Raw genomic sequence first — 123,774 nt, 5'->3', positions numbered from 1 at the left:
ATAACTATATTTAATTTAATTACAAATTATAATATTAATTGTTTTATTGGAATTAGAATATGTATATAAATTACGGACTTTATATTTACGTGAAATTTTATGTATAGTATATGTATAATTATAATATTAATTGTATTATAAATTACGGAGGTTAAAATTACGTGAAATTTTAAAAGTTATTCTCAATTTGTTTTTTATATACTTTTTGATTTATGTTAATGAGTGATATATTTTAGGGATTCGGCGATGATGGAAAGAATACGTGCATTTCTACTTAAAGGAAGCAAACACACGGAGTGGACACAAATTCTTAGAATCCGTGACAGTGTATCACGGATTGTGCATTAGCGACGGAATAGCGACGGTTTTCGGTTAAACCGTCGCCAATAACAACGGTTTTGCACAAACAGTCGTCGATCTCCCTTTTATTTTTATTTTTTTAAAAAAATAATTAAAAAAAGTTAAAATCCGGACACACGGATTCTTAGAATCTGTGCCCCCACTTTCTTTTTCTTTTTTTTTTAAAAAAAAATAATAAAAAATTTGAATCCGGGACAGTAAGTACTGGATTGTACTAGTTTTACAAACTTTCCCAACTTGTCACATTTTTACAATGATTTTATTAATTTATAGTATTTTTTAAAAAAAAAACCCTTCTTTCTCCATGGTCATATCTACTAGGCTAAATTTGCTTCAAATATCCACTTCCAAACTTCAATTTATATTCAGCTTTTGTCAAAAATTATGTGTTTACATTTTCTGATCAGAACAAAATATGTTTGCATTTTCTGAGTTCATATATCTTTTCTCGAATGAAAATGGTACAAACCTTGAAAATATGGCATTAATATATGATATTTGAGTATCAATTATTTCAAATTTGGTACTAATATATGATTTTTGAGTACTCAAATATGTATAATAGATTTTGATATTAACGAAACGTTTGTCTTTTCAGATAAAAATTGATATAAAATATTGAAAATATGATAATAATATATGATATTTGAGTACAAACTATTTCATATTTAGTATTAATATATGATTTTTTACTTAGATAAATTTCACTATCATCACACGAGTCGTGTAGAAGAGTATTGACGTCAAATAAATAATGAAACAAAAAATGAACAAGTTGCATAACTAAAAGTTGAAAAATGTCAACTTATAAAACTAAAATTTCAATTTTCATTATTATATTTTTGTTTAATGAGATTGTCGTGTGTGAGTTATAAAATAAGTGTGTCTTGATTCAATTGTTTTTAGAAATAATAGAAGGTGTGTGATAAAAACAAAAAAAATTTTTTTGACATAGATAGTTATAAATACATTTTGATTATTGAAATAAGTAAGATTATAGCATTTAGTATATTATTATCTATTATTAGCGTTTCGTGGCACGGCGATACGTTCATACACATTAAAAATTTGTCATGTTAAATAATATTTGTATGAATTTCTATATGTTATATTAAAATGTAAAAATCACAAAATATTTTTATAATAATTTTTTATGTTAGATGTGATATAATTAATAAAAAAATTAAAAATATAGATAAAGATAAAAAAAATTTTGTTGAAATTAATAAAAAAATTAAAAATATAGGTAAAGATAAAAAAAAATTTGTTGAAAACATAAGTGTTTTGTATTATAAAGTTATTTTAAACCAGCCGTATCAAAGCTGAAACTTTAGAAAATATAAGTTTGCTGGTTGAGTTTTGCTATGAAATATATTTAAAGGCGTCTAGCTGCGCTTACTTGGGTAACACTGGCTCTCGACTTGTCGATCTCAAGTTTATATATATATATAGAATTTTGATATGCTGTACATCTACCGTGCACACCTATGTGAGCACCGATGAGGTGTCACTCACCCATTGCCGTGATGAAATATAGAAAAATTGTATATCCAATGGGTGAGTGACACCTAATCGGTGTTTACATAGGTGTGCNTATGCGAATAAATAATTTTTTAAAATTGTTTAATAATTGAAGATATATCCATTTTCAAGAATATCGTTGTATTGATACACAAGAATTACAGATAGGGATAACCGTTAGAGTTTTAAGACCGCGGGATGAACTTATTCTAATTCCAAGAGCTCGGATTGAATTTAAAAGTTTTAATTAAATAATGTTGAACAAACTAAATTTTATTTATTATAGGACCAAAACGACCATCCTTAACCTCAATAATCTAGTTCAAGAAGGAAAAACACCTTTAATTCAACCGTATAATAATGACATATTTTCACGACGTCATTTAAGAACACTGAAATTATTATTTTTATATATAAATATGAATTTATGCAAAAATTTAATAGGCTAATCAATTTCGTAAAACGAGTACGAATACGAAATAGTTGCTATAGGGGTCTATTATGCAGTCACGCAGACGCGGGCCCGAGCTCGGGACGTGACACTTCCAACACGACACCCTCTTTAATTTTCAGGTCATTTAGTTATCTAACCTTGATCAAATTTCATTTTAAAAAATGATAATCTCTAATGCGTTTCAATACAATTGGGAAAAGTCATTTGAAAATAATAATGATAATATATCGAGTTTAAATAACAAAATATCCTAGATCAACGCCTGGTACAGATAGATATATTTGTAAAATTTCATACAAAAACAACATTTTTATACTTCCGAGTGAAAATATTATTATTTAGAGAGATCATGAGTCTCAAATAGGTCGTCCAAATGCACTCTTCAAGTTATTCGTATGTATAAAACAGTGTTATAAAAAGCCCGCTTAAGCTTGAAGCTCGACAAAAACGCTCTGCTTCGGAGAAAAGCGGAAAAAGCAGTTTGACCGAATTAAACGTAATTAAGATGTTTAATTAAACGTGCTTAAGTACAATTAATCGCATCTGTTTATTTTTTAATTTTTTTATTTTGAAGGTATGTCTTTTTATTTTAAAATAATAAATTAGATTTATAATTTAGATGTTTATTTTTAAATTTTAATTATGATTAAACGTGTCTGACAATGATTTGACAAATATTTAACATTGTTTAGTGTGGTCTAGTTGCAAAAAAAAATAAAAATTGTAATTTTGAGATTTTTTTGCTTTTATAAATATGAGAATTAATGTATCAGACTTAAATTTATCGTATTTATGTATTATCTTATCTATTTATTGGTTTGAGATAATTACAATTACACTAAAGATAATAAACTCTTTTTCACGCTTAAGCTCGTGCTAATCTCGCTTAAACTTGAAAAGCTTGGAGCTCGACATCCATATTTCGCGGCGCTTCACGTTTTTTAGAACCTTGGTATAAAGTGATATGATCGAACAAATTATTGATTTTCATAATTATTTTTTTATAATATATATATTTTCGCGAATGGAAGGTACAACCAAAAAATAAAATGGGTTGTACGCTTCCAACCAACAAAGGCGAAAGAATCTTGTTTGGGCCCGCACCACAAATTCAACCAATAATCCATTCGTACCCCACCCCATGTGTTACGTAAGGCCCCACACCACCATTACACATTTTGTATTTTGTTTCCATATTCCAACGTTTTCACTCGAAGTTATACTGTTGTTTGTAAAAATTCATGCGGCGTAATTATTTCAACTATTGAACAATCGTGGATCCAGGGACCACAACTAGCTAGAAATTTGTGTGAAAACCGAAAGTTTTTTTTAAAAAAAATTGGGTTGGCATGCACGAAAATTGAAAATTGCAAAGAATTACACGTGAAATATGGAGAAGTTTTTCATTTATGAACACTTGTATGTTTTGATAACATTCGTTGGCTTAAAATGTGATACAACAATCTTCATGTGATGTGCAAAAAAAAAGGAGGTGATCAAACTTTGATTTTTTTTGATCCTATATTATTATATTTTTGCGATTGTCGTTATCTATATTATCAAATTTCAGTCTTAATCAGTTATCTATGTTGTGTTGATAATTTTAGTGACTTTTCTAACATGACAGTGGTGTAGCGCTGACATAATACAGACATAAAGATGATATTTGTAGTGTCGCATCATCACTCCCTATGAAAAATGACTATATTTGTTCAAAAAAATGAAAAATGCATAACTAAGATTGAAATTTGACAACATAAATGACTCAAAATTATGAATGTGTAAATATATAATATTAAAAATGCAGTTATCAAAAAATTATATAAAATTTTCCTTTTCTTAGTTTCAGGAGGATTTACCACCAATTATGAACTCTTTTATGATTGATTTATTAACTTAGTGGTAATGCAAACTTCTCATATCCAAAATTTGGGTNATATATCGTCGAAGAAAAGGAACCATCACCATGTGAATGGTAGGCCAATATGTGCCATGCCCCGTGGGGCTTTCTCTCTTTATATATATATGCTTCAATAGAAAATTTTGATTTCCCACAAACCTCGATTGCATGTTACCCCCTCGTGGTACGACAAATATATGGACATTTGAATATGAAGTTTCATTCCTAGCAACTTTAACTGTATTCTATTTGGATTCAAGATTCAATAAAAACCTCAAAGAAAGAAAGAAATAATAAATCGAATAATGTATGTGTTTTTGTAGAAAATTACGGCATGAAAGCAGCCTTACTCGCACATTTATTTGTCTTATTTTCAATCCCTATGTGATTTTTTTTCCCCAAACGAGGGGCTGAAAATGAAAAAAGATTTTCTAATCGATCATATATAAATACACATGCAAATAATTAATGGTATGACAAGAAATATATTGTACGTAGTAATTACTTATATATTAATCAAATTGACTTATATAAATGTCCTATTATTACTTTAAAAAAATTCACACGCACTTAAAGAGATGGCTGAGTTTGACACCAGCAATTTGTCATTTCACACCATTATCGTAATCCATTGGACTTGTGAAATCTATCTAATTTATTTTATTACATCACGTTTAAATATTTAGTATTTGGTTTATACCATAAAAAGGAAAAAACACCCGTGAAACCGTTTCACACAAGTTTTTTGCCAAGATGGTTATTCTCGATATTGATAATATAATTAATTTTCACAAAACTCTTGTGAGACGATCTCACAGATCAATTTCGTTGGGTCGAATATCTTATTTGGGTCATCCATGAAAAAATAGTACTTTTTATGCTAAGAGTATTACTTTTTATTGTGAATATCGGTAGGGTTGATCCGTCTCACAGATAAAAATTCGTGAGACCGTTTCACAAGAGACTTACTCATTAATTTTATGATGATGATTATTTATTTAAATAAAAAATTATTTTTAAATAATATTATGTATTACTATTTAATAATACAAGAGGGTGCTAAAGAAACCGAATTTGGTATTTTGACGTGAACTTCCAAATCAAAGACGACCCTCATATAATGATGATCATAGCTATAACGTAATTTGCTACCCGATTTTCAATCGCGAACCTGTTCCACATGCATAGCAATCCACGACCATTTCACTCTCAATATCCACGTCTCCGGCAACTTCCTTTCCAATTAATTGGTGCATTCTCCGCATCAGTTTTATTTGATTGGTCGGGAATTTCAACAATAATGTATGATATTTATTTATTATATTACACACACAACATGTGTGTGCAGGGGCGGAGCCAGTGAGCCACATGCTGGAATGATCATACTCGTTCCCATGACAAACGGGAGCTGGATCTGAAGCGTGGTTCGTGAAGTCTAGGCCTCGGATCCAACATTTTGAGTTTGTTACAGATCATCGGGTTATTCTATTTGCTAGCCTCGGCTGGCCCATATTCTGGGAAAAAATGTAGCCCATAATTTAATTTTTTTATGAGGCCCAAACTTTTTTAAAAAATGGGCTTTTCACTTTTAATTATTGCCTTATCCTTTTTCTACAAGTAATCCATTGATTGATAAGTCTATTTCCTCACTTCCCCTTTCCCTTGCGGCTTACAAGGTACTACGCCTCTCCCCCTGTATTTCCTTTTTCTCTTTTGGATTTGTTTCCTTTATCTATTTCTTTGCTATTTTGTGGTGGATGACTTATTCTTATTGTTTAATACAAAAATAGTAATCATCATGCAATTAAATATACGGATCAACTTCCAGACCATAAAATTATTGCTCTACGGCCTTCTAGCAAAGAACTAAAGAAAAGATGGAGAAAAAAAAAATGAAACCAACTAATTATATTTTTGGCTTCTCATAGGTACATTGTTACAGCTCTAGAGCAAAAGGCACATTCTGAATTCAATTGGCATCAATCAAGCTGTTCTTATTTTCATCACAACTCCTACTAAAAAAACTATGAACAACAATAAATTATATAGAGAAAAAGTATTATAGCAAGTCGTACAGGCTACAACAAAAAGTATGGGCAAAGAACTCTCAAAGAATTATAGCTTGGAGAAACATTTCAAGGTCACACGTACGTATACGTGAAAAGATGTATGAGTTTTTCGATTTGATCGTTACCCGATTCTGGTATTATGAGGTGGATGACTTCTTAGTTGCGTTCAAATAGGAACATCACAGATGCAATGAGAGTTATTATCAACATTATAAAGGGTGTGTTTTGACGTAAACTGGTGCTCGGAAGATATGGGTACTCGTCCGGAGGTGGCATCACACAGTTATCACCGTTGAAGTAAACTCTTCTGGGAAAAGCCCAGCCCTTGTCGAAAGAGAAGGTGGACATATCCTTACGGAATAGAAGCTCCGACTGCGCATTTCCTAGAGGCCCCGCTTGCATGAGCAAATCGTTGTAAAACTTGATGCCCCATAACATTGCAGTATCGTCTGTCCAAAAAGGGAAACATTATGTTTAGAGGTCAAGATAAGCTTTTGGATCTGCAGAACCGAAAATTTCTCATCTTGTCAAACCATACCGTCACGCTCACATGGCACATTTCAATCGACCAATCACAATATCGAACACTTACTGTCGAACCAAAAGCTATCTCTATGGACAGATAGAGATGCAGCTCGTTATAAATCATATAATAGCACGTTTCATCAGTCTAGCACAAGGGCCTCACAGGATAGTAAAGAACAGTTGTTGCTACCACAACAGATTCACAATGTAAGGGGCAAGAGTGAAAGACATGCCTCAAAACTTTTGACAAAACTTACTTATACTTTGGTACGGCGTTATTGGCTTGTAGTTGAAGCTGAATATCTGTGTCAGATTGTCGAAGTTGGGATGCTGGACAACTAAGTTCCATAGAGTATAGTTCATTCGGTAATTGAAATTTGTTATTGTAACTTTGACGCGCCAATAGTCCTTGTAGTTTAGTTTTACGTGCCAGTGGATGCGAATAGGACACATGTGACTCGTGCATTGGACTAGAGGTGCATATGCGTTGGTCTTTGCACGATCTGAAACAACTGAAGCAAGGTATGGCGATTCTGGACTATAACAATCAAAGGCAGAAACCCACAAAGTCAGAATAAAAAACAATAACGAAAAAGACAGAAGAGAAAAAGGAGGCAAACTTACTCAACACAGCTTCCAGGTTGAGTGATGTTATTTTGGCATCCACAAGTACAAGTTGGGCAAGGAACAATTGTGTCGTTGTAAAAAGAAGAGAGTGAGACACAGCAAGTGGGAGTTTTTTGAGCAAGAAACTGGGAATACGTGCATGTTACATTCCAGGTCACTGCACAAAAAGATAACCATGATCAATAATTCCAAGAAAAGACAAACATTACAAGTGCATCAAATTTTAATTTTTTATAATTATATTTCAATCCCTCTAAATTTTACGAATTCTTTGATTCAGAATCAGTTTCATTTTACAGAAAACGACTCACTCATTGCTTGTGTCACTCTTCTCCCATCTGCTGTGACATACTTAGTAGGCTTCACAATTTTCGCAGGTCCACACGTGTAGCCAGGACCTGGTGCTTTCAAAGTGAAGTTTTTGGGCACCCTGACAGTTTTATTGGTGGTTCCGGCAGCACCAACACTAACTTGAAATGAGCTTGCAGCATTAGTCGGATCTTGCACCCACGAATTAATAACACCCCCTTTACAACAATTTGCTATCTGTTGATTGTAAGGTGTTCCGGGCAATAAATCGACAATCGTCGGATCTTTCTTACAGCAATGCGGAACGTTTCCTTTGTACTTTGAACAATCCCCTTGCTCGGTGGCTTGACCTCCCATCATGCTCCATATCACCTCTTTTTTCGCCCAAGTCCATCCCAAAGTCCATCCCGGGGCTTGAATGTGACGATATTGTTGGAAATTGAACATTGTTACAACCGCCTGTTGAATTTTAGCACTTAGCAAATCAAACAACAGTGACAAGAAATATTATTGATGTTAAATCGCAACAAAAAGCTACAAAAAAAAAATCGATTTTCTGCGAGAATATCAAAAGCGGAACACGGTAAACAAAGGGACTTCTAACTCACCACGTAGCCATCAGGCGTCCAACTGATAACATCCCACTTTATGGTGATATTTCCATTAGGATCCAGTGAATCGTAGGCTTCTGACAGGAAGCAAGAATAAACAAACAATTTAACAATCGAATGCAGTAAAATAGCTTGATAAACTCATTAAAGAATCAGAATTTGAAGGCAGTAACTTATCATATTCACAGTTTCGAGGATAATGACTTACACATTTTCAACAACTGACTGATCACTAATGTCTAAAAAGCCCGCAAGATTAAAAGTTTACAAGTTCATAACATTCAAACTCTTATGAATAAATCATCATGAATCTAGGATAAGATATCACTTGAATCTCGAACTCAAGATCCACATTTTCCACCTCAATTTTTTCACTCCAAAGCAAGATCACTCGTTCTTGATGCAATTCGATCCAACCAGAACAACCTTCCAAACCCACAAACGAGAAAAATGATGATGCATTCCATAGTCAAACATTAGAATTTCTTGAAAATAAATCCAATCCCAAGTTAAAACCTTAATCTTTCAACAAAACAAACAGTTAACTGAAGTCCTCGTACTAACCAGAACTCACAAAACCAATCCATTGTCAAAACCAATCATAAACAAACAAAATCATAATCGTGAAACAGATATTACCTGTGGAAGTAAAGCAGAAACAAGAGATGAATAAGAACAGCAAAATTTTGGGGTGTTTGAGAGATCTGGGGTATAGTTCCATTTCTTCAAACTGCAGAGTTTCTTGATTCAACTCTGCCCTTCAAGATCTGCAATGGAACTGTGGGAGAGAGAGGAAAGCCACGCGGTGGCAGAGCTTGTTTAAGAAGAGTTTTACTAACTACGCACTTTAATAAAGTCCACCAAAATTTCGTAGAGTTCTGTTATTTAAGACAGGATTCTTTCTTACCGAGTCTTTGTTCTACGTCGCTCTGATAAAATTACTGGGAGTTATATATATGTTGGGATGCAATCAAAGTTCACGTCGCTTAGATAAAATTACTGAGAGTTATATATGTTGGGATGCAACCAAAGTCCCACATTAGAAGATCTAGAGAAAGATCATGGGTTAATAAAGATGGAATGATATCTCTATTGATATGAGGCATTTTGGGTGGTTCCAAAAGCAAAACCATGAGGGTTAAAACCCAAAGTGGACAATATCATATCAGTGTGGAGATATTCGGATTCCATTGTTCCTAACAAGTGGTATCAGAGCCATGATCTAGATCGAGCCGTGTGGGTAGAATCCTCGATACCTAAACGAAGGAGGTGAGGCTCACGGTAAAAATCCTTGATTAAACTCTCGAGGTGGCTTATGCTCCCAGTATTCATGTAAGGCGTGCGCTCCAACGCAGTGAAGTGGAGTAACCTCGATTGGAGGACGAATAAGGCTTGAGGGAGGCTCGGACCATGAGAATAATAGTGGAACTTCGTTTGAGGGGAAGATTGTTGGGATGCAACCAAAGTCCCACATTGAAAGATCTAGAGAAAGATTATGGGTTAATAAAGATGGAATGATATCTCTATTGATATGAGGCCTTTTGGGTGGTTCCAAAAGCAAAACCATGAGGGTTAAAACCCAAAGTGGACAATATCATACCAGTGTGGATATATCCAGATTCCATTGTTCCTAACAATATATATGGACTTGAACAATCTTTTCCCCTTGAGCTACCCTTTGAGCTAATTTTCGAGATTGAGTTAGGTCCAAGTTCCAATCTTAACATGGTATCAGAGCTCATGTTCTACCGTTATGTGTTGCATGTCCCATAGTTGGGACACTTGTTCTGCCCATAATTGAGTCATTTGTATACTTCGCTATCCAAATATTCATTCATGGGCATGAGAGATGTGTGTTAGTTGTCTTACATCGGTTATATAAAATCCCTAATAGTTGCATATATGTACTTAGACAATCCTCCCCCTTGAGCTAGTTTTTGGGGTTGAGTTAGGTCCAAGTTTCAATCTTAACATTCTGATCGTGTAGGACTCTAGATTATCGTAATCTTAGATAAAATTGAAACAAGTTTATTTTTGCGGGCTACATACTAACATATATGAGTGGGATCTCCTTGAGACATGAGCCCGTCTAATAACCGTATTTCTATTGGAGCTCGGTTCGAAAGTTCGGTCGATAACTTCTCAATTAATGCGATAATATACTCTGAGAGATCGGCTCGGACCATGATGAGAGGTCGGCCACTTCTTGCTGATCGACAAGATTTTGATTATATGAGAGCTTGCCTGGTATGAGTCTCAGATGACCTTCCATTGAATTTAGATAAACAGACTCTGACCAAAAAGACGACCTTCCGAAATTCTCTGAATATTAGACCTGAATTCTCATGGGTTATCAAGAATGAGCCGAGCCTATCTCTTGAGTATCAAATAAGATAAATAAATTCAAATTGAAAACACTGTTTGTAAAAAAAAAATAAAAATTTGAAACGAGTTTAAACTTTATTCATAAAAACATTCTTTTATTTCCTTGTGTTGGAAAATATTTTTATAATATATATTATCTTGAAAAATGATAGCCCAACTAAGGGCATGTAAAACAACCATATGGTTAAAAAAATATATATGCAAAAAACAAATTTCAACAACATCCATTGACTTGGATAAATTTATATGCAAGATGGTGACGCTTAAACATACACATTAATCATTATTATAGAGTCATTATCGGTATCATCACATCATGTTATTCACATCTTACTTTATATATTACAACAGAATTAAATTAATGATCAAAAAATCAGTTGCCGACAATAAGGACCCCATAAAAAAAACAACTAAAATATAAGCTCCTAATGCTGTTTTCTTCATGGCGTCGGCCTTTTGGCTTTTTGAAAAAATATATATATATTCGTAAGATTTATTTAATATAATTTTAATATTAATGAAAGGCTTAACCACTGTCGGTGCTGAGAAATGTCCGCCACAATGACAAAACAACTGGCATTTGCTATTTGTGGGGTCTTTCGAACAGTATTATTGTAAATATTTATGTATTAAACAAGATAGTATGTTAAAATATTTATTTTAATGATATTGGTCAATCTTTTTTTTAAAGAAAAAATAATATTGTTATATATGTGTGTGTGTGGAGACAGTGAGACCTATAATGAATATATATAATGAAATCATCTTTTATTTTATTAAGTTTTCAAATAAATATCATTTACAGAAAACATTTAATTTTAGAGGCTGATCTCGACTTTCTGAACAAAAAGTGTGTATATAATTTTTAAATGAGTAAGTCTCTTGTGTGAGACGGTCTTATGAATTTTTATCTGTGAGACGGGTCAATCCTACCGATATTCACAATAAAAAGTAATACTCTTAGCATAAAAAGTAATAATTTTTTATGGATGACCCAAATAAGAGATTCGACCCACGAAAATGATTCATAAAACCATCTCACAAGAGTTTTTGTGTTTTTAAATACCGTGAATTTTCTCGTTTACAAGTAATACATTACTTCGTTAAAATTATTGATTCCTTTACTCAAAATAAAAAAAAAATTATTGATTCTATAAATGACATTAGTCCCTAACACATTCATCTCTTCTATTTATTACATTAAGGAATATATATCAAAACAATAAATTTTCATAATTTTTCGTGCGATGTCTTAAGAAATTAAGTGTTTTTTTTTCTTTATATAGGTACGATAAATGTTTTTTTTTCTTTATATTTGATTATATGTATTTTTTTCTGGTTCTGGTTGAATTGCAAAGATAAACCAGGTAAATGATAATCTCTCTTTGTTTATTCTTTATAAAGCTTTCTATGATCTTTATTTTAATGGGTTTAATAGTTGGTTTAACTCTAAATAATACTAAAATAAATTGATCGCAGGAATTTTTTATTTTTTTAAAAAATAAATAAAGATAGCAATATTATTAAGAAACTTCAACATTAATACATCAGAAATTAGAGAAGAGTGGGGAGAACTTATCACACGTCAAGTAGCTCGAGTTAAGGTATGATCTGGTTGATTCGATGAACGGGGTAAAAAAACGATATTACAACTAAGCAAATCCGAAGCCAAGATTTCACAATTATCTAAAAATAAACCAAAGCTGAAATTACGAAGAACATGAACCATGAATTGAATGAACGTCAGATTCCACGGTGAATAAATAAACTCGAGCATGTTTAGAGCTTCACGAATTCCCGTTGCTTGATATCGGACTTCGCTAATTTATCTGCGCCTTCGGTAAGCAATAAACAAATAATTATCGAAATGGGCCTGTTTTAGCCCAAAGGCAACTGGATGAAGATATACAAACTGGGTCTAGACATACTTGCCATTAGGTCAGCAAATCTGCGTCCTAAAATCAATTTTGTCCGATTTGTAAAAATACGTTAAATACAATGTATAATGAATCGATATTTATTGGCAAAAACTTGTGTGAGACGGTCTCACGAATCGTATTTTATGAGACAGATAATTTATTTGAGTCATCAATGAAAAAATATTATTTTTTATGCTAAGAGTATTATTTTTTATTGCAAATATCCGTAGGGTTGACTCGTCTCAAAGATAAAAATTCGTGAGACCGTTTCACAAGAGACCTACTCATATTTATTTGAGTTTTAAAAATAGTTGATTACTTTTAAATAATGTTTCAGTTCCAAATCTCGCGAGTAGATTTGCAGACAAGTTCGTTATTTTTCGATATACGCTGACTAAATACGAGGACCAAGGCGTGCAAACCTGATTATTAAAACTGGATCAATTGTGCAATTAGAAGTGCCTTCTCTGCTCTGCCCCCCAAATACGACCTGCCTTCCGCCAATTGGCTTATACTTTCCAAAATGGTATATATAAACTAAAAATGTATTTTTCGTTGCAACTTCTCCACACACAAACAAAAAAACCTCTCAATTCAACTGAATCCTACCTGTTTTTGGGAAAAAGTTGTCTGAAAAACAGAAATCTGTCTCTCCAGAGGTGTCGTTCTTTTCAGGCGACTTTTTGGAAATGGTGATTTTCTATTATTGTTAGGGATTTTTTTTTTTTTTTTGTATTTGTATTTTGAGTTTTGAATTAGGGCAACATGGATACCGCTGGAACTCATAGACAACCGTTTGTTCAAAAGGAGATAAATTGGGACAAGTAAGCTTCGTTGATCTGCTGTACGTTGTTATTGTTCAATAGATGGTTGTGGAAAGATGTTTAATTTTCAAGTTTGACTTGATGAAGTAATAGGCAATGGAAATGCGCTTCTAGGTACTTCGTGAATGCGTCGAATGCATATTGAAGTAGGAAAATATATTTTTTGGATGAAGTTTATTAGTTGTCTTGTCTTTGCAGTAATTGTCATCGTGAAAATTAAATCAAAATGATATCTGCCATTGTCCTATCATTTGGGTGCACGCTGAGGAAAACATTACACACCCCGAAACATATTTAGTCGCCGAAATCTGGAATCTTGGGTTCCACACGGTTTTGATTGTTGTTTCTGTGAATCATGTCGGAACTTGATTGTTCCAGATTTTTTTATTATTTTTTTTATGGCGAGGCTGGGATGGTGGGGAAGTTTGGTTGACTGATTGTTTTCCATTAAATTTGCTATCCAAGGAACATGATTCTATTCGAGGTTAGGGCGAGAAGTAAGCAAAATATACGGCCAGAAATGTTTGGATACTTTTTTTTTTTTTGAAAAATGTAGTGTATAATTACATTATAATGAGGAAGAATGTACCAAATACAACCTATCAAAGAGTACGTGGAAGAAGAATCAAATAGTATAATATCGCTAAACAAATATCAAACTTACTGTTGTTTGGACACACCACCTCAGAAGGGGTCCATATTTGTGATGCTATAACATCGAGCTGCCTCGTTTCGTCTGCGGGTTGTTAAGAAATTTTTTTTGGAGGCATCTGTTACATGATTCATAGGTTCTTTATAGTTTGTTCATGTTCTTATTCTCCCTTCACAGACTCGACAAAACTAAGTTTTACGTATATGGAGCTGGGATTTTTACTGGAGTGTCGGTGGCACTTTATCCAATTTCAGTTGTGAAGACCAGGCTACAAGTTGTTTCCCATGACACAGTGGAAAGAAATGCATTTTCTGTTGTTAAAGGCCTGCTAAAAACAGATGGAATTCCTGGTTTGTATAAAGGTTTTGGCACTGTCGTTACTGGAGCTATACCTACCAGAATTATATTTCTTACTGCCTTAGAGACGACAAAAGTGGCTGCTTTCAAGATGGTTGAGCCATTTAAATTGCCAGAGCCTTCACAAGCAGCTATAGCAAATGGGATGGCAGGCATGATGGCATCTCTTTGTTCCCAAGCTGCATTTGTCCCAATTGATGTGGTATGTTACACACAACTTTTGCATGAAGCTTTTTCAGTCAAATTTCTCGTTATAGGTTCTTTGTGTTTTTAAAAGAATCAAAGCACATAAATGAAGCAAATGCTTATACCTTTCGAATGCCTAAATATTAGTTCTTCTTGTAAACTATTTTATAAATGAAATAGTTTTAGTGATCTTTCAAGACCAATCATCCTATATATTATTGTGTTCTGAGGTTTTGTACATCTCCTGCCAGTTTTCCTTCCTCTTTTACTCTTGCAAGTTTTATTAGAAAGCTTAAAATCAATTATAGCAATCTCTTGAAAAAGGTTAGTCAAAAATTGATGGTGCAAGGATATTCTGGCAATGCAACTTACAGCGGGGGCCTGGACGTTGTTCGTAAAATTATCAAAGCTGATGGGATTCGGGGACTATACAGAGGATTTGGTTTGTCTGTTTTGACTTATTCACCATCAAGTGCAGTCTGGTGGGCAAGTTATGGTGCAAGTCAACGTGTGATCTGGAGGTATACCATTCGACTTCAGTCTGATTCGTGTTTCTGCTGGATAATATCTTAAACCAGCCTCTGACATTTATTTGGTTTAGATATCGATGAATTAACTAAGCTTATGAGAAATATCATTCTATAAAAAGTGGAAGGATTTTGGAAATAAATGCATTTGTTTATATATGTATCAGAAAGAACTTTATGCTCAGATGATTGTTTATTATATAATGAATTCATGAAGTGCATGTGGAACACACTACTAACTGTGACAATTATCAATCTCTGCAATGAATTCAAGACTCCACGCGGTTCACAGAGTTGAAACATCCGGCAGATTCACTTTTCTTGGATTTATGTGTAGGATTTTATCCAATACTTAAGAATTGCGAGATGGAGTTAAATAGTAATGTTGATTTTTTTTAAGGTTACGATCTCACAAACCTTATATGTTGGCACTGAGCACAATGTACGTTCTATTATCGTTTCAATATTATTCCTTCAATGCGCTGATTATATACAATTAAAATTTCAACCAATATCATTCCGTAAAAAGTAGTTGGAAAGAAATGAATTTATTTCAGAGGTATTAGAAAGTACGTAATGCTCAGATAACTATCATTTGATAGAAAATGAATTCATGCAATAGAAGTCCAACAACACACTACTAACTGTGACGTTTTTCTTGTGCTGCAATGCATTCAAGACTCCATCATGTCTGGTCACAGAGTTGAAACTTTAGGCAGCTTTACTTTTCGTGGATTTATATGGTGTGCTTTTATCCTATACTGCACAATTATGAGGTGGTGCTAAGTATTAATTTTTTTGAAACTTGCGTACATTTCTTGTGTCTCTGGCAGACTCTTAGATAACGGCATTGGACACGATTGTTCCAAACCAAGTGAAGGAAAAATTCTGTTAGTTCAAGCTGCTGGAGGGATTGTTGCTGGTGCTTCTGCATCATGCATCACAACCCCATTGGACACAATCAAAACTCGCTTGCAGGTATTTTGACCCTTCATTTCTATCATGTGTCAGCTCTAAAATTTCACCTTGTTACTTCCTGGTCATTGATATGATTAATGCGGTTTGTTTCTTGTATCTTGGTTATGACTGATTCATTTTTGCCATTATATCAAATAGTTAATCTCCTTCGCAAAAACAGAAAACTGTCAATTTCAATAGGGATACTAGGGTAATTGAGTACTTGTACGAGTTAGAGACTTGCATAAAGGAACTGTTGTTTTCTTGCAGGAATTGATACTGTCATCAGAATGACCAAGTAGAATAGGCTTACTGTTTTAATATCACTTTTTTCTTTGATGTCTCAAATGTTGTTTGAAGTCTCATTATAGTCTGGTTTTGTTATATTTTCTGCTTCTTGCTGGCATCCTATTACTTTACAAGAGTCAGAGAAGTGAGAATCGATTCAGGAGGTCTCTATTTTTTGTTAGCTCGTTTTGACGATGCTTTTATGTACGCCAGGTTCTGGAGCATGAAAATAGACCTACTGCAAGGCAAGTGGTTAAAAAATTGATTGCCGATGATGGATGGACTGGATTCTATAGGGGATTAGGCCCAAGATTTTTCAGCATGTCTGCTTGGGGAACTTCAATGATACTGGCCTATGAATATCTGAGTAAAGTTTTCTCCTCAAACCAGCTTTATCATGTTATTCATGATATCATCTTTTATTTGCATGGTCATCTGTTTCTAAAATGGTGGTGATGTAGTATAAAATCATTAAACATATTTTCTTTCATTGTGTAGATATTGTTTAGGTGTTAAATGCACTGCTATCACTTTTCCATTTTTTAAATACTGTCTCAATCAATCAAAAGTAATTTTAAATCCGGCATTTTTTTGGGTCATCGTTAGAATCATCTAACAAGTTTTAACCTCAAACTGGTTGCGATCACTCAATAGTTTTTTAATTGCATATATTTACAATTTATACATACTCATCCACATCTATTTGAATCAGCTGATTCTGGAGCTCGAACTAATGATCATGTACTCGTTTTTTCAACTTGTAGAGCGCTTGTGTGCCAAAGATGAATAGGCCCGTCGACAATGATGGACAGAGATTGCAGGCTTCATTAGAAATGGAAGATATTTCGTTAGACCTGTTTAGGTGGGACATATACATCACCAAAACTCAGTCGAAACATCCCTTTTCCTGTGAACCAGGTATTCAGAGAGTATCCCTTTGTTACTACTGAAGAATTTTATGACATGCCAATGTGTTGTAAACATTGTTCCCGTGATTCTTTGTGATTGATACACGCTCTATAGTTGGCATGGTCAGAGCAATCTGAGAATGTTACGGTGTATTCTTAATCAATCTAAATGTAATTCTATTTTTTCTGTTTTTTTCAATAATGAAAGTAAAAGGGATCATTGTTTTCATTTTTCTCACACATGGTTTGTTCCCTGCATCAGACAAATCTGAGCTGTATTACTGGTGGTGCATTAAATTCTACGCCTAAAACATCTTTTCAAGTTTTTATTTTTATTCAATTTATTGGAAATTGATACATGCAATGGAAAAATCGTAGCTATTATAATGAAAGAGGGCATAAACTGGACCTTGAAAATAATAAACCATATATTCTACTAATCGAATTTACAAAAAAAAAAATAACAATAAATAGCTCACATCTACTTGAATTCAAAACCTCTCAATTTCCAGTGCTAGGAATAGGGAATTTAGATTGAAAAATGATATAAAATAACTGGCTTTCAAACTCCTCTTACTTATAATTAGTTTTGGGTTAGCCTAGATTTGTAAAATGCATTTAAAACTCATAAGGGTATATATTTCCACGACAGTCGAAAGTCAAGATATTTTCAATTCAAGTGTACATTAATTTTAGATAAGCAGTAATTTTTTTAGTTTGAAGCTATAAACCTTAATATTCCTAAATAGCAATGCTGCAACTTATCGCTTAAAAAATAACATATTCTTCATTGTAAGATTTTCAACATTCTATTTTTTCCTCTCTTTTGAAGTTGAGAAATTTCGGCATTCTACAGCTGAAATAAACGGAGATGATTAAAGTCCTTTTGTTATATACAAAGTTGTAACATTAGTAGTTCGGTGTGATTAATGAGCAAGGACTTAATGGTTGCATTTTCAATAAAATAAAATAATACTGAATTTAATGGTCCAATTTGGTTGGCTGCATCAAAGGGTGATGACAATGCCGACCTGTATCATTCATGAGTCTTGAATTATAGTACTAAAGTTTCGATCTTTTTCAATTATTTGGAATTTCATGAATTTCAAAGGATGGAAATATCAAATTTCATATCACACCAAATATAAAGATTTTCAAACAAACTGTAACATGCTAAATATGTAGTTAAAAGTATCGCATCCAAGAACTAGTAAATATTATTTTTTACCGTCCCAATGGATTTTTGATTTCGGAGAAAACATCACCGGACTTCAATCGCTCACTGCTATCAGTGAACAAGTTGGTGCTTTTTGATCCTGAAACATTCTGGTCGCCGCCAGAAAATATTTCTTCTTCATCTGTCGTGTTTGCCTCTCCGTTCTTCATCAATGGATACAGCGGGCTTAACTCGAAAAACTGGCCGCCGCCGCCACCTCCATCATTCTCGGCCTCCTCCTGCCGCTGTAATGCAAACTCCAAGCTCCACAACACGTCGCTCATTACCGGCCGTTCAATCCCTTTATCCATCAAGCAAATCATCGCCGTCTCGATGTATTTATTCAGACTCGCAGAAGAAATTCCACCCCGCAGATTTGGGTCGATAATCTTATCAAGAATCCCTTTTTTGTAGCAAGATTTAGCCCACTCGGCCAGGTTCATTTGCTCTCTAGGCAGATTCTGAAGAATTGCTGGTCGGCCGCATAGAACTTCAACCAACACGACCCCGAATGAGTACACGTCGGACTTGTCTGTTAACTGCCGCCGCTGGTAGTACTCTGGATCGACATACCCAAAGCTGCCTTTCACCACGGTGGAAACGTGGGAGGGACCGTCGCCAGTGGGGCCCACTTTCGATAACCCGAAATCTGATACCTTTGCGACCCATTTTTCATCCAATAATATGTTGGTAGATTTCACATCGCGATGTATGATTGGGTATTTGGTGCCCGTGTGGAGATAATGCAACCCTTTTGCAGCGCCAATGCAGACTTTGAGGCGGTCGATCCATTTTAATGGTGGGTTTTCAGAATTGTAGAGATGCTCACGTAGAGTTCCATGGGACATGTAATCGTAGACTAAGATCATTTCTCCATTTTCGTCGCAATAGCCGATTAGGGATACTAAGTGCAGGTGTCTGAGTTTGGATAACATTTCGATTTCAGTTTGGAATTCCCGAGCACCTTGGTTTGATGATGGGTTCAGTCTTTTGATTGCCACCGCAGTAACCGTGGCTCCAGCGTTGGAACCGGCTGTGTCTATGTACCCTTTGTACACGTTGCCGAATCCTCCTTTGCCAATTACATAAGTATCATCGAAGTTATTGGTTGCCGATTTGATCTCCTCGAGCAAGAAATGTCTGCATAAATCCGACGGCAGGGAGAAGCCGGAACCGGTGGTCTTTGTGGTGGATCTCGACGCGGTTGATAATGGGACCCACGATGACTTGGGAAAACTAGCGTGCACAGAGTCTTTCACTCTCCTGCGCCGCCGGAAAATCAAGAAACTTACGACGGCGGCCACAACAATAGCTGCAATTACACTTGCAATAATAGCGTAAATCAATGGAGAACTTTTCCTCTTCTTGGTCACTGGATTCGTCTCAGCTTTTGGGGTTGACTGATCCTCCAAAGGTTCTGGATTGGCTGCTGCAAGACTCCGATACGAATCACTGATTTTGAAAATTTCCAGACCGTTTAAAACAGCACTGTAATATTCTGGTTGGCTTAACTTATCCGGAGTTAAAGAAAGCCGGAGATCTTTCTTTCCACGGCGGCCATCGTCCCGAACCCATGCCACATAGTCCATGAAGATAGGAATATCATTCCCGCCAGTCCAACTAATAATGTCAGCCTGTATCTCCACCGTCTCATTGTTGATGGAAATCGTGAAAACCCTTTGATTCTGCTTCGTCACCTCCTGCTGAATCTCGCAAAAATGGAGCCTGAACAGGTAATTAAACCCGGAATCAACAGGAAAAGCCCACTCCAGGCTCACGCTTGTATTGCCTGTCACTCTCGCAGTGGTGTAAACATTTTCGGGCGCAGAATATGCCGGCGTTCGGGAGTTATACTTAATCGAAGCATTGTCTTCATGAGGAGTGTAACCGTAATCTGCACCAAATATATGGATATCATCTTGATTCCAGGCACGAAACATACCCGTATCATTCTGAACTTCTATATCGCTTCCACCAACATTTAGCCGGTAAAGATTTTCCAGAGCTGTATCGCTTCTCAGATAAAACACTTGAGTAGAAGTCTTGAGCGGCTCGTCATTTCCTCGGAAATACAGCTTTTCAGGGACTGATACAATTTCAATCCCATTAACGAAAGCAAAGGACTCCGGAATCGGTATGAAAGTTAAGTTAAGCCTCTGATTTGAATCAACATTAAAGATAAATTCCTTGATAAACGCAGGATTACTGGGATCAGAATTGAGAGACACACTGAAATTTTTCATTAGAAAGAACCCATTCGCCGTGACCGTGAAAAAAGACTCTGAACCATTGTAACCGGAGAACATGCTCGGGTAGAAATACAAACGGAGGAATTTCGGCCCGGCCAGAAGAGGGAAAGTATATGTGAAGTTGGAGGTGAAGACACGCGCGGTCAGGTACGGTACCTGTGTCACAGATGAGTGCTGTTGCGAAGCTTCAGAGGAGATGGATATGGCGGTGGCCTCGGGTGGTTCGTATTTCGAGCGCTCGTCGCTGTCCCAGCTCCTCCCGTTTTCGTCTGTTTGTTTGGACGGTGCTCCACAGTCTAGGAGTATGTAGTCGGTGGCATTATAAGGAGCCGCGGCGGCGGCGGCGATGAAGTGGAGGAGGAGGAAGGAAATGATGGTTTTCATTGGCGAATTGTGTAAAGTTCAGATTTATTTTTTGGGTCATATATGGAATTTGTGAGAAAAAAGAGAAGAGAACGAGTGAATGAAGGAAGACTTAAAGGAGACTGCAGTAAGAAAAGTCTCCGAGGGTTATCTGCTGTCCGCCAATCATAATGCGTTCTTTTAATTTCAATAAATTTATTATATACTAAAAATGAAAATACCTGCTTTTTTTTTTTATTATTTAGATTAGATTAGATATTTATTTAAATAATAAATATTTTTAAAAAGATGGGATTAATGGCACATGTTGGAACGTCAAGTAGTTTGATTTTTAAGAACAGCTTACACTTCTGGCTGGCAACTTCTCTAAATCACAATTCAATTATTAAGGATGAAATAAATTGGACATGTTTAAGCCAAACGGCTAATGAGTTTTGATGGTAGTTTAGTTTAATCCATACTTCGGCAGAAATCCTTAAAACTTTGGCCCATTTCATTGAATATGTTTATTTCTACTTAGATTCGGATATGAACACCGAACATTAACCGAAAAATTCTTCAATTATTTTTTAAAAAAATGACTTCCTCAAATGTATTTCAAATGCATTTTAAGATATCATTTTCTTAAAAAAAATAAACACACTTGAGGATGTCTTTTTCTTAAATAAAAAAAAACCAGCATTAGTGATTAGGCCGTGTATGAAAGAGCTTCGTAGTGCTTAAAATTCTTAAGGGCATAAATTGTGTTAATATGATGAAAAAGAGATAGCTCAATGGTCTCACCCGACAATCTAATAGTTTGCTTTTTATGAATAGCTTACACCATGTGACGTCGTTCTAAATCACAATTCACTTATTAAGAAAGCGACACACTTCACGATGAGCCCATCGATTACGAATCTATACAATTAATCACGGGAGAGATCCCAAATATTAACTCCATCTTTGGATAGAGTCATTTCTGTGTCTCGTCTTAAATGATGAACTCTTCCGAACATATTTTATTCATAACTTTTGTTCGAGAATATGGATTTTGCAGGATTGGATATGCTATTTTTATCTTTAGAATTCCTCCTCCGAAAAAGAAACTTTTTTTTTTTGTTTTTGAATAGAGTTGTTTTCTTTAAAGAGTCGGTCTTTTAGCTGCTGCTAGTTTTTGGATGGTCTTTTTTAAAAATAAATCCAAAATTATCCTAACACATTGGCTCTAATATATATTATTGTGTTCTCGAACTTGACTCTTTCGAAAAAAATAAAAATGATTGTGTTTTATTTATATTTTTATTTAATGTAGTAGGTTCTTCTTAAATTTTCACATTTCATAATTATAATTATAGAATAATCATTCTGTTAAATCTCATGTCATGTTTAATTTTATAAATCTCATAACTAATCAAATTTGAGAAACAACACTTTAATGCATAAATAATATTCATTTATCATATAATATAATATAATACAATACATAGTGTGTGTCCAATCACTGGTAAGTATAACTGAGCATGTATAATATAATTAATTTTAAAAGGACTAAAAATCAAGCATACATTGCATTATCAACATATTTTCAAAAAATCTCACGTCCAAAAATACCGAAAACAACACAGATGTACCATTATATTTTCAGACTCAACTTGATAGAAAAATCTAAACACGGTTCTTGAGCTATTGTACGATTTAAAATATTAAATTTGTATTATTACTATCAATTATAACTTTGAGTAAAACGTGGAGTGATCAGCAATATTTTATTTAAATATTTTTCTAAAAGAAATTAAAAAATATTTAATTAATGACGAGGGTTGGAAAGTCTAGTCCTTTGATTTTTAATAATAGCTTACATTAAGGGCGACATTCCAAATCACAACTCAATTAGACAAAAATCAGTATATTCATGCATGAACCAACTGATTAAGTATACATGATATATTTTACATATTTAAAATCTCTTACATAGATATTAATACGCGATAAATGCATACATATTAAATTTCATAAAATATAATAATGTTAATAGAATTTTTTTTAAATACTATTTTTGACTTTTGATTTTATTATATTTTATTTTCGAGTAGATTAAAAAATCACACTTAAACAATTATTAGTCAGTATAATTATTTTAAATATTGTTTTTCGAGTTTTGATTTTATTATATTTTCTTTTTGAAAAGATATAACAATCATTTTAATTAATCATTCATGAGTATGTCTCTTGTGAGACGATCTCACGAATCTTTATCTGTGAAACGAGTCAACCCTACCGATATTCACAATAAAAAGTAATACTCTTAACATTAAAAGTAATATTTTTTCATGGATGACCCAAATAAAAGATTTGTCTCACAAAATATGACCATTGAGACTGTTTCACGTAAGTTTTTGCCATCATTTATCAGTGAAGAGAAAAATAGGAAACATACATTTGGTGACCATGAATGACTGACATCTTTAACATATAATAATATAAACTAGTGGACGAAGCACAAATGAGAAAAAATTAATGAAAAATTAAAGATCTAGATAATAGAGGTGATGATATGAGGAACTAAAAAGAAGTCCCATGATTTAACTTGGATGCAAAATTTAATAAGAAGTTAGGGAATTAATATATTTTTCCGTAGAAAAATATGGATATTTATGGAATTTTTAAAAAGATTTCACCAATATACCATGAGTTAGTTATTTAAAGGGAGGTTTAATATTGTTTGATAATATATACATATATGTAGATTTAGACATTTAGTGGTGTGCTTCTCTTAAAATAACTAATAAGACTAACTATTGTGATCTAACAAGTTCCTACAATGAAATATAAATATCAAGTTGAGGTTTATGAAGATCTTGAAAATGAACCGGTGTGACATGCAATATCAAAAGTTATTCAAAGAAACTTACGTAAATAATGTAAGACGATCTTACTGATCAATTTTGTGATACATATATTCTATTTGGGTCATCTATGAAAAATTATTATTTTTTATATCAAAAATATTATTTTTTATTGTAAATATGAGCATTGTTGACTCGTCTCATTAATAAAAATATCCGCAATACTGTTTGACAAGAAAACCTACTCAAAGTTATTAGTCTAAATTAAAAATCTCGTGTTTTTAAATGACAAATAATAATAATAAGCTATATAAAAACTTTTTACAACCTTAAAAGAAATATACAATTCTACAATATTGCAAGTTATCGTAAGAATAAAACAAGACATTATGTATGCGCTTTCTTTTTTTTTTCTTTTTCTTTTCCCTCTCTTGAAGAACAAAACCTTATCTTTTAGCATAAAATAAAGTGAATGATGTGTAATCAAAGTGATAAAAAAGTAATGTCGAGGATAAATTATATAAGATGATAAAATATATAATGTTTCATGTGTAAATTTTAAAAAATATTTGTTGAAAGTTGGAATTTTCAGGGATTTTTGTGTGTTAGAACATCATAATTATTTGCAGTTAGAAAGGGGTTGAAGAAAGTTATTAGTATGAGATGGTCTAGAGCAATTATATGCTATAAAAGTGATCCGAACCATAGAAAAACAAGCTATTTTCTCTCCTTATGAACCAATAGCTAAGCAAATATGAATCATTTGTTCCAGAGATATGAAGATTCAACATTGCAGAAGAAATGCAATTCAAGTGACGGATGAGTTAGCTTGACATAGTTCTCAGAACCGTAGACAGTTTGTTTACTCGCATGTCATTCCATTGTTTATCGCTACAGTTATATATATATATATATATATATATAGGCTTGGAATACAAATTGAATCTGATATGTGGCGTTGTTTTACCAAATGTTTCCCTAGTGGCTTTCGCACACATGGAGATTATTGGTTTCCAGCCTATATACCATATTCAAATTACTGAACTAATAAAAAAAAGTATTTAATTTTCAGAATAAAAATGAATATAAGGTTCAGCTATGACAATTTTACAAAACATAAAAGGAATTACAAAGATATACCAGAGAAATTAAACAATAGAGGATTTCCCGAAGATAACTTCAGAAACATAAATTCATAAAAATCACCCATAAAAGCCTTAAACGCCATCTCTCGGCTAAGCAGGCTGAAGGGCAACAACATGAATTTATGCCTCCTAATTACTTCGAACCTTGTGTTTACTATTTTCTGGTTCGTCTTTAAACCTTATGTTCAACCATTAACCCTTATATTACATCAAATTCCAAAATTTAAATGAGATCTTTTATCATTTCAATTTAATTCCAAGTTACAAATAAATAAATATCATGAGTTAGTAATGGGATGATTTAACACGAATGTTTTATCCTGTCATTCATGCTAATATACGAAAATATAAAAATTAAAACTGTAAACAGAAAATAAAACAAGAAATAAGCTTACAGAATTATAATCAGAATAGAAGTCTTGAATAAGTGGAAGCTTTTATTAAGAAGGGTTGTTTACAAGAGAGGAATAGAGGAGAGCAAACTCGACCGTCCCCTCTTAAGAACACAGAATGGTCATATAAATAGGTGGAAGTGCCGGACATGAAACCCCATATTCCAACTAAAAATATAAACAGTAAATGCTTTATTAAAGCAAACAGTAACATGATTACAAAATTCAAAAAGTAAATAGTGATATGCCACCCACTTTTGTCATGATAACATGCCACTGTGTGAGATTCCACATTTGATATGATATGTCACCATCCACTAGTTGGTAATGCAACGTGACATGATGATTAAAGATGAATATCCTAATCATCTTTAATATTATCTTTTAATGGATTTTTGAGATTTTTAAAAATTTCATTGATCTGAGAAAATTGAGGAATATCATCCTTTGGATCTTGAGCATCATGCATCTGCATCAGATGAATAAATTTATTCTCACTAGATTCAGATGCCATAGATTTGTCCGATTTTGAATTTGAACATCCAATATTCTTGTAGAGATCTTTCTTCATCTTTTCAATGTAGATTTCTATATTTAATTAATTGTGTATAAAATTATGTGTATAAAATTATTTTATAATTGAATTAAATAATATAAATTTTATGTTAATAAATAATTAAATATTTATATTTTAAATTTATTATTTGAAATAAATTAAGTATATTTATTATTTTATGTTAATAAAATTACTAGATGAATTAATATTTATTGACACATAATTTATTAATTTTCAGAACAAATTTTTTTTAATAATAACGTGAGTACATAAAATTGTTGAGTTGTTAAGTTCATATGTTTATTTTACATAAATCTTACATGGTTTTTATATCTAAATACATTTGTTTATCATTATTAGTTTTGTGCAACAATTTGTATCAAGATCATTTAATTTATACAATGGTTTATGTATATTATTATCCTGATTTTTTTAGATATTATGAATAAAAAACATGAAATAATCAATAAATAATACAAGAATATAAGTGTAAAAAATAACATATTTAATAAAAAATAAATACAAATTATTTTATTAGATTAAATTAGTTTATAATTATTTGTTTCTAAGAATGACATTATTTTTATTATAATTTAAGTGTAAATTTATTGTTATCTTTAACTAATTTCTAAGTAAATAATTTATAAAATATTTTAAGAATCTTTTTTTTGGAGTCGAGTTTAAAGTCGATATGTTGAATAATATTTTATATTATATTTCGTACAAAAATTTTATTATTTTATAGTTAAAATTGTACTATTTTTAGTACAATGTGAGGAGAGCTATTTTGAAGGTGATTTATATAATTTATCCTAAATATGAGGGGCAAATAGATAATCTTCCATTCTTTAGGGTTTCATATCGCCGCTTCTCGCAAGGCTATACTTTTTACGCAGCAGAACCCTAGGGACAGATTCGTTTGCTGCCGGAACTCAAAATGGTACCTTTGCCTTTAGGACTCCCATTCACCTGGAAAATTAATGTGCTTCAAACTGTTTTTGGCTTGAATTTTATAACTGAAAATTTGTAACTGTGTGTGTATAACATGGATTTACGTTTGTGTGTATAATATGGATTTACAGCCGTCGCACAAGTCGTTCATGATAAAGAAGAAATTAGCGAAGAAGCAGAGGCAAAACAGGCCGATTCCGTACTGGATCCGCATGCGGACTGACAACACCATCCGATACAACGCCAAGCGCCGCCATTGGCGTCGCACCAAACTTGGATTCTGAGTTTTCCCTTTTCTCGATGTTGTTTTTTGTTCCTGTCAGGATTTCGTGTTTAATGTTTTGAATGAGGATCATAATACCGATGAAAGATTTCTTTTTGTTTTGATTGATGTTCTGTATTTTAGATGTTGATTTTCAAATTTGGATTCTTGATTATCTATGGCACGTCGGAAAATTGCTTAGTCCGTGTAGCTGACCCCGCAACTAGCGATGAAGTGCTATGATGATGATGATGATGATGATGATGATTATTATCTATGATATCTTTCATTGGATAAACCCTTTCATGTAATTGACTTGGAACTGAATTTGAATGTTAGCTTTGCGATGATGTGATGGTTAAAATATTTGATAGCACACTCATACCTTGTCGAAAGTTTGTTATTTTTTTTATTCAACTAATATGTGGCTGTGATACCATTGTGTATTTGGGTTTCCCTTGGAACATGAGGTATCCTCTAAATTGTAATTCCTTGAATCTTTATGTGCTTCATTATCTACTGTCATAATCTAGGAACTTATGCAGAATTTAATGGATCGTCATGTATATTTGTAGACTTTAGATGACTACTAAACAAAGATTTGAACTTTGTTTTAAAAAAGTGTGTTCCATCCTGGGATGCTATGTTTAGAGAGAAATGCCTGTGTTTTCTATTTTCCTGATATGATTAAATTTAAGGTTTGTGGCTTTTGGTTGAACAAGCGCGGTTTCTGATTTTGATATGCTTCCGTCAGTGATGGGCCAAATTTTTTGCCACGTGAGATCAATACTATTTCATACACTCAACATGGCCAAAGGAATTAGGCCATTTGATCCCAGTGAGCTTCCACTCAACCACTAGATTGAAGGGTTGTGGATGTTTTCTTATATAATGCAGTTTTGCCTAGAAGGTTGATAGATTCAGCATGAGTTTCGTAATCATTTTCTTCTCCAGATTTAATTTTTGTGGCATTTCTTGTTATGGAAAGTGTCTTCACTGTCTGCTCCCCTGGAATTTCATGTGTGGTACAATGATTAATTCATGTTACCTGAGGAATTCAAAATTAAGATTGCCATGGTGGCTTATTGTTGGTTCTAAGACTTAATGGCGGTAGCAGGGTAGCTTGCATTGTCAAGTTGATCTATAGTAGGGAAAAAGTTTTGAATAACTTGAGCACGACTGTTCTTCCAAGTCTTGCAAAGATCATTTCATTTGTTGCGTAGACTTGACAGAATTCCAGTATCCCAGTAGTTTTAAATTTGTGGCTGATTAGCATACAACTCCCAATGGATTTCACGAGTTCATTATTCTTATGCATATTCTATAGTATTTCTCTTTCCATACGTCTTTAAAATAATGGGTTTTTTTATTTTGCATGTAAGAGCTATTTATTACATGATCAATACAGGCGATGAAATACCATGTACGCAGATAAAAAGGGGTGGATTATAGAATCAAATCACCGGTTGTTAATGAAGATCGGTAGGGAAATAATGGTAATGCATAATAAATCAAGGAACTATATCGTCTCTTTTATTTAACAATTTCCAGAAAATGGTGTATCGCCAGTAGAGGTTATGAACGTTGAGCATCTTATGGTGAAAAAATGTTCAGAAGTTTATAAGAAGTAAAAACTTGAAGATACATATCTACTCGTTAGCTTAAACAAAACTAAATCCATCCAGACCGCATCTCTGTTTGATGTTAAAATACTCAGGATGCAGAAACTCAAGAATAAATGGACTTCAGAATCGATCACCATAAAACACATTCATGGAATCTTCGATACCTCTGCAAAAAGTTTATGCAACGCCTGAGGCTTTGAGAAAAAAGGTGAGTGGTCCGCACCTTTAAAGATTGAATACCTGCTCCGGAGGGCTTCTATTTATCATGCATTCTTGTACAACAACGGGTATGGCATTGTCTTCCAGCGTTTTGATAAAAAACCTTCTAACAACCCCTTGCTTTGTTTCAGAAAGAGAGAGTTTCTCCAAAACTGGTGAAAAGGGAATTGATCTCATTGAGACAGAAGCCAATGCAACATCCTGGCAAAGGAGAATGACCAAGGAATTAGTAATAGTTTACATGCGCAAAAAAAGTGAGATCAATTTCTCGGTTTACAAATGCCACACTACCTTTGTGGGACTCTGGTTGAATAGCAAGTCTTTCAAGAGGGACTTATCGAAATCAATAGCAGTTGGAGATTGATCATTTCCATTGGCATATAGGAATATTTGTGCTCGTCGCATCAATTCATTTGATTCTGCCTGAAATAGCAATTCCGTTTCAGTTTCTTCATATTTTCCATGCAGCGAACAAATTTCTATACTACTTAATAGTATATTGACTCTGAAAGCTCACTTGGGACTGTATGACGGGGACATGGCCATGTGGCTCAAGTAGAAGTATCCAAACTGGAACTTAAGATCTTAAGGTGATGAGATTTTCCCTTACCTTTAATAAGAGTAGCAAAAAACCGAGTATACGTAGGAAATGTTTAGGAGCTTCAAGGACCAAAAACTATGCCCTGGGAGAATCATTTTATGTTTAGGTAACAAAGAATTATAGATCATTGACACTGTAACATGCCATTCAAAAGCTTCATCTAAGTAAGCAGGCTGATTTTGCCAAGGGTGATTCCGTCTGTTTGAATGCAAAGAAACCATATGAGACAAAGTAGACCAGATAGAAATCATACCTCTGAAAACACATCAAGGGCACTTTGGCCATCGATCAACATTGTTGCAGCAATAAAAATAGCTTTTGAAACTTTAGAGGGAAACAGCTCCATTGCGTATGATATACATGCCCCGCCAAAATCGTGTCCAACTAAAATCACCTGCATCAATCGAGGACATTACTTACAGAAAAATATGGTGTTAAAGCAAACAGTCTAAGCATAACAACACGATCATAAATTAAATTCTAGTTTTTAAATACACGTAAAGCAAAACAAACAAATTTCCTTTAGTGTACAACTCGTTAATATTTCATACCGGTAATACACCATTTAGTGGAATAGTATTTAAATTTTATCTCAGAAAACAAAGTACTGAAATGTCGCAGACACAGATTATAATTATTATCATAATATTATTTATTATTATTATTTGTTTACAATGTTTTGATAATATCTTGCCTTCTCTCCTTCAGCCAGCTTCTCAAAAAAATCAGTAAGCGATTTCACATATTGTGAAAGACTGGTGATGTGGTTCGTGTCAAACGAATGAATCCCAGAACCAGTCAACTCCACAGCTGTTACTTTATATCCACCTTCCTCTAGTAGCGCAATCGTTTTATACCGGCACCAGGCACCAAAGCCACCACCATGAACAAGTACGAAATGGCTGGTTTCAAGATTCGCAAGGTTGATATCCTGGCAATATAGAACTGATCATATCCTTAAAAGAGAACAGTAAATAAATTTTATGCTTTTCTCCCTAACACTGAGACAAGATAAAAAGAACAAAATATCATTTGAATTGATTTAGTTATATATAGATAATGGATGCAAAAGCCAAGATGATAGATGAATTAGAAGACCACCAGGAATACTTTGAGGCGACCTAATCCAATGTAGCACAAAAAATATATTCTTTTACGTGAAAAATTAACAGAGATTATGAAATATTTGGAGTCAACAACTCAGAATGGAGTAGAGCATTAAAGAACCACACAGCTCACAGTTGAAATGTCAACACTAAAATTAAACCCTGGCCATGTAATATAACCACTCACCGCCACCCCTACGATTAACTGTGAACACAAGCAGTGTCCCATCGAATGAAAATTTTCATTGTAAGTTCACAGTAAGTGGCCCAGGCCCTGCCTATGCTTCTTCCGCTCCAAACACAACACCAGAAATAGTCCAAGGCAAGCCATCTTAACGATTCGGAGTTCAGACCCAACAATTTTATCCTCGTAGATCGCAGAAATAACTAGACTCTCAGCTCAATTTGCTAAGTCCGTTATAAGCTTTAAGATTTTGAAAATGTGAATATGTAGACTGCGATAATAAAAATAAAACAAGTCCATCAACTGCGACCTTTGTTAACGTCGGACCCTCCAGCATGAACAAAGAAAAAATAAAAAATTTAAAACCTTGCTGTCTTGAAATGAAAAAAGTCGAAAAACAATCCACGAATCGAAAACTCTACTGAAAAACTGAGTTTCTTAACATTGCAGAGCATGAATGAAGCATTTAAATGTTTATGCAGTCAACAATTCCCACAAAAATAAAAATAAAAATTGTCGTCGTCTAATAAAAATATGGTTAATAAAAGATATCAACGGTGTCATTTTGCACCACCCATTTTTTTAACAAAAGCCAAAAAAACGCAAACTTCGATAAAGCAATAACAGTTTCAACTTTACAGCCAGACTCCATTGTTGGTTAGACCATTATCAACACAATTACCCATTCAATGTTTCTCTAATCACCTTGGTAAACTGAGGATAAATCACAAAACAAAGCTAAATTTTGGATACAGATTACCACAAATCAAACAATTTCAACTGATAAAACACAAACATTAATCAGAAAAAATTACGAATATAGATAAATAAATTAATCGAATACTTTTTAAACTCGTATCCACCTGATTAACAAGTTGATGAGGTTGTAGCAGGGGATCAGTGAGCGACCTAGCTCTGGAGCTCGAACTCCTCGGCAACGCCTGATTTTTCTTCTCTTTAACACTCCGATACCTTAACGAAGAAGACCTGTCAAACTGCGTCCCACCTCCGTTCTGCTTCTGTTGCTGAAACAGGATCGCCGCCGCCAGCGCTTGCTCATGAATCAAGCCATCCTCTTTCCTCGATGATCGAATCCTCGCCCACCGACTGCTTCCCACAGCACCGCCTCCCACCAGCGAGGCTGAGCGATTCGCAATTCGCTTCGACGGTCTTCTCGTCGCCGTTGATCCACCGTCCCGCGAGAAACATGACCCCATCGTTCGACCGACGACGATGATAGTTATCGGATCGTCGCATGCAAGTAGAGTAAAAGAACGTAAACGTCTACAGTTACATAAATACGGTAGTTACAGTTATTAAACCGTGAGATATGAATTAGCAAAGCACGCAGTCGCAGAGAAGTTGGCCTTTACTCGTTGAGGAAGACGATAAAGAAGCAAAAAGCAAAAGCGTGGTGGTTTTTTTTATGGATTAACAACTTAGCCTCGACTTTTGTTATTATTACTAAAATGACATTCTATACTATTAATTGCGATTTATTTATGCATGAATCATGTTGTCATTCAATTGACATTATTGCATGTTAGCTATATATTCTCCTTATTAATTGCTACACAATCTAATCAAACACATGCATTACTTATGCTCAAAAAAGATAAAGAAAAAACACATGCAATACTAATTTCACCTAAAAAAATAAATATTAAAATTAATATTTATATCATATTTATCTATTTTTAGAAAAACCATATAAATTTATATAGAAAAAAAATATTATTTTACACCAAAATAAAATTTTTGTAGTAAAAATGTTTTTCCATTATTATAATTTTTGGAATTATGTAGTCTTTATCCTTCTAGAAGTTAAAGATCATAAAAATATAATGAGATGATGATATCTAAAGCTTTAATATTTAAATTTAAAGTTGAGATTGTTTATGTAAGTATACATTTATTGTCCCAAATAAGTGATTTGTCTTTTCTTTTGAGAGAGAGAGAGAGATTAAATGTCATTATTTTTATGGTATATAAAGTAAATTTCCATTAAGTTCAGATATCCTTGAAAATTAAATGCTTCTTTTTATTAAATTTAAAATTTATTACTTTTTCGATGCGTCTATTTCTTTTGACATGCAAAGTCGTGAAATGTAAGTAATTAGTTATGGCAAAAACTTGTGTGAGACGGTCTCACATGAGACCCACTCATTAGTTATTTGCCGTCTCTATTTTATTTATAGAAATATCAGTATATCACTGTATACAATTAATTTAGATTTAGATATACAAAACAGGTGTGATTGATACGCATATAAAAATAATATTGAAGATTTTGTGTGTTGAATATGAGAGACAGTCCTACATTGATTCGACTCAAGCTGCCCCTAATTTTAAAAAGTCTTTACCCTTCTAGACTTTTTTTTTTACCTACGACTTACCAATGTTCTAAAATCGATGGTCAGAACCCTGTTTCTTAAAAAATCGAGAAGGCAAGCCAAACCTTAATTTAGTAGAAAACAATCTTTTGTCGAATTGGGGGTGTATGGTCCGATGTGTCGGGGTACTAGTAACTAGCTTAGTGAATCGATTGAGAGAAAATGTCTCGAGCCAATGTTCGAGCATGTGACACTACATGATGAATGAGAGCAAAGAGAGGCCAGGAGCTACAATACCCGAGAAGGGTTTGATTCGACATTTCCTATGAATCGACTTAGTGAAATTCCCTATTTCATATAAGAATTTAGGAACTAGCGGTATATGTTGTTAAGATCGATCACGTTTAGGTGAAACTTCGACCGAAGTTCAGAAAACAAAACTCTAATGGTTAGTTATTAAGTTAAGCTCCATGCAAACAAGATTTTCAGTCATTTTTGAAGAATGGGAAGGACTTGGAGATAAATTAAAAGAATTTTCACAGGATGAAACAACTGTTTACACCGTTTCACGTCTATCCATGCAAGGAAATCTTTGCCTTAATTGTTATACAACCCAGAAAATGAATAATTTAGCCATAACAAATGCAACATGATGCCAAGCTATAAATAGTCGTTAATAAAAAAGCTGTGCTATGGAAGATGGAAAAACATCAACACTAATGCCTTCAAAAAATATATAAAACTATAATTACAAAAGCTTTGGAGAAATTCAACAGCACGAACCAAAGATCAAATAATCATATTTTCAATTACTGAAATCCGACCTTCCAAAAAAAATAAAAAATAGTTATTTTTCTCTAAAACAAATACAGAGAATCCCCACAATAGAAAGCCACCAAGAAACATCCAAGAAACAAAATGCGATATTCCAACAATAAACGTGGAATACTGAGCACACCGTCAACAAGAATCTCAACATTGATAGGTTAAAACCATCATATTTATTCACGAGAGACTTTTGTTACGCATTCATTGCCTGAATCCATGCTATAACATAAAGGTATTATAGAGTATCTTCATTTGTATGAGTTGTGTTACTGGGAAAGAAATTTGATTGACCTGACTTTTCAGATATGGTTGTAGGGTGACCAAAAACTGAGAAGGATCAGAAGCTGGAACGCATAGAGTAGGATCCGCCAAATAAAAGGCATGCAATAGTAAAGCATATGGTAGCATGAGCTCTTCTCCTTCCTCACTACTTACTTCAGTAACCTGGAGGAACATGGCAAATTCGCCAATTAGCATTGCCGGATAAAGATTACTTTTAGAGGGAAAAAAGAGTGAAAATGCCACAATATTATAAGGATATTTAAGTCCTTGATAATTTCCTGTTGCATTATTTCATCAAAGAAGCAAGAGACATTAATTTTCAAAATGATGAACTTGGTAATTCCTGGGTAGAGAAGATATTCAAGTGAATTTTACAAAAATTGGAACAAAACAATCTAAGCAAACACAAGGAACCAGAAAGCATACAAAATATGAATCCACTTTCTCCAAAAGCATTACCTGCAAAACTTTTTCCAACAAACAATTGCACATCAACTTACAGCATCCACGTACTGAAGCAAGTAATACAGGATTTATTCCAGCAGCTTTGGCTGATTGTGGAAAGAAAACAAGCGCTAAGTTTCTTTTAATAACAATAACAAGTGGTTTATGACTAGAAATTATTCTCAGCATCTCAACAATTTGTTCCGTCTTCTTAGCCACTTCCAATGGGAGACAACTGCCATCTTTAAATGAATGGGTCTGCAAGCCCAAATGCTCCACAAACCAAAATTCGTAGAAAGTCTTGCAGACAAGGTCCTGAACAGGAGAATGACATCAAGAACACGCTTGAATGAAACAATAGTGGACCTAAAAACAGCTTAAAGATCAATATATAAACTAATGTTCAAGCTATCAGAGAGTCACGCCAATTTACAAGTGTTTAAACCATTATGCTCCAGTCACTACACAGAAATAATTACAACAAAGATGCAATCAGGAAAATACTCAAAATATAATCAGGAGTAGAGGATTCAATTGTATTGCCTGATTCACAGAAGCAACGGCACCCATGTCCCAGCAGAAGACATGAGTCTGGGGACATAATTTAACAAACCGACATACATACAAAACGTGCCATAGAGTTGAATCTCAGAAAAATAGGAACCTGGAAATGCTCAGTTTTCACAGGACATTGGTACATAGCTGTCTAGGCAGCTTGCAAAAGCCTTATTTCCCTCAATTGTGTGCGCTCTCTCGAACCACAAAGGATAACAAGAAACTCTTTGGGATTTTGATCAGCATTATCAGCTAGCTGCATTAATCTGTATATGTAAAATCTCCTGCTTTGGTACCCAAATACATGCAACTCCCTCCCCATCTGATGTGAGAACGATGAAAGAGAATAGCCACATTTTCAAACAATATTAAAGCAAAAATCTAACACCAAATAATAAAACAGCTAGTGAGAAGTTGAGAACTAAACAACAAATACCGAATGTTGTACCAATGGCGGAACTGTACTTTCTTCACTCTTACAATACCATTATGCAATGTTGACATGGTCCGACAATCTGGTTCTATTCCCTTAGATGACATCTCATTTAACAGTGTTAAGGCCTTGCCCATATGCCCCTGCTTACAATACCCAGATAAGAGGGCCGTGTATGTGACGGTATCCGGTTGTAAACCATGTTCAATCATCTCATTGAACAGGGAAACAGCACCCTGAAGGTTGTCAGATTTGCATTGACCGTCGATTAAAGCTGTGTAGCAAATGACATCGGGCTTTAATATCATCTCCTTCATCTCTGGCCAGAAGGTCGAAGCTGCCAGTTTCTTGTCGATTCCTTCGTGACCTGCCTGAGATTGAACTTTTTTCAAATTTATTTTCGAATGTCAGTCAAGCATGGCAGTATAAGTGATTATGTGAGGGCTAATGCCCCTTCGCTTCATATCATTGAAGAGATCAAGGGATTCTCGGAGGCAATTCACCTGACAATAACCATTCAACATTATGGTGAACATTATTACATCGGGAGACAATCCTTTGCTGGCCATACTATCAAATGCCCATCGAGCCTTTTTCATATTTCCAGCACGACATAGAGAAGATATGAGAGTTCTGTACATTTTCTTGCTAGGACCGTCGACAGAAGAAAGGATTATCTCAAACAGCTTGATAGCTCGGTCATATTTTCCATCCAAACAAAGGCTGGTTAGAAGTTTTAAACAAGAACTCTTTTTTACCAGAAATCCTCGCATGACCAATCTGAGAAAAACTTCGTAAGCTGTTGTCACCATGCTCGATTCACAGTACCCATTGATCATGGAAGCATAATTTTCGAGACTCTTTTCTTCTAAACTACTGAAGTACTTTTCAGCTTCCTTGGCTTTTCCTCCAACGCAAAGGCCTTCAATTATCATGTTATGCGTCACAGTGCTTGGAGTCAAACCTTGTCCTTTCATGTTATCGAAAAGGAAATGCACCTCTTTCAATAGACCTTTTCGAGACAATCCACTGGCAAGAACATTATAAGTTATAAAATCAGGTTTCAATCCCATTTTGTTCATTTCCTCTAATAAGCTTATAGCATCAAAAATCTTTCCATAAAGACAATAGCCATTTATCAAAGTGGTGTAATGCACTAGATCTGGAATCAACTTCTTTCTCTTCATCTCATCAAACAATTCCATCGCCTCCTCTAATTTACCCATCTTGCACAGTGCGTCAATAACAACATTATATGCGACCTCATCAAGAAAAATACCCGATTTCATAAAGTCAAAGAACTGGCCTACCGCTTCGTCCGGCATACCCTTTAGGCACAAACACTGAAGAATCAAAGTGACTATGAAACAATTAGTTTTGACACCCTTTGCCACCATCTCATTGTGTAAGGCTAAAGCCGTAACTATGTCACCTGAAGCGCAATACCACCGGATCAAGGGACTGTAGCTAAACTCTTTAGGAACTAGCCCTTGTTCTTCCATATCAACTAAGACAATCTCTGCGTCTCCGAGCTTATTTTCTTTAACAACCCCCGAATCACAGAAATATAGGCGTATTCATCAATTTGGAAATTTTAAGCTCTCCAAGAACGTAAGATCGCATAGCCCATCTCAGACCTCCCATGCATACAAAGTCCTTCAATATAAGTTGAATAGATAAACGCATCAGGTGCTAATAAACCAAAAGATAAACGGCCAAATGTAAATCGATCCATGATTGTGGTGGTGGTTGATGAAGGTCGATTTGAAGTTTTATAGATCTTGTTTGATATGTAAATGAACAAAAAGTAAATTATTGGTTTGAAAATTGTAATTAGTGATATTTGTAGTTATAGTGCACTTGATGTAATAGATTTTTTTTCCCTCTATTAATGATTTTTAGTTTTTCGGTAATTTTCATGTTTTTGGACTATTGTGAAATGGTGACATAAAGTCTTATTTGTGTATGTATATTTGATTGTTATTCTGACATTCAATAGTTCTTTACTTGTCTTCAATAGCTTCTCAATCAAAATCCAATGTTTCTCAGTCGTTCTTTAGTTTTCTTTCGGTGGCCATTCCATTACTTGTTGGTGATAAATTATGAGCAAAATTAACTCTTACAATATTATTTACCAAGAATCAAATGACACAATTTGATTTGTAATCAAATTATAAAAAAACGTAGTTATATCTCAGTCAATATCAAATGTTTCTCAGTCGTCTTTTAATTTTCTGTCGGCCACTTTTCTGTTGCTTGTTGATAATAAATTATGAGCAAAATTAACTCTTAGAATATTATTTACCAAGAATCAAATGAGATGATTTTAATCATAATCGAATGACGAAAAAATGAAGTCGTCCCTTAGTCAATATCAAATTTTTCTCAATTGTCGTTTTATTTTTTGTCGATCGCACTTCAGTTGTTTATTAGTGATAAGTCACGAGCAAAATTAACTCTTACTATATTATTTACCAAGAATAGATTGACATGATTTGATTCATAATCAAATGATGAAAAACTGTAGTTATTTATCGGTCCCTGTTAAATGTTTTTCAGTCGTCATTTGATTTTTGATCGAGCTTCTCTAACACAATAATTTAGAATAATTAAATTTCTATGATTTTCTCGATATTACCATAAGTATACGAGTCAAATTTAAATATAATGTAACAAATACGAATATCGTCCAACGTAGATTGATACATGCCAAATTTTCCTCAAACACAATTATTTTGTTAACTTGAACAAAAATATGAAATTTATTAAAATAAATTGTAATTCAAATAAAATTATTCAACAAGCACAATATAAATAATTTACATCAAAATAATAAATAATTAATTGTTAGGATATCATTCCACATGCCCCTTAATCTTTTATAATGATTGAATTTCAATTCATAAGTCCTGCTTTTGACGAGATTCCTCAATCTATCAATATTCCCTGTCGACCCATATTAATATAATTAATAAAATGAAATAACCAAGTGTTATTGTGTTATTCAACAATTGAAATCGATAAATAATAGTAGAATCCTCAACTTTTCGATCTATTAGAACTAACAACACGTACAACCTCATATGTTTATGAAATTTGTTGATCCATGGATTATGTTATCATGTTATAAAATCTTATGTCGGTCTCAGTTATAATACATAAAATCACTTGTAAATTGATCATGATTGATATAAACGCAATAACAAAATCAATAATGCTTTAAAATAAAATTCAATCTTTAAATCCAAACACGACCTAGATGTCTAGGAGGTAGGAACCCATCAATCCTAACAAAAAGAAAGAAATATTAGGTAGAAAATTGAAAAACGAGTGTTCGTGGTTCTTGTTTCCCTCTTCACATCTCTATGTCTCGTCCTTTTTTGACGGCCCCAGATTTCTCTCCTTGGAGGTATTCTTTGCCTACAACTCTCTTCGTTTTTTTTATTATCTTTATATATAGTAAAGAGTCCAACATTTCCTTCTTTCTTGCCCAGAAAATCCACTCAGATTTATTTCCATAATCGCATCACACTGGGACGATTATTTTCGCAGGCCCCAGCGCGACGAGCTCAATCGTTATTTTGAAAAAATAACGAGCTATATACCAATCGAGGATTTTATCCTGTTCACAGAACAATATACATCTACAAATGAAGATCCTGGTTTGTACCCTGCTATCCCTCAATAGTAACACATTCCTTGGAAAATACAGAAAACAACACATATTTTCATTTAAAAAACGTGATAGAATGTAAAAATACTATACAAATTGGGTACCAACAAGTACAAGCTTTCGGTGCTAGTCATAACCTCACCGTCCACCAAAAATTGCCCCTCGTCCGTAGAATATTTTTAAAATCACATCCCACCTTTAGAAATTTCTAAATTTCAATTTCTTTTCACATTCTATCTCCAGTCGGTTTTGTTTCCTCCTATCTATGTACTGTACAAGTTAGGTTTACTTTTTTAAGTATTTCCTACTAACACCGTTGCCTAGTTCTTACACCACCTTTTCTGCCACTCCTATTTATCCTGTTCACTCCATTAGTCCAATTTTCATCCTCATAGTCATCATCATCTTCGGCATCTGCCATTCGGCTGGCCTTCCCACCTCTTCTTGGAGGGGGCCGTTTCCTTTTGATGTTGGCAGTGTAGGTTGAGTAATCAACAGTATCTTCTTTCAATGCATTCTTGAAATCCTGAGACGCGCAGAATTATATACAAAGAACAAATCATCTAGTAAGCAAGGTCTAAAATGCAAGAGAAAAAATACAGTCAGGGCAATGGTTTAAAATTACCTGATACCTCCTCAAGAAATCTTCACTGGTGTTTGGTGGGTCTATGTTTACGTCGCTAATATTAAATGAAATGTTCTGCCGCAACAAACTCTCCCCGGGTTTAGGGGGTTCATTTGGTGAGTATGCCTAACCAAAGAAAAAAAGACCAGACTTGGATCGAATATATTTGAAATCAAATGACCATATTTGTGATTGTATTATAGCAGGAGTAGGTCATGTTAAGAGCCATTACCTGACAGCGGGCATCATCAAGGCCGAAAACAATCTTGAGATGCCGTTTCAGCTTCAAAAGAAGTTGGATAGCACCACTTGCCAGACAATCGGCCTGCGACAGATCCAAAAATGGAGAAGCCTGAGCTATTTGAAAATGCAGTCAAAGGAATTGCAGCACAATCAATTCACAGAAAACTAGAATATCGTGAATCGAATTTTTACAAGTGGAAACAGAAAAGATAACTCCTGTTGTTGAACAAAACGTGCATCAACTTCCGTTGTTTCAAAAATAAATCCAATACCACTAGGCACACTAAGCAATGCATTTTTCAAGTCATTTATAGAAGTGTATTTATTCTTGACAAATACATAGGCTTCGTGGCTTCAAAGATGTGTAAAGGAGCACTATCATGGTCGAGCAGGTTAAAGTCTGAACCATGGGTAGTCAAGGTGGTATTGTGTATTCTTCCCAACAGTTATTCATGTACCTGGATTTTCTGTAAATCAATTTTTGGCATGCAATAGGAATCTTCCATAGTATCTGAATTCTTGGACTGAGGATCTCCAGATAAATGACGACCCGGAAACACTTCAGATATTTTGTGATTCCCATCAATGTGCATGGATCTTTCGCTGACATATTGAATAGTTTGATCAGACTGAACTATCCCATTTCCATTACCTTTTGGATAAATTCCTTCTAAGGAATGCAAAAAATCCTTCATGTTTGATTCTAATGTCCCAGCTCGAACTTGTACCAATCGGTTTATAGTATATATCAGATAAAGAGGCTCATCGGGGGCGGTAAAAGGTAACAAAGCAAGAATTTCTGTACAGTACCTGTGGAAACAAAAATAATCTGAGTGGCATTTCCGAGCATGGGCAAGTATAAAAACGACAATGAGTACAGGCGACATAACTCACATGAGGAAAGGTATAACGTAATTATTCCACCTAGGCATTTCAAACTTGCGAACAACTGAAGACATAAACCTATTTCTCGAAACACGATTTGAGCGAATGAGCTTGTAAATCCGAGAAACCCCTAGTCGGGCATAAGCTGAAGTGCCAGCATCAGACCTTCCCTTCACACTGTGATGAACTTTATGGTTTGAAATTTCTGCCATAGCATCACTCATGCTATGTATGAACATAAACGACAACTGAAGTCCATCTCCCAGACGGCTTTCGAAAAAAGCTGGATACCTGAAGAAAGCAATCAATAAGTTCCAACAACAGTTCAAGGTCAGAGAGTAATGAATGAATCACATAAATGAACATACTTTTCATTCATATTCATCAGCAGGTGATGAGCCAGCTTTGAGTTAACCTCCTGAGGATCTGTTTCAAGAGCAATAAGATATGGAACACAAGTAATTGGATGTACAAGACCTTGACGCAACACAACTTCCACAATCTGTGCACAGGTGAGAAACAAACAAAATTAATCAATAACGATTATTATTGTAAATTCTGATAGAGTATTAGGCGTTAAAAATAGGATTCCCAAAGTTGGTTGAGAACCAAATATGTTGGAACTTAGGTTGCATTTGAGGAGATGAAATTGAAATTCATGTATTTCAATTATTGTTTTATTGTTAACAATAAAATATATGAAATCTTAAATTCATACCTTACTTATTTACATATTAGTTACACAAAGTAAAATGGATTCAAATGCCTTCATTCTTGGTGAACTTGAAATTTATCCTAATTAACATAAAACAATATATAAACGTGCAAGGGATGGATTTGAAGCTTATGGTACTGTTTCTCTAAAACTACAAAATACATTCGAAATCCATCAATCCAAATGCAACTTTATTTTTGGGTCTTGAACTAGCAATACAATCACCATCGTGAAAACATACTTGAGAGAAAAAAATTGGGTTATTTATTTTATTCATTTTGGATTTGGCGTGAGTGTGTGCACGCGATGGGGTGGGGTGTCAAGAGTATCTCATGACTAAAAGCTGAAACCGAAGAAAAATAAGAACCTTTAGAGCTGCTTGGCGCACTTGTTCATTCACATCCAAACATCTCCCTAGGATGTTATCCCAATACAGCTGAACTATTCCACCACATATGTTAGTATCACCAGCACCTGCAGCAACAGGCACACTTTGGACACCATCAATCGAATGACCAACTTCATTTTTACTAGCTTTATCAGATTCCAGTTGACTTTCCGCATGCAGAAGGTATTCATACATGTTCTGTAATGATTGCATCTGCAAACCAAAAATAGCATTAACAAAATATAGAAAAAAGGATGGTGCCACGGTGGGATCAACAAAAACAAGAATACCTTCAGACGATCATCAGTATCAGAGGAAAGTGTAGCCTCCAAGATTTTACCAACATCCTTTTGCAACATAAATTCAGGCCGAGCAATTAAAACATATCCTAAGGCCTGAAGAGAATACAAAATTACGTAATGAAATTTATAATAGTTAAACAATGTTCCAAAACTTTAGCAGTACAGCGGATACCTGTAACGAGCGGACCTTAATGATGAAATCTTCAGCCTGAAGATACTTTTTAAACAAGTTAACACTGCTTGTGACATCCACCATCCTTGTGTTGGAAGAAGATGCAGCCGACAGAGAACTACTATAGCGTATTAACAACCCCAGGCAAAAAAGAGACCGACCTACTTGCTGACAAGATAAAAATTAGTGATCATATGTTCACGAAACCTGAGATATTCAAGCAAGTGAAAAACTAAAAAGAGTTACAGCTGTGTGAGGGGATGAAGGAATAAGATAATTTAATATAATTGGCTGAGCACGAATAAACTAGCAGCAATTGCAGAGGGGTTGATGTATCTAGGTTAGCATAAATGCACAAGTAGCAACGTCTATCATTCCAAGACAAGACTAAGCTTAATGTCCTTCAATATGCTTTTCATATCTTTAACAAATTTAAAGTTGAAAACAATTGCGTCCACAAGAAACAATCTGCTTTGTCATACATAATTGTCTATGTTACTTTGGAATATAACAAGATATGATAACATGTCATATTTGCTATCATAAAAATCTCAGAAACCATAACATAATCAAGAAATTACAAATCTCAAACATCACTGTAAAGGAGAAGTTGGTGCATGCGCGTGCAATGGCCTTGCAAAAAAATTATGTAGGATATGGCAAAGGAACGAATAATAGACAAAGAAATAGAGCATGTAAGGGAAAAGAATTAATGCGCCCCACAGCAGAAAAGTTAACCAAAAATGTTTGCTGTATGTTTTTTAAGCATTTGAAATGAGTATAATTAGCTAAGATCGAACAAAAACCCTAAAATTTTTATGACAAACAGGAACCTGCTTGTTATCAAATCCCAAGGCATCCAGGCGTTTATAGAACAACTGAATAAGATATTCAACCACACTTGCCCCTTTTCCTGTTACCTTTCCCACGGAGCACAAACACCTGATATTCGAAAGACAAGATACCTCAGAAAACAGATGCAAAAAAATGTAGCATTAACACGAAACTGAAATTGAAACTGATCCCAATCTTATGAAGCCTATTTAAGAAACTAGAGACAGTCAAATACTCAGCTACCATACAACTCACAAATTTAGTAACAAAGTATAAAATTGCAGAGCCGGAGAGAAAAAATATAGTGTCAGGAAACTCTTCCCACCAGGTCAATAAAACAAATTACCCAGGAAAAAATGTTGCCAACATTCAGGCTAATAGTAAATTGTTCGAGATTATTGGAAATATATTCTATTGAATTTTTTTCTTAGGAAAAATAGGAAAGTATACACGATATAATCATAAAGATAGAATAGGATTTGAATAATCAATTAGGGATTTTCATTATTATCTTCCCTTGTATTGTATACAGACAAACATGTATATATTATGTATCAGAATTAATAAAGAGGAAAACAAGAAAGTTTGTCCAATTCTTATTTCATGGTACCAAAGAAGGCGATACTGCTGCCTTGTCTTTGATTCATTTGTGTCTGTTTCATTGTTCCCAAAATGTACTCCGAAGTATCCACCACCATGGAAACCGCGACAACCATATCCAAATCCTTTTATGTTCCTTTGTTTGATGACCAGTCTCTACAAATTACGCAACACAAACTTAATGGTGTGAATTTACGAGAATGGTGTCCGTCCGTCATACTTGTCATCAAGGGAACAGGAAAATCAGCTACCTGGTTGGAGCAATTACTGCCCATGGAGAAACCACGGCTGGTTATAGCACTTGGGAGGCTGAAAACTCGATTGTCATGGCTTGGCTCATCAATTCTATGGAACCAAGCATTGGTCAAACATTCTTTTTTACCATATTGTTACGGAGATTTAGGATGCAGACCAGGAAACTTATTCTGATCTCGAAAATACATCTCAATGTTCCAAGATTCGCTCAAAAATCAGCAACATCAAATAAGGCAGTCTCACTGTTACAGAATATCACAATTCCCTCGTGGAATTGTGGCAAGAAATTGGTCTCTTTTATGGAATTGGATGGGTGCTTTCTACCGATGTCGAGACATATAAAAATATGCTGGAAAGATAGCGTACATTTGAATTATTTCATGGGTTAAATCCAGACTTAGATGAAGTGCGGGGAGGTTGTTGGGTGTGAAGCCATTCCCCACTATGCGTGAATCTTTTGCGGAACTAAGTCGAGAAGAAAGCAGGAAACATGCGATGTTAAATTCCTCACAACAAGACTCACAACCTTTGGAAACTCGAGGTTCTGCCCTTGTGACAAACAAACATAACGATGGTCGTAACAAACTATGCCACAAACGTGAGACTTGTTGGGATTTGCTTGGCAAACATGCCGATTGGAAGCCACGAAAACTACACAGGAGCCCAAAATCTGCTCACTTGGCTAAATCAAAGTTCAACACCAATGCCGGACTTGAAGACATGTTATGGCAACTCCTCCACCAGACCAAACTTTCAACAAATGCTGATGGTCAAAACTCTAAATCTCCTACTGCTGCTATGGAACAAACAGGTACAATCAGCCAAACCTTTTTGTCCAAGTCATAACAACCTAATTGTTGGATTGTAGATACTGGGGATTCTGATCATATGACAGGGTCCATGGAAGTTTTTGATGATTATACCAACTGTCAACAACAGAATAAATGTGGGGATGGCAGATGGAAAAACCTCACCAGCCGTGAGCCAGGTCACGGTTTGCTTACCCAATATTATATTGAAATCCGTTCTTTTTGTACCTAAGTTGACATACAATTTGTTGTTTCTTAGTAAGTTGACACATGGCATGGATTGCATTGTGACCTTTTTCTCCTCTCATTGTGAATTTCAGGACCATTCTTCGTGAAAGATGATTGGCATTGCTAAGAAGAAAGATGGAATGTACTAACTTTCGAGAGTTGAGAATTCCAATAATACTAAGTCAAAAAATACAAGGTCGTTGCATGTTGTCTCTAATTCCAATATTTTGTTATGGCATCAACGTTTGGGACATCAAATTTCTTTTATATGTAGATGTTGTATCCTCATCTTATCATCAATAAAGAAAAAAATCGTTTCACTGTGAGTATTGTTTTTCTACAAAACAATCCAGAAGTTATTATATGTCCCATACATTCAAACCCTTTTCACCTGATTCATAGTGATATCTGGGGTATAACTCGAACATCTAATTTTAATGGAACTCACTGGTTTATTACTTTTATTGATGACCATACTTGGGTTTTGTTGGTGTATTTGATAAAAAGTAAATCAGAGGCCTTTAATTGGTTCAAACAATTTCACAAATTTGTTCTAAAATGTTTTCCAGTCCACCATCCAGGTTCTTTGAATAGATAATGATCGGGAATATTTTTCTTGTGAATTATGCCAATATTTGAAGGATAATGGGATACACCACCAAAGTTCTTGTGTTGACACACATAAGCAAAATGGGGTTGTTGAACGCACGATCTCTTATGTTCAGTAGTTTTGTTCCTAATACCTATTGGGGTAGGCTAATCTCACGTCTGCTTGATTAATTAATCGCCTACCTTCAAAGACCCTTCAATTCAGAACTCCTTTGAATGTTCTCGTTAACTAGTTCCCAACCGTGAATCTTTTCAATTCGTTGTCTCCAAAAGTGTTTGGTTGTGTTGCCTATGTCCATGATACACAACCCAATCGAAGTAAACTCGACCTGAAAGCATTTAAAGGTGTCTTCGTTGGTTATTCTCTGACCCAAAAAAGATACAAATGTTATCCTGCCTTCCTCAAGCATTCCAGTCTTCTGTGATGTAACTTTTTTTGAAAATATGATGTCCTATTCCAACGACCGTCTCCAGGGGGAGAATTTGGATAGACACGGGAATTGGAATCCCACTGTATCATTTCCTATATCACAAGATGTCTCACCATTACCCATACATTCAGCACCTACTGAACTCGTGCGTTAACATGATAGTACACCACTTGTACACGTGAATTTAAGTTTCATTCTTATTCCCGATCCAAGTCAGTCAAGTCCAGTTTCACATCAAAATTGTGGAGGAAAACCTACTTCCATGAAACCTCATCTTCAAACCTATTCTCGCAGTTAGAAGGCTCCTCAGCAAGATCAATCATTGAACCAAGAATGGGTTTCTATTTAGAACAGTGATTGCAGTGCGGAAAGGGGTAAGATCATGCACTAAACACCATATCCCTAACCTGCACAAATTTTTTTTTAAGGCTTTGACAGCGAACATTGATGGTGTAAAAGTTCCAAAAGATATACACAAAGCTCTAAAAGACCCGAAGCAGAATTAGGCCATGCAGGAAGAATTGAGAGCATTGCATGAAAATGGAACTTGGGAGGTGGTTGACTTACCAAAGGACAAAAAGGTGGTTGGGAGTAGATGGGTCTTCACTGTGAAATACAACGCAGATGGAGAAGTTGAAAGGTACAAGGCTCGGTTAGTGGCACAAGGTTTCACACAAACATATGAAATTGATTATGAAAGAAACATTTGCTCTCCTAGCCAAACTCAATTCTGTCTGCTATCTCTAGTAGCAAACCTAGATTGGGAGTTGCATCAGCTTGATGTAAAAAACACCTTTTTTAATGGAAGCCTTGATGAAGAAGAGTATATGAAGATTCCACCAAGGTTTGAGTTAGAACAAGAACTGAGTAAAGTCTGCAAGCTTAAAAAATCATTGTATGGTCTGAAACAGTCCCCATGCGCATGGTTTACTAGATTCAGTTCAACTATTACTCGATTTGGATATAATATAATCACAGCCACAGGAGATGATATTACCGAGATTTTTTTTTTATATAAGAAATGATATCTTTATTAATAATATTGTGTCAAATTACATTAGTGGACTAGTGATCCATATTTGATATATTGCGAAATTGGGCTTTTGTTTATCATTAAAATGTATCGTGTCGTGTACTTTATAAGCTCAAGAACCAGCTGAAGGAAGAATTCCAAGTGAAAGACTTGGGATCCTTGAAATATTTCTTTTGGATGGAAGGGCTAGATGTAAAGAAGTTATTTTCATTTCTCAGAGAAAATACACCCTCGAACTACTGAAAGAATCCGGGAAGTTGGTTTGCAAACCAGTGAGAACTCAATTGGAGCAAGATTATAGACGATGAGCCATCCATGGACTTGGGGATATACCAACGCCTGGTTGGTAAATTGGTTTACCTCTCTCTTACACGACCATATATTGCAAACGTTGTGAGTATCGTTAGTCAATACATGCATTCACCTGCCCGAAGACACCTAAAGACTGTAAACCATATTCTGAGATATCTTAAAGAAACTCCTGGGAAAGGATTGAAGATTGCAAATCAACTTCATGATATTTCACCAAGCTGTGGGGCAACTTGGTCACTTGGAGAAGTAAGAAACAAACAATCGTGGCAAAGAGTAGTGCCGATGCAGAGTTTCGGGTTATTGATCAAGGAACGTGTGAAATTATATGAAAGAGTCACTAATAATCTATACAAGCAGGTGCTGGAAAGAATAAAATCGAGGCTTGAGGGGTGTAAAACCAAGTACTTGAGTTTTGCAGGACGGAAGGTATTAGTGCAATCGGTGCTTAATGCTATCCCACTTTACACTATGCAAACAAACCTTTTACCCCTGGGAATCTCCTCCGATATTGAGAAAACAATTCGGAATTTCTTATGGGGGGGAAATACGGGGAACGGAAATGTCACTTGGTTAAATGGGGAGTTGTTACTAACCCAAAGTCTATGGGACGCCTTGGAATTAGAAGGCTGTATCAAATCAATCTAGCCTTCATGGCTAAACTGGGCTGGTGTTTATTGGAAGAGAAGGAGAGCCTCTGGGCACAAGTAGTGAAGGATAAATACATACACAATGCTTCTACTAGTAGGGCCTCCAAGCAAAACAGGGAGCATCTAATACTGATAAGTGGTTGGGAAATGAACCACTAAATAATCATCAACTCAAGGACATTGACATAGAGATGAACAAAACAGTCTATGAATATCGGATCAGAAATGAGGGTTGGAATTGGGAAGCCTTAAATGGGATGTTACCTACCCTTGTGGAAAATAATTGGATACTTGTACGCTGAGTGAGGTAGAGGATATAGAAGACAACGGGAAATTCCCAATCAGCTCGGCTTACGAGCTGCTAATGGACATGCATGAACAGAAAAGCAAAAACTCTTGGGAACCATTTGGAAACTGGAAGTTCCTTATTGGATAAGAGCCTTTATTTGGATAGTAAGGCATGACAAGATTGTGAGTAATGTGCGCTCTGTGTCACAATGATCTGGAAGACGTGGATCATATTTCCCGAAAATGTGAGGAAGCGAGGGGAACCTGGAGAAGCTTAATGTCTATTAATGAGTTTCAAAAGATTCTGAACCTAAGCTTTGACAAGTGGCTTATGGCGAACTTGGATCATGGACATCATAACAATGAAGCTACGGAATGGAGTATTCTCTTTGCCATTGCACGATGTTGGATTGGGCATTGGCGAAATAAATTTGTGTTCGACAACAAGAAAATGGATGTGGTCCTAGTGGAGTGGCTAAATAACCAATTCAGAGAAATTAAATAGCCTTTGCTTCTATAAAGGTTATGCCAAGCCACGACCAGGTATATGCCAACTGCATAGTTAGGTGGATACCTCCTCCCAAAGGGTGGTACTCTCTCGATGTAGATGGAATTTGCAAGAAGAGTACTCGAAAGGCAGGCGGGGGGGGGTTACCGCGAAATGAATCATGCGATTACATCACGGGCTTCATGTATAACATAGGATGGTGCTCGATTGAGGAGGTTTGGGCTGTTTTCAAGGGGTTGGAACTAGCGTGGCGGCAGGACACAAGAAGATTTTACTTGGGATTGAGTCAAAGGTAGTGGTCAAGTAGCTGAATAAAGAGGGGATGCCAGGTTCATACTTACTCAATTTGATTTCTATCTGTACAAACCTCTTTGCAAGAAATTGGGAAGTTAGAATCAAGCATATCTACCGGTAACAAAATAGGGCTGCTGATTTTTGGATGCAGAAGCTCTGAAATTTGAAAGAGGATACAAAACTATTTTGACTCCTCCTGTAGGCCTACAAGATATCATTAGGAAGACAAGACGGGAATTGGCTCGTGTAGAAGAGTAGCAGTTAGATGGTTGATTAATGTTGGGTGACTACCCTCTCTTGTAACCAAAAAAAAATTATACAAGATCTTCAGTCATTTTTTAAGGATGAGGACTTAGAGAGAAATAAAAGAATTTTCACTCGATGAGGCAACTGTTTACACCGACCGCTTCACATGTCTATCCATTCCATGAAATCTTTGCCTTAATTGGTCAATAATTTAACCATAACAAATGCTACATGATGCCGAGAATCTATAAATAATCATCAGAAAAATACTTTGTATGGAAGAAGGAAAAAACATCAACACTGATGCCTTCAACAAAATATATAAAACAATGATTACAAAAGATTTTGAGGAATTCAACAGCACGAACAGCCAAAGATCAAAGAATCATATTTTCACTTACTGAAATCTGACCTTCCAAAAAAAAAAATAGTTACTTTTCTCTTAATATACAGAGAATTCCCACATTAACCTTAAATGCCTTCTTTCACCAAAAACGTTGGCCATAGATTGTACTTAAAAGTCACCAAAAAATGTAATTGATATCAACTCAACAGCCTTCAATCATCAGAAAGGAACATACTGGATGTAGTGAAAGTTCCGATTATTGAAGAGGTAGTGGTACAAAATCCTTGAAGTAAATGCATTTTCAATTGACATAAAACAAAAGACAAATCACGGAGAGAAGTAGAATACTTGATGCAAGCATGGACAACTGTCAGGAAAGAATGTCGAACAATCATATGCTTTAGATCTTGTTCAAGTTCTTCGCAAACAGTTTGAGGAAGCTTGCGCAACAAAGGCAAGACAGAATCGATTAAAAATATTATGCTCTCCAATAGCTGGGCAGTCACCCGATTGTCGGACTGCAAAAAGGGAAAAACTTGTTAACTCGTTCACAATTTAAATTTAAGACTTTCGAGAATATTTTGCTATTATGGTTTTCAGCAAGATCACGAAATAAATACCTGTGTGACCTCACACAAATACTTGCATCTCCCGTTCACGAGTCTGTGCTAATGACCAATTTCATATAATTATAAACATACTCTCTTAAGACACCAGATTTCGGATTCCACCTCAACCTTAGGAACGCAAATCAAGTTTCAATTTAAATAAAATGTGTATTCAATCCTTTGTGCCTATTAAAATGAGAATTCAAAAGTCCTAAGTATCTTAACCCTCTTAACTAGTAGTCAACTAACAGAGAAAGTAAAAATCACTCTGCAGCATGCTATTCATGAGAGAAAAAAAAACCTAGAAATATGATATACATGATCATAACATACACAACTGAATATCATCTAGACAAGGCACTCTATACAACCTACTAAACTTTACACCGAATAAGTACTGTCGTTTGCTTGGGGTTTGATCTCATTGAAAGTACAAAGTTGAAAGAGAAAGGGGGAAAAACACCAGACACGCTACAAGAGTTATTCAGTCCGGAAAGATTTCAAATCACTAACAGCTGAAAACATCAATGATGCCATGTTTAAAATAAATTAAATTACTCTTGTAGAGTAGATAAAGAAAATCATTATCTCCAACTGGTAGCTGCAAGACATTTCTCACAACATAGGTTGATTCCTATTAACTAGTTGATTACATTACCGCCACCCAACTTTAAAAAGTGGTAAGAAACATCCAAGAAACAAAATGTGATATTCCAACAATAAACGTGGAATGCTGAGCACACAGTCAACAAGAATCTCAATACTGATAGATTAAAACCATCATATTTATTCATGCGAGACTTTTGTTATGCATTCATTGCCTGAATCCATGCCACAACATAAAGGTGTTATAGAGTATCTTCATTTGTATGGGTTGTGTTACTGGAAAAGAAATTTGATTGACCTGACTTTTCAGATATGGTTGTAGGGTGACCACAAACTGAGAAGGATCAGAAGATGGCACGCATAGAGTAGGATCCGCCAAACAAAAGGCATGCAATAGTAAAGCATATGGTAGCATGAGCTCTTCTCCTTCCTCACTACTTACTTCAGTAACCTGGAGGAACATGGCAAATTCGACAATTAGCATTGCCGGATAAAGATTACTTTTAGAGAGAAAAAAAGTGAAAATGCCACAATATTACAAGGATATTATAGTCCTTGATAATTTTTTGTTGCCTTGTTTAATCAAAGAAGCAAGGGACATATTAATTTCCAAAATGATAAACTTGGTAATTCCTGGGTTGAGAAGATATTCTAGTGAATTTACAGAAAATTGGAACAAAACAATCTAAATACACACAAGGAATGGCATACAAATATGAATCCGCTTTATCCAAAAGCATTACCTGCAATACTTTTTCCAACAAACACTTGCACATCAACTCACAGCGTCTACGTACTGAAGCAAGTAATACGGGATTTATTCCAGCAGCTTTGGCTGATTGTGGAAAGAAATCAAGGGATAAGTTTCTTTTAATAACAGTAACAAGTGGTTTATGACTAGACATCCTTCTCAGCATCTCTACAATTTGTTCCGTCTTCTTAGCCACTTCCAATGGGACACAACTTCCATCTTTAAATGAATGGGTCTGCATGCCTGAATGCTCCTCAAACCAAAATTCGAAAAAAGTCTTGCAGACAAGGTCCTGAAAAGGAGAATGGCATCAAGAACACACGAATGAAACAACAGAGGATCTAAAACAGCTTAAAGATCAATAAACAAAGTAATATTCAAGCTATCAGAAAATAAGAAATAATTACAACAAAGATGCATGCAATCAGGAAAATATTCAAAAAATAATCAGAAGCAGAGGATTCCATTGCATTGCCAGATTCACAGAAGCAACGGCACCCGTGCCCCAGCAGAGGCTATGAGTTTGGGGACATGATTTAACAAACCAACATACAAAAGTAGTTTTGAGTGCAGCTAACAAAATAGAATCAAACACCTGTACGCTGGATTCTTCATCATTGATGCGAGATATTATTTCAAAGCAAGCAGCAGAAAATAGTGAAAATCCAGTATCAGAGGTACACATATCCTTGATGATTTTGATAGCACGTTTTCGCACACTAATCCCTGTATCCTTGATTCTCTCCGCTACCTTCTCAAAATACTGGAAAAAGTAACCGAAAATTAGAAATCAAATCAACCCCATAAGTATCAAATCAAGTATCTGCAACTGAAATACCTTTAGACCAACATCAGGATGTGATGCAATATGGCGACCAACAAGCTCAAGAGCAGATTCTCTGACAGATATGGCAGAGTCACAAAACCTTCCCTCAACAGCCAAGTGGACAAACTTATCACCCAAAACCTCTGGATCAGCTTCTACAATGATACTAACCTGTTGTCCCAAAGAGTATACAACGGAAGAGGTCAAGGTTCCTCGCCTTTCAATGTCAGATGGTGCTGAAAAGAAAAAAACTAGAAGAAAAGGAAGCCAGGAGGCATGGTATCCAAAAACAGATTTATAAACATACCGCTCGCATTGCTTTAGAACGAATCGTGGGTGAGTTGTCTCTTAGACTTGCCTGATGGTAGTAAAATCGTAAGTATAAACATCCAAATGCTAGCTTATTAAAGAATCAATGTTCACCTACCAGGAGCACTTGAAGAATCTTGTCAAACCCTCTAGCGAAAGAACTATTTTGTCCTAATGCCAAAGCTAACTTTTTAACTGAATCCCGTGTCAGGGAGGATGAAAATGAAGAAGACTCACGCACAATTGCTCTTGATTTTAGCCTAGTGAGGTAGCAGTAGATTTTTTGTTCGGAAGCAGGGAGGTCATCCTTATACCATAGGCAAAGATAAAACCTGCATGTCAATATATTTTCATAGGTTTATGAAATTTTAAAGTATGAATAACCAATAGTTTTTCTTTAGTTGCTTACCATCGTGCAAAGAGGCGTGTGTCATCTTCGGACCGCACATCCTGCAGATAATTGAGAAGCATTTGTTGAACAATATCCTGTATTGTCACAGTGTCGTGTCTAGAAGACTTTTTCGACTGATTTCGATTCTTTTTTTGATCGTCCTTGTCCTGGGACACACAGTATGTTTTCAAGACAAGAAGTTGTCTCTCGCACAGACAGATCTGGCAATCTGAGTTTCGATAATGAACTTCATTCTCCATTCCTTCCATACAATCAACATGAAATCTTCTCTGACAACCTTGACACACGAATAAAGACCTTTCACCTATTGCACCCTTACAAACAGAGCATGAATCCTCTTCATAACTTGGATCAACAATTTCACTATTAATGAACTCCTGCAAGATCCAAAATTTGTCATTCCTACACAGGACAGCATCGTGCTTTAACCTTGCAGCAATTGTACCCAGTAGGTCAATGGCCATTATCCGAGCGGTAATATCTTTAGATTTCAGCCCAGCATTTTGAAGTAGTAACACGCAAAGAACCTGCAAAAAACATTACATAAATATCAAGCAGATAATAATGTCCATCCGAAGAATAACTGTAAAAAGGCTACCTCTAGAATAGCAGCTGAGGCAGGATACTCTGGTAAGTTCAGAGTAGTGAGTAAATCCATGACAAGATTTTCCATTATCATCTTCAGCTCAGATGCATCCTGACTTTTTGTGCTGGCAAGTCTCTGAAGAATTCGAGTCCAAAAGAGGCAGCAAGATTCCGTAATTGCCTCATAGCATTTGGCAGGGTATCCAGGGTCAACTGAAACCTCCACTAATGGATTTTCGGACCTAACAACTTCAGGAAGATTGGCACTATACTGAACCATTTGAATGAACAGAGCTGTGACTAACTGAATTTGTCTCTGCTCTTCATCGGGAAGATGATAGGCTCTTGGTACTCGCTTAGAGAGTGGTGACTTTAGAATGATTTGAACAGTTTCATCCATCACATAAGATCTATGCTGAGTATACATGTAATATATCTGTTTGCCAATTTGACAAAAATAAGACTCAGCACAAGCAGAAAATGTAGAAAATTAGAGATAGACCAGAACAGGTACTAGGTAAGCTGATTCCATTACCCCACCAATTAAACTGATCGCTTTCAGCTGCAAAAGTGGGATGTTATCAACCAAAAGTGTCTGCAAACTAGTTCTCACGAGCTGGAGAATGCAACTATCAGAAAAGCGCTCTATTGACAGAAACTGTTTTAGAAAACTAAGAATAGTGCACAACTTCTGAGTTACAGTATTCACGACAGAAAGCCCCCTGAAGAAAAAAATTATAATTATTCTGGGAAGAAAAACCTTACACAACTAAAACATCATCAGAAAAAATATGAAGTCATCATTGTACTTGTTTGTTGTGGATTTCTTTTCTTTTACACTCTTCGAGGTTCGTCTTTTTTTACTAGCTGAACCAAAATCAGCTGCTTCTTCATCTTCTTCATCTAATATTCAAAAGGAAAATTAACAAACAGCAGGAAAAAAATAAACAAACAGCAGGAAAAAAATAAACAAGGACATTTGATCATCAGGATAAAAGTGTAAAATGTAAGACATATTATACAAAGGAGAAGTTAAGATCCAAAAGCAAGAAACATGAGACCTAGCTCTACTTGCATCCACTCCATAACCTTAAAGGAAGAACAATGATCGAGCTGAATGGACACCACATCCACATAGTAGAAAAGAAATTCATTATTGCCACAGGAGAACAAAATGACAATCTATGCATTATGGAAAAATAGAAAACTTTACACATTTTCAACAAACAAAGAGGTAAATTCAGGTCTTGTTGTACATCTAAGAGAGTTAAGAAGCAACGGAGGAGATAAAACACTAACTGAAGAAGTCATTCTACATGATTGTTGTACAAAAAGGTAAATAACTCAAATAACAGAAAGGGCAGACTGGCTAGCAGCATAGCATACCATCAATGGCTCCGATATCAGTTGGCTTATGCATAGCACGGTATGCTGGATCACAAGCAAACATAACATCCAAAATTTGATGCCTTGAGAAATCCAGGATTCTTTCAATATTCTGATATGAAGAGGCAAAATTATTGAAAAATATCAATAATCTGGTAACATTATACAGAATTTTGTGCAGCAAGGAACTAAAAGCAAGATTACATCCCCAGATATTTTCACACACCAAATGAACTTAAATGATTACCTCTTCTTTGTAAAGCTGTTTAGGCATATCATCATGAGTCATAATAGCTAAAGCTCCATGGATTGACTCGAGAGAGCAATAAATGGATGACACAACGTCAGCATCCAGCTGGAACATAAGGAAAATAATTAATGAACATTAAGCATGAGCAGCAAAGATAAATGAATGCTAACCACGTAAACTTGACAACTGAAGAAGGGAAGCGTTAAACGAGTCAAAGGTAGGGAAAAAGAAACACCCGGAAATCGTCTGTAGGGAGTGTGTAACCTCCACCCCACTATAAGTTCTTAGAAAGGGTTACTGAAACTTGATAACAAAATCCCTAAGCAAACAAGACCTAGAACCGTAAAAAATCCAGTAAAGGTACATATGAATAAGAAACGATCTGATTTTGTGGAACATGCAAAACATTCTACAGTAGATTCAGAAAAACTCGATTAGAATATGCACAAGTGCTATATGAAAAGATCTCCATCATGTGAGTCCAAAATAAAAAAGGTTGAAAAATGCACACAGAAAAGATCTGGCCCTCCAGAGAATACTTGACATTAACCTTCATCCAGGACAGATTCTCACAAGTAACAGCTGATTGGGTTGTTGAGCAAACAGTCATTGGTGGATGACCTAGTTGCTTCGAATAAAATTGGGCATCAGTTCTGACATGCTTAGATTTGGGCGTGCAGCCACGAATCCACTTATGTGGGATAGTTATATCAATGCATGGTGGTTTGGTTTCCTCGAATGGAAACCAGGGTTGAGATATTTAAAAAAGACTAAACATCCGTGCAATCTAGCTATATTTGTATACGCAAGATAGGACTTACTGGAGTTGGTTACTACGACAGGAGTCATTATTATAAAAGGATTTCAGTTGTGAAATAAAAAATCTGCAATTATAAACAGCGGAGAGCCATTAATGAAACGATTGCCAAGGTCGACATCTATTAAGAATTTTTCTCATACTTTTTATATGTTAATAAACTACAAACTGAGTAGTACGGAATAGACCGGACAGGCACGTTATATTGAACAATCAAATTCAAATGCATGAAATGCAAAATTGACTGTCATAGATTGAATATCATTCTTTTGAAAATTTTAATTACTTAATCTAAGAATGTAAATACTTAGCACACCATTAAATAATGTCGAATGAACGAACTCAAGTAAACAAATTCTTCATACTATCATGATTGGTGATTAAAATTAGCCAATGTTTTCATAACCGGACCGGTCATTGACACGGTCTACCCTAAAATAGCAGTTCAACAATTCAACCGGATGGCTGATTGGACAGAACACTGTAATATTATATAAAATAAAAATATAATATAGTAAATAATATATTTATTTAGATTTTAAAGATATTAAATGTGTATACATAATAAAAATATATATTTATCAAGGTTTAGAAAAACCAATTAAGCTCTAATACTACTAAAATAATATTTTTAACAAAGTTGAAAATACAAATAATCATACATATAACCAAAAATAAAATTAAAAAAATGTGAATCGATCCAAATGGTTTTTGACTGATTCATCGATTCAATACCTGTCTGACCAGTTCTTGACCGGTTTAACCAGTAAAACGGTTTTTGAGAGTCGTCCAGACCGGACCCGTAACCGGTTCCTGGTCGAACCGGCCGGTCCAGTTCGGTTCTGAAAGCACTGCTCTTAGCATGAATAATACGAAACTGGTGTAATGCTTTGAGTTTCCCAATCTTTAAACATCAACAAACTGATACACAGAAATATGACTCTTTTTTTCCACTTTCAAGTGATGTAATCACTTTATTATTATTTTATTTTTTTGGAAATAGCACAAATAGGGGAATTCATACCGAAAACAAGACCAAAGGAAAGTGAATAAAGAACAAAAACAAGGAGACATGTTAACTGCATCTAGCAAGTAAAGAAGGAATGGTTTTAATGCATTTAGTGATTTAGACATCATTCAACTACAAGAATCCTTTTTTGGGTGGTGCAGAACAACAAAAAATTACCAATAGCCAATCAATCAAGGTTGTGGGGGCTCCAGGCAATAACTATGGAGTATATGTTGGAGTGGAGATAAATCAATTTGTCCACTAAACAAACAAAAATATTATGTTTTTACACTTGTTTAAATTACTTCTTAATTAGTCCAACATAACCGTGCAACATAAATTTTGGTTTAGATATCTTCTGTAAGTTCCAGGACGTCATTTGGTTAACACAGCCATAACTGCCAGGAGTTTCTGAGGGCCTAACATATTTCACCAGCACAACGTAATGCATCAATTGATAAATACTCATTTCATTCAAACTCTGACAAAAAGGACAGCGAGAGTTTATAACAACAAATTATTTCTCCTATGGACATCTAATTATGTGTGCGCATATTTTAAAAACACTTATGCAAGCATGACAAGAGTTTTTGCGTATGTCGCATATAGGTCCAAACATCAAACATAAACAAAAATACCAGGTCAGTGGTACATTCATTGAGTACCATAAAGATACGTCAGTCAACCAGGAAAACTGTTGAACAGAAGCAAGTTCAGAACGCTTCTTGTCATAGTTATTGAAACCGCACAAGACATGTCAAGGCTCAAGACTCAAGGCTCTGCCATTGCGCCTCAACCCAAGCTAAGGGCTTAGTCCATTAATAAAGCCCAAGTCCATGGTGTGGCTAGAGGCTCAAGATCACTTTTAAGCGCACCTTCAATGTATAGATAGCAATCAAAGACGAAAGGAAAGATAATGACATCTTTTTTGACTTAAATACTAACAAATTTTGTTTTATAATTCTTTAATGATTTGTACAGCACACGATGTTTGATATGTACTGAGATTTTCTCCAGACGAACGTGTTCTAGCATATCATTATTTAGGGAGCTTCACTTCAGTAAAGAGCATGCTCTCTTCGTGCCTTGCACTTGACTTTACGATACTTATAAGCCTTAGTGTGCCTTTTGCTTCCAATAAATATACTTCTTGTCCCGTTTGGCTCATCATGAAACCAGTAAAAAAGATATGACCACATGCATTAGTAACCCTACCTAGAAATTTGAAATTTCATTATCAATATTGATGCAACAGAGATATTGATAATTAAAATTTCGGACAAAAATGGCAGCTCAAAAGCGTACGCGTCAAAGAGGTAAAATTAATTAATTCTTAAGAAAAATCTGCATGAGAGCCATTGAGAATTTACAGAAAACTGAACTTTTAGAAAGACCAAATCAAAATGATTCAAGGAAATGATAATAGGAACTCAACAATAAGATTTCACAAAAATAATTGAAATTACTGAGCCAGCAACTAAGGGATTCCAAGTCCACAACAGCGCCTAGGAAATAGGTGGCTATTAGAATTTATAATGAGAACTTGGGCCAGAAAATATGACTCCCAGATCACACCATTGTACATCGGTATGGGTCTAAAAGTGAAAAGAATTACATTTCAGCTAGACAGCTGTACATCAGACCAACAAGAAACCCCTCCCACTATACACCAGAATGATCACCCTCGGCAACTTCTTCGAAAAAACAAGAACCTCAGCATGGATATAAGTGTATATAGTTATCAAAATTGCAAGCTTACATGATAATTATAATTTATTGACAGTCCTTCTGCTCGGTGAATCTGGTGATCTAAGACCTTCAATATCCTTGAAAGAAGATCTACATGCACCATATGGAGAACTTTTTTGGCTCGCATGGAAAGAATTTGATTCGTAAGTGCCTTTAGATCAGCAAAGGGCAATGGTATCAATTCTACTTCATCTCGATCCTCGCCAAAAACTTCTGCTCTGCCACATAATTCCTCCAACATTTCACAAAAGTCTGCAATAGCTGTGTCTGAAAAGAGACCATGCTCTGCTCATTAAAACATATACATGAAGACATAATTAACACGATGATGTAGAAACCAAAAGTTAATACCTTGATGGTCACGGGAATCAGGACAAGTCCCAGGTAAAAAACCATCTTTTCCTTTCTGTTTCACTTTTGGCTTTCTAGAAGAATTTAAAACCTTCTGTATATAACCAAACAACATTTAGCTAACAAAAAGACCTTAAATCACAGTAGAAGTCAGTAGCATAACTTACTTTGTCAACATAATGGTCTTGCTGGTGTTTGCTAGTTCCAACAGAGTCTGCCTGAACTTGGTCGGCGTCTCTCCTCATTTCACCAGTCTCTCTCAGCAACTGACTGTGCACAGGCATGTTCCGCTCAAAGGGAGTTGATTCAGTTAAACCACTTCCATACATTGGCTCCTCGATAGAACCTGAGAAACTTGAAGAGTAAAATAAGTATGAGCCAGGCAACCATTGCTGATATTAGCACACAGACGACACCATTCAGAACAGTGAACATTTGATGCAAATCATATAATATTCCGGGAATGCTATTATATGAGATGAAGTAGAGAACCCAGGAAAAGCTGTAATTACAGTTCTCTCAATTAAGGCCAAGTTTTTGGCAGCAGAATTTCCTTTAAATAATCTATAACAAACTGGATGAAGAAAATTAAATGATAAATAAGCAACTAAAAGGGCAAAATTAGGGTAAGCTGTCCAATGTCAACATGTAATAGAGCAATAATCACGAAGCGCGATTTTCAACAATTACCCAATACAACTTGAAATTGCTAAACAAGGTTAAATGAGAGCAAAGTTTAGGAGTCAACGTGTCATGGCAGTAGTGAGATTGGTAGAAAGTCATTAAACTCCTTTCAGCCTATATGCTTAAACTTAAACTATCTCTAATCATCAGCGGCCATTGAATGACTTCAAAATTGGTTTCTTCCATTAAGAAACACATAAATTTTAACGATATATGAAGAGGGCTATTGCACAGTTTATAAGCTGGATTCAAGAACAACGCACAGAAAACAGCATGCTGCGATGAAACAGCAATGTTCACTAATTATATCTATCCACAGTAACAGGGTTATGAAACTAAAGAAAAATATTCTAAAAGGCAAGATGTCCTACAAGAAAGTTGCTGTTTGATACAAAATAAAAAATATTTAAAACCCATTCATGAACCATTTTACCTGGAGCAACACACCCAAATGCATCAGGATCATGCCTCAAAATTTCATTGAAAAGGTTAGAGTTCCCAATAGAGGCACCTGGTTGAATGCTTGATTGATCTTTGAGATTCCTACAAACGAATTTTCCAAAGATGCAGCTCGAGTGAAATCTACCAGAATAAATCTAAGATAATTACTAAAAATTTTGTAGCAAAAAACTTTCCTGCTTTGGAATAGAAAACATTAAAAAGCAGGTCCTCATAGAAAAAATACAATTTTTGAATGTTGAGTGAATGTCTCACAATCCACGAAGTAATTTTTCATTTACAGTAACCACATCAAATAAATATAGGAAATTTAAACAAAACTCACTCTCACCAACTGATTCATGCTTGTCCATTTTCCTAACAGGTGAAATACGAAAAGCCACGGACATGGGTCAAAGTAACATATAAGAACGAAATTCCTTTCCAAAGTTTCCACACAAATAGTTATGTAAATAGCAAGGGTTTACAAGGACCAATGTCGAATTTTAACTGACCAAACACACTAATTGCGTTGAGGAAAAGAAAGGAATGAGATTGATCATATAAAAACATGATTTCGAATGATTTACTAAAGGCAAAAGGATAAATTCTCAGCATACTGTTGAAAACAGTTAGCATTTTATATTTGATGAAAATTTACAAATGTAATTGATTTTCTTTTAAAAAAAACTGACTAAAATTCCATCAGCTTGTCAGAACCCTCACGCGGACGTACATGTCATCAGCTTTTCTTATTGCTAAAGTACATCTACATGCACAACCATTTGGTTGCTCATACTTCACATGTGTCAGTTTAAAACGGTAAAAAGTTTCTGACAATAAACATCATTACTCCCAGGAGTAAATAGGTTGTCCCCCTAATCCAGTACCTGTAGATCATCAATCCAAACTACTGTAGCTCCAAATCCAATCCCATACAACATAACAATTATCATACACTAACTAAGCTAAAATCCATCAAATCAAACACCTAAAATTCCAAAATAAAAGATGAGAAAGAAACATCAAAGCAAACTTACAGGTAACTAACATCAGTGTTCCGGAGGAGATCAACAATCTTTCCAGCAACATCACCTTGATTAGACGACCACCTGGACCTTCCGTCATCGAACAGGCGGAGTTCCTGATCCAGTGCGCCGCAGAACACAGGAAGCGACGGCAACGGCAAGCACGGCGCCACCTCGGAGTGGACTGTATTGGAGAGGCTTATTCCACAGGGGAGATCACCACTTCCGGAATTCCACATCTCGGAAGTTAATTGTGAGTGGAAATTCGTCGATTTGAGGAGCGAAACGAGGATTGATGGGGTTTCGATTTAGGGAAGAAATGTTGTAGCCCTAGAGAGAGTTGGAGGAGAGAGAATGATAAATGGCGGGGAAAAAGTACTATAAAATTTTGCGAATTTTTTAGATGCTAAAAGCACAGGTTCGATATCGCGGTCTCTGTGTCATAGGGGCTCCTGGCTATATATTAATGATTGGAGTGACGGGAATACCCTTATTCGCGGCAGTGAATTGTTCTTCGTACGGCGTCGTATTAGTCTCCGCGCGGCATACACGTAGTATGGCTTGTCACCTACGCCTTTTCATAACATAATAATATAATAATTATTGCTAGTATTTTTGTGAACAGTTGCTTTTTGTTTTTTTTAATAAGAAATAAAAACTTGAATTTTTTTATTAAAAAAAATTACATTTGAAATTTTTTAATTTTTATTAAGCTTTTTAAAAGATTAAAATTTGAATTGTAAAATTAAAAGTTATAAAAATCATAAGATAAAAGGTGTAAATTTAGAAATTTAAGTTAAAAAAATAAAAATCATAAACATTTAACAAGATATGCATAGCATGATGGATAGATAATTAGAATATTTATTTAAATAACATTTATGAAAATTCATAAAATGTTTCCCAATCAATATCAAAATAGTTTATAAACTTCTTGCAGAAGTTAAAATTTAATTACACACACTTCTTCCCCAAAAGATGCTGATATTTAAATTATTAAAATACTTGTTTCATTTTCTTTATTAAATTTAAATATAAGCTTGAATCATGCAAAAAGGCAAATGATTTGGAAATTGCAAAAATTCAATTTTTTTAAGAAAGTATTGGTCTAAACTCTAAAGCCCCCAACGGGCATGTCAGATTTTCTCTAAATTTATTTGTTTCTGAAAAATATTATTTTAAAAACGAACGTATTTAAGAATATTTCCTATTCCAAAATCTCAAGTACTTTTTTATTTCCTTTAATTTAGTAATGTATATTTTAAAAACAATTAGTTAAATAATAAATTATTCCATCATTAATTTATATAAATTATTTTTTACAAACAAAAATAAATTATATGAATTATTGCATTGACATATTGACAAAATCAAATTAAAATTTATGAACTATCTTTTTTACTGATGAAATATAGTTCAGAAAAACTCATTTAATATATTTAAAATATTTTAATATTTTTAAATTTATTGTTTATTTTGTTAATGGTGAGCAAAATCAACTGTGTATTCCATAGACATTTACAATTAAATTGATGTATACAATCACTAAATTTAGTAATAAAATTTAAAATACGTTTAATTATTTGTTCATCAAACAACGGAATTTAGATTAATGTGCAGAAAGTTAAAAATCCAACAATTAATTTATTTAATAAGTCAGTTGATGACAACCAACAAAAATCTCTACAAATTTGAAGGGGCTACTTAACAGATAAAATTGCGTGAAATTTTGGGAAAAGACAAGAAAAACCAAGATATACACATTACTCATCGACACAACGCGGGTGAATATGTATACAAGTAGGCTGATACCTCCTCATTTCCAATCGAGTATCTCTAGTAGCCGCAGAACTTGGTCCTTGGAGTTGGCAATATCACAGAAATCCAGTTCAATTCCAAACACATCAAAGTGTTCATCGTCACTGTGATCGGTGAAAAGCAAAGAAACCCATGCCCTTATACCGGACACAAAAGGGTGTGCAGGGGAAAAGTCAAGGTAGTCAAATGCCAGGGCACGGAATGCAGATCGATCAATGTATTCAAAAACAGAGTTATTCATTATGCAAGCAACTTTGTAGGAATCTTTTCGACTAACAAGAACAGAGACTGTAACTGCCTTGCCTGAAGGAATGCTAAACCTTGGATGCACGGGTAAAGTCATCTTGTATTCAGGACTTTCCAAATGAAACTTGAGAACATCACAAATCCCACAAGGTGGAGCCCAGGTTCCATTTTGCAGATCAGTCCCAGGCACCACTTCTGAAAAAATCAACTTTTGTTCTGTCCATATGTCAATACAAAACTCCAAGTCATTGAAGGATAGCCTAGGGGGAAGTAGAGTTTTGTTACGTTGACGCTTATAAAAAGTTTTAAATAGCTTGTGATAAGTTGCTGTAGGAGGAGACGATTGCTTGCAGATTGATGGCCATCTCTTGGCACAAAGGCATTTCCAGAAGTAGTCATCACAAGCAATTTCTTGCCAATGTTTACAAACTAACATGCATGTAACAAGGTCTGTGCTGTCCAACAGAGGAAAGACTGCCTTCAAGATTTCGTCACATGACATTTCCGCCAAAAAGAAGATTTCAAGCACCAGAATGGAGTAAATAAGTGGATTTTTCAAATTTAAAACTTCAAAATAATACGTCCAAAAAGGGTTCCTGCATCAGGAAGGCAAATTCAACTTACGCACGATGTGAACACTCAAATGGAAACCATATCAAATTCACAATATATGTTCGACGTGCAACGTATAAACAGAATATGAAGCCTTCAATCAATTATTAAAACACGGACCAAAACGATTAAAAAAAACATCCTGAACAATAACAAGCTCACAGAAAAAGTTCACACAAGCATAATCACGCCAAAAGCTGAGATGCCTCTCCATAAGTCAAAACCATAGCCAGCTAAACTCAGCTTCTAAAGCAAAAAAAATCTCAGGCACGATCAGCCTTACTTCTAATTTGATCATCATATTAAGCCTAGTACTTAAAAGAAAATCATGAATCATAAACACATCCTGATTTCTTCCTATGTATATTGATATTTCTCTCTTCTTCTTCCTTTTTTTTTTCTTTCTCAAAACCAACACGTGATCGGACACAGTGGAAATGAATGCACGATATGATTTAACTCTCATGTTTGCATACCATCCGAATCAAGCTTGTGCGCAAAAACCATGCTTGTAAAAATGTTCAGAACTAGATATGCAGCATGTTATTTAATAAAAAAAATTCCACTAATCTTAACAACATACAAAAGGGCAAAGAAAGCAGGCAATCCGGGCAAGCAGGCGGGTGTCTGGGGTACCCTGTAAAAAGGTATTAGCTTCATAAACACAAAAGTCGACAATAATTTCCTTTTTTCAAAAATGCCAGTACCCCGATGTTTCACTCTCGATTATCGTGAAAATTCATAGAGGACAGAGCATCAAGATAAACCCTAATCTTGATAAAAGGAGCAACAATAACTCACTAAATAAAATTCCAAATGAAAATCGAAATCTCCATTGATTTTCAACGATCATAAAACAAAACCTCCATAAAGGTGGCCATAAATCGCACCGTTAAGTTCAGTCCATACCAATATTAAAAATGTGTAAAACGAGAAAACGGAAATCAGACGTTCGATCTTAAACGACAACGACTAATTTTTTTAAAAAAGAACAAGTTAAATAATTACTAAGCATAGATGTTCTCTGCAGGCGTTGAAATATGACGGAATTACATAATATCTGCTGTTACCTTTGAAAAGAAGCTCGATCGAAAGCGGAGATTATCCAAGAAAACAGCAGTGAAATGAAATGATTAGCTTTTCCGGGGAATAAATTAATTGATTAAAGGGATATTGTTTTTATATGAGCGATTAGGGCGGATCCATCATTTGACAGAGATGACCAAAATATTTATCAGATTGTTTCGTTGATTACTTTTTTAGATCAATTTTTATTTAAACATAAAAAAATTATTTTTATGTTATATCATTGTTCACCTTATATATGAATCGAATCAATCTACTCTAGAATGATTGTCCCAGATATTGCATTTAATTTTCAAAATTGATGTAAATAAAATCCATTTTTTATTCTCTCTATAAACAATTTGATACCTTCGGACCGGAGATGGGTCCGGCCCACTCTCGTCAGCCCAGAAAGACAAGAACCTAGTATTCAGAAAGTCATGAGAAGTCATCTTCATGATATAGTCCCGACAGGAGGTCCTCTCAAACGCGTGAAGTTGGTAGGAGAGCATGCGGGAGGTCATCTCGGCCGACCTCCCAGACGCCCGTAATCGTGACACAGAAAGTAGTGGCCGACCTCCCGGATTATGGTATCTCGCCAATTGGAAATGTCTCGGCAGAGCTCCAGAGCCGAGCTCCCATGGGGTACAGACTATAGACGGGTCCCTGCCTGTGAGAGCTCTCACTCAGACATTAACGGGTAGCCCACAAAAATAAAACCCAACAAGGTAAAGCTCGCGAAGGTTTAATCTAATCTTGTCCTAGATTATGATAATATAGATCTACCAAATCATATTTTATTATTATTCTCCTATAAATACTAGGTTTCATTCATTGTTTATTCATTAGTACATTCACACTATCTCAGCATACAATTACTCTCTCAGTTTTTCGTTCTCTGACTTGAGCATCGGAGGGGCTACGCTGGAATAACTTTCTGGCCCCCTTCTAACACTCTTGTTTGTGTTTCCAGATCTCGAAGGTCCAGTCCGAACCTCCCGAGTGAAGATTCGATTTCCTAACTACCACCACAGTTCCCAGCAACATCACAATTCATTTTTTATTCATAAAAAAAAAATCATTTTTTTAAACATTCTCTCCGATTGTCGAAGTGCTCAATGTATAACAGTACCATCTGGACTAATATGTGGCACACAAATAACATTCATTCCCTTCACTTATGTCGGTAATTAATTAAAATAATAATAATAATTTACTAATCTTTTCTACGCCTAGTCAACATTTACTTCTCAACATCTCTCGATGCACCGTTTGATGATACGCATCATTTCAAGTTTTGTTCTAGTTTTACAATAAATAAAATGAAAAAAAATAAGTATTTTATTATTATCTTTTAATAAATTATTGTAGACTAAGAGCGATTATCATTTTACCAAGCGTCATATTATCTCTCACAAAATATAATATACAGTTATTTGGTTTATGGGTATTGTACGTAGACGAATGCTCTGGAAGAAATTGAATTAGATGGATGTAGAAGAAGCAATAATGTCACGTATTAGACAAAAACAGGTGGATCGAACATAATATAACCGGACAAAATAAGTTTTTAAAATTGATAGGGCAAATTAGTTTTAGCCATAAAAGTTTTTTTAGAAAATCACAACTTGCCTCTTCTGTCTTGGCTTCAAATACGAGTGGATTTAAATATAAAATTTTCATTTTTGGTCTTCGTATTTTTCAAATTTTTGGTTACGTTATATCGATCAATTCATAATTTTAATATGATAATGTGTACTTTTTTTTTCAATTTTTGTCATTTTTCATCGGAGTACTGACGTGCATTTGATGTCAGGTGTCATGCCAGCATTTTTTGATGTTACGTGAGCAACTTTTGTGTCACGTCAATATTATGGTGAAAAATGACTAGAATTTTAAAAAGGCAATTTATCGGATAAAAAAATGAATTTTTTACAAATTAAATATAATTGTGATTATAACATTGGGTTTTATATGTATAAAAATATAATTTAACAGTACGTGGAGAGAGGTTTACCCATCTTGCATCCAACAAAAGTTCAACCAGCTAACCAAAAAGTACAAACCCAGAGTATTGTGTACTATAATTAATTGGAAATTTATTAGATTCAAACTGGAAAATGTGACTGCATGTTCCAATTATTGGATCTGGGGAATGAGTTGGGCAGACATATTTCTTGCAAATTTCAAAACATTTGGTCGTTTATTTAATTTAATTAATATTCTTAATGTAACCACGTGCAATAATCGCGTCTCACACATAATTCATCAAGGTATACCACAAATCACTAGTTTTCAATAATAAATCAATGCCATTTCATAGAATTGTAGTCATAAATTCGACAGACGTTGGAAAATATTCGAGTGGGGATGAATATTTGGTTACAAAAATCATAATTAGTGGCGTCGTTACGAATGTTTGCAATCATTAAAAAAATTAGTTTTTGATGTTTATTGACTACAGATTTTGCTTATGCTCTGTTCAATTTAATTAAAATATCAAAGTTATTATTTTTGTCAAATCCAAAAACAATCATTGACATTTCATTCAGATAAATGACCAGATTTTTAAAATAAACTATGTTGTAAGATTTATTATCTTTAAAAATATTATGAATTTTACATGGATGTATTTTCATGATATAGTGGAGTAACCGGAAGTAACATACGAATCAGCTCGAATTCAATTCAAACACTATGTTTTTTGTCGGGTCGACTGCGTCTTTCTTTACTCCGGATGTTGGGCATATGTAGGTGACCAGATGATAAAGAAACTGCATTTAAATATTGGTTATCAATAACTGTCGGCACTAAAATCAGTAGAAGTCGATTAATTAAGAGTAGGTCTCTTGTGAGACGGTCTCACGAATCTTTATATGTGAGATGAGTCAATCATACCGATATTTATAATAAAAAGTAATACTTTTAGCATAAAAAATAATACTTTTTCATGGATGACCCAAATAAGAAATTCGTCTCACAAAATAAGACATGTGAGATCGTATTAGACAAATTTTTGTCATTAATTAGTTTGCGATTTAATTTCAATAACTATTTCAATTAGGATGCATTTCCTTTTCCAATAATTGCCCATCTAAACAAAAACGTTGATCCGCCACAAATTAAATCCCTTTTTTTTTTTTTTTGGTCAATGGCCCCTAATTTGCTTGCAATCAAATGCCCCCAAACCATGTTGTTCAATCTCAATCACATGTTATTTGGGCCCCTCGTATGACAATTCTTGTCTATTAATTGGTGAGATGCATGCCTAATTCCAATTAAATAAAAACAATAAACAAAATATAAGAATACATGGGCCAACTTTGAGACACACTTTCATTCCTCAGTCAATTCTTATTTAACAAAGAGTAAATCAATAAAAATGTCGCGAAAACACTATGTATCGATCGATACAATGTGGTCTTTTTGACCGGATCGACATTGCATAAAATTGCAAATATATGTAAAATATGTCATGGTTTAGTAACAACGGTGAAGTTTACGAGATCTTGAGTTCAAATCTCACTTATGTAATTAGTTTAAATATAAAATCATATTCATCACATTGCATATATTAAAAATTGCAGATATCTTCTTAAAATTTATCATTATTTTATATGCCTTGGAAGGAATTCAAACATTTAAAATTTACGCAAAGCATCTATCAAGAAAACAACAATTTTGAAAATGTTTACCTTCCAATCCATCCATTTTATTGAACTATAACAATCTTGAAGATTCAATTTTTTTGCACACTGAACCAAATCTATGAATAATGTTGGAGATTGGAATAATAAGAATTTTAAGGGATATAATATCCATCAAACTCAAAGCCTTGATTAGTCTTGTAATTTTCCATTGTTTCAACCTTAATGTCTCCATATTTTCACAAACTAAAGCTGCAATTTCGACGGATTTGACGTTGTTTGTTGGATTTTACCTGGGAACGCACAGTGTACTTGTACCTGTACTATATTTAATGGAAGCAATTTCATTAAAAAAAGCTGCAATTTAGAGCCCACTAATTTAAATAGACTATTAAAATCTGGACGAAATTCTGCCGGACAATAACCTATTATTGCGCATATACACACCATCCGCCCCTGAATGTGAAGAACATGGTGTACAATTCATGCTGCTTCACTGTCTCTACTTTGTCACATGCAAACACACACAATCCTATCGAACCATAATCCTCTCTTTTCTTTCCATGGTGCATGTGCTCCCATGTGCATTCCCACCTTTCTTTTCAGCTCCCATCCCTCACATGCACCTTTTTTTTTTTCCGTTTTAATCATCTCTAATTCCATCATCTTCTACCACGTCCGTTTAATATTCGAGATATATTTCACACACCATCAGATAATAATCATTTGTCAACACATCATAAAATGTAACAAATGAGGAAAACGGATAGACGATGAGTTATATCGTGTAGACTGTGTGTACGCTTATCGTTGAATTATATCGAAGGACTTAAATTGAGATTATGATTGTTAAGATGAAAAATATCTCAACTGATAGATTTAATTGAAATGAGTTGTTTTGGAAATTATAAGTGGTTATTTGAAGTTGTATATATTGTTTTTAAATAATTATTATATGAGGTTAAGATGTTAAATAAGTGGTGAATTGCATAACGGCAAGCGAGCAGGCTGTCATGGCTTAGATTTGGTTTTGCTGGCTATCACTGCCACACCAGCTGTAAATCAGTAAATCTTTTGTGCAGAGAAATGTACTAGAATGGGGTTGGCGTTCTGCCTAATTACATTGCTACCCCTAGGTATCCAAGCACCACCCAAACGATTATTTGAAAAATATAAATGTCCACCATAATTAATATGTATATTATATATACATATTTGTGATTGTTGTATAAAATAAATTAAGTCATATGGTATAGACGAGAAGTGCGTAGAAAAGTATTAATTTTTGCCGAAACTGTAAAATCTATCGCAAATTATGGTTGTGGATATATTTTACACAATCATATATGATAGAATATATCAATTCAGCCTTTATTTTACGTCCTAATAAACCTATAGTGAATATAAAAATATAGCACAAGTGAGAACATTCTCTCATAAATCGTATTAATCAACATTGCATTGTAGCGAGTATTTATTATTATTATTATTATTATTATTATTATTATATTTATGTGCAAGATATATAGTAGATTTTGAGAAGCTTTTATATTTTATGATTTTTTTGTGCTGGTTCGACAAAACAATAACAATTATGATAACAAAAATTCTTTTGTCCATATCAAAATTAAAACATTAAAAATAGAATTAATAACATCCAATACCAAAGTACTTCCAATGGCATTCTTGTAGTTTCTCGACAAACTAGTGGCACTACTTCACACACTCTTTACTTATACCCCCACAACGCCATTCCCCGTTACAACGCCATCCTGTTATCTCATCTCCCACCACCTCCCTTGCCGCTGCCGCCGACATCTCCGCCTTCATGGGTTTCAGGCCAAGTATCTCCGGTGCCGCTGCCGCGTCAAGAGGTCTTAAGAGAAGATCTTTGCACTCCAAAAGAAGGCGTCCGTGCACCCCTCACAACACACGGCGGAGACCCACCCATGTCGACGGAGAAAGCGGCGGTGCGTCCGTGTCCGACAAGATGGAGGCCCTCAAGAACCTCATCCCTTCACACGACGAGGAAATAAATACCGACCAGCTGTTTCAGCAAACCGCAGACTACATTGTACTGCTCAAAACTCAGGTTCTTGTTCTGCAGAAATTGATCGACTTTTACGGGCCTCAGTCTCCCGAAAATCAAAGCTCTGTATAGTACGAAGACAAGAAATAAAAAAAAAACCAAGAAAAACAATGGTTTTTTTGGCTTGGTTTAATTAAATTGTTTTATTATTTCTTAAATCTTGCTGGTGTTTAGAAGAACTCGTATTAATTAATTTATTTGTTTTCTCATATATGTAAAGATTTCATCATCACCCTTCGGCGAACCCGGTATTATGAAGGAGTGTGATGTAATAATTCTTTTTCCTTTGTTTTTAATATGAGGGCATAAAAAAATTACCTAAAATCTGAAGTAATTCCTATTTAATGGAGTTTATGTAATGAATTATTTTGCTGGTAAAAAATTTAATATTTAATTAGTTCCTGAGGCATAGGATCAGATATCCTAAAGTTGCTGATTATGATATAAGAAGACTGGATTATCTTAAAGTACACTTACTTTTTCATGTTTAGTTTATTTCTCTAAAACCAAGTGAATCAAATGAAAAATTGTCCCTATTGTACAGGACAAAACATCACTTTCCCATCTGTGCCACACCATTTGGCAGCAAGAGCATGCCGATGCCTGCAGACCTGGCAGATGTAATTTTCAGTTTGCATAAATAACATACATCAGAGAACTTATTGTTATGGACTATACACACATGTACACTTTTATATATCTGTATGTATATGTGTGTGTGTGTGTGTGTGAAAGCTTAGTCAATTTTCTTCATGTCTAAATATCATTACATCATGTTTGTATGTTCTCATATTATAATGGAAACTGACATTCATGAATTTATTATCCAAATGTTAAAATTTTACTTACATTGTGGGGAGAAACACTTAGTTGTAGCGTAGAAAAATCCGACAGTATCGAAAATGGCTCAATCTCAAAACTTAGCTAATGTATTTGAAGTAGTATTGTAGCTAAATTTTTTTTAATTTAAATGTACTATTGTTCAATATGTTGTGAGATTTAGGTGGGAAGTTGTAAAACTTGAGATGAGAAAGAGACAAAGGGTGTCCCCCATTGTTATGGCGTTCACATGCCATGTCATGGGAAAGCAGGGACAAGGCCTTTAACACAGACACGAGTCTACACATAATGGTAAATTATTTTGTCCTTCTTTCGCCACCCTTAATCTCAATTTGCCTTCTTTTTCTTTCTCAAGTATTTGGATCATCTTTACACAAATATACACATACAGCAACATTATATTGTAGATGGATATTAGAGCTTTGAAAAATTATATATGTTAAAATTGAATTCTTGGTGATTCATAAGCATTATCATGAATCTAACAATCATAAAAGTTTGAAGCCCATCGTTTAATGAAGAGATCGTGTATTTTATGTTTGCTCAATGTTTGTAATAAATTCATGTCTTTAATGTACCTACACAGCGAAGCACGATTGAGTCATTTTGCTTAGCAAGTCATCCACACATGGCTTTGCGCTGGATTCTGAATCCTCAATAAATTTGGTTTGCCAATTACCTTTTTACCCGCTACTTCATTTTTTCCCTTTGTTTTTGGGTTTGTTTTGAAACACCTTATATATAAAATAGTAAGTCTTGTGTACAACGATCTCATTTATGTATATTTGTGAGACAAGTTGATCTAATTTTTCACTCAAGTCAGCATATATTACACAACATTTCTTATAACATAACGGACATAAATGATATTTTTGTAGTGAAGAATAATACTTTAGACATTAAATATAATATTTTCATGGATCGGATCATATATCCGTTTATCAAAATTGATCTTTGAGATGGTTTCAATGGAGTTTTTGTGTATTTCAAGCGATATCTTATATCACAATATTGCTAGTAGTATATTAGAAAATATTTCTCAACCCGCCAAAAATTATAGTTTTTCAATTTAATATATTTTAAAATGTCTATTCTGTTTTGTAAAGTAGTAGGACCTTTATGCTATCCATGGAATTGCAAGGGCACACGTCCTTAATTCACAACACAAACAAATCTATTAGGCTTTGCAAATGAAATTAATAAAATCATACAGCCATTATATTTCATAGATGTGAAGCTTGATCTTGGAATCCTACGCATATGGGATCCTTATCCCTGGATCCATTTTACGAAATTCGTGAGGTTTTCGTAAGAATTGCCACCTTTAGACGCGCTATCCTGTATGATTTTCTGGAGTTGCAAAGCTCTTTGCTTAAAAACGTGGTCTCCAAGTACTTGATCCACCCTGTTCTTGATTTCTTCCTTCCCAATGATCCCACCATCGTCATGTTCAAATGGTAACCCTACTTTCCAAATATCAGTAATGTAGCTCCTGTTGATGAATTGATCAGCAAAATAAGGCAAACACAGCATTGGAACCCCGTTGCTCACACTTTCCACGGTAGAATTCCACCCACAATGACTTAAAAAGCAAGCGATCGAAGGATGGCTCAGAACCTTCTGCTGAGGCGCGCAATTTGTTATCAGTCCCCGACTTGATATCCTCTTCAAAAACCCTTCAGGGAATGCCTGGTTTCCCACACCGGTTGTACTGTTTTCGGATCGTCTGACCCACAGGAACGGCCTTCCAGTGAGTTCGAGTCCAAGTGCTAATTCTCGAAACTGGGAAGGGCTAAAAATGGTTGTGCTTCCAAATGCTGCATATACAACCGAGTGAACTGGCTGGTGATCGAGCCAGTCCAGACAAGTGGAGTCATGTTCCAAGAAGTGGCCTGCCGAGTTTCCAGGCTCGATGCTCGCGAGGAGGGGGCCTATAGGGACGACATTTGGAGCCAGAGAGAAAGCCCCTGGCTCAAGGTCCTGTATCGAGTTACATATTGTCCAGTCTGCTGATTTGATCGCCTCGTCGTTTTGCATCATAATGTTGAATATCGCCTTCTGCCGGGACAAGATTCTAGTGTTCACCCAGGTGAAATCAGACGAGACCATGTTCGGCATGGTTGGCGCAAACTGGATTATTTCCTGTTTTAGCGGAGTTCCTGAAATAAACAATGTCTTTGGTTATGCATAAAATTGGTTAGGTTTGAATTTGTTTTTAATCAAACCAATGCACACCGTGATACACTAAAAATCAATCTAAACCAGCGGTTTGGTTTGGTTTGGTTTCCTGATTTGGTTATGTTTGGTTTGATTTAAGCTCACTCAGCTATGATGTGTACATATGCTGATATCTAGAGCTTCACGCACAAAGTTTTAATCCAACAATTTACCCGAGAGTCGATTATTTGGTAAGAACAACCTTGGACTCGACAATTCCACGATTTCTTACAAAATATGTACAATACATAATAATAGAAATCGTCCCAACAGCTGAACGAAGTGATTATGAATTGGGGAGGATTTTGAAGTATATATAAATGACACATATTTGAATGGGATGCACTTGTAAATCCATTATAATTAACAAAATTGATAAGAGATGAATTTATCCAAATAGATTTGAAATGAAAAAAAAAATTAATTCATAATCTAAGCCTGACACAGCTCTTTGTACTCCACCCCACACCCCCCCCCCCTCCCCCCCTCCTTTAACTTTAGTTAGTTTGGATATCAATTTAATGGGTTTCATATTATGACAAAATAAAATAATTTAAAATCAACCTATTAAATCTCTCTCATATCCATGTATTTTAAATTTATAGTTTTTAAATTACCCACTACAAAGACACGATAATTATTTATACTATATATGCCACTTATTTGAACAAATTATTTTACTAATGAATCATAATCTTTTAAATTTTTTTTTTTGGTAAAGAAACCGAAACAATTATATTTTATATAATAAAAAAATTTGTTTTTCTATTACTTTAGGAAAAAATTGATTTTCTATTTAATCTTATGGAGAAAGAGGAGTAAAATTTTAAAAAGTCATATATTATACACATTTTAAAATTTAAATAAATTGATTTTTAACAGTTAGAAGTTAAAACCAAATATAAAATAAGTTCGTCAAAATGCAATTTGGCACCAAAAGGTTATACTACCAAGAATCTTATTTACCTTCACCATCAATTATCCCATTTTCAATCATTTTTGGGATATTGAATCCCAACACCAACGATGCAGCTGCCGCAGGCAAGAAAGCCACAGAAGCAATTCCCATCTTTTTCGCAACTTGTTGAATCCTTCCTAAGGACTGATCAGAAATCACACAGCTGAACTTTTCGTCCTCCGACACACTGTTTTCTTTGATAATCTGCTCGACTTTCTGTGGCATACTATCGTACCAAACCTCTATGCATCTCCCTGGAACAAGCCTTTCATGGGATTCTAATCCATCTGAGATTGAAACCAAATGAATATGCGGCGAGGATGTGTCGACGATGCGGCTATGGATGATATCTAAGTTAACAAAGGTGACCTGAACGCCATGTTTGGCTAAGACTGTGGCCAGTTCCAATAGAGGGATCACATGTCCTTGCGCTGGTAAAGGGATCATTAGTACATGGGGTTTTCCCATAAAGTAGTGGAATATTTGAGTTCGGATGAATATTTTTATTTTTGGATCTTTCTATCTTGATGTTTTATAGAATGATTATGGACTCGACAAGGCGATTTCAAAAGTGATTATATAAAAACGTTGTGAAAAAACATTTATGATGGAAAATATATATACACTTTAAAAAATACAATCGAATTTTACCTTGAGTTTTCCATTTAGAGTCTGCTGTATCTTTGCCGTACAAAAATTTATAATCTTCGAAAAGAGAGAATGTTCACAATTTAATAATGTGATTAGGACTAACGGTGCTATCATGATTTGGTGTCATTTTGGCTCAATCTGCCTTATATTAATGTGTATTTCACATCATTCAATCACACTGCTTATTACATGCTGGTGTATTGTTTATTACAATATGATTGAACATCAATTCCGTTGAAATATTTTTGGATTGGACGGATGGATGACGAAGGCAAAAACAGGACAAAAATAATCTAGTTGGATTGAAATGACTGGTTTTTCTTTTAATCAAAAAATTAATATAATATTTCATTGGCAAGTCATTTCATGGGAGTTTCGTGTTCAACTGGATCTTTAAAAAGTTTGGAATCAACAATTTCAATTATTTGATCTATTGAAAGAGACTTGGTAATAGACATGTTTAGGCCATAGAGGGCCTTGGACGATATATATCCGGGCCTCCAAAACAGTGAATTAAGAACAAATTGTGAGCCCATGTTCACATTTTGGAAACAACGTTTGGATTCAATACAGACATGGCTAAATAAATTAAATCTCGTCAATTTCTGGATCTCTTGGCTTTCTATACAAATGATCAGCTCGCCCGAAATGACCTGGACCAATAAGAAAGTCCCAATTCATTGGCCTTTTGATACAATCAAATAGATAGGCCAAGGACACCATATTCTAGTAGCCAAACTGATCGAGTAAATCTCCTCTATCCCAACTCAAGTTGAAGAAATTTATTCCATGGTCACCGCTATCGCTTTTGGTTACACCAACGAAAGACACATTGTAAATTGGTCCACGCGCATCACGATAAGACCTCAGTCCTGCTACAAGTGTTGTGACAACTTTTACCGAATCCGAAAATTGTCGACCACCAGATCTGATGGTGTGCAATATTCACCCCAACCACCTACGAATGATAAGGCACATGTATCCTTGCAGGGAATATGTTTTATTTAAAATGAGATGAGTGGAAGATTTCGCGATACTCACCTCGGCAAACGGGTCAATTATTCAGGACGTTCTGTCATGGCAGGCACGATATAGCATAATTGTAGAATTATTCATTCACTACATGTATCCTTTGTAATACACAAATCATATATTCCGATGATACAACTTAGACCACACAAACCACAAGGGACATGGTTAGCAAATGTAACACTCTTAAAGAGACAAAACTAAACTGCTCCACAAATGGTCCAAGGCCGTGGCCCATTTATCCCACTGGCAAATCTTGTACAAACGTCACCATTTTTCACTGCTCGAAACAGGATATAGTCTTAGTACCTATATTGGTCATCGATATTCGTAGAAAAGATGTTATAAAAGAATAGCTTTTCTCGAAGAAAATGTAGACCGGTGGCACATTCGTCACACATCTTTTGTACCAGATAATCTATGATCCAGCCTCGCTACTTTCTATCAATGGCAAGTTCATCATTTCTTATAGATTGAGTCACTTCTAGCTCATATAAAGAAAATGGCCGCTTCCATAAAGCTACAATCAAATTGTCAACCTCAACAAAAGTTTAAGCAGATAAGCTGATAGCTGATACGATGATGACGACGACAATTTAGTCGATGTGGTGCAAGGACATGTTTCAAAGTCAGACATCATCATGTCTTTAACATGGTGCTGCCAGGTTTCAGCAACCAAGCCAAAAAAGTTAATATGTGCCCACCAATCTTATGCCATTCACTAAAAATCTGTTTTATAATTTCTTCATTCTAGTTTTGCAAGTGAATAAATAACTGTAGTTAAGTTGCCATAAATTCGAGAACCTTCGGTAAACCCAAGATTTTAATTAACAACGCCTCTACACATTTCGAGGTGGAAAACATACCTTTTTCTGAAAGAAGAAACATGCATGAAAGTCGAATCCAAAAAATGATTCCTACGGGGATATCACCCCGGGTTCCCTTTCACACAAAGATGAAAGAGAGACAGAAAGGCAGGCAAAATCTAGTATCCCACAGGAAAATTTCAACAAAAAAACAAAAAACTTTTTGGAACATGCTTTAATCTACAATATATAACCTGGTCCTTGTCTTTTTGTTGACAGAGAAATCTTTTGTTTTCCAGGTTTGGGTGGGCTAGAATCGCCACAGGTTGTCAGATACTTTCCCAATAAAATACTTATTCAAACAGGATACACAAAAATAAACTATGTAAAGAACTTACAATTTTTATGTAAGAGAGCCTAGTTCCCCATCCCTTGAATGTTAGATGCAAATGTGACGTCATGAACCCTGTAGAAGAGATGCTAAGAGAGAGGAGAAAGAATATGATCTTATATATATATCAATTAGTCATATCGTACAACTGAACTTGGAGATGATCACCAAGCCATATCCCTAGAAAACACAGTAAAGTGCATCCATACAAAATCATCTAATTGCTCTGTGGTAGGTAAGCATCCCACTCCTAAGTCCTCTACTAGCTTTTTTGGGGCAATATAAAGGATAGCATTTATACATGTTATATACTTCCTCAAAATTTGGAAAAAAAGTTTATTCTTTTTTCCAAAAATCACCTGATTCACTTGCACTAATTTCAGGAAATTTTCCCCAGTCCTCTTTTACATGCAAAATGAGTAAATCTGCATTGGATTTGCCTGCTGAGAGAGAAATATAGGACTAAAGGAATGGTTTTGATGATCACAAGGAATGGCAACCTGTTCCTTCTGGTACTGTTTTAGGCATTGGACGTGCCGAAACATATCTCTGGGGGTATTTCTTGGAAACTTTTGACGTGCCATTAGATGCTATAGAATCAGCCCCAGTTGGCTGGGCCATGATGTGGAACTTTGCAAAACGATTGATAATAGAGAACTTCTCCAGTTCATGGGATTCCACCTTGATGTCCACAATTGACAAACTCTTGTCCATTCTGAATCGTCAATTCACATACTTTCAAGAATAAATAAGAAAAATGCGATAGCTTGAAAGCAATTGATAAAAAATAAGAAGATAGCATTACATGTTAAAACTATCTTTAGTGTCTAACTGATGTGCAGCTTTGATCCTAGTCACTCAATTATTTATTTCATATACAACCAAATGCCTGTTTACGAAATTCAAACAAAAAAATTCATTTCAAATTTATGTATAAATTGAGTGAAAAGGGGTGCTCATTAATCCAATCGATTTGTGCAAGGAATCACACAAGTTAGGAGACACAGCAGCAAAGTAAAAAAATCAGTCGATGCATTTTGCATCTTAATTGACTACTTTTAAGGTTTTTCTTACTTGGATCTGCATTCCAAACTTTGATGAACATAGAAACATGAGCAAGAACTGAATTGTAGCCCTACCTTAATAATTCACCTTCAAGCTTCTTCACTTTGTCAACTAAGCCTTCAACAGCTTCGGAGAAATCAGAGGCAATACATCTTTTATAACTCTTTAACTTGTCAGGTGACCTGTGCATATTAGATTTGTTTGCGTATCTTCAAGTGTAATTGCCATGCAAAAGAAAAATTACCCAAAAAAAATATTAAAAAAAGAAGAAGTGAATTTAGCTCTTACATGCCATTTCCATCTGATGGCATTTGAGAGTTACTAGTCACCAGGCATGCATCTGCAAAGCTGAACCTTGCAGCAAAATAGGTCACCCCGTCACAATTTGAACAGGCATCTGAGGAGAGAATAACTGCAGGTGCAGGTTGAAAGACCTGTTGCATAAGCTGTGTTGCAAAAACAAGCCTTCTTTTTGCTCGAAACCTGGATTGCATATCTTCAAGGATTTCAAATTCATTTTTAACCTGATAGGATTGAAAAAATGAATGAAAGCATTAACACAGGTTTTGATGCAAAAATTCATGTAAATTCTTAAAATTTTTGTATTTCATTAGATAGTATGCCTCACTTCTTCAGGTCTTCTACTGGAAGCTTCCGCCCATTCTAACTCAGCCACTCTGCAAACATAAACAATCCAACAAGGAAATATGAACTGTTACTGTCATGTCATAATAAATGGAAAAGTAAAAACACATGACTTCTTGTCATATTTATTTACACAGATTCATCACATTTTTACAGATTTTCATTCTTTTTGAGGTATTAATTTAAAATGCTTGCCAACCTACCAAATTGATTCAGACGTTATTTGAAAATCGTAGGATCACATACCTGATATTTTGAAGCATGAATGAATCATATTGTACTTCTTTGTGCCAAGGTACCATGTCAAATGCAACTTTGCGTTTCTTTGGTTTTGAAACTGCCATATTTTGACATGTGGCATATGAAGGCAACTTATTAGGGGACGATTGCTCACTCACTATAAAGGTGGCTGCGATAGATGGCAACATACTGCTTTCAATTGCCATCCCTGAGAATCTTTTTACAGTATTGCTAGCAGCTTTTGAATCATAAATTGGGAACAATTGCCCATTTTTGACAGTCCCATCATGCTTAGAAATATATTGGGCTGACTGCAAACTGATCAGCGACTGATAAGGCGACTCAGTGTCATTTTGCTCCAGTTTATTAGAGGGCTGATGTGACTGTGTCATCAGTGAACTACAAGCAACAACATTTGCTTCTAAGTGATTCTCTCTATACAAATCCTGATCATGATTATAACTGCTTACTGAGAAAGAATTAATTATCTCAGTTGAGTCCTTCTGGATAAAACTTTCTGCAACCAACTGCTGTTCATGATATTCTGGTTTTCCTGAAGATGCACAAAACCTCTGCGCAATAAATTCGTGTCTAGACGAATTTATACTAGACTGCTCATTTGGCAGCACCGATCTAGTTTCTAGGCTACTATCTTCTGAATTGAGAGAACGAAAGAAATTGGGAGATTTTTGAGGTTTTGAGGACAAAGCATAAGGCTGAGTGGTCACATCTACCCATTGAGAGAATAGTCCGGTTGGAAATCCCACGTGTTGTGATGAAACTGAAGTCACTGCAGCTTGAGTGACTTGCTGATTCTTCAATACTGGAAGTTCTGAACTTATAAAGTCGGCATTTTTAAGCATAGAACTGTCAGAACTATAAACAAGGCCATTAGTAGCCAAGTCAATTGGTTTAAGTGAAGCTGGAGCATGTTGGTTCTCAAAACGATCATTCACATTATGGCCTGGAGGATAAGTTGAACATGAGTTCCCCTGCATGTAGGCAGTTAAAATATCATTCGAGCAAGTGGTCATATTCACAAACTGAGAAATGAATAAGAAAAACGAAGGCACCACCAAATCGAAAGATTTTCACAAGCTCAATATTTACACGAGAAATAATGTATTACGCACCACAGCCAAAGATGACTGCAGAGTCCGCTGATCCAGCGAAATAGGAGAATTATTGCATGGCTTGGCACATGCTGCAACAGAAGTTTCAGTTCGTGGTGATTCATTCTGAGCTGAGATTTTTGCACTTAAGTGCATTTCAGGTGCATGATTGATGGATGTCCTATCCTTGTTAAGAAGATCAAGCATAGTGTTGCTGCCACATAAGAAGCCACCAGAGCACCCCGAGTATGAATACAAATTGAAGCATGGAGGAAAAGAAGCATAAAGAAATAAGATCAGATGAATCCAGGAATACACTAAAACGAAATAAATGTTAATAATCAAATAAAAAAAACAGCCCTCATTTTACAAGCTCTGAGCAATTAAACAAGCATGGGAAACACAGAAATCGCAACATTTTGTTGACAATTACTACCTTGCCTGATAAATCATACTTTGACTATAAAGATCAGAAGAAGCTCTTAGAACTTGTATAGGTTCATCGTTCATTCCAGAAGATATCTTCTCTGATTCTATCGAATAACCGTGAATATTCTGCTGGACCGCCTGTGACAAGAGTATAATAGAAATAACAAATGCCGCCTTCCAGAGATAAATCTATCTTATAGAGATCCTGAATGAACTTAATTTGCAGCTATTCTATATTTTGCTTATCAATAATCTTAAGGTCAGAGACAGTCTTTTCTCAGTGAGAACGTATATATCAAGAGGTGATTATAAGCATACCATCATTTGATGATCGACCTGGTCAAATGGCTTTTGAATCTCACAAAGGGTACTTCCATGAGGCCATATGGTGCCTCTCAATTCATGATCTGCAACAGAGTGAAACTCGGCATCAAGTCCTGTTCACAAAAAGGTGATGAAGGCCATTTCCCTCGTATTCTTTTGTGATAGTTTTCAAAAAGTTAGTAAAGCATCAATTGAGTTCTAAAGCAATCCCTTCATGTTTAACCTTATTTTTGTGTCGATTTCAGAAATCATGTATACTAATAATAAACATTGAGATCAAAGTGCATAAATTAACAAAACAGATGCAACACATACCTGAGCTATTAAGGCCGGGCTGGCTGTTATTGCTAAGATGACATACATCATTTTTTGAATGCTCTTTTCGTTGACCTGACCTAATCTTGGGAAAACTCGAACCTTGAAACAGCTGACTACAACCCGTAGGATGCTTCTGCTGACAGTTATACAGGCTATTATTTGTAGGGGAGTATTGGTTGGAAACATGGGAAGATTCTGAGTGATTACCCTCTTTCTGCCTCAAATATTGGGGATTTGACTGTTGAAAACCAGGGGATGAGCCATTTATATTTGAATCATCCAGCACAATCTCAGTTTTCACACTTAGAAGGGAGGAATTTTGTAAGTCTGTATCGACCCAATTGCTGTTCTGCTTCACAATACCAATGTAATTGGAGGTTTGATTATCAGTTAATAGTTCTGAGTTCTGAAAGTTCAATCCACTCCATTCTTCTTGTAACCCACCATCACCACTAGAAGTTTCTGCCACGGCAGACTGCATCAGCGCACTCCAGCTACCACTTTGAATAGTGGGAAATCTGTCAATGTAAGATGCGTGCTCCAATGCAGTACTCGCAAATGTTTCCAATCCATTATCTATACTCCTGCTAAATGAAGATCCAAAAATGTTGTCATCTGTACTGTATAAGAACTTCTGCTCCAATGGGTCAAGAGAAGTATCAGGATCAGACGGAGCAGGTTTCAATACTTTCCTCAGAGTGAGTTCATGCCAACCCTCATTCTCTTGTCTCGCCTCAGATTCCAGAGGTAATGCACTCCTCTGAGCTGTCATTCCTTGATGGGAGTAGTTTCCATATGAGATTCCACAGCTAAAACCTTGAACAGGAACTTGATTGGATGGTAAAGACTCATCTGACATGCTTATCAGATCTGAATACAAATTTCTTTTTTTATTCAAGAGCAAGTTGCCGAATCCTGATGGTTGCATGGAGGGCATTTCTAAAGCACCATTATTGTTCTTAGTTGACAGATTTGAAGAATGATCAGGAGGCCCTTGAAAGTGAGAATATAGATCTGAAATTTTATCAATATTTGGAGTAGAAGCTCCACATAACGAGACGTCAAACTGCGGGTGTGGTAAGCCCACTTGAATCATAGAATGGTTATGATTTGGTACAATTTCCGATTCATTGTGCATACCATCATTTTTCAATTTACCAACCTATGCATTTGTGACGAATTCTGAACAGGCATAGCCCAATTCCTGGACCTGCTGTTTCCGCTGCAATTCTTTTAGCTGTTTAAAAATAATTTGATGCCGCAAAATTTGTACATCACTAAAATAACAACTGGTGACTTGGCTGGTTTGTTGTACGCAAGTAATTGGACTTCAAGAAATTTACTACATTATAAAATATTATGGTAAGACACATAAAAAGACATTCACCACTCAACAACAACAAATATTTCGAGCAATTTAATTCCCTAGGAACCGACTCATATATAAAATATCTCCCAAAAAAGAACCACAACCTACATATAGGGGAAAACATTTGGGTTAAAAGGTTTAGGAGCTTGGTATCATGCAAGAGTCCCTTTGCTTTTCTGTTGGAATTTTAAATTCTGGTCCTAAATTATGTTATTTAATTTACTTACAGGGGGAAACTATGAAGGTGAACTTTGTCGGAATTTCTCTAAGGGCAACTGTGGCTTGTTTGTTTTGTCGTTACATTCGGTTAATGATAAGTTTCCTTTAAAGATATCGACTTAATAGAGAAATTTCTGTTTTAGTTAGCTATTCATGTTTAAAGTTTCAAATACCATCTGCTACAATCTGCTATGGGACCTAGTCTCTTATCCAGTTATGCGAATATAGTGCTGTGTGACATCTTTTTTACTAATATAATAGCTTTGAATACTTATGGTTCTATTTTGCAGCTTCCTTTTTTGAAATAAATTTCATGTGTGAGTCGGCTGGGCAAGAAACTAAATCACTCGACAGATTTTGAATTGTTTGTCATTGAGTAGCAGACTCCTTCGTCTGTCTTACTGAACTATCTATTGACGTGGTAGGCTTTTTAAGTCCAATAATCTGAGGCACGAGTTACAAAAAACTAGCTGAGTAAGGAGTTGTAGATTTAGTGATCTGTGGATATTGCAACAAAAAAATTACATTTAAATATATGCAAAGCATATCCATGAGTTAGGTGAAGGAATGTGCAGACAACATAACAGTGTCCTGTTAAATAGGTATAATATTTTTATATACGTAATTTCAGCAAATAGACAGTTCGCTAATTTGCATATGTCAGCACCCAAATTTTCACTCTAAATTTCATGAAAATTCGAACGAGAACAAAAGTTCAGTAGAACCCTAACACTGTTAAACGAGCAAAAGCAGGTGACTTTATAAAGTTCCGAAAGATAATCGAACACTATATTCAGTTTCACTGATGACACAACAAAACCTTATACACAAAAACCCATGAATTGCTCAAATTCAGTCAATAACAATACAAAAATGGTGTAAAACAACAAAATGGTGATCAATTCCGAGAGATAGATCAAAACCCAAATGACAAATGAGTAGAAATTCAAAAAATAGGTTGGAAAACTAAGCTAGAACATCTTTACCTTTGATACGCACTCGATCGAAAGAGATTTACCCACAAGAACAGCACTGAAAACGATCTTAAATTTCAGTCGTAATAATTAGGGAACTTAGGGGTGGGGGTCGGCTTAGGTTTTGGTTATTTGGGTCCGACGGCATCAAGCGGGTTCTTAAAAATTTTCACTACAGTGAGTAAAGTGACGGGCGGCTCCTAATAAAATTACTTTTTTTAATACGTAATTTATTTGAAAAACTCAATTTTTTTCCCATATATATATCAAATCATTATTAGTTTTTTCTTTGCATTTATTATCCCATATTCTGAATATAGTTATAAGGAAATAATCATATTTGAAAAATCAATNAATTTTAATTTTTTAATTCATTATTAAGTATAAAAAAATTCACATAAACACAAAATAACCATGTTTTATTTTTTAAACTAGAGGAAATCTTCTATAATATTTTAAATATTTAATAATAAAAATTCACCGCTTGTATTAGTCATGAAAACATGTATTAATTTAATTCTATAAAGTCAGAGAATGATACAAATAATATTGCTGCAGGAAATTTTTTTTTCTCGGGTAAAATAATGTAGTTAAAGGTACAAAAAGGTGAAGTGTTGTGCATTGCCATTTAAGGAAGGGGATGGGAATAATTCCATTTCATACAGTTAATCTAATAATTCCATTTCATACAGTTAATCTCATTTATTAGATGAAAAATTTGAAAGCACACAACCCGAAAATTAAAAAATACCCACTACTCAAACAGATGAGAGGTCTATCTCATCACGTAAAGGAGGTAAAAATAAATCAAGATTCTAGCAAAAGACCATCATATTCTAAAAAAGGCAAATACTCAATAATAATCATCCTTTGTCCTTGATTCCTTTCACGTATTAAAAAATGCCCAAAGACTAAACCATATCTTGTTCACGAAGGGCGGTAGAACCGAAACAGTACCAAATCTTTCAATGACTTCCTGGAGGCTGCCCCGCCCCAGAAACTGTGTCGTCTAAAAGCAGTTCCGACTCAATTCAACTTCTGGTGTTGGCGTAGTCGTTCCTATCCTTTCCATCCGTAGCTTGCCCAAAATCATCAAATTTTGAGTCAATTCCATCATGATCATCACCCAATTGTCCCTGGTTATTGCCATATGGTCCTGCTGTTTCACTGTTTGACGAGAAAAAACCACTTTGGCTAGCATTGTAGTGGCTGTCACCGTCTCCCCAATTACCATCGCCTCGTGCACCACCACGGCTGAAATTGTCACTGCCACCAAATCCCGCTCCTCTACTAGGATATTGGTTACCACTGTCAAATCCACCACTTCTGGCGTAGTCGCCATCTCCACCAGTGAAATTGCCACCACCAGAACCTCCAAAACCACCACCTTGGAACCTTCCGCCACCATAGTTACCACCTGGACCACCGTAATTGTAGCCATCGCTGGAACCAAAACCACCTCCAAAACCACCACTACGAGATTTTTCTGTTGCATAGTTCACCTTTATCCTTCGGCCATGGAGTTCCTGATAAATAACAAGCAGATGCCAATTCAACATTTCAACCATAAATAATCAAGCAAGTTTATGAAATATATACATTAAAAAGCAATTATTCAAATAAAGTGCCTTAGCTGCAAGAGCTCATTATGTTCATATCTTTGAATATCCTCACCTCCGGTTATAATAAATAATTCATTTATTAACATAGCATTAAAACTCTCCATTCATTGTCTCACTTCGATGATCAAAGTTTGCAAGGAAATATGCTGATGATATCATAGGCACAAGCAAAAAGAAACAGTAAATTATGAAATAATATAGTGCATAGTTGCTGATTAAGGAGACTTTGTATCTGCCACCGTGTTTTTATTTACAGGTAGAAAGTGAAGGTAAAGAAGTCAAGCACAAATGATTAAATCTGCACCACCAACTAGCAGTACCGTTAGCACATATGACAACATTGAGCGAATTGTAAACGACTGGAGAAAATCCATTAAAGATACAGGAAAGCTATTATAAAAAGCATTAAGATCAGTATAGATATAGATATAAGCACAAAGCCACAAACATGATGATACGGTCACATACCTGGCCATCAAATGCCTGGATAGCACTGGAGGCTGCTTCAGTTGAAGTAAAAGTGACAAAAGCAAACCCTTTTGACCTACCAGTGTTACGATCAATGATAACTTTAGCTGTAAACACCAAAAAAAGGCAATAGTAGGTCAAAACTCAAAAGCGTTACCATTACAAATTAACCATACATGATAGTTGATGAACATCACTCTCAATATTCAGCAATGCCTGCTATCTTTTCATGAATTTTTTTTAAATCAAGGAAAATATACTAAGTATGATAAAACTCTCTGCTTCGGTAACTGCCCAGAGCATTAACAGCAGGATCTCCAAGAATCGTAAAATAAAGAAAACTTACTGAATGCAAATCAAATTAACTTGATTACACGAAAAGACTATACCTTCAACAACTTCCCCGTATTTTGAGAAAGTCTCACTCAAACTCATGTCATCGGTGCTATATGAGAGACCTGCAGTGGACAACAAGAATAAAACACGAGAAGCAAAAAATAATAATTAAATCCCAAAATCCACATAACCACTCGCACCTCCAACAAAGATCTTTGAAGATGTGGACATGCTCCTTATGGCCGCAAAAAGTGAAGGATTGGAGGTACTTTGTGTCAGGAAATTCCCAACTTTCTTGAGAAAAGCCATTTCACAAATAAGCCTAAAATTCTAAAAGAATAAACATAAGAAGAATCAAAATTAGCAATTAGCATGAATCATGTGAACATAGGCAGCCTGAAAAAAAAAAAAATCTTTAAAAACATATTATTCGTACTCCTCTAAAAAAAAAATCAAACCCTTCACAAGAGGGGGACAACAATGTGAAATAGCTCAAAAGTGTTGATATATCATTAAACATCATGAAGGAATTTAAATTACTAACAACATATACCCATGTTTTTCATTCGTTCACAAAAACAGCATAAAACCACAACATATTTCCTTAAAAAAATAAATAGCAGCAGATTGGGCCAATAGATTCAGAACTGGAATATCTCCAATACACCCTAAACCCCTAAAGCTGATTCAAAATAAAAATCCACTTGATAAATTCTTCCGTCAATCTTATGTAAACAACAAAAACGGGAATAACGGAGGAAAATTATATGGTTCGAGAAAGAAGAAAGCAGAGAGGCACGTAAAATCATTCGCATCAAATTCCAGTGTTTTCATTCAACCCCAAAAATCCATAAATCGCAGCGAAATGATAAATGCACTTTTAGAATCCACCAATTGTATACGAAACCAGAAAATTTCCCATAAACCCTAGTACGGATTTAATATGAAATGAATGCTAAATAAAATGTGAAAAAAAGGGAAGCTTAAGGGTAAAGCGTCTAGCGTTCGATAAGCAAAAAGATCCGAAGCACGGTTCTTAGTTCTTACCTCGGAACGGAAAGAATGGACTCCGAAATTATTTCCTTTAGAGTCTGACTCTGCTGAGCACGCTTCGATCTGCAACCTCAGTTAAATGATACGAAGATGGAGTCCGATTATGAAAGCCCGTGAGTTATGGACAAGTTCAAAACCATATATCAAGAAGCCCATGGAAAGAAGAGATCATTATAATCGGAATTTTTAATTTTTTTTTGAAAATTTTCAGTATGTTATATTTGTTTTTTTTTTTTTGTTGATAATTTTGATATTTTGTTATATGATTTTGATGTGATACGAATACATATGCACATAGCTTTGAGTAGTATCACATTCATACTCAGAAAATGACGATAACATAAAATTAACAGATCAATTATTAAAACTGAAATTCGAAAATATAGATAAAAATAATCTCAAAGAATTACACGTACAAAACAAAAATTTCAATTTTATGTAGTATTTGTTTGATTATTTTGTTAAGTACTTGTTATAACAACAAAAGTTTTGTCAGTTCCACCCATAGCTGTATTTGAAAAAATGAAATGGTATGGGATGGATCCATTAATCAGAGTTTTGAGGGTTTGAACTTAACGTAGTAAATTATATATTATTATCAAAGTTTTTTCAGCAATGAAGCATGTGAAGACGTCGCTTCACAATAAAACGGAAGATGAACTTTTTGTCGATTGTTTAACACTCGTTATTGAACGAGATCTAGTTAAGAATATAAATGAAAATTCTATTATAAATAAGTTTTATATTTCAAAATATAGCATGTGAAGGCGTCCTTTGTTATATCTGCTTTAATCATATGATGAAATAAAAAGAACAGATAAAATAATAACATATAAAAGCATGTTTGCTTGTCTATCAATCACCATTCATGATCAGCAAGAGTTTTTTAAAAAATTAAAAACTAATTAAAAGAAACAAGAAATAAATGGAGATCAAGAAAACCTGTGATATACCGTTTCGAGATGAATCACCCCCGTGCGATCCACTGGCTTCTTGGTGGGCACCGGCGCCATTCTCCGCAGTGGCGTTAACTTTGAAAACTAGGTTCGAAATGGAGGAGGAGACTCTCACACATCTCCTCTCGGGGTCTAGTGCAAATTTAAGCTTCAGTGAAAGCATCAAATTCAACTCCACCTCCTCACCAATATTTCTCCTTGCTGCGATTCAGAATTAAGATCCAGACTCGGGGTGACCAGTTTATTTATCAGATATCGCTCAACCCCGTTCATGCACAGAGTCAGATCCAACTTCTCTCCATTTCCTTGAGCGCGCTCCCTCCATCACAGAAAAATCAGCTTGCACTGATGTGGAAATTGAAAACAAGAACACTTGTTAGGAACAGAAATTCAGGAGGGTTTGTGCAAAACACGTGCTCAAATTCGACACGTAAAAAGATTTGTTTCTTGGCCAAATAAGAATGAGGCGGGTTGCATGTGTACCGGAGAAAGGGGACCTCTGCAATCTTCTGACTTTTTGTTGTCAAGGTGGAATGGTTAACGACACCATGTTGAATTTATCAATTTATGTGGAAGACCAAAGGTCAACCTGACGCCGACTTCAACTCTTGTTCCTGTGCAAATTTTGTGCATCATTCTAAATAATATAATTTTTATGTGAAATATGTGGAAAATAAAAGTTGGAAATATTGAAAATTAGTGTGTGATGATGTATGTAATGATTGAATTATTTTCAAAAAAATTCTATAAATAGATCTCTCAATTTATCAAGAAAGACACAGTTGAGTGGATAAAATTTTATAAAGTGTGTAGTTTAATATATTTTGTGAGTTTGAGATTTTTATTTTTATTGTAAATTTTTATTTTTAACAAAATAGTATTTATTGCAGATATCACATTTGAAAATACATATATTTTACTAAATCTGTATATATATAAAATCTAAATAAAATTGTGTTTAAAAGAATGAAGTATAGCTTATATGGAACCAACGATCATTCTTTGATTTGTTTCATTTTGATCCCGAGGGGCTGGGCTGACATCTTTGGAATCCTGGGCTAATAATAAATGGGCCCGTATACAATAATCAAGTCCAGCCCACTGTTTGGCCAACTCCAGCCCCCATTAGTAGTAATAAATGATCCCGTAAATATTTTAATTAGCTTTAATTCGACTCTTTTATATGGATTTTATTTATCTCTTTTTTCACTGATTTTACAGTGAAATCACATCACAAAAACTAAAATTACACATTTTTCCTTATTATTTATTAGTATTATTGTTAATTATCAACTCAACATTATAATGCTAATAATAAAATCTTAATTCCAAGGTTACGAGTTTCACTTTATCACTTTCACAAAAACTCTAATGAGACTCTCACAAATCAATTTAGTGGGTCGAATATCTTATTTGGGTCATCCATGAAAAAATATTACTTTTTATGCTAAGAGTATTATTTTTTATTGTGAATATCGGTAGGGTTGACCCGTCTCACAGATAAAAATTCGTGAGACCGTTTCACAAGAGACTTACTCTATCACTTTTGGGATAATACAACATTCTCCTTTGGTTCAACCCAATAAATCTAGATGCAATCACAAATTATTAGAGCATATATGTCTGAGACTTATCTTATAGAATAAATTCTACGTTCCAAGATGGCGAGCGAGTTTGTCTCGTGGAACAAATCTATATCAAAGTTCGTACGTAGCTAGTCCGCCAATTCTAGTGTCGTATAGAAATTTTGCTGAATCGTGTAGACTTTGATGTTCCTTTTTTTTAAAAAAACGTATGCATTATTTGACAGAAGCGAGGATGATTGAATTAAGCTTGTAATTGATGTACGGTTTGGAATTCAGGAGGAGTCTGCGAACTGCCATAAAAGGTCCACTGTGATCTGCATCTGTCATGCACCAGCTTACTGTCACCATCATCTCTGATCCATGCTTAAATCTTGGAATCTAGCAGGGATGTTGTTTTGGTTCTGAGAAAATTTTTTTATTTAAAAAATATATATGTTGCTTAATTTTTTTTACCTATTTTTTAGTGTACAATGAATGGATTTTCATTCTTTATTTTTTGAGTCGTGTGTTCTTGTATTGATTCGATCATGTCAATGAAATCTAGTACTTTGAAATTCGGGTTTGCTAGCTCTGCCACTCCACCACATCTAAGGCTAAGTGATTAATTTTGTGACGATGTATTTGACATTTACACGTCTATACTTAATGACATTTGCCAAAGGATGTTACCAAAATACGAATACTTCTGAATTGACTTTAAGGGCCTCACCCGTTCGTACAATAATGATCGCATTATTTTCTTTTAGACAAGGAAAGGGACACATGCAAAATTTAAGCTCATTTATTAAATATTAAATATATAATAGAAGCCAGTATGATAAATAAAAGAGAGTAAATGTTTCCATTAATATTGGCAAAGAGAAAGAGTTAATATTGATATAATTAATATTCTAATATTGGCTCATCGGCATGTTTCCTCCTTTTCGACTTTTCTTTACCACAAATAAAAGTGAAGATAATTAAGAAGATCGCTTCGCTAGAAAAATGAAGCAGTACTTATTAATAGAGCAATTTTAGATTCGGCTTTCTTGAATTTTTATATATTGGAAAGGCATATATATAATAATTATAATTTAGATAGAATGGTGAAGGAATATGAAAAGTCATGAGCCCTTTACTTGTGTTATTTGCATCAGAGTTGAGTTGAGTTCCTTATCCATATATTCCATAGGGTCACATTCGTATCTCAAAGTCGAAATATTTGATCAAAGGAAAAATAGAATACGCAATTTATTTCTTTTTAAAGAATGGAAAATGATAGGCTGATGGCTGCCGGACGGTGCTGTGCATGCTGCAGCTTTATTATTCAAATTTCAAAAAATGAGGCGATTTATTATATTTCCTTGACCAAACTTTTTTGTCATTAATTTTGGGACCATTTATTTTCCAATAATGTATATCAGTTATAAAAAAAAATTTATTTGTGTTTGCTGCTTCTATCTCGAGGATATATATGTAGTTAGAGGACATTTTGGTTTTGTTTCTTCGATATTTAGCATTCTAAAATGTGTTTTTAGGAACTATATATGGAAAAATATGGTAGATGTTTGTCTGTCTGTTTTTTATAATTATTTGGATATATTTTTACTTTACATGCATGACATCTTGAAAGCATGCGTTTGGTTAGTTATATCCCATAGTAAATATTTTTTATTTTTAAAATATAATTATGTATTATAAATCATATGATTATAATGCAATATCAACAACAACAAAAATCATTCATTTTACATCTTAAATAATATATTTTAATTTTTATCTCAATAAAATAATTTTTATTCCAGCGGTATCATTCCCAATAATTAGATCAACTTCTAAATTAGCTTTTATACAAATATCGACGGATATGTAATAACCATTCCCAAAAAATCACTCCCCAACATTTATACTAATTTTTACGATTCGGAAATTTTAAATCATACAACCCAATGCTATATTTATATCCTATCAATGGAACAATCATTAATCTCAACATGCACCTTTAGCATTAGCTACTCACAAATTTCATCAATGTTAGTCATCATGCATGCTACTCCAAAATTTTCACTTTTTGACTAAAATCGTCGAAAATTGGAAAGAAAACATATGATTGTTAGCATATCTGACGATATTATTACAAAATAATTTCAGACAATTATTGATATCACGTTCATGCGACGGATTAAGATAAGCTAGCATCAATAATTGGGCCTTATAACACGTGATGAATAATGATGCAGTAACTAGCTAGTGCTAGTCCTTCCATATATTGAAATCGGATCGGATTGGATTGGATTGGATTGGATTGGATTGCGTGTCAGGATTGGGAGGAAAATTTTATATACCCACATAAAGCTAAATTATATCAAATATGAATCTAACTTAATATTAAAAGTGGGTGTGCAACCAATTAATTTAATTTAATTAAATTGAATTTATGGTATTTATTAACATATATTAATTTTTCATGTTATTTTTCCTATTTATATATGATATCACTGATTATTATATATATGCATATGTATATATTTATATGTTTGTTAGGCCATCCTGCAATAGTACTCGATCGATCGGAAGATAATATCAATATTTGAAGAATGCTAAAAGTACATTGCCAAAACAAAATATTCCTTTCACAATGAAGTAAGAAACCCCAACACGTCTATTATCAATATTCTTCTAATATAATGTGCACGTTCTAATTTGCCAAGCAAAAATAGAAATTGACATATATTCCTTAATTCAAAATATTTTCATCAGTAATCACTACTATGTTCTTCCATAATTTTGTAAATAATGATAGTATTGGGTGCAATAATTGTCCCTAATTGGTAGAACGATCGAACCGTGTTGTTTGAACTGTTGTGCGCAGTTTAAAAGATTTGAGTTGCACCATTATCACTAGCTACAGCTTTTGGTAAAGCGGTAAGCACTCGATTCTATCAATTGGTATTAGAACCAAGGTCACGAGTTTGATTCTCATTGATTGCAAGGAGTGCAATTATTGAGAAGGAGATTGTTAGGTACAATAATTGTTTCTATTTGGTAGAACGATCGAAATATAGTGCTTGAACTGTCGTGCGCGATTTTAAAAAATTTGAATTGCACCGTTACCACTAGCTATAGTTTTTGGTAAAGCAGTAAGCACTCGGTCCTACATATAAGTTTTTTGTAAACACTGATGTGCCTTAAATCTATGAAAATATTTTGAATGAAAAATAATAATTTTGTGAACTTGATTATTAGAACTAGTTTAGTCTCATTCCCACATTTATATATCCGGCATACACAATCAATTAAGTTAAAAAACGTGAAATCAATTCGAAACCGTGTTTTATGAAGTTGAAAAATCTCAAACTTTTAGATTCAATTTATGTTTTAAGGTACTTAAGTTCATGTATTAAACCAAAACAGAATCTTTAACCCCTTGTGCAATTTAAGTTATCACAGGTCTCTAAGGCCGCACCTTAATTTGGAGGCCAGGCTGTGACATAAGTTTATTACGCATCATTATTTCATCCAACGTTTGACTCAAGATCGACAAATTGAAGTTAGTAATCATTATGTCATTCATATATCATACATTCTTCATCATTACATCTCACGAACCAAACCGTGCGTAATAGAGTTAATTCCCAACTCAACATAGTTTAAACCGACATTAAATTGTATGTCTTGGTTTGGTTTACATATAAATGTTGTTTATCTGGGGAAAAAATGTTGAACAAAAATAAAACTTAGATTTTTACAAAAATGGACACCGCGGCCAAAACTGAATAATATTTCATACCTGAAAATTCGATCGATCAAACGTCTGATGTGATCTTATAGTTATTCTCAAATTTCTCCTACAGTTTGATACCTGCCGACTTTAATTTGTTCCTGCCAAACAAGATTCCCCCTTTAATTTTCTTGTAACAATTGTTTAATTACATTCAAAGAATTCAGCAGGGCTCTACGAAAATCACACTGCACGAAAATAATGTGGTCCTTCTTCTCAGCATACAGACTGGGAGAATTTAAAATACAATCAGACTGCCCCTCATCACTAACCAAAATCAACATGACAATAATTTAAAATGCTCACAAATATTTACTTGATTGGATTCCGATTTACTATATAATTATCTCAAAACCTGGCCTACTGTTTTAGCTTATTTTTATAAATTTGCTTTAGGTTTTCTGTCAAAATGGATTAGTGATATATATTGCTTTGTATATTTATATAAGTTATAACGTATTATCCAGTTTGTTCTTATTTAACGTGTAAAGGTTTAGGGATGAGATATTAATTGATTATATATGTTTGTTTTCAAAGTCATTCCATTCCACAAGCCAAACTATGTCAAAATTTAATCTTTTAATTCAAAAGGGACAACTGCTTCTACTGATCGCGAATGGTCGTAACCTCCTGGCCCGTATAAAAGTTCTGACATGCTAACTTCAGTTCTCTTGCAGATAGCATCTGTCAAGCCATGTGATATATATATACTAATATAGCTAGCCATGCTGAAGAAGTGAAGAATTATATATAAATCAATAATAATCCCTTTATTTTCGTAATATTTTATACATTTCTCCTTCTGATCAGACAGAAGAAATTAAATATATAAATATGAATTAATTCTAGACAACTAATATATTATTTAAATTCATTGACATGTTAGTTAAGATGTTGATTATGTAGGATGCAGGCCAGGCGTGGGTGTAATTAAGTTAACTGATAAGATTTTTGAAAACAACAGTTATCTGTCATAAGATGACTCACGTGGCTTCTTGTGCACCAATTCTTCCATGGACCCGGGTCAGATGAAGCTGACGCCCATCTTCTTTTTCCTTTGTTTCTTTACAAATATGCATATAAACTTGACATCAAAAGGAACGTTTCATTTGAAATCTGAATTCACATGTTTTTTTTTTGTTCAGGTAAATCTCGTACAGGTTGCTGATGTTTTCATGATTGTGGTAAAAGTGTTTTTATAGGCAGCATGTTTAGTTTACTTGTATAAAACAAGTTGTTGTAATTATATGATTGAGATCTGTTCATAAATATGGATCGTCTAGAGTTTCGTAACGTATTTGTGTGTTGGACATTAACTGACTCCTTTTAGCTAGTTTTTTTTGGGTGTAATTTGAAGAGGATTTCTCGATCTCACGGATCACTCTTTGACGTGCAGAAATTAAGTATTATCTGGAATTTCTGCTGCCATGGAAGAATCTTGAGGGTCTGAACTGGGATTGAAGCCTGTGCACTTAAACCTAAGAGGGTTTTCCAGAAAATACATTACATGTATTATTTTTGCGAATTATGAGAGACGTGAGACGATGATTCGAAAAGAAAACACCGCATCTGATGACCATGCCAAAATCTTTAAGCCCTCGTCAAGTACTTCGTTTAAAACATGGTCCAGATCGAACGACCCTCGTATCGTGCGTGTTTCTCGAGGATTCGGAGGCAAAGACAGGCACAGCAAAGTGTTCACAGTTAAAGGCCTTAGAGACAGGAGGATCCGGCTCTCGGTTCCAACCGCCGTACATTTATATGATCTTCAAGAACGATTAGGCCTGAATCAGCCGAGCAAAGTGGTGGATTGGCTACTCAAAGCTGCAAAGGATGATATTGATGAATTGCCTCCGCTCCAAATTCCACCAGGGAGCTTTTGTCATAATGTTCATCAGATTTTTGGTTCTAATCCTCATCAAGATTTTATACCTCGTCATGACAAACAAGCGGTTCTGACAATCGGTCCTGGAAGTATAAACTGGTTGAATCATGATCAGTTCAAAAATCCCAGATCGAATTTCCTTTGGGGATCGTCCAAGGATGCAGCTCTAGGAGAAACAAGAACCATTGATCAAAAAGATGAAAATTCTGCAAGATTTCATGAAGAACAAGGTGCATATGTTTCTGCAAACAATTTCTTAACTAGATCGAACATTGGCTCATCAAGTTTTCTGAATCCTACTGCAGTACCTTACAATACCTTTCTCAAATGGGATCCATCAAATTTAACGTTGTCACAATATCCTCCAAAAAATCACGCCCTTTCTGAAGATCTGCATAATTTTAACCTACTTCAATTGCCATATTCAACACTTTCTGTCCCATCCGGATCTCAACAGGTTCTCATCTATCAACCTGCTGGAATATCACAATCTTGTTTCCCTTCTCATGTTTCTGCCATGGATACCGAATTTGTCCTCAAAAACCAAACTTTCCAGGGGTTGCAGTTGTCGAATTCTTCCAATATTATTCTCCCGTCACAGAACAGCTCCAGAAACGAGCGAAACAAAGACGTGGGATTTCATTTGCACTAGCCTAATGAGAAGCATTATATTGTGATAAATTTTACAGGCTTTGTTTATATCTTCTCCTTGTCTTACTGTCTTGCTGATGAAGAGAATTAAGCTAAACCTCGTTAAAGGCGATAAATGGATAAAGCGAGCACAAATCTTCCAGGTTCGAGGGTAAAGATTTAGTCTCCCTTGCTACCAACGTAGCGATTTCATGGTTGATACATGCAACAGGTCAGATACAGATTCTGGAAAATGCATCTTCATCAAGAAAATAGTATAGAATTCCAATCAAACACTTGCAATAGATAAAAATGGCAGGTGATCAGTACACTTACATGAGTGTGTGATGTATTTTAAATTATTGTTTACCAATGTTTCCATATTATGTATTGCCCGGATTCATAGCCTACTGATAATATTATTTAGATTGGTTTTGTGAAAAAAGTGTATGATACATTATACACATGTAATCGTAATGCAGCTCATACATTCTGTTTCCTTCATGCTTCGACTCTCAGAAAAAATACAAATTAAAGATCTCAAGTTTCTGTGCTTATTACTGATCTTGACACAGATAGTTTTTTTATTCTATATCGTGGTAAATATTCTGTTATATATATTCATGTTTTTAATTATAACAAGACACAAATTTTTTTTACTAATATTATTAAGTGGCTTTTTTATAATTGATAGAAACGGAATTGGATTTTGACCATTGAACGAAGGGTACAAAATCAATCAGATTTCTTTTTCATTTTCTTTTTGAGAAATAATCGAAACAAATGAAACAAAAATGATCTAATTAACATAGGAAACATATGGATGTCATAAACCTTCTGCTGATCTTACAGCAAAAAGGATTTCAAAACGTAATATATGTAGGCAAGTCGAATTTCTTGGTACATATCCCAAAAACTCTCTTCAAAAGCCCGTGGGCATTGGCCCTAGTGGCACAGTGAATGTCATTTGTTGACATCGGCTTGTGTTTGAGCTTTTATCTCCTCTTTTGTAAATAAATTTTTTAAAAGTTTTCAGAAAGCTCGATCGGTCCCAAACCATGCGTATATGTGGGTGTTCAGATATGGGTTTATCGATCTTTACATGAAACGCCTGTCTGAATAAGGGAGAAATAAACAAGATTGAGGTATAGGGGTTGTTCTTAATTTGAGGTAGCTAGCTAGCTAGGTATTGAATGAGACAGCTTTTAGTCATCTCAATTTCACACAAGATGCAAAGAGTTATGTGTGTGGCAAGTCAAGCAGTAAATATTAATAAAGTACTCATTCAACATTGTTTTTTTCATTAAAAAATAAAAAATTGTAATTTTATTGGTATAAGATGATCTGTTTTGGATTTTAATTACTTTAATAATTTATAAATGTTTGGTTTTCATCCATTTATTTGAATTTTTTTTGTTTTTATCTTTTCACCCGAAAACACTAAATCTATAAAATATTGTTTATTTGAAGTCAATATTATATTCTCCTACAATGTCGGAATAAAACTTATACTATATATATTAAAATCTATATAAGCAAAAATAAAGATAAACAAGTTTTTTTTCCTATCGTTTTGAAATATTGGTGTCGTTTCGTTTTATTTTTTTGTTTTTTTTGTTTAAATTTATTTTATTTTGTAGTATAGTGTTATTCTCACTATATGAGCTATGTATTAGAGCATTAGTGTCAAATAAATAATAAACGATGGAGTTACTGGTTTTTGGCTAAAAAAGGGACAAAAACAAAAAAAAAATCTAAATTATAAGATGAAACAAAAAATTAACAAATTAGATTATTAAAACTCAAAGCAATCCAACTTACATAACTGAAATTGAATTTTTTTTCAAAAATAAATATGAAATGATTTTGCAGTGTGTGGTCCAAATGGAGAAAGAAGAAAGGTAAATAAGGAGGTGCCAAGTAATTAGGGTTTGGTTTCAACAATTTTGTATGCTGGAAGGGACCATGGGAATTTAATTATTCATGTANTATTCACAATAAAAAATAATACTTTTAGCATAAAAAATAATACTTTATCATGGGTGATCCAAATAAGAGATCCGTCTCACAACATACGATCCGTGAGACCGTCTCACACAAGTTTTTGCCAAAGTAAAATTGTTTTAGAAATGACCCCATCAGTGGGTCACTTTGATATCTCGGGCTACATATTAGGAAAATTTGCAACCTTAATACGTTGTATTTTTGTAATTTTGATCATCTTCTGGTTAGATAATTTTAATTTTGTAACCTGATGTGATATTGACGTGACACCAACATATGCATTACACAACCATAAAAAAATCTAAAATAGCAAAAATGAGGACCAAATTAAATTAACAAAAAAAAAAATTAAAGATACGTGAAGACTCAATTTTGACAATGCAGCGGACCAAATTTATTGAAGGATAAACATATGATAGAAAAAAGCAATTTTCCCATTTATATTAAATACAGTAAAATATCCTATTTTTCTTGATATTTTTATGTTTTCATTTTATCATACTTTTGTTTAGAAGTCAGTCGTCTTTTCTCAACTAATTTTATCTACCAATTTACCATTTACTTTTCAATTATTATAAAAAGAATATTATATAGGAATGCAAACAAATAATAATTTTATACAAATCATTGAAATGATGCTGACGTGTTCAATGCTGCATCAATATTGATCTATAGAAACAACTAAGATTGTAAAAAATTGAAATATACATGATTAAAACTGAAATTTATTAATATAGAGCATCAATACATGACTAAAATTGTAATTTTCATTTATCTATGACTCCTTATAATTTAAAAGTAATTGAAAAATTAAATAAAACCACACCAGGTGTAACCTAAAATCAATGATAAGTACCTCCAAGTGGGTGTCCGAGTTTATGGAGTAGGTGAGCGTTCGGCCAATGATCAAGAGTTCAATCCCCACTACAAACATCTTCCCAGACGAGTTTGTCATACAAAACTTGTCAAATGTGATTTATCTGACTAATGTAATTTACAGACTATTGTGTTAACCCGTGATCTATCCAGTGCCCACCAATGAACGACGAAAAATAAAAATAAAAATAAAATCAATGCTATGTTACGTAGTGCCTTTTTATTTGCCGTTGATTCTTAATTACCTAGACTAGCTAGATAGATTATAGATCTACTGTTTTTTTTTAGCATACTTATATCTATACTGTTTTTAAGCATAATTTCTTGCTTTGAAATATGTCTAGTTGAATGCTATCATAAAAATAACCCTCCCCCCTTGTTTTGATAATTTTTCTATTTCGTACTACTAATCTTGGATCATTGCCATACTTATACAAACACAAGAGCTTCTTTAAAAAAATTTCTAGACAATATTAATGTTTTCCCGACGTACGAGCTGTGTTTTCGTAAGCTATGAATGTTTATTTTAGAATTATATTCATTTTTTTTTATTAATGAAGTAACACGTATACATTGTATTCCGCTACATGCAAGTTCATCAGAAAGTACGATTTTGATCAGTAAAACAACTATCAAGTTATAAATATTCAGTATTCGGCAGAAAACCATTCTTTTCGATTAACTCAGGATACACAAATTATTAAGTTGAATAGTTAATATTGACGTTTCCAAGTAGGGTGGTGGAAGTTACTCTATTGAGTCGAGTGAATTATTCTGGTCTGTACCGTCTTGGTACATGCTTGGCTAGGTTTATCAGAATAACACTAACATCGAAAATGTGAAAAAGGCAGCAGTGATACACTATAATGGCCAATCAAAACCGTGGGTGGAGATTGGTTTTGCCCCTTACTGGACTATGTTAATTATTCTAATGATTTTATTCGAAATTGCCACATATTGGAGTGACAATCAACCGCTATAGAAGACAGAGGGATTATGAGTTTTCCTCGAAGATTCTTTGAGATAATGTCGATATGCCTGGTTTGTAGGTATCGAGGTGATTACAGAATCATAGTTTACACGTACATATTCATTATGTATTGTTTGTGCAGAAGATTTTGGATGTATAGTTCATTCTTTGTATCAGTACTGTACTTGTTTTTGCCACTTTTGCTGGTTGTCTGGTTCAAATCATCAATACATGTAAAAACATGGTTACGAACCATCTATATAATCAAATTTTAAAACAGATTCAAGATTATGATTATGGTTATCCACACATGTTTGAATTATACAATTTTTAACACACACAGTATTTTCTATTTAGTTAAATTATAATAATTAAAATAATATATTTATAACAAAAATAGGACCTACGAATTTGGCTCGACCATATCCAATAGAAGTATTACACAAGGGTTGATCAATAATTACAAAAAATTATATATGTATGTTATATTGTCGATGAATCATATCAATGAGATGACATTCATTTATTATATTAATTCAGTAACATACACAAACATAAATACGATTAATAAATATTATATATATAATTTTGTTATAATTTCCACGAATGCATATATATATTATATATATAGTTTTGATAANGACACACACTTTAATAGGTATTGTCATACACTGGGGGAAGTGGCCATCCTATAGATATATATATTATATACACACTTTAATAGGTATTGTCATACACTGGGGGAAGTGGCCATCCATGGGTCGCCACGTTTATGGCTTAACACTACACAGGCAGGTGATGTTATGAAATTGCATCCGGTGCTCTATGCTTGGCTTCGTCTAGAATTTGCTAGATTCGTCGTTGCCTCTGCTTAAATGACATTGCCTGCGCAGAAGCAGTACTTCAATCCCTACTGCAATTCTTCACCGGGAAATTTGAGCGCTAAATATTGACCAGATACTTAATGGCCGCTGCGGCGTTGTTCTCCGCTGCCAAAGTTTGTGCTGTGCCGTCGGAATATGCAGCTAAACCCGCCTTGTTTTCTAGGCAGCCGTTGTGCGTCAATTATCTAGCGGAACCTGGAGGGGCGAAGAAGATTAATTCGTTTAAGTTGAAGAGTAATAGTACTGTTTAGTCTCAATTTTGATAAATTTCGGAGAAAGTCGCGGTCTTTTGTCGTGCGGTGTGAGGCATCTTCTGGAAGAGTGAATCAATATATTCTTAACACAGATGATGACGGTGACTTGCCTAAGGAGATGGCTTATGAAACCATAAAGCAAAGGGTAATGGCGGCTGCGAGATCTATTTTCCGGCCTGAGTTCATGAATAGAGTGGACGAATACATAGTATTCCAGCCTCTTGATCGCAACCAGATTGGCAGGATTGTTAGATTACAGGTGAGTAATTCTTTTCTGATTTACCACACACTGAGACATCTTGCAAGGTGGTCCACGAATGCGAGAAATTTTTGCCTTCTGATGTATGTTTCAAAATGAGGGATTTCAGTTATTTAATCCCTAATAGGGGAAACTTGTTGATCCATTTTATATTGTTTGTCTTTTTGAAAGAGATTGTTCATCAGAAATGTTTTGTTTAGATTGAATCTGGTCTAATTCTTTATGTGGCTTGACAGTTGGAACGAGCACAAAAGAGGGTAGCTGATAGAAAGATGAAAATTCAGGTGACTGATGCTGCGGTTGAACTCTTAGGAAGTCTCGGATACGATCCAAACTATGGAGCAAGGCCAGTGAAACGGGTTATCCAACAATATGTCGAAAACGAGCTTGCCAAGGGTATCTTGAGGTCAGAATTTAAAGAAGATGACTCTATTCTTGTCGATACCCAAGTTACGGCTTTTGGCAATGGTCAGATACCACAGCAAAAACTTGTTTTCAGAAGATTGGAATCAGGTTCCGATGCGTCTTCTCAAAATCTCGAGGCTTTTTCGAAGACAGTGTTAGGTCTTACTTGTATATTGATTCATCTTTTAACTTATCTTTACAGATACATAACCATTATACAACCCTGATGCGGTAACGCCTGTAACTTACATAATATCTATCGAATCTGATAAAACAAAAAATACAAATTTTTCGACGATGCAATTTTGATACCAAATAATAAAAGCAGAGAGCATGTAACCAATGTTACAGATTTTCCATTAATTTCAATACGTCTTTTAGATAAATGTGAGAGCAGATTCATTGCTTATAGTACGTAACAATGGTGAGGTCAAAGAATCAAGGAATGAGAATACAGTACGGACTTAAGAATGGAATGGAAATCTTACATGAAATAAATTCACATCCCTACTTCATATTACAGCTGACATGGAGATGTACTCGAGCTTCCTCAATCCAGCATTGTCAAATGTTTCAGTTCAAAATATGAGAGAGACCCGTGAAATGAATGTAGTTATCGGTAATACGAGGAGAGAAGGCTAACTTGCCATAATGCTTTACCATAAAACCACGCAAATTTGTAACTAACTACGTATTTATTTGTGGAGATAGTTAGCAAAATAATCTTGGTCAATTTTTTTTTAAAAGCTAACTCTCTCAAGTGTATTTGATTGTGAAGAGTTATTTTTCAAAAACTTAGTTAACCAAGGTTATGTGCATCTTATTAATATAACACGTTTTTGGAGATACTTTAGTAGAATCTGAATATGCAAAAAAGAATTGTAACTTACGAATTGATAAATTATAGTTAACAAAACACTCATTCTATAGATAATATGAATATTTCTACGTTTAAGGCTCTTAAAAAGCACCTTGAGGGAGCTAACGATACCTGAAAACTCAAGTTAGAGTAAAATTTAATTTTCTTTTTTTCTGAGAAAGAAAATGTGATATACATCAGACCCGAGGGCCCATACATTTGCTAAAGAGAGGCATCGCTAGGCCATTCCTGATTTCTTCCGGAGAAGGGTTTCAAAAGTTTCAGCTATTAAAGGTCTCAGTTCTCAAATGACCATTTCGAACCCCACAAGATCCCAGTCCCACTTAATACCTCAAACAAGCTGTACATATATACCAATCTTTTGCCGGCCCAGAAAAGAAAAATCAGCAAGCTTTCCTATGTCCCAAAAGCTCATTAACTTGCTCCCAAAGCCCAACACCTCCCACACAGTTCGGCCCAATTAAACTTGGGCTACAAGCAGCCAAGACCCAATTCCCCGCCTTAATCTCATTCCTCAACTCTTCCCTCTCCCAAGAACAATACCCATCAAAGAAACTAAAAGCTTGACTTTCACCCAATTCCCTATCTGCGCAGCCGACACTTTCTCTTGTTCCATAACACAGCCCTTCCATCACTTCATCGAAAACACCACTCTTCTTGGGCCCATTACTTTCTTGATCAACATTCACCAAGAACAAACCTTCTTCATATGGGCCACCAAAGAACAAAGGCCCGTCTAACAGTGGGCTGGGTACGTTTTGAGCCCATGAGTCCATCACCTTAATGGACATGAATGATGGCCTGTTGAGTATAATGCCGGTTAGGCCCGTTGGACCTGAAGATAGCAATAAGATCACAGTTCTTCTGTATATGTGGTCTGTATCAAGCTTTTCCGTGGCTATTACTAGACAGCCCTTTTCTGCTTCGTGAATCGCGTGCGCCCATTTGGCTTCTTTGATTGGAAGAAGCTGATCCGCCATTAAAGCGGGGTTCTTTGGCGGTGAGATTCGTTCGGTGGCGACTAATCTTGCCCTGAATGCACGCCAATCGGAGTTAAGAAGATGCCCATCTTGTTCCTGTAGTGAATGAGAACCTGTTGTCAAATAATAATCGAAGCCTTATTAGATCTGAGCACTATCAAATGCCTGAAATCTACATATTGCACCAAAGAATCCTGAGAATTTAGTCGAACACGTTGAGGGCCATTTACATTAAAAAAAATAATGATAATGACAATTCGTCCCGATCGAAAACCCTTTAAAGTTGGTAAATTGAAGTTGAATTAACAATATACGATGACAACTAGAGAAGAACCAATTACAGCAAAAGCAGGAAAAAAATTATAATTTTCCATAAATCAAGAAAAGAAAAGCGCATACATATAACTTACATGATACAGAAAGTCTTTTAGACTGAAATTGAATTGGGATATGCTTTGTGTGGTTGACTGGAGGAAGAGCAATAGCATCAATGTTTTTTGTGAAGGAGAGAAAGCAAGCTTCCATTGTGCTTTGTACGAGAATCAATCGGACGTCGGAGAAAAAGGTAACGTAATAACAAGAATAAGCTGAAACAGAAATGCATGGTTATTTATAGACCCACTGACCCACACCATGGTTGACCCGGGAATTCATGTCAAAACCAGACGGTTATTAATTATTACCGCTTCCACGCTTGGAGAGGTCAATTTTAGCTATAAAAAAAAAAATAATTGCACTCGAGAGTCACTTTTATTATTATATATAATATAATCTTCTAAATTTAAAATAAAAAATATGGTATTTATATATTAACTTTTTGTATTAAATGTCTTAAAATTGACTATTGTCTCCATTTTATCAAAACGAATCTTTTTAACGTGTTCATGTTTTCAATCACACCCAAAAAACTTCTCCATAATCACCATATCAGAATAATCTCAAATCAAGCATGTTTACTTTTATAGTTTTATGTAAATATATCCCGAAAAGAATATGCAGATTCTTAACATGAGTAGTAATTATCAAATCTTTTAAATATTTTTTAACTATACAATCTCGTAATGTAACTTAAGATTTGTCAACATATTTTCATCAAACCAATGCGGGAGATATTTAATTATCACGTGTTATTATTTTTATTCTCATTCGGTTGCTTTAATGTTGTTTGAAAACTGTATATGTACTATTCAAACACCACTTTTAAATAATTTTTTTTAATTAAAAAATATATTTTTTAGTCGCTCGTCTATTTTGGGTTCCTTTCCCACGATTGGCGGTGCTATATATAGTTTAATTAGGGCATCATATCCTCGTTCAATTATACAAGTTTTCATAATAATTTCCCATAATTTAATATCATGCGATGTCAATTTACTTACTGATTACCACGCTCAGGGCCCAAATTCACGCAAATAAAAAAATAAAACAACTATTTTATATTCATCATCGTTTACAAAATAGCGTAGTTAAACATTGAAAGCAACAATTTGAAATAAAATGTGTCGATAATTCATGGTGGGACAGTCTTCAGTTAATGCAAGCAATTGACTAATGCTAAGCCATTAATTAATTGCATTATATCTCCATTGGCGGGACCCACAATCTCTGTGTTAATTTTATATTCTGATGCTATGTCAAATCACTATTAATTTTTTTTATGAGCGGGTGAGACCGTCTCACTGATTTTCTGTGAGACGCATCAACTTTATCCATATTCACAATAAAAAGTAATATTTTTAGCATAAAAAATAATACTTTTTCATAGATGACCCAAATAAAAGATTCGTCTCACAAATACGACCTATGAGATCGTCTCACACAAGTTTTTGTCTTTTTTTAAAGAAGAAAATAAGTTTAAATACGAATTATACCATTTTTTTATACACAATGTGAAAGGTGCGGGAATATAAAGAGAAACAGCTATACAATAAGATTCCGTGATGAAATTGGGTTCCTTTTAATGAAATAATTGGCATGTGTGTGTTTATTTTTGAAAAGTTATTCAACCCAACGGTGAACATTACACCCTAGCTATACATAAGGAATCATATTTTTGTTATTTAATAAAATCGAACATTTTTCGTTTTTATCAAAAACTATAGTTGTTGGTATGATACAACTCAAATATTTTAAAACGTACAAGAATTCAAGCGTAATGTTTCGATTGCTCTACTCGACATGAAAAATTATTGCACTCAACAATCTCTCTATAAATAATTACACTCTTTGCAAAAAAAAAAAAAAAAAAGAATCGAACTTGGGACATTGACCCTGATTGATATTTGTTACCAAAAGTTAAATCTAGTGGTCATGGTATAACTCAAATCGTTTAAATCGTACAACACCTTAAACGTTAAATTTCGATTGTTCTATTCAGGAGGTACATTGTTACACATTCAACACATAATTATTTGTATAAATACAAAGTGAAACATATGCTATTTAATTTGGATGTTTAGATAATTACTTACAAACGAAAACGTGTGCTCGTTGTCTTTGGTATTTTTATATCATCACAATGTTAATTTGTTTATTAAAAACTTATTATTAACTATTAAAATCACAACTTGCAGCAAAACCGTACTACGCCACGTGGAAAGATAACATTTGAGTAATGATGATTATGTCAAGTGTTTATCACGTTAATCTTGACTTTAAAATAAATAAGTATGATTTATAATTAATTATATTGGAAATATGATCATCACAATTTGTGGGTAAATTAAACTGTTGGGCCGACGCGGCAAAACAAGAAAGTTTTATGGTACAATATCCACCGTCAGACGGGTTTCGGGATATTCTACGAGTGGACCATCCAACGACAGAGAGTGCTGGGCGAACTACATTTTATCGCACTACTGAAGTGACATTATAAAATAATTGTGATTGACATGTTAACAACTGACATTTTGTAATAAATTATTTAATCAATATAATATACAATAACTTTTTATGATTGTGATATCATCTAAGTATTCATTTTTGTTTGACGGAATTTCGACCCGACACAATTTATAAAAAGTCACTATTTTTATGTTAAAAATATTATTTTCACTGTAAATATGTATCAAATCGATATAAATCCATAAAAGCATATCACAAAAAACCCATTCTTTTTAAAAAATAAAATAAAATTTGACCTACAAATTAAGAGTAGGTCTCTTGTGATACGGTATCACGAATATTTATATGTGAGACATGTCAATCCTACTGATATTCACAATAAAAAGTAATACTCTTAACATAAAAAGTAATATTTTTTCATGGATGACCCAAATAAGAGATATGTCTCACAAAATACGACCCGTGAGACCGTCTCTGTGAAGACCTTGAAATCAACATGGAGTTGTGGAGTTGTGGCTTAGTGGATGAACATGGGTTCATGGAGTTGTGGAGTTAAGGGACATGAGATTATGGAGTAGTGGCTTGAGACATGAGATCATGGAGTAGTGGGGTGTTTTACCAATTCTCAATAAAAGGGCACCAATTAGCACACATAAATCACTCCAAGTTTCTACAAATTTTTTGTGACAAAATTCTGCCCAAATTTGGAAATTTTTTCTCATCGTTTTAGATCTCGAATCCGATCTTCACCGTTCAGAATACACCTAAACGTGTTTTGAACAACATATCCAAATTTCAGATCGATCCAACGGTTCAATTAGTTGCACATTTTTTTTTCAAAATGACTGGATTTTGGTGGCAAACTCCAAATTGTTCATTTCAAGCTTTTCGGAACAATTTCTCAAGTAAGTGGGTTTCTTTGATATTATTATATAAAATTTCACACTTATGTTTATTTTAAGTAGCTCTTGATATTTATATTTTTTTGATAAATATGGTTAACTTATTTAATTATTTTTAAAGTGGACTTTTGAATATATATGTTATTATATAAAAGATTTGGCACACTTATGTTCTTTTTAAGTGAGCATGATATATTTCGAAAACAAATTTAATATGACTTTGAATATTCGATCGGCGTGATATATATTCGTTTCCATTTGGTGTGAAATCCCTTGAATTATTCGTTGTTCGATATCATCTATAATATTTGAAAGCATGTTTGAGTTATTTGAAATGCACTGTAATGATTCGATTTAGAAATGGTAAAGAAAATTCCGAACTTTGATATGCTTTGTTTAGGCCCTGATGCGGTGGGTTATAATAACCGTTCATTCGGCCTCGCCCCTTAGAGGAGTAACATATAGGGGACTGATCAGTAAAACCATAGAAAATGAGATGATTTTCAGTGCTATATTCGTATTTGTGTTAGTATTTGATTCAACATGCTTAATATTGAAATTACGATAATTTATTCGTATGTATATCCTTGATATTTGTTATGCGTGATCGGCCCCCATTTACTGAGTATTTCTCAAAATACGCACCCCTTACATTCTCGTCCAGATAAGAACGAGGAACAAATTGGGAATGAAAAGCAAGATTACTTTTGGGGATGGTGATGAAGCAAATCCAATTCGAGAACAGTCGAATTTATTCTGTCTTTTAATTTTATCATCATGTATTTCGCTTCCGCATTTTATTTCTATCGCATTGTAAAGACGATTACTTGTTATGAAAAAGGACTGGTTATTGCGATTTACTACGAGGCTTGTTGTTTTGCAATTATGTGATTGTGAGACAACGCTGGTGTTGACTAACCCCGGTCTCGGGGTGTGACAGTCTCATACAAGTTTTTGTCAAAAATTAAAAAGTTAGAAATCTGTCAGTATGAAAATTCCAAGAAATTTTCGTAGTGCTGTCAAACATATAGATATAGCTTGTTAAAATCCCATCTACAACTAATCGATTAAGAGACTTACAATTGTAATTATAGTTTATTTGATATGAAAGTTTTTTTAAAAAATTTAAATTTGAATTTGAGATTTAATTGTAACTCTTTTTGAAGTATAGACTTAGACTTCCAAACACCCAATAAAATAAAAACAAAAATAAGTTAATAAAAGTCAATGCCTTTTTTTTTCTCCTTTCACATTAAATTTATCGGCCCCATATGGAAAGGTAGGCAAGTCCACTTGAGAGAATAAAGAAAGCACCGGATCGAAGCAAACTAATCAAGGTATATAAAAGTTTTTTAAAAAAAAAATTATTTGGGCTGTATAATTTTAAAAGTCGAACAGAAAAGCCAGATAATATTATTTTCAGAACATTTGTTCCAACTTATTTTTAAAAAATAATAATAACAATAATAGTAAAACTCAGCGCATATATTTTAATTGTCTTGCCCAAGTATATAATTTCTGTTTATTTTTCAAAAATCATTTAGAAATTATACCTAAAAAATCTGTTAAACTAACAGCTTATGCATTCATTATTTCGATCACGATTAATTTTAAATATAGTATTGTTAATGGAAAATTGTCAAACTCGTTTTGTATATTGTTTATTATTTTCGTTCGGTAACTTATCAGAGTTGAGTTATAATTCTGTAAGTTTGTTGTTATTAAGTTTTAGGATTATTCATCCGGAGCATTGATGTGTCGTCGGAATGTTGGCATGACGAAGCAGGTCAAGTCATCACTTGGTGAAATATGATTAAAACCAACAAAAAAACAAAATTTAAGACTAAAACTCAATTTTGACAAATGAAACGATAAACATAGAAATCATGATAACTTTGACATTTTTTGTTATTTGTATTATATATAATGAATTAAAATTTCAAAATTCCAATAAAAACCGTTGACTATTTTAAGATTAATCTTGGTTAAGTTACAATCTGATAATTTCAAGGTGAAAACCTTGACTTAATCCTCAGTTATTACAAGCCACAGATTAAATGTATGATTTCAAAGCTGAATTATTGATTTGGTCTTTCATATGATGTAAGGTAGGCAGACATTATCGGTGCAGTTTTCATATTTTTGAATTTGAACATAAGCCAGAAATTAAAGTGTATCGTTGTCAATAGTTAATCTTCATTGTAATATAGTATCTAAAGAGTAAGTTTCTTGTGAGACGGGTCAACTCTACCGATATTAACAACAAAAAATAATACTCTTAGCATTAAAAGTAAAAAATTTTCATAGATGACCCAAATAAGAGATCCGTCTCATAAAATACGACCGTCTCACACATGTTTTTACCTTCCTTAAAATGTAATTATTAATTTTAAAAAATAAAATATTAATAATTGTTTGCATTCGTACCTATATATATATATACCAACTTGCATGAGTAATTTCAAAAACCCCACCAAAGTTTTACACACGTGGCATCGTGTGATTGGTGTTGCGGATTTCTAACATTGACGAATTGTAGTTATTGGTCATCCTGATTCTTCTAAGGGGCCCATTATACTTGGAGCATCGATCATATGCACAATTTGTTAGCATTTTAATATATATTTGTGCATATGATGAATTATAGTTAAGAGAAATTGTTTAAATAATTTCGGTTAACTCTTTTTTTTAGGATGTCATTTTTTTAGAAAAAGAGTTGACCGAGGGAAAAAAAACCCATTATAGTTCATCTAAGTCAATGTTTTAAATTTGAGAAGATATCTTAGACTCGGTTCATAATAATTTTCTTTATTACATTATAATGATTAAACCTTTTAATCGTTTGAGCTCTAATGTAGTTATATTAGGTATATTTTAAATCTACATTAACTTTAACTCATGTAAATGTAATATTGATTATGATATATTTGAAATCTACTCAAATTAAATGCGTGTGAATTCAAATTTATCTTTCAAATCTATCCCAAAATCAAATTCCTCCATCCTAATCAAACTCTCTCATCGAAGCCCAAATTGTGCAATAAATTATATTTTAATGTTAAATTAAGTTAAACAATTGCAAAAGTAAATATTCTTAAATATTTTTTTTAATGATTAATCGGTTTTCTGCTATAATTTTGGAACCAAGTCGAAAACGATTTTTATTTGATTTTAATTTCAATTCATGATTCAATGGCAATTGTGTCAAATCAATACGTAATGGTGATACCCCCATAAGGATCCGGGTCGTTGATGACCCGGACACTATCAAGAGCCCGAGCACTACATATTTATCAAGTATTCTTCGAACAGCCCGGTCTCCCGCGCAATCATCGCCCGAGCTCTCATATAAGTACCCGGGTAATCAATTGCCCGAGCCACCTCGAGAATTGAACCACACTCGAGTATGATTGATACAGGACGTCTAATCTGTCAGAACAACTTGGGTTTGGAGTGCCCTAGAAGTCATCAAAAGATGGGGTATGGGCAGCCGACCTACCATACTCAATAGATAGCACTGGAATCGAGGTACTTACCTCGTCTTCTACTATAAATAGCAGGTATTAATGTCATTTACGGATTCTGAAATCTTTGAACTCTTAAGCATTATACATATTTTCTCCCAAATATTGCTTGTGTTCATCTTCAACCTGCTGACTTAAGCATCGGAGTGGCCACGCCGGACATCCCCCGACGCCCATTCACGAGTTCCTTTCATTGTTTGCAGGTGCTATTGAAGCCATTATCTTCACTCAAATTCTCTAAAAACTATAAATTATTAATTTGACCCGTTGGAGCTCCTTACCCGGCTCATCCATTTCAACGAAGTCACATCATTGGCGCCGTCTGTGGAAAACTTGAGATTAAGGCGTTGATATGGCTCATACTCGAAGAACTAACCAAGAAAATTCTCGGGCTCATGGGGATAATGCGCGTACTTCGGGACAAGGTGATGGTGTTCCTCCCACAGGACCCAATCTTATTACCATGACCCCGGAGGAGTTGACTAGAATAATCTCCGAAGCGGTGGAGAAGGCTGTGGCCAGGAGAGAAACTTCTCATCAAGTTACACCACCCGGAGATGGGCAAATCAATGAGCAGGAGCAAGAGCAAGAGTTGAGGGAGGAGGAAGTGAGAGGAGAGGATGAGGAGTCTAGTGCTGGATCCAAGTCACCTACCGTGGCTGAGGAGTTATTGGAGCTAAGACAGAAAATGAAAGTTCTGGAAGGGCAGTTGGAGAGTCGTAGCATTTCACGAGCTACTGCTAAAGGTTGCCCATTTACTGATATCATTGTCCGGGAACCTCTTCCCGGGAATTTCAAGTCCGCCAAAGTCAAAGATTACGATGGCAATGCGGATCCTGACGAGCACTTAGCCCGGTTTGAGAACATGGCTATGTTACACTGTTATACAGATCGAATCAAGTGTAAGGTGTTCCTTACTACCTTGGTGGACTCAGCTCAAAGGTGGTTCGAAGGGCTGACTCCTAAGAGTATTGATTCATTTAAAGACTTGCAGAAGGTATTCCTACACCACTTCAGTAGTAGCAAGAAATACAAGAAGACTGCTTTTAGTCTTTTCGAAGTTAAGCAAAACCTAGATGAAAGTTTGAGGGCTTATATCAAAAGATTCAATAGAGTGGCTTTGGATGTACCCACCTGCGCCACTGAAACAAAAACTACGGCATTTACACAAGGCTTGAGGGAGGGTGAATTTTTCAAGTCGTTGACCAAAAAAGTGCCCGGGGATTTCGAGGACTTATTATCTCGGGCAGAAAAATACATCAACATGGAGGAAGCCCATAAGCAGACGAGGGAAGCCGTAAGGAAAGAAAGAGGAGACCGGGTAGCTAGGCCCAAGGAGAAAGGACAGAGAAGGAATAATTCAGGACACTTCTCTCACCACGTGCCTCTTAAGATTGCCCGAGACAGAGAGGTCCAGGAATGCAGTAGGGATCTAGCCCCGGACCATCAATTATCCCGGCCTGAGAAAAAAGGATTTTGTACTCTCCATAAGGTGTGCTATCACAACACCGAGGATTGCAAAACATTGAAGCGAAACTATTCCTTCCCTTCCGCCCCGGAGCAAAGTCAAGCTAATAAGAGGGCGAGATTGCCATGGACATCTCCACAGCCAGGGTCCAACGCTCGGGGAGGAAGTATGAGGAGTATACCGAGAGGAGAGCATGGGAGGAGAAGAGATCCCGAGCTTGAGACAAAAAAGAATTCACCCCCTGCTACGGGGTTGATAAAAATGATATCAGGAGGCTCTACTGATGGAGACTCCAACCGGGCGAGGAAGTCGAGGAGTAGGAGGGAATGTATGGAGGTAGATGGAATGAGAAGGAGCGAGGCAGTAATCAGTTTTGGCCCAGAAGATTTAAAGGGGGTGAATCTACCCCACAATGATGCTCTGGTTATCCAAGCCCGGGTTGCAAATTATGACATTTTGAGAGTCTTTGTTGACTCGGGCAGCTCTGTAAATGTAATTTTTAAAGATGCCTTTGTGCAGATGGATTTGCAGGGTTACCATTTGGAAGCCGTGGAAACTGTCCTCTTTGGTTTTGCTGGCCATGTGGTTTACCCGGAAGGGGAGATTGTCCTACCATTAACCCTGGGCTCCCAGGATCTCAAGAAAACGGTGATGACTACTTTTACTGTGGTAGACTCCCCTTCATCATATAATATCATTTTGGGGAGGCCAGCTATGAATGAATTAAAAGCTGTGGCATCTACTTATCACCAAAAGATTAAGTTCCCAGTTAATAGTAAAGTGGGTGAAGTCCGGGGAGACCAACCTTCTTCCCGGAAATGTTATGTAGAAGCTGTCCGGGTAGATCAGAGCAAAGCAAAGAAGGTAGGGAAGAAGGCCCGAACTGATGAAGTAGGTGGAAGAGCAGTTGAGAAGGGAGAAGTGCATTTCGTGGCAGAAGAGGAGCAGGAAGTTGTGGAGATTGGACCAGGCCAGCAGATCCGGGTGGCCCGAGATCTTAATATATCCACCCGGGTCAGTCTACTTAACTGTTTAAAGGCTAATATTCACGTTTTTGCTTGGTCCCAACAGGAGTTGACGGGAATCTCTCCCTTGATATCGGAGCACCAACTAAATATTCTCCCGGGAGCTCACCCGATAAAGCAGAAAAAGAGACACTTTGGTCCTGAAAAGGACAAAGTTATTAATGAACAAGTAAAAGAGCTTTTGAAAGCCGGTCACGTTCGGGAAATTCAATTCCCTACTTGGCTCTCGAATGTGGTATTAGTGCCTAAATCAACAGGGAAGTGGCGCATGTGTGTGGATTTTCGCGATCTCAATAAGGCTTGTCCCAAGGATCATTATCCTTTACCCCGTATCGATCAATTGGTGGATTCCACCTCAGGCTTCGAATTGTTAAGTTTCATGGACGCATACCAGGGATACCATCAAATCCCCCTGGCCAAGAGTGATCAGGATAAAGCCAGCTTCATCACCTCGGGAGGGACATTTTGTTATATTGTAATGCCTTTCGGGTTGAAGAATGCAGGGGCTACTTACCAGCGTCTGATGAACAACGTCTTCGAGAAACAGCTGGGACGAAACGTGGAAGTCTATGTGGATGATATCCTGGGCAAGACCCGGGAGGTTGCTAGCTTTATTGACGATTTAGAAGAAACTTTTGCCACTCTCGTACATTACGGAATCAAGCTTAACCCAGCCAAGTGCATTTTTAGCGAAAAGAGTGGAAAATTTTTGGGATTCATAGTGACAGATCGGGGGATTGAGGTGAATCAGGAGAAAGTCAAATCCGTGCTGTGCATGCCATCTCCTCGATCTGTCAAAGACGTACAAAAGCTGACTTGGAGGATTGCTTCCCTCTCTCGATTTATTTCCCGATCAGCACACAGGAGTTATCCTTTCTTTCAAGTCTTGAGGAAGGTCCGAAAATTTGGATGGGATGACAAATGTGAACAGGCCTTCCAGGACTTGAAGATCCATCTTGCAGAGCTCCCTGTGTTGGTAAAACCAGAGCCCGGAGAAAAATTATTTGTTTATTTATCCACCACAGAGTATGCTGTCAGCTCGGTTCTAATAAAAGAAGAAGGCTCTGATCAAAAGCCTGTTTATTATGTCAGCCATGCACTGAGAGGACCGGAGTTTCGGTACAGTGAAGTGGAGAAGATTGCTCTGGCCTTGATCATGACTGCCCGGAAGCTAAGGCCTTACTTCCTGTCCCATCGAATAATTGTCTTGACTAATAGTCCTTTAGGCAGGATCATGACTCATTCTGAAGTATCGGGGCGAATGATCAAATGGGCAGTGGAATTAGGAGAGTATGATATCGAATACAAACCCCGGGTGGCCATTAAAGCACAAGCCTTATCAGACTTTTTGTCCGAGATGGTACAACCCGATAAAGATGAAGTATGGAGGGTGTTTGTGGATGGGGCGTCTAGCCTTGCAGGGTGTGGAGTAGGTGTTGTAGTAATATCTCCTCCAGGAGAGAAGATTAAATTGGCTTTAAGAATTGATTCCCGGGTTACTAACAATGAAGCTGAGTATGAAGCTGTCCTTGCGGGAATCCGAGCTGCTAAAGAGATTGGAGCTTCCCGTATTATTGTGTATTCTGATTCACAATTAATCACTCAGCAGATAAAGGGTGCTTATGAAGCTAAAGATGACAGGACGCTCAAATATTTACAGCTCATAAAAACCCAGGCAGCAATCTTTGTGGATTGGAGTATCGAACAAATACCCCGGGAGGAAAATGGAGAGGCAGACGCTCTAGCAAAAATGGCTGCCTCATTATCAAAAGTCAACACCCGGGAAATTTTCCATGTTTCCCGTTTGGTCCTGTCCACCGAGGAAGAAATATTACCAGTACCCGAGGACTCCTGGATGACGCCATTAATTAAATTCATTACAACAAATGAATTACCTGAAGACAGGACTCGGGCTCAAAAAATCAAGAGACAAGCTCCCAGGTTTGTTCTCTTAAATAAAATCTTATACAGAAGATCATTCCAGGGACCTCTGCTAAAATGCTTATCTGAAGGAGAAGTGGATTATGTCCTCCGAGAAATACATGAGGGATGTTGTGCTGAGCATCTCGGAGGAATGGCTTTGGCCCGGAAGACAATGCTTGCCGGGTTCTGGTGGCCAACTCTTAGCCAGAATTCTGCTCAAGTGGTCCAGGCTTGTGAGAGATGTCAACATCACTCAAACTTTCAGCACAGTCCGGCCACTCCCATGAAGCCTATCTGGGCATCTTGCCCCTTTGATCAATGGGGCATGGATATTGTTGGTCCTTTCCCAACTGCTAGGGCTCAAAAGAAGTTCTTGCTGGTGGCTGTGGATTACTTTTCCAAATGGGTAGAAGCCGAGCCATTGGCTAAAATTACTGAACAGGAAGTATTGAAATTTTTGTGGAAGAGCATTGTGTGCCGGTTCGGAGTGCCCAGAAGACTAATCTCAGATAACGGGAGACAATTTCAGGGCAAAGGAATTACATCTTGGTGTCATGAAATGAAAATCACTCAGTCTTTTACTTCTGTTGCCTACCCTCAAGCTAATGGTCAAACAGAAGTTATTAACAGAATTATTGTACAAGCATTGAAAACCAGGCTACAAGGCAAGGGAAAAGACTGGGTGGAAGAATTACCCAGTGTTCTCTGGGCGTACAGAACTACTCCCCGAGCACCTACTCAAGAAACTCCTTTCAACCTGGTATATGGTTCTGAAGCAGTCCTTCCTGTTGAAATTGGGCAAACTTCTCCCCGGGTAGAATCTTATCCAGGCAGCAATGATCAAAGTCAGGCCATGGAATTGGATTTGGTAGAAGAAAGAAGAGATCGAGCAATAATTCGAATGGAAGCATACCGAGGTCGGGTCATGAAATCATACAATAAAAAGGTCCGAGTTCGAGATTTTCAAATAGGGGATTTAGTCATGAAAAAAGTTAATCCTGCCGGGGATGTTGGGAAACTAGAAGCTCGGTGGGAAGGACCTTATAAAATTACCAGGAGGGTTAGCTCGGGATCTTTTTATTTAGAAGACACGCAAGGACGCTCTCTCAAAAGGCCTTGGAATGTATTAAATTTAAAGCAGTACTATGCCTAACAGATGTAATTGATTGGTTGAAGATATAATGAAAGATCTGTTTTTCTCAAAGAGAAGTATTATATTATTTGTCGTATCTGAGACTCGGGAAGAACCAATTTAAAAGCCCAGGGCACTACACCCTGGCTCGGGGAACCATACCTCGACCATTCACAAGTCTCGGGACATGATCCCTGGCCCAAAGCTCCGCACCTTGGTTCTAAAAGCCCAGGGCACCACACCCTGGCTCGAGGAACCACACCTCGACCATTCACAAGTCCCGGGACATGATCACTGGCCCAAGGCTCCGCACCTTGGTTCTAAAAGCCCAGGGCACCACACCCTGGCTCGAGGAACCACACCTCGACCATTCACACGTCCCGGGACATGATCCCCGGCCCAAGGCTCCGCACCTTGGTTCTAAAAAGCCCAGAGCACTACACCCTGGCTCGGGGAACCATACCTCGACCATTCACAAGTCCCAGGACATGTTCCTCGGCCCAAGGCTCCGCCCCTTGGTTCTAAAAAGCCCAGGGCATTACACCCTGGCTCGGGGAACCACACCTCGACCATTCACAAGTCCCCGGACATGTTCCTCGGCCCAAGGCCCCTCCCCTTGGTTCTAAAAAGCCCAGGGCACTACACCCTGGCTCGGGGAACTACACCTCGACCATTCACAAGCCCCGGGACATGATCCCCCGCCCAAGGCTCCGCACCTTGGTTCTAAAAAGCCCAGGGCATTACACCCTGGCTCGGGGAACCATACCTCGACCATTCACAAGTCCCGGGACATGATCCCCGGCCCAAGACTCCGCACCTTGGTTCTTAAAAGCCCAGGATGCTACAACCTGGCTTGGGTTTCCGAACCTCGACATTCTTTAATCCTGGGATACGCCCTCCGATCCAAGATTCATATTTCACGGTTATTCAAGCCTATGTCTTGACTTAAAAAGACCTATGATTCTTGCATATATTAAGAGCACGAGTTGTTGTCCGGATAAATGGTTCCTTGTCCATGCTACTTATTAAAACTCCCGGTTAATTCATAACACTTGGAAATTTTTGTAGTTATTATGAGTTCTAGTAAATGGGCAATTGAGGAGATATTTGAGCATCGTAAAAAAAAAAACAACCGATGTATACAGAGAGAGTTATAATTTATGCCCGAAGGCTGAAGGAAAATTGAAAAGAATTACAATCCTATTCAATCTACGTCTACTGGAGTGGGTCGCTCTCCGGCCTCTTCAGGAGCCTTCTCGGGAAGGGAATCGATGGCCTTATCTATATCCGGGAAGCCCTCCTTATTTGATGGGATTAGGCCTTCTTCCTCAAACTGCTCCTGCCATTTTTGAAAGCTGACTTTGAAGTAGTGGTAAGACTTGTCTTCAACAGCCGCTTGAAATTCCGAAGAGTGAAGGAAGACGGTTCGCCATTCCTCTTGAGTCAGTTGCATGAGCCTAAGCCTATCCTCTGCAGCAACGGCCCGATGCTGCTGTATGTTGGCTTCATCCTCAAGGTAGCCAACTCGAGACTCAAGGAGGGCAATCCGCCTCCCAAGCTCCTCTTCCCGGGCTACACTTTCATCCCGGGCAATCTGGACAGAGGCCAATTGTTGATCTAGGGAAGCTTGGAGACCGGCCGTTTTATCCTCGTAAATTTTTTGAGCCCGAGCAAACTTCCTTTGAAGTTGATCATTGATTTCTTGAGCAGTCCGGGCTTGCTGCCCCTTTTTCGTGGCCACTACGGCCACCTCCTCAAACGCCGAGATGATCATATGAGCCGCCTATATAAGAGAAGTTAAAAAAAAAAAAAAGAGAAGGGAGGGGGGCAGCAAACCAGCAACTAAGAAAGAAAGAGAATGGATAAAACTTACAGATAGGAGCCGGTTTGATCCCTCCAAGAATCTAACACTGGCGGGACTGCTCTTCAAAAATGCCTCCTCAGCAGGATTGTGTATCTGCTTAAGGCGCATGACGCCAGTAGAAGTAGCCCCCTCAAAAAAGATATTGGCTTGAGAAGGCTGATCAGGTGGAGGGAGCTCCTGACCGGGTTCTTCAGTGGAAGGAGGACGGAGGGGAGGAGATTGGGCATATCGGGAGGTTCCCTGGCCGTCCTCAGGGAGATCTTCGAGAACAACTAGCTCGGGGTCCGCAGCAGCTTTTCGTTTCCTCTGACTGAGAGGAATAAAATCTTCAGCCTCCTCCGAAGTCTCAGTCATTACCCGGGGAGTGCTACCCTGGACAGCTTTAGTTCTCCGGACTGCCTCCTCTGCAGCCCGCTGCTTTTCTTTTTCCACAGCTGCTCGGCGAGCTGCTATTTCCTTCTCTCGGGCCGCCTTCTCAGCTGCCCACTTCTTGGCAAAGGCCGCCTGCATATTGGGATTATCTGTATAAAGAGGAATAGGGTTGTGAGAAATTAAATAAATATAAACAAAGAACAAGAGATAAGAGAAGGGAAGAGAGATGCATTACCAGGTTGAGAACCCGAGCCTGGAACTTCGTCGATTACCCGGTCCAGGGGGTCCTCGGCCCGGGTGCTCAACCCGTACGCTATCAGGTTGTCAGTGGAGATAAGGGGAGTGGAGGGATATTTTTTACCCTCTACTAATTGCTAGCTTATCAGGTATGGTTCTTCATACTTATAAGCCCTGGGAAGGGTAGGTTTTGGGGGTAGGGAAAGCAGAAAACCAGTTTGGCAAGAGAGAGGGGTCGGAAGTTGAAGAAAGAAATATCTTCCTTTCCATCATTTCTGGGAAGAAGGGATGTCATCAAGGAACCGGGAAGTGAACCGGGCCGTCAAGGAAAAAGCGTTATCCCCAAATAGGCAAGTGAAGTAATAATGAAGGATGAGAGGAGTGATGAGAAGATTGTTCATTTTGAAAAGGACATAGGTCGAGGCCATAATCCTGAAAGAATTAGGATGGAGATGGTTGATAGGTACACCAAAAAACATAGCAACCTCGATATAAAAAGAAGGGAGGGGGAATCGGAGACCTTTTCTAACTTGATCCCGAAAAAAAGTAGTATAGCCGGGTGGAGGATGATCTGCCTGATCAGAAGGACCGGGGATTAGAATGGGAAAAGTGGAGGGGATAGAGCACAGAGCCCAGAGCTCTTCTTCTGCCCCCGAGCGCAGAGTGCTACTCATGGAGGAGAACCAAGGAACTCCTGGGGTCTCGGAAGAAAGAGGCCCGGGCTTTACCCTTACGCTTGCTCTTTGCAAGAGTTCGGGCATGGCTCGAAGAGGAGGGTTTGGAAGAGACTAGTGTAGTTTGGTAAGTTGAGGGTTTCTTAGGAGGCCGAGTAACAGAGCGGCGAGGCGGAGAGGGAGAGGAATCAGAGCGCAGCGCGGTGGACTCGTAACTAGGCGAGCCTCGCTCATTGGCTCCTGAAGTCGAATAAGTAGATTCAGACATAATTTGAAGGAAAAACTTACGAGTTTTTTTTTGGAAGAAGACGGTGGAGGATCGTCGGAGCGCAGGGTTTTTGCGCGGAGGAACTTCAAGGGAAAAATTCGCAAGGGCTTCGCCGAGATTTCAAATTTGTAAGTGTTTTTTCGAAAATAGGAGGCCTAGTATATATAGGCTGTGGGAACGGATCTCGACCGTCGATCCAAACACACTTGGACGATCAGGATGCACCCCGAAAAATGTGCCGGTGTACGAAGGGACACACGCAATTATTAAGGTGTCAGACTTATCGGCTCCTCGTAAGGCGAAACGTTCCTGACCGTTGGAATGAAAGGTCACACGTCATTTTGACACCTCATCAACAACCCGGGAGATTTAAGAAACCGACACCTCATGTTAACCCCGGGAGATATCAAGCCCCGGAATCTTATAATCAGCCCGGGAGATTTGAGGCCCCGGTACTCTAATTAAAACCCAGCATTTTATTTTAAACTATGGTGGTGTTAGAACCCGGCATTTCATTTTAAAGCCCAGAATTCATTGGCAGAAGAAGAGGAAGACAAAGAATTACATCTACTAAAATTTTATTGAGAAAATAATCTATGCCACGTTACAGCAGCTAGTTCAGAATCTACAGAATCCTGCCACTCAACTATCCAATTATTCAGTTCATGGATTCTTAAACTAGTGAAGGATTCAGTAGAGGAGATCTTCTTTAGCTGATGTCACTCCTTCCATAGCATTGCATGCAGCAGAACTTGATCAGTGGCCAGCTCTGTAACATGGTTGACATCAAATTGTTGTTTGTATCTTCTCGCCACTGCTATCTGGGAACGAGTAAATGCCAAACCATGTTGATAAGAATTCTGGAGATCTTGAATCTTGAACCATGAAGACATTACCTTTACCGAGATATATTCTTCAATAGTCTTCTTCAAGTCTTCTAGATAAGGAAGCATCTCATCTGTGACAATGACATGCGTAGTGCTACAAGCGGTAGACTCACTCGAGCTCGGCATATTGGATTATTGTTCTTATTTCGCTTTCATCTTCTTATTTATGGACAAGTGGTATTTAATGTTGAAGAAGGTGGAGAGCCGTGTGCTAGTCTAAACCTTTTTTTTTGAATAAAGAAGGAGCTACAAATATCAATGTATCGGAATTAACAGATTCTTGGAACATGGAATGATATGAATGCGAAGCGTGTGTCATAATGACGTCTCTTGGAATACCCGAGAAGAATAACCGACAGAGCACCGTATTCAGAGCCCTGGAGGCATGAGGCTCAGGCATTTCAAGGAAAGCCCGGGAGGCTAGAGGCCCGGGCATTTCAAGGAAAGCCCGGGAGATGTTAAGGCTTGGCATGGTGATTTATCAATTAATCTTGTTCCACTCGCGATATATATGTATCAACCGATAAACTAAAGGGATTACAGCAAAGTAACGACAGAGACATGCTAGAATTAGTATTTTATTCAACCATAGACATTAGCACGTACTACATCATCATATTCTTCCTCTACAGCAATTATCCATATTTTCACCCAAGCAGCTAAAGGTCTGGTGGAAGTCTTCAGGAAGCTGTCTGAATCGGCAATACGCTTAAGGATCTTTATTTCTTTCCGAAGCATTAATTGGGAGATACGACCATCTGTAAAGACGTCTACCCACTCAACTATATGCAAGTGCTCTCGCACTCTCCTCAGTTTGACCACCAGGCTAGGAGTGATTGCCTCTCCAGAGTCATAAAGAAGTTTCAGCCCTTGAAGCTCTTCCCAGTAGTCAAGAATTGCGTGAAACACTTCATCTTCCATAGTAGATTTTCGAATCTCTAAAGCAGATTCCTTGAAGGCTTCGGTCATACTCGGAGTTTTCGAACTGCTTGCACCAGCCATTGTGTTTCCTGGATGACAGTTTGTTAGTACGATTGAAAAGTGGGTGAATGGCTATGTATAGGAGGAAGGATCTAATCACAGCCGTTGATTTATAAATGCACGAACGTCTAAGATGCGTTTTTGGAAATGGTGCCAGGAGGTGAAAAGACGTGTACGGTCATCGAGGCGTCAGACTTATCCACTCCTCGAAATGCGAAACGTCCTTTAGGCGGGAATTCATGCTATGACACGTGTCATCGTGGTAATAGCGACAGGGCCCAAGAATGTTAAACAATAAGTTATTATGAATCCGGGGGACAGGAGGTCTTAGCATTTCATCTCATCTATGAGATATTTGAAGACTCCAATTTTATGCACTGTTAATTATCTTGGACTGATCGGGACAGCGAGTCAAGCTCTAGCCTGACTAATTTAGGGATGGGTGGTGATACCCCCATAAGGATCCGGGTCGTTGATGACCCGGACACTATCAAGAGCCCGAGCACTACATATTTCCCAAGTATTCTTCGAACAGCCCGGTCTCCCACGCAATCATCGTCCGAGCTCTCATATAAGTACCCGGGTAATCAATTGCCCG

General features: G+C 35.6%; 12 protein-coding genes and 2 pseudogenes across 32 annotated transcripts; 4 read left to right on the top strand and 10 right to left on the bottom strand.

The window, feature by feature from the left end:
* Window positions 1-6,180: 6,180 nt before the first annotated feature.
* LOC140970818 (protein COBRA-like) lies at window positions 6,181-9,261 on the bottom strand. Of its 2 annotated transcripts, none has more exons than XM_073432747.1 (6): window positions 9,016-9,261; window positions 8,374-8,450; window positions 7,768-8,224; window positions 7,454-7,613; window positions 7,087-7,367; window positions 6,181-6,753 (listed from the first exon to the last, which is right to left on the bottom strand). In XM_073432747.1, exons 1-6 carry the CDS (start codon window positions 9,095-9,097, stop codon window positions 6,461-6,463), a joined length of 1,350 nt encoding a protein of 449 aa, XP_073288848.1. In that variant the 5' UTR covers window positions 9,098-9,261; the 3' UTR covers window positions 6,181-6,460. The 2 variants fall into 2 exon arrangements, with proteins under 2 accessions (XP_073288848.1, XP_073288847.1); XM_073432746.1 differs by having other exon boundaries at window positions 8,374-8,453; window positions 9,016-9,260.
* A 3,931-nt stretch (window positions 9,262-13,192) lies between these two features.
* On the top strand, window positions 13,193-17,608 carry LOC140970817 (uncharacterized). The gene is made up of 6 exons (XM_073432745.1): window positions 13,193-13,504; window positions 14,334-14,715; window positions 15,024-15,220; window positions 16,060-16,204; window positions 16,685-16,838; window positions 17,236-17,608. The coding sequence occupies exons 1-6, from the start codon at window positions 13,446-13,448 to the stop codon at window positions 17,259-17,261; spliced, it is 963 nt and encodes a 320-aa protein (XP_073288846.1). The 5' UTR covers window positions 13,193-13,445; the 3' UTR covers window positions 17,262-17,608.
* An 825-nt stretch (window positions 17,609-18,433) lies between these two features.
* Window positions 18,434-21,286, bottom strand: LOC140970816 (receptor-like protein kinase FERONIA). Its single transcript, XM_073432744.1, has one exon. The coding sequence runs from the start codon at window positions 21,226-21,228 to the stop codon at window positions 18,604-18,606; it is 2,625 nt and encodes an 874-aa protein (XP_073288845.1). The 5' UTR covers window positions 21,229-21,286; the 3' UTR covers window positions 18,434-18,603.
* A 5,924-nt stretch (window positions 21,287-27,210) lies between these two features.
* LOC140970815 (large ribosomal subunit protein eL39-like) lies at window positions 27,211-27,466 on the top strand. Its single transcript, XM_073432743.1, has one exon. It carries the CDS (start codon window positions 27,229-27,231, stop codon window positions 27,361-27,363), a length of 135 nt encoding a protein of 44 aa, XP_073288844.1. The 5' UTR covers window positions 27,211-27,228; the 3' UTR covers window positions 27,364-27,466.
* A 1,536-nt stretch (window positions 27,467-29,002) lies between these two features.
* LOC140970814 (putative methylesterase 11, chloroplastic) lies at window positions 29,003-32,534 on the bottom strand (annotated as a pseudogene).
* A 1,141-nt stretch (window positions 32,535-33,675) lies between these two features.
* Window positions 33,676-37,750, bottom strand: LOC140970813 (uncharacterized; annotated as a pseudogene).
* A 1,908-nt stretch (window positions 37,751-39,658) lies between these two features.
* Window positions 39,659-62,630, bottom strand: LOC140970812 (sister chromatid cohesion protein SCC2-like). 4 transcript variants are annotated; one of them, XM_073432739.1, is made up of 28 exons: window positions 62,216-62,626; window positions 61,171-61,280; window positions 60,221-60,399; window positions 60,054-60,147; window positions 59,713-59,969; window positions 56,125-56,232; window positions 55,878-55,989; window positions 55,301-55,394; window positions 55,027-55,213; window positions 54,505-54,927; window positions 53,904-54,433; window positions 53,613-53,826; window positions 53,493-53,543; window positions 53,198-53,356; window positions 52,955-53,122; window positions 52,352-52,651; window positions 51,907-52,059; window positions 50,743-50,912; window positions 43,788-43,896; window positions 42,955-43,122; window positions 42,771-42,875; window positions 42,460-42,693; window positions 41,746-41,879; window positions 41,387-41,668; window positions 40,951-41,302; window positions 40,482-40,574; window positions 40,250-40,375; window positions 39,659-40,150 (listed from the first exon to the last, which is right to left on the bottom strand). In XM_073432739.1, the coding sequence occupies exons 1-28, from the start codon at window positions 62,440-62,442 to the stop codon at window positions 39,932-39,934; spliced, it is 5,358 nt and encodes a 1,785-aa protein (XP_073288840.1). In that variant the 5' UTR covers window positions 62,443-62,626; the 3' UTR covers window positions 39,659-39,931. The 4 variants fall into 4 exon arrangements, with proteins under 4 accessions (XP_073288840.1, XP_073288841.1, XP_073288842.1 ...); XM_073432740.1 differs by having other exon boundaries at window positions 60,221-60,407; window positions 62,216-62,231; XM_073432741.1 differs by lacking the exons at window positions 61,171-61,280; window positions 62,216-62,626 and having other exon boundaries at window positions 60,054-60,144; window positions 60,217-60,235.
* A 1,110-nt stretch (window positions 62,631-63,740) lies between these two features.
* On the bottom strand, window positions 63,741-66,070 carry LOC140970811 (F-box protein At5g39250-like). 2 transcript variants are annotated; one of them, XM_073432738.1, is made up of 2 exons: window positions 65,950-66,070; window positions 63,741-64,863 (listed from the first exon to the last, which is right to left on the bottom strand). In XM_073432738.1, exon 2 carries the CDS (start codon window positions 64,767-64,769, stop codon window positions 64,020-64,022), a length of 750 nt encoding a protein of 249 aa, XP_073288839.1. In that variant the 5' UTR covers window positions 64,770-64,863; window positions 65,950-66,070; the 3' UTR covers window positions 63,741-64,019. The 2 variants fall into 2 exon arrangements, with proteins under 2 accessions (XP_073288839.1, XP_073288838.1); XM_073432737.1 differs by having other exon boundaries at window positions 63,741-65,516; window positions 65,950-66,045.
* A 7,432-nt stretch (window positions 66,071-73,502) lies between these two features.
* LOC140960400 (UDP-glycosyltransferase 83A1-like) lies at window positions 73,503-76,336 on the bottom strand. The gene is made up of 2 exons (XM_073418654.1): window positions 75,704-76,336; window positions 73,503-74,679 (listed from the first exon to the last, which is right to left on the bottom strand). Exons 1-2 carry the CDS (start codon window positions 76,161-76,163, stop codon window positions 73,790-73,792), a joined length of 1,350 nt encoding a protein of 449 aa, XP_073274755.1. The 5' UTR covers window positions 76,164-76,336; the 3' UTR covers window positions 73,503-73,789.
* A 478-nt stretch (window positions 76,337-76,814) lies between these two features.
* Window positions 76,815-85,436, bottom strand: LOC140970810 (uncharacterized). Of its 12 annotated transcripts, none has more exons than XR_012174191.1 (12): window positions 82,703-85,259; window positions 82,382-82,500; window positions 82,071-82,201; window positions 81,656-81,848; window positions 80,529-81,514; window positions 80,266-80,314; window positions 79,926-80,161; window positions 79,712-79,819; window positions 79,073-79,287; window positions 78,932-78,997; window positions 77,388-78,647; window positions 76,816-77,304 (listed from the first exon to the last, which is right to left on the bottom strand). XR_012174191.1 is itself a non-coding variant. In XM_073432725.1 (12 exons), exons 2-12 carry the CDS (start codon window positions 83,841-83,843, stop codon window positions 78,535-78,537), a joined length of 3,357 nt encoding a protein of 1,118 aa, XP_073288826.1. In that variant the 5' UTR covers window positions 83,844-84,047; window positions 85,280-85,436; the 3' UTR covers window positions 76,816-78,534. The 12 variants fall into 12 exon arrangements, 11 of the variants coding, with proteins under 11 accessions (XP_073288829.1, XP_073288826.1, XP_073288832.1 ...); XM_073432725.1 differs by adding an exon at window positions 85,280-85,436 and having other exon boundaries at window positions 76,816-78,647; window positions 82,703-84,047; XM_073432727.1 differs by having other exon boundaries at window positions 76,819-77,684; window positions 78,580-78,647.
* Window positions 85,437-86,011: 575 nt separating this feature from the next.
* On the bottom strand, window positions 86,012-88,870 carry LOC140970809 (uncharacterized). Of its 2 annotated transcripts, none has more exons than XM_073432723.1 (5): window positions 88,741-88,870; window positions 87,894-88,023; window positions 87,747-87,815; window positions 87,358-87,464; window positions 86,012-86,793 (listed from the first exon to the last, which is right to left on the bottom strand). In XM_073432723.1, the coding sequence occupies exons 2-5, from the start codon at window positions 88,000-88,002 to the stop codon at window positions 86,299-86,301; spliced, it is 780 nt and encodes a 259-aa protein (XP_073288824.1). In that variant the 5' UTR covers window positions 88,003-88,023; window positions 88,741-88,870; the 3' UTR covers window positions 86,012-86,298. The 2 variants fall into 2 exon arrangements, with proteins under 2 accessions (XP_073288824.1, XP_073288825.1); XM_073432724.1 differs by having other exon boundaries at window positions 87,894-88,015; window positions 88,741-88,867.
* Window positions 88,871-96,071: 7,201 nt separating this feature from the next.
* LOC140970808 (uncharacterized) lies at window positions 96,072-97,742 on the top strand. 4 transcript variants are annotated; one of them, XM_073432722.1, is made up of 3 exons: window positions 96,125-96,257; window positions 96,453-97,163; window positions 97,239-97,742. In XM_073432722.1, exons 2-3 carry the CDS (start codon window positions 96,593-96,595, stop codon window positions 97,583-97,585), a joined length of 918 nt encoding a protein of 305 aa, XP_073288823.1. In that variant the 5' UTR covers window positions 96,125-96,257; window positions 96,453-96,592; the 3' UTR covers window positions 97,586-97,742. The 4 variants fall into 4 exon arrangements, with proteins under 4 accessions (XP_073288820.1, XP_073288821.1, XP_073288823.1 ...); XM_073432719.1 differs by having other exon boundaries at window positions 96,072-96,193; window positions 96,445-97,742; XM_073432720.1 differs by having other exon boundaries at window positions 96,116-96,202; window positions 96,453-97,742.
* Window positions 97,743-102,150: 4,408 nt separating this feature from the next.
* Window positions 102,151-103,500, top strand: LOC140960390 (chaperone protein ClpB3, chloroplastic-like). The gene is made up of 2 exons (XM_073418643.1): window positions 102,151-102,810; window positions 103,047-103,500. The coding sequence occupies exons 1-2, from the start codon at window positions 102,670-102,672 to the stop codon at window positions 103,440-103,442; spliced, it is 537 nt and encodes a 178-aa protein (XP_073274744.1). The 5' UTR covers window positions 102,151-102,669; the 3' UTR covers window positions 103,443-103,500.
* A 664-nt stretch (window positions 103,501-104,164) lies between these two features.
* Window positions 104,165-105,645, bottom strand: LOC140960380 (uncharacterized). Its single transcript, XM_073418634.1, has 2 exons — window positions 105,486-105,645; window positions 104,165-105,188 (listed from the first exon to the last, which is right to left on the bottom strand). The coding sequence occupies exons 1-2, from the start codon at window positions 105,598-105,600 to the stop codon at window positions 104,479-104,481; spliced, it is 825 nt and encodes a 274-aa protein (XP_073274735.1). The 5' UTR covers window positions 105,601-105,645; the 3' UTR covers window positions 104,165-104,478.
* Window positions 105,646-123,774: the final 18,129 nt, after the last annotated feature.

This window comes from Primulina huaijiensis, chromosome 2 (assembly GCF_012295235.1).
Source record: "Primulina huaijiensis isolate GDHJ02 chromosome 2, ASM1229523v2, whole genome shotgun sequence".
Lineage (NCBI taxonomy): Eukaryota > Viridiplantae > Streptophyta > Magnoliopsida > Lamiales > Gesneriaceae > Primulina > Primulina huaijiensis.
This window is presented reverse-complemented; position numbering and strand designations above follow the sequence as displayed.

Coding starts and splice junctions, on each gene's coding strand:
- LOC140970815 (XM_073432743.1), top strand. CDS start 27,229: ATGATAAAGAAGAAATTAGCGAAGAAGCAGAGGCAAAACAGGCCGATT.
- LOC140970809 (XM_073432723.1), bottom strand. CDS start 88,002: ATGGCTTTTCTCAAGAAAGTTGGGAATTTCCTGACACAAAGTACCTCC. Junction 87,816..87,893: donor TTCAAAGATCTTTGTTGGAG/GTGCGAGTGGTT, acceptor TGTCCACTGCAG/GTCTCTCATATAGCACCGAT. Junction 86,794..87,357: donor TCCAGGCATTTGATGGCCAG/GTATGTGACCGT, acceptor GTTATTTATCAG/GAACTCCATGGCCGAAGGAT.
- LOC140970808 (XM_073432719.1), top strand. CDS start 96,593: ATGATTCGAAAAGAAAACACCGCATCTGATGACCATGCCAAAATCTTT.
- LOC140970811 (XM_073432738.1), bottom strand. CDS start 64,769: ATGTCATGTGACGAAATCTTGAAGGCAGTCTTTCCTCTGTTGGACAGC.
- LOC140970816 (XM_073432744.1), bottom strand. CDS start 21,228: ATGAAAACCATCATTTCCTTCCTCCTCCTCCACTTCATCGCCGCCGCC.
- LOC140970810 (XM_073432725.1), bottom strand. CDS start 83,843: ATGCACAATGAATCGGAAATTGTACCAAATCATAACCATTCTATGATT. Junction 81,515..81,655: donor TGCAGTCATCTTTGGCTGTG/GTGCGTAATACA, acceptor GCCTACATGCAG/GGGAACTCATGTTCAACTTA. Junction 79,288..79,711: donor CTTGAAGGTGAATTATTAAG/GTAGGGCTACAA, acceptor TTGACGATTCAG/AATGGACAAGAGTTTGTCAA.
- LOC140970818 (XM_073432746.1), bottom strand. CDS start 9,097: ATGGAACTATACCCCAGATCTCTCAAACACCCCAAAATTTTGCTGTTC. Junction 8,225..8,373: donor GGACGCCTGATGGCTACGTG/GTGAGTTAGAAG, acceptor AAAATTCAACAG/GCGGTTGTAACAATGTTCAA. Junction 7,368..7,453: donor CAACCTGGAAGCTGTGTTGA/GTAAGTTTGCCT, acceptor TGATTGTTATAG/TCCAGAATCGCCATACCTTG.
- LOC140960400 (XM_073418654.1), bottom strand. CDS start 76,163: ATGGGAAAACCCCATGTACTAATGATCCCTTTACCAGCGCAAGGACAT. Junction 74,680..75,703: donor TGGGATAATTGATGGTGAAG/GTAAATAAGATT, acceptor TGTTTATTTCAG/GAACTCCGCTAAAACAGGAA.
- LOC140960380 (XM_073418634.1), bottom strand. CDS start 105,600: ATGGAAGCTTGCTTTCTCTCCTTCACAAAAAACATTGATGCTATTGCT. Junction 105,189..105,485: donor TAAAAGACTTTCTGTATCAT/GTAAGTTATATG, acceptor ATTTGACAACAG/GTTCTCATTCACTACAGGAA.
- LOC140970817 (XM_073432745.1), top strand. CDS start 13,446: ATGGATACCGCTGGAACTCATAGACAACCGTTTGTTCAAAAGGAGATA. Junction 13,505..14,333: donor AAGGAGATAAATTGGGACAA/GTAAGCTTCGTT, acceptor CTCCCTTCACAG/ACTCGACAAAACTAAGTTTT. Junction 16,839..17,235: donor ACTGGCCTATGAATATCTGA/GTAAAGTTTTCT, acceptor TTCAACTTGTAG/AGCGCTTGTGTGCCAAAGAT.
- LOC140960390 (XM_073418643.1), top strand. CDS start 102,670: ATGGCTTATGAAACCATAAAGCAAAGGGTAATGGCGGCTGCGAGATCT. Junction 102,811..103,046: donor GCAGGATTGTTAGATTACAG/GTGAGTAATTCT, acceptor GTGGCTTGACAG/TTGGAACGAGCACAAAAGAG.
- LOC140970812 (XM_073432739.1), bottom strand. CDS start 62,442: ATGTGGAATTCCGGAAGTGGTGATCTCCCCTGTGGAATAAGCCTCTCC. Junction 60,148..60,220: donor AAGACCATTATGTTGACAAA/GTAAGTTATGCT, acceptor GGTTATATACAG/AAGGTTTTAAATTCTTCTAG. Junction 54,928..55,026: donor CGATCAGTTTAATTGGTGGG/GTAATGGAATCA, acceptor ATTGGCAAACAG/ATATATTACATGTATACTCA.